This window comes from Temnothorax americanus, unplaced genomic scaffold (assembly GCF_048541705.1).
Source record: "Temnothorax americanus isolate GAGA-0224 unplaced genomic scaffold, ASM4854170v1 Scaffold189, whole genome shotgun sequence".
NCBI classification, from domain to species: domain Eukaryota; kingdom Metazoa; phylum Arthropoda; class Insecta; order Hymenoptera; family Formicidae; genus Temnothorax; species Temnothorax americanus.
In genome coordinates, this window is record NW_027509328.1 from 1 (window position 1) to 127,250 (window position 127,250).

At 42.2% G+C, this 127,250-nt stretch overlaps 6 protein-coding genes, 1 long non-coding RNA gene and 1 pseudogene across 9 annotated transcripts; 4 read left to right on the forward strand and 4 right to left on the reverse strand.

The window, feature by feature from the left end:
- Window positions 1-12,721: 12,721 nt before the first annotated feature.
- LOC143896517 (uncharacterized) lies at window positions 12,722-15,242 on the forward strand. 2 transcript variants are annotated; one of them, XM_077404416.1, is made up of 3 exons: window positions 12,722-13,353; window positions 13,413-13,670; window positions 13,806-15,242. In XM_077404416.1, exons 2-3 carry the CDS (start codon window positions 13,499-13,501, stop codon window positions 14,750-14,752), a joined length of 1,119 nt encoding a protein of 372 aa, XP_077260542.1. In that variant the 5' UTR covers window positions 12,722-13,353; window positions 13,413-13,498; the 3' UTR covers window positions 14,753-15,242. The 2 variants fall into 2 exon arrangements, with proteins under 2 accessions (XP_077260542.1, XP_077260544.1); XM_077404418.1 differs by lacking the exon at window positions 12,722-13,353 and having other exon boundaries at window positions 13,369-13,670.
- Window positions 15,243-15,256: 14 nt separating this feature from the next.
- LOC143896518 (uncharacterized) lies at window positions 15,257-16,487 on the forward strand. The gene is made up of 2 exons (XR_013256682.1): window positions 15,257-15,862; window positions 15,920-16,487. It is a non-coding gene; the product is annotated as an uncharacterized LOC143896518 (long non-coding RNA).
- A 43,368-nt stretch (window positions 16,488-59,855) lies between these two features.
- On the reverse strand, window positions 59,856-61,544 carry LOC143896516 (uncharacterized). The gene is made up of 3 exons (XM_077404415.1): window positions 61,223-61,544; window positions 60,704-61,020; window positions 59,856-60,456 (listed from the first exon to the last, which is right to left on the reverse strand). The coding sequence occupies exons 1-3, from the start codon at window positions 61,389-61,391 to the stop codon at window positions 59,980-59,982; spliced, it is 963 nt and encodes a 320-aa protein (XP_077260541.1). The 5' UTR covers window positions 61,392-61,544; the 3' UTR covers window positions 59,856-59,979.
- Window positions 61,545-62,907: 1,363 nt separating this feature from the next.
- On the forward strand, window positions 62,908-66,108 carry LOC143896520 (uncharacterized). Its single transcript, XM_077404420.1, has 3 exons — window positions 62,908-64,070; window positions 64,138-64,290; window positions 64,389-66,108. Exons 1-3 carry the CDS (start codon window positions 62,908-62,910, stop codon window positions 66,106-66,108), a joined length of 3,036 nt encoding a protein of 1,011 aa, XP_077260546.1.
- Window positions 66,109-85,839: 19,731 nt separating this feature from the next.
- Window positions 85,840-87,970, forward strand: LOC143896521 (uncharacterized). The gene is made up of 2 exons (XM_077404422.1): window positions 85,840-87,876; window positions 87,926-87,970. Exons 1-2 carry the CDS (start codon window positions 85,840-85,842, stop codon window positions 87,968-87,970), a joined length of 2,082 nt encoding a protein of 693 aa, XP_077260548.1.
- A 6,468-nt stretch (window positions 87,971-94,438) lies between these two features.
- LOC143896519 (uncharacterized) lies at window positions 94,439-102,463 on the reverse strand. Its single transcript, XM_077404419.1, has 6 exons — window positions 101,811-102,463; window positions 96,274-96,330; window positions 96,083-96,185; window positions 95,563-95,977; window positions 95,119-95,480; window positions 94,439-95,031 (listed from the first exon to the last, which is right to left on the reverse strand). Exons 3-4 carry the CDS (start codon window positions 96,183-96,185, stop codon window positions 95,739-95,741), a joined length of 342 nt encoding a protein of 113 aa, XP_077260545.1. The 5' UTR covers window positions 96,274-96,330; window positions 101,811-102,463; the 3' UTR covers window positions 94,439-95,031; window positions 95,119-95,480; window positions 95,563-95,738.
- Window positions 102,464-106,218: 3,755 nt separating this feature from the next.
- On the reverse strand, window positions 106,219-109,004 carry LOC143896522 (uncharacterized). Its single transcript, XM_077404423.1, has 6 exons — window positions 108,978-109,004; window positions 108,445-108,524; window positions 108,088-108,284; window positions 107,591-107,771; window positions 107,227-107,498; window positions 106,219-107,059 (listed from the first exon to the last, which is right to left on the reverse strand). The coding sequence occupies exons 1-6, from the start codon at window positions 109,002-109,004 to the stop codon at window positions 106,848-106,850; spliced, it is 969 nt and encodes a 322-aa protein (XP_077260549.1). The 3' UTR covers window positions 106,219-106,847.
- Window positions 109,005-109,419: 415 nt separating this feature from the next.
- On the reverse strand, window positions 109,420-111,016 carry LOC143896523 (ATP-binding cassette sub-family B member 10, mitochondrial pseudogene; annotated as a pseudogene). Its single transcript, XR_013256683.1, has 2 exons — window positions 110,652-111,016; window positions 109,420-110,566 (listed from the first exon to the last, which is right to left on the reverse strand). The product of XR_013256683.1 is annotated as an ATP-binding cassette sub-family B member 10, mitochondrial pseudogene (transcript).
- Between the last annotated feature and the right edge of the window lie 16,234 nt (window positions 111,017-127,250).

Below are 127,250 nucleotides of genomic sequence, written 5' to 3' on the forward strand. Positions count from 1 at the left end.
AGAAAATTATTGGGTTTCTCGATGAAATAGATGGCCCGATAATTGTGGGTAAAACACAACAATACAGATTACTCAAATTTATTTTAAACAATAATAGTAAACATCGTGTTCAAGTAGTAGCATGGAATTCAGAAATAGACAGAATTGAGCTTCATTTAAAGCTTAACAAGGTAATGAAAAGTTTTTATCAGGTTCTTGTAGACCTTTTTATAATAATATTTATAAACAATTATTAAAAACAACAGCAATTAATAACAACAACTAACAACAACAAAACAATGATAACTGTACATTCTTGCACTTGTTATAATTTAGATTATTCATATTGATGGGGCAAAGGTTAAGGAACTAAAATTTTTAGGCTTTAATCAGGGTACCTTACCCTATGAATTAATTATACGACCAAACACTATAATAAACAGTCTTGGGACCTTTAATTTAAAAACAAAAATTAATGCAGTAAAACCAAAATTAATTGATTTTGCTTCCTCATAGAGGAAGCTTTGTTTTCGTGAAATCGTTTACGGATTTTTGTTTGCGTATAAAGTTGGATCTAGTCATCCAAATTTAAATTAATTATATATGAAATAGGGGTAGAAGAAACCAAAGAAGAGATCGGTTTTGGAGTTTTTTATGCCAATATGTTCATATTGTTGTAAAAGGTCAAAATATCGCATTAAAAAAAATGTCCGTATGTATGTATGTGTGTATGTACAGATTTGATGACCGTGGTTGCTCTAACTTTCGCAAATATTGAGATATCGGGCTGTTTTTTTTTTAATCGATAGAGTATCATTCAAGGAAGGTTAGTATTGAATTTAGTGATGATCGGTAAAGGGGTTCTTTTTAAAAAAAATTTTGAATTTTTTTAGAAATGTCCGTGGTTCCTTTAACTTCCGCAAATTTGGAGATATCAATCTATTTCTAATTTTATTATATTTTTCAGTCTTTTTTCTACCCCTATATTTCATATATTTAAAACTTAAATTCGGTTAATTAGTTCCAGAGTTATAGACATTTTGGTAAATTTGGCACATATATACACACATACACACATACAGACATTTTTAAAAAATCCAATTTTTCGACGTTTTAGAACATTCTGAACACGTTCAGAAAAACAAAAAAAATTTGTTATCCCAAGGCCGGCCTGAGAAAGGAGAGGGTTGGAGTGGGCAGTTTTAGTACCCACTCCGTAAAACTAATTATATAATTTTGATATTGTTTGAATAATTTTGATATTATTTGAATATTATTTAAAAACAAAAAAATACAAACATAGCAATATTATTACGAGTTTTCAGAAATATACAGGAAGTCAGAAATAAAAGTATCCAGCCGAATGACTGGATCGCGCTTGCTCCCGTTATGGCTTCTTGTAACGTCGCATATCGCTGCGAACGTACAAGTATTTTTAATTCGTCGCGCAATCCTATTTGAAAATTAATTAAAGCTTGTTTTTGTATCGTTTGCTGGATCGCGCGTTTAAACATACTGGAGTGACCTTCTCCTTCTATCATAGCGTCATATAGCTTCATGGCTAGTAGATCGACTCGTTGCCCAAAAGCATGTGCGCTTTCGTTTGGCTTTTGCTTGAGAGTATTAAACTCAATCTGCAAATGGGTAGTGCTCTGCTTGGCTTGATAGCAATCTTCTAATTGTTGCTTTAATTGAGCGAATGTTTGTATATCTCGCGTTTCAAAATCTTGCATCGCTTTTCCTTTTAATTTTGTATATAAAATCGCCTGTACTAATGATTCTTCGTCTGTAGGCTGTATATTATGTACCGCATATGTGCACGCGTTTATAAATTCTTGTAATTTCTGTCGCGACGTCCCATCGAACTCAGGGATCATGCTTCGTGCTTCTTTTAACGTTATAGCATTCGGTATGGAACTACGCCGATTTCTTATATCGTGTTCCGTCCGTCCGTAATTTTCGCTCGAATATCTTTCGTTTCCGGCTCCTACTTGGTCGCCGTTTCGTGCACTATTTTCTAGTGTTATTAACCGTTCTCGTAATTCGCGCGTTTCGTCACGCATTTCTATACGCGATTCCTCTTGCATTTTCTGCATTTCCCGTAATAAATTGTATATTTCTCTTACGTCGTGCGTTTCCGTAGATAGCGGTGCGTACTGTGCGTCAGATTGTGACTGTGCCATTTCGGTTTCCTTAACTTGCGCTTGTGGCTGGTTTGTGTAAGTGCGTTCTTCTAATAGGGGTTTTTCCGTTCGCGTCTCTTCGCCGTTTTCCCGATAGTATTTGCTAGGGTCGAATATATCGCTCTCGTAAGAGGTCAATGAAAATTCTCGTCGCAAGGATACTCTGCTAGGGGTTCGGCTAACGTATGGTCTGCTTCTACGCGGTTTTTCGTCCGTCCGGTCAATGGGGTCGGTTGAGAATAAACTCTCGTCAATCTCACCAAACGGAAACTCGCGCTCAGTAACAACGTTTTCCGGTAACTCGGTTTCGCTGTCCGAGTGTCGCGTTTCTAATGCTACACGAACGTTATCTAAAGTCGCTTGTGTTGTCGCGCGCGGACTATTTACCCGTGGTGAAAATTCGTTGATTAACCACGACGCATTGGCTATCGGCGTTCGGGGAGGACTATTTTCTCCCGACATTCACGCGTAGTACAATTTTAAATTTTCTCGACTTACATTAGAATTACGGCTCGCATGGTCGCTCGCAGGCTCCGTTGTTTGCGGCTGGCCCTGGCGTGAAGATGCTGGTTGTCGAACGCAGTTGCTGCTTCTCGTTGTTCGCTGCTTCTGCGTTGTCCGCTGCGTTGGCGTTGTCCGCTGCTTGGCGTCGTCCGCTGCTTTGGCGTTGTCCGCTGCTTTGCACTTGGCCTTGGGTGTTGGCCTTTTATTTTCTTTTCGCCCTTTGGTGTCCTTGAGGATGCCTTGATCGATCCCTTTTGGCTCAGTACCGTTGTGGATACCTTGGTCGCTCAGTACCTCGGTTATTTCAGCCGGTCGATCTGATTCTTGGTCAATCCACAGATGTTCCACCGTACTTATTTCCTTCCTGGTTAGTCGTATTCAGCGCTAACTGATAGACTTTATTTGCGTACCTTAGGCAGGCTTGCTGTTGTCTTTCCTAGTTGTCCTGGTGCTTTGGTCAATCCCACCGCTGCCACCAAATTATGTTATGCCGCGTTGCCGATTGGTGACGGCTTACGGCAAAACGTTTATTATTTTTGGGATCTTTTGACCTTACGAGTTGGGACTCGGTAGGCACAGGCGGGCAGATTAGGAAGCGGTCGGGTTCGCAGGTGAAACAAGGTGTAGGCGTCGTTAAATGAACTTCATTTCGTTTTACTTTATATTGGAGCTATATTTCAGCGCTTCTGTTACACTCACTAACTTACACTTGTAGTTGCCTTTCACAATTATTATATCTCGCACGCGCTTTGTTATAATGTAGAACTTCGCGACACGGCTTACGGGAACGGTCACGGGCAGAGTCTCCGGTGTATTACTCTCCGTCGCGGCTTCTTCGACGGTCCCTTATATTGCTTTGAGTTATGCCCTGTCGGCACTTTTCCGCCGGGTTCGACGGTCCCCCGAATGAGGTCGGTCAGTGACCGAGCGCATTCGCAATCTCGCTGTACTTCCGCGGTTCCGCGAATGTCAAAATGCGTTGTCGCACATTCTTATGCATATCGCAATAGTTCGATTGACGCGGAAGCTTGATGAACTTCCGCGTCCGCGTCAGCGTAAATTGAGGAGTCTTTCGAAAGACAATTTCTTCGAAGTCTTTCGAAAGACTATTCTATAATTTTATTATAAATAATTTAATAATTACCCGTTGTAATTTTAGATTACAACAATATGTCTAAGGACTGTAAGTCGCCTAAGAGAGAGAAAGGTACCTGTTTCAAATGCGGAGAAAAAGGGCATGTAATGAGCGAATGTAACGGTAAGAGTGAATCAGAACAAGTTAATTACGTAGATGCCTCGTTGATTAGTAATGAATTTCAAAAAGTAGTTACGATGAAATTGAGTGATTCTATTGCGAAGTATGAAACTAAAGTAGATGCGTTGATCGATACTGGGAGTCCAATAAGTTTTGTGAAAGAAAAGATTATTCCCAATTGTTTTATTAAGCCGACTGATGTTGGAAATAAATTTTGTGGAATTAATGGCAGTCAGCTAAACGTAGTTGGAACTACTACAATTGATATTCATTACGATCAAATTAGTGAAGCTAACGTGTCAATATACGTGGTTGCTGATAATACTACGTCATTCTCTATGATAATCGGTCGGGACATTCTAAAAAGAGCTAAAGTTAATTTAATTGCTATTCCTGTAAACGTTGCGGAAAATTTAGATAACGACGAGATTCTGAATGTAGATAACGAGATTCTTAATATTAATATAAGCGATATGCCAGATAAAGTAAGTGAAACGTTAGTAATTAATCCGGTCCTGCTAAACAGTTAGAGTTTAAAAAATTGTTCGAAAAAAAATATGTATTGCCAAAACGTCCTTTAAAGCCCAAGGTTAATGCGGAACTGATATTAAAGTTTGATAATGTAAAAAGCTTTCATTTCTCACCGAGGAGATTATCGTATAGTGAAAAAGAACAGTTGAGGAAAATTTTGGACGAATTATTAGCGAAAGGAGTCATTAGGCCTAGTAACTCCGAATATGCGTCGCCGGTTGTACTTGTACGTAAAAAAAACGGAGAGTACCGAATGTGTATCGATTATCGAACTTTAAATAAATATATATTACGAGATAGTTCTCCAATTCCAGTGATAGAAGATCAATTAAATGTTCTTAGAGATAAAGAATATTTTAGTGTATTAGACTTAAAAGATGGATTTTTCCACATTCATATGTCTGAAGAGTCCATTAAATATACTGCATTTGTTACACCATTCGGCCAATTTGAGTTCGTTGTAGTGCCGTTTGGATTAAAAACAGCCCCGACTAGATTCCAAAAATTTGTAAACGATATATTGCAGGAGCTGATCCGTGAGGGAGATGTAATAGCGTACTTCGATGATTTCTTGATAGCAATTAAGTCGTTAGAACGTCATCTCTATGTATTAAAACGGGTATTTAGATTATTGATCGAAAATAGATGTAATCTGCGAATTGACAAATGTAAATTCTTATTTACCAAAATAGAGTATTTAGGCTACTCCATCTCTTCACAAGGCATAAGTCCGACTGATAGTGGCATTGAGGCTGTTTTAAAATTTCCCGTTCCTCAAAGTGTGCGCAATGTGCAATGTTTTCTCGGGTTGTGTTCGTACTTTCGCAAATTTGTTGAAGGATTTGCATTGATCGCTAAGCCTTTATATGACATACTGAAAAAAGATGCCACGTTTACTTTTACTGAAAAAGAGTTAAATGCTTTTGAGGCTTTAAAGTCTAAGTTAGTAGCAGCGCCGATATTGGCCATGTATGATCCTCATGATTATACCGAATTACATTGTGATGCTAGTTCACACGGCTTTGGAGCCGTACTGGTACAGCGTAAGTCAGACCGTATTTGCATCCAATTTTCTATTTCTCTAAACGAACAACACCAACGGAGAGCAAATATCACAGTTTTGAGCTAGAGACATTAGCTATAGTATATGCTTTGAAAAGATTTAGAATATATTTAGTCGGTATATCTTTCAAGATCGTTACAGACTGTAATGCTTTTAAATTGACGTTTCAAAAAAAGGATATTAATCCTAGAATTGCCCGCTGGGCCTTAGAGTTGCAAAGTTTTAAATATACAGTAGAACACAGGCCGGGCAATCGAATGAAGCACGTGGATGCACTCAGTAGATCCTTTAATATTTGCGTCATAGAAGATAATCCGTTCGAGTATAACTTATCAGTTTGCCAGTCGCAAGATAAAGATATTATTGAACTAGTAGGAAAACTAGAGAAATCAGAAAGTCCATTCTTCGAGATGCGTAATGGATTGGTTTACCGTAAAAAGAATAATGATCTGCTCTTTTACGTTCCTCAAAATATGGAAAATAATATCTTGTTTAGATATCATGATCAAATGGGGCATCTGGGGGTAGAAAAAACTATGGAGGTAATACTTAAAAGTTATTGGTTTCCTGATTTAAAAGCGAAAGTAAGAGCGCATATCTCTAATTGTTTGAAATGCTTAGCATATTCTCCACATTCGGGAAAAACGGAAGGCATTTTGCATCCGATACCAAAAGGAAACACTCCCCTGGACGTATTGCACATTGACCACTTGGGACCCATCGATAAACGGTGTGCGACAAAAAAGTATATTTTCCTAGTTGTAGATGCGTTCACAAAATACGTCAAGTTGTACGCCACAAAGACCACCGCAAGTAAAGAAGCTATTAAAGCACTATCCGATTATTTTAGCAACTATAGTAAGCCTCGAGTTATTGTCTCCGATAGGGGCTCTTGTTTCACTTCGCAAGAGTTTAAGAGTTTTGTTGATAAGCACGTTATTAAGCATATATTGATAGCCACTGGTTCCCCTCAAAGCAATGGTCAGGTGGAACGAATTAATCGCGTAGTGATTCCTATGTTGGGCAAGCTTGTAAATAAAGAGGAAGATCAACTTTGGTATAACGTGTTACCGCAGATCGAACACGCTTTAAACAACACGATAAGCAAAAGTACAAATAAAACACCCAGCCAATTGCTTTTTGGAATCGACCAACGTGGCACAGTAGATGACCTGATCAAAGAATACTTGAATTCGAGCGTAAAAATTAAAGATAGAGATCTAATAGATATTAGAGCAAAATCTTCCGAAAAGATAGCGTCTTCACAGGAATATAATAAAAAATACTTTGATAAAAAACACAAGAAACCGACTGTATATAAAGAGGGCAAATATGTATTACTGCGTAATTTTGATAGTACTGCCGGTACTTCTAAGAAGCTCGTTCCTCAATACAAAGGACCATATGTTGTTGCGAAAGAATTGCGAAATGACCGATACTTAGTTTCCGATATCTCAGGATTTAAAAACACCCAAAAAAAGTATCAAGGCGTTTGGGAAGCCAAAAACATGCGACCCTATGTTATGTAGACCATTAGGGATAAATAGCTTGTAAGACGTCACACTATGTTTAATAATTATTGTTGTATGCGTTATCCTTTCAATGAATAAATCGAGGACGATTCTGAGTCAGGATTGCCAAAACTGTAGGAACTATAGTATAATGCGGCATAGCAACTCGATCGTCCTTCGGTCGCGTAAATATTTTCGTGCCCGCTTCGCGACAAGAGCGTTAGTTTTATGTTCGACGTTATTTTGTTAAAAAAGCAGCGCGTCCCGGCAACGGGAAAACAGGCTCAGTCCTGCAACGACCGCCGAAAGAGCCAGTCTCTCTCGTTTTCACGATTCTGTATTCAGTAATAAATCCTGACTAATATAATACATTTTAACGAGTGGCTTCCTCCCCTTACAAACATATATTTCATTTATATATGTATTTTCGTTTACATTTCTCAACATTTTATCAACAAAATAATAAACAGAGTTTTTTGTCCTAAATAACATTACCGTTTTTCTTTCTTCAAATATACCCTAGAATTCCAAAAAATCCTGATTTTACCATACTAAGTGTACGCTACCCAGTGTACTAAGAGAGAGAGAGGGACAGCAATGAGAGAGGAAAAGAGAGAGAGGGAGAGAGAGAGAGAAAGAGAGAGAGAGAGAGAGAGAGAGAGAAAGAGAGAGAGAGAGAGAGAAAGAAGAATAAATAGGTGCATGCAAATTACATACATAGAGAAAGGAATAATAATACGAGAGATATCTGTCCTTGTCTAACGAGGCATCTGTACGACATATCTGTCAAAACTCGTTCTTTGAAACGGCTTCATAGATCGCAAAATCCTTTTACACGAGTAAAGTTTAGGTACTAATGAAGGGTGGGATTGTAAAACAATTAGTAATAATTGAAAAAAATGTAAAATTGCCTAACGAGATATCTGTACCACATATGGGCCCGATTCTCTAACGAGGAACATATGCGCAAACACTGCTCTAACAGAAAGGCTGCAAATTGATTTGCTGTCGCACAGTTTTTAGCCAATAAGCTTGCAGCTTTTCTGTTAGAGCAGAGTTTACGCATACGTTTGTAGATAGAAAATCGGGCCCCATATCTGTCAAAGCTCGTTCTTTGAAACGGCTTCATAGATCGCAAAATCTTTTTACAGGAGTAAAGTTTAGGTACTAATGAAGGGTGGAATTGTAAAATAATTAGTAAAAATAGAAAAAATGTAAAAATGTCTAACGCGATATCTGTATCATATATCTGTCGTTCGATTGCTGTGTAGGAACCAGACAATGTAGCCAACCCTGAAACTGCCCACAGCTGCGTGCGCCATCTCGCCATCTTTCGCAAGATCCGTGAACTATTGCTGTGACATAATTGCTGCTCTGCGTGAATATTTTTGTAAAAAATATACACGATCGTTTCAAAGCTCTCATTTTTATTCCAGGCTTTCAATCTCAATTTCAAAGGTACGTTATTGTTTGTGCGTTATTGTCTTCTGAAGGGTGGGAAAGTTTAATTTCGTACATATTACGTATACAACTGTTTATATCAGAATATAAGGTTATGAGGTGACAGCATTTAAAATTTTTTTTTAATTATTACTAATTATTTGACAATCCCACCCTTCATTAGTACCTCTACTTTACTCCTGTAAAAGGATTTTGCGATCTGTAAAGCCGTTTCGAAATGAGAGCTTTGAAATGAATTGTCGGTAATTTGGACGGTTTTAGCATCCCCTTAAGGAGGTTCGATGGCTTCATCGGAGAGAGTAGTGGGACGCGGGGGTTCTGGAAACAGCGCACTAGCGTTTGAAGTAGTGGGAATGAAGGGGATTGCTCTGATTGGTCGCCGCGTGCGTATAATGCGTGCTGCTGTTCACGTCGTTCACGACCGTGGCAGTCTAGCAGATGAAAAATCAAGCAATTTATGCTTTAATAATTAATTTTTCTACGAAATGTGCTGTAACCTTGCCCTTTCTTTCGCTCATTTATTTGTAAATTATTAAGTTATATGTGCATATTTTTCTTTCTTTATTATTTGCATTTTTTCTTGCACTTATTTCATTCTGAAGGTATATGCAATATATCATTTCCCATAAAAACCTATGTTAAAAATCCAGCCAGTTTCATGAAATTTTAATATGTTGTTTTGGAATGCAAAATAGAATTATGTGAATTTTTTGGGAATTTTTTACCGTCCTATTTTGAAAAAAATCTAATCCAAAAATTGTACTTTTCAAGTTTTTGGAGTAGATTTTTTTCAAAACGGGACGGTAAAAAATTTCTAAAAAATTTACATAATTCTATTTTGCATTCCAAAACAACATATTAAAATTTCATAAAACTCTCTGCATTTTGTTGTAGCCATTGAACCTCCTTAAAAAAAATTAAAAAAAAATTTTTTGAAAAAAAAAACGTTCCATTTGGCCCATGTTTCGTAAAGTTATGGGCGTTAAAAGAAAACGTTATTTTTCAAAAATCGATATTTTGAAAACAGTTTGACAAAAAAATTTGAAAAAAATCATGGAGGCCTCTTTCAACCAATACTATAACATAAAAAATTTTCAAAAAAATCGAAGATGCAAAACCCAAATAATGTCCGATTTGGCGTGGAACGCCCCATATAAACACATGGTGTGTGTGAGTTTGTTACTACGTTTACGCGAGCGTTACTTCTACTGTAGTAATTTACGATAATTCCTTTGCGTAAACGGGATTTTGTAGTAACTTACGACAATTTACTCCACGTAAACGAGTGATATATCGTAAGTTACTACAGAAGTAACGCTCGCGGTTAACGTAGTATGTGTGTGTGTGTGTGTGTGTGTGTGTGTGTGTGTGTGCGTGTGTGCGTGTGTGCGTGTGTGCGTGTGTGCGCGTGTGCGCGTGTGCGCGTGTGCGCGTGTGCGCGTGTGCGCGTGTGCGCGTGTGCGCGTGTGCGCGTGTGCGCGTGTGCGCGTGTGCGCGTGTGCGCGTGTGCGCGTGTGCGCGTGTGCGGCGCGTGTGCGCGTGTGCGCGTGTGCGCGTGTGCGCGTGTGCGCGTGTGCGCGTGTGCGCGTGTGCGCGTGTGCGCGTGTGCGCGTGTGCGCGTGTGCGCGTGTGCGCGTGTGCGCGTGTGCGCGTGTGCGCGTGTGCGCGTGTGCGCGTGTGCGCGTGTGCGCGTGTGCGCGTGTGCGCGTGTGCGCGTGTGCGCGTGTGCGCGTGTGCGTGTGTGTGTGTGTGTGTGTGTGTGTGTGTGTGTGTGACGGTGAATGACGGCTTATGATTAAGTATAGGATAAGTTAGGATAAGTTTATATTTTTAAAGCGATTAAAATTAAAAGTATAGAATAAGTATAGAATAAGTATAGAATGAGTAATATTTACATTTGTAAAAGGTCTCTTTCTCTTTCAAATAATGCGGCTTATGATTAAGTATAGGATAAAAGGTCTCTCTCTCTTTCTCTCTCTAGCAGCGCCAAGTTTTTTGACAAGAAAAATTTATGTATTTTAATAAAATATTTTTATTTTTTGTATTGTTACTTCTGTAATTATTTGCGATGCGATTAAATCTTTTAAAATACATATATAAACTTTGTATTTAAATACCTTGTATTTCCTTGTTGGGTTTAAATATTTTAATAAAATATTTGTATTTTGTACTGTTACCTCTGTGTAATTCTTCATGATTCAATCTTTTATTCTAGTCGAAGAAAAGCAGTGGTAATATTGTACCTCAAAAAAACCTAAGTAACAAGTGGTAGAGGTAATCTTTGTATCTCGAAAAATACACTGAGAAAAAAAATTGTTAATTCCAAGAAATATTTAGTTCGATACGTTCAACTAAAAATTTTAGTTAGTTAAGTAAATATTAATTGTTTCAACAATTTATGTCGTTTCTTTAATCAAGAATTAATTAATTCAACTAATGTTTAGTTAACTAACTAAAATGTTTAGCTAAACGTATCGGACTAAATATTTCTTGGGATTGACACATTTCTTTTCTCAGTGTATGTTCTCTGTAATTGGCGCTGTAATTTAAAAAGAGATATCATTTCTTTTTTGTAATTGTAATAAAATAATAGATCACTTGAAACGCGACTCATTTTTGATAAGGTAACGTAATTTTATGATGTGTATCACTTGAGTAATAATTTTTTGGAAATAAAAATACTACTGTTTAGTTTTTTTCGAGATTTTTCGAGATACAAAGATTACGTCTACCACTTGTTACTTCGGATTTTTTGAGGTAAAAGTACTACTGCTTAGGTTTTTTCGAGATTTTTCGAGATACATACAAAGATTACGTCTACCACTTGTTACTTCGGTTTTTTCGAGGTAAAGATACTACTGCTTAGGTTTTTTCAAGATTTTTCGAAATACAAAGATTACGTCCACCACTTGTTACTTAGATTTTTTTGAGGTATAATAGTACCACTGTTTTTTTTTTTCGAGGTAACAACATATGTACTACTATGCGTGTACTTGGCGCATTTTTTTACCTTTTTTTGAAAAAGGTAATTTTGTACGGATATCACGCCTTTTTTAGTATTACGCATTGTATAAACAGTATGTACAGGGTGTTATATCGAGGTATAATACTACCACTTTGTTTTTTTCGAGGTAACAACATAATACATATGTACTACTATGCGTGTACTTGGCGCCTTTTTTTACCTTTTTTTTGAAAAAGGTAATTTTGTACGGATATCACGCCTTTTTGTAGTGTTACGCATCTTAATCTTAACAGAAAAAAATTACACCTTATAAAAAAATGTGTCTGAAGTTGTAAATATATATATATATACACATTGCCGGACATTGCTTTTATGTAAAATATGCATGTATATTACGTTGCTTGTATAAATTATTTCTTACCAACTTTTTCCAAAAATAATATATAAAGACCTTTAGCACCTGTAGGCTATCGTTTATTTTCTATAATTTTTCCATCATTAAATTCAATCCAAAATGTCCTTTTTCTACACATACTTGTCTTGTGTAATGACCATCTTCAATAGATGTACCCTGATGAAATATAGTAATCATTACTTTACTCTGCTGTTTAGCTATCGATATCTTAGTTGTTGATGTGCCAGTTAAATTAAATGTTTGTGCTATTTTCACTAATTTATTATCCTGTGACGAGAACAAAATTAAATGAATGATAACTATTTCTTTCGTCAACGTTAATTCATTTCTAAATACTAGATTTCCTGCACAAAATTGGCATGTTTTTCCATATAACGGACCCCAATTTAAAAATGTATCCTTCAATAAATTATTAAGATTATAACTTTTCTTCTTTAAATTATTAATAGAAATTGGAACAACTATGTTATCAGTAATATTATCTTTGGTCGTATAACCACATGAGTTGCTAATGCACTTAGTAGTACGAGTAACTTGATGCCCGACCAAATTTATTATGTAGTTATATTTTGTGCAAATAGCAATAAGAAATTCAAGAGCGTCTCGTTTTGCTGGTTTTTCATCACCACGACTCGTAAAGCGCTCTCCTAAATCTGTCCGTGTCGCATCAGCATTCAAATTAAGTAATCGTTTGTCATATTTATGCGCTAATATACTTAAATCATCTTTATCAACTTTAAGCAACACTTTCCTAATAATACTTGACTGCAAGAAACATTGTATTACTGAATTTGCGTAGCATGAAACTCCATCTTCATTTTGCAAAACAGGTATCGGCTCAACAGTACTTTTTCCAACTTGTTGATTTGACTCTTGACCGGCATTGATTATTTTCGACAATGTCCACGGAACATCTTTTACTTTTCGAAAACGTTTTTTCGAAATAGGAATCGTTTGTGCTTGCGGTAGAAATGTTCGTATTAGTCGATTATATTCGCTAATAGCTCTTTCACTTACTTTTACAGCTGAAGGATCAAAGTTAATTAAATGCAATCCATCCAAAGACGGTAGTCGGGATAACGCACCATATGACTGAGCACAACTAAATATAGAATTACCTATATCCATAACAGCGTTTTGCAAGGTTAATCCTTGATTTTTATGAATGGTTATGCCATAACTGAGAGTTATGGGAAATTGTTTTCTGATAACATATGCTTTCTCCATTACTTTAAACTTGACACTTAAGCCTGATCTACAATGTGCTCTTTGCTTCCTGTTTTCTGCTTTTTGCTTCTTATTTCTCTGTTTCTCTACGCCCTGTTTTACCGACAATCCTGTTTCTTGTCTCGTGCTTCTTGTCTCTTCTTGAGTTCGTCAACTTCTATCTGGGGCGACAGAAAACTGAGAGAACGAGAAAACGAAAATCATGTGCTACGCTGCAGAAATCGTCAATAGTAGTACGAGGCAGTTTCACTCTATTCACGTAAGTAGCTTATTTTTTAAATGTAACAAAGGTAATAACGGATTATTTATATTGTGTAGTTTAAAGAAGAATACGCGTACGCAAAAAATCGTAGAACGACGACGGTCACGTCGGAGGTGAGCTTACGACATAACCAAAAAGCAGCATGTCAGACAAGGAAAATGAAGATATTCAGGTGGATGAAGCTTTTGGCGAATTGCTTGCTAATTTCGTTCGACAACATCCTTGCCTTTATGATAAAAAATCTAAAAATTATAAAGATAAGAAGTTTGTCGCCGATACATGGATGTCTATCGCACTCGCCTGTAATATGCCGGGTAAGTAAACAAAAAAAGTTTAATTGTAAAATAAAAGTATAGTTCGTACATACATATATGAATACAGGATGGTTGCATGATTCTAGGTTTACATTAGATTACATTGGAGAGATTATAGTGTACTCTATTTTGCAGTGGATGCAATTCAGAAACAGTGGAAAATGCTTTGCAACCAATTCACTCGAGAACACCGTCTTGAGAATATGTATGAGCCATCAGGTACAGGGAATGATACTTGTAAGAGACCACGGAAGACATGGTACTTGTACCAGGCCCTTTCCTTCTTGGCACCACATGTGGCCCACCGCAATACATCAAGCAACTTTGTGCGAAGAAGTATAATTACTCAGTCATTACCATCAATACCACAATCTGCACTACAGCCAGCAGGGCAGTTATCACCGTCAACATCACAATCTGCACCACAGTCAGCAGTGCAGTCATTACCGTCAACACCAGAATCTGTCTACAGTCAACTACAGTCAACAATGCAGCCACCATCTGAATCACCGTCTAGCAATCTGTGGAATATAGATCTTTTAATGAGTGATGACTCAAATGTTTCAATTCTACTGCCAGAAAGAGAATTTTCAGAATCTTCAGCATCTATAGCATCTTCAGTATCTGTAGCATCTTCAGCATCTGTAGCATCTTCAGCATCTTCAGTTGGTCAGTCAAGGTCATTATGTTCAGTTGGTCAGGCAAGGTCATTAAGTTCAGTTGGTCAGCTAAGGCCATTAAGTATTGCAAGGAAGAATTTACTTCATCCACCACCTGACCAATCTGCAATTCAGAAGATGAAGGAGTCTCGTAAAGAGCAGGAACATCTGTCTAAAATGATAACCAATACGACTGATTCTATAAACACGCTCGTGAATAATTTATCAGAAAAGCGTTCACAATCTGTCACTCTTGTCAATAATGACGATAGTGGAGAAGAAGCAGCAATGGCAAAGGCATTACTTTATGCGTTGAAAAGAGTCCAAGAGTCCAAGTACAAGATTCAATGTTATATGCAATGTTTATCTGTTGTGGATAAGTTCCAGAACATGAGAGAAGTGGAAAGTGATGAGAATCTGTAATTTTTTCTTCGCTTGGCCACCAATAATATTGAAGACAGGTTCAAAAACTGTCCGGCACATTGGGAATTTTTGGATTTGCTACAAAATATATTTACACATAATATATATACACATATATCTATATATATAAATATATAACGTATATGCAACATAATTACAAAAAATGTGATTTTTTAGATAGATATAACATATTTGTTTCGCGTTTACATAATGTGTCACTTTTTAAGTTGTTAATAACATTTTAATTTCTTACACATTTATGCATATCTAATATAAAGTATAAGAAGATATTTTTTAAAGTTACTAATAACTAGCGTTTAGTTTTTTCATAGTTTTCGTTTTTGTGGACGAATGTTCCTATTGTATGTATTTATTTAGAAGGGCAATGTTCCTAGCCAAAGTGCAAACTTCAGTACCTGATGTCAGTATTTTTTTTGTTTGTAATGCTAAGGCTACAGTTTCAAGTAAATAAATAAAAGTGATTATTAAATATACAAAGTATTTATTTCCCAATTTTTACAAGCTTCATACGTATACTTACGCATACTAGTGTTCGTTACCTTTAGTTAAGCGGTAAAATATTATAATGCAAAAATCTAAATTATGACAAGACAATAGAACGTAGATAAATTCATGAATATTATGCAAAATTGAATGTTATACGCAAACTTTAAGTAGTACATGTATATATATCACATTAGAGATTAAACGAACGTACAAAAAGCGAGTCCAAAATAAGAGATCGCCGTTCAACGAGAGACGAGAACTCGATAACACTTTTGTTTTTGACGAACACTCGTCGGGCGAGCTATGTAGTATTTGCAGTGATTAATCGCGAGGTCGTCCCAGACGAAGATGAAACCGACAGATAATATCGCACGCGAAATCAAAACTAACGGACGCATGCATAACATTATATCAAATCTTTGTTCGTGTTTTTTTTCTCTCTTTTCCTTTTGTCTTTATATTTATTGTATGTATGTAATAAGATCGTAACGATGATTCGCGCAACGCAAGTGATAGTCGCCGGCCGTTGTCTCCCTTTTTTTCTACCTATTCGAATTTAATCGATCGTTATATTGCTATTGTATCACACAGTATTCACTTATTGTTAATTACACGGCTATATGTAGGCGCGATGTGACTTAGCGGTTTCAAGATGCCGAGAGCTATTCGAAATGCATCTCGCTTGGATCGAACACGGACGTAGACGCAAAGAAACTTCGCCAATGCTCCGGAAAGCCCCTGTTACAACTGCTAGAATTTCCATTCGCGCTCATGACAAAAATTATCAATGAGATATTGTTTTGCGAGATATATTTCAAGTCGAGATGCGATTGAGCGCACGTTAATCGTCGCAACGAGCGGACACAGCGGCAACTGTAAATTATTATCTATTAGCAATTTCGTTAGAATTGCTTAACTCCGCAAGTCATCTGAAATGGAAGAAATATCTTATTAAGCTCGTCAGGATCGCTTATTCGAGAACATATTTCTCGTTGGATATAAAATGTACGATATATTTATGATTCCGATATTGCCCAAGGATCTCGTGGACGAATCATAGGCACCGTAGCCTGAAGACGATTGTGATCGCGCAACCCTCTATATTATCTTTAATCGAATATTAAAAAATAGAAATTATTACAATAGACAACAGAACGTGGATCAAATCATGAATATTATACGCAATTATACGTTGAATATTATACGCAAACTTAGACTAGTACATGTACATATTATATTATCGTGTATTATGTGTGTGCCTACATTCTAAACTCGATGAAGTGCTTGTTCCCACTGCCAATCCACTTGGCCAATGTTTGAGCAAAAATAATCTTTCAGAATGTTTCGTTGAGCGTCAGCTCTCACTGTAGGATTGTTGGACCCAAGTCGTCCAACATCAGTGATCGGTCCTCTGTATATATCTCTCCTCCACTCACCTTCAATAACATCTCCATATACTCCTTCCCTATCTACCATAAATGCAGGACAGTAGGTTCTTTCTGATGGTGCTAAGTCGTCTTCAGATATCATGAGAAAGTTATGAAGGCACACAACTGCTTTTACAATGTTTTCCGTTGTTTCTACTGAGCTGCACAGATCCTTTCTCAGGATACGCCACCTTGAACACATGATCCCAAAGGCATTTTCAATGACGCGTCTAGCACGACTAAGCCTGTAATTGAATATCTTTTCTTCATCGCCGAAAGTTCTGTAAAATCTGGCATATGGGCGCATCATATGGATACCAAGAGGAAATGCTTCATCGGCAACAAAAGTGAAGGGGAGGGTGACATTACTGCCGGGAATCTCTTTTGGAGGAGGAAAGTCAATTTCATCTGCATCGAGTGTTTGACCAAAATCACAATTTGCCCACACACCTCCATCACTTTGAGATCCTGCATGAGAAATAAAAGAAAAGGTTCCCTAAGTTATTATAATGCAATGTAATGCAATGTATAGTATCTCAATCATTGTTGTACAAGGAGTACTCACCGTAATCGCCAATATCCACCCATGTAAAACGGTATTTAGCATCACATGCAGCCATGAGATTTATCGAAAATCTCTTTTTGTAAGAGCTGTAAAACTGAGAGCCGGTTTTTGGAGGGCACTGTATCGATATATGTTTGCCGTCAATCGCTCCGACACAGTTGGGAAACTGCCATCGGTTGAAGAAATCCTCAGATATCTGCATCATAGTCTCTCTTGTTGGTGCCTGCAGATATATCGGTTGAAGAGCTACCCACAAAGCCTTGCAGGTTTCGTTGAACACTTTATGTGCAGTGGAACGCCCAATTCTATAACTCCATGAAGACGTCTTAACTGATGTCCTTCGGGCTAGTATTCTTTAAGAAAATAACGTAAGACTTAGTGACAGATACCTTAACATTAGTAGGTACATAGAAGTAGGAAATGTACTTACTCAAGAGTCATGGCCACGCGTAACTGTATAGGCAATGGAGTTCTGATACTTCGCTTAGTTAAGTATGGTCTCAGCAAATCACAAAGATAATCAAACTGGTGCACATTCATGCGTGTATAATCGAAGAATTCTTCGTGGTCTGTAGTTCTCAATTGTCCAAACAGGTTTCTATAGACTCCTTGATTCTCTCGAGAATAATTAACTGGTCTTACCCACCAACGCCTGATCCTTCTTTTCTTTAATTGCATTTTTGCAAGTGTTGTAATCTAAAATTACAACGGGTAATTATTAAATTATTTATAATAAAATTATAGAATAGTCTTTCGAAAGACTTCGAGGAAATTGTCTTTCGAAAGACTCCTCAATTTACGCTGACGCGGACGCGGAAGTTCATCAAGCTTCCGCGTCAATCGAACTATTGCGATATGCATAAGAATGTGCGACAACGCATTTTGACATTCGCGGAACCGCGGAAGTACAGCGAGATTGCGAATGCGCTCGGTCACTGACCGACCTCATTCGGGGGACCGTCGAACCCGGCGGAAAAGTGCCGACAGGGCATAACTCAAAGCAATATAAGGGACCGTCGAAGAAACCGCGACGGAGAGTAATACACCGGAGACTCTGCCCGTGACCGTTCCCGTAAGCCGTGTCGCGAAGTTCTACATTATAACAAAGCACGTGCAAGATATAATAATTGTGAAAGGCAACTACAAGTGTAAGTTAGTGAGTGTAACAGGAGCGCTGAAATATAGCTCCAATATAAAGTAAAACGAAGTGAAGTTCATTTAACGACGCCTACACCTTGTTTCACCTGCGAACCCGACCGCTTCCTAATCTGCCCGCCTGTGCCTACCGAGTCCCAACTCGTAAGGTCAAGAGATCCCAAAAATAATAAACGTTTTGCCGTAAGCCGTCACCAATCGGCAACGCGGCATAACATAATTTGGTGGCAGCGGTGGGATTGACCAAAGCACCAGGACAACTAGGAAAGACAACAGCAAGCCTGCATAAGGTACGTAAATAAAGTCTATCAGTTAGCGCTGAATACGACTAACCAGGAAGGAAATAAGTACGGTGGAACATCTGTGGATTGACCAAGAATCAGATCGACCGGCTGAAATAACCGAGGTACTGAGCGACCAAGGTATCCACAACGGTACTGAGCCAAAAGGGATCGATCAAGGCATCCTCAAGGACAACAAAGGGCGAAAAGAAAATAAAAGGCCAACACCCAAGGCCAAGTGCAAAGCAGCGGACAACGCCAAAGCAGCGGACAACGCCAACGCAGCGGACAACGCAGAAGCAGCGAACAACGAGAAGCAGCAACTGCGTTCGACAACCAGCATCTTCACACCAGGGCCAGCCGCAAACAACGGAGCCTGCGAGCGACCATGCGAGCCGTAATTCTAATGTAAGTCGAGAAAATTTAAAATTGTACTACGCGTGAATGTCGGGAGAAAATAGTCCTCCCCGAACGCCGATAGCCAATGCGTCGTGGTTAATCAACGAATTTTCACCACGGGTAAATAGTCCGCGCGCGACAACACAAGCGACTTTAGATAACGTTCGTGTAGCATTAGAAACGCGACACTCGGACAGCGAAACCGAGTTACCGGAAAACGTTGTTACTGAGCGCGAGTTTCCGTTTAGTGAGATTGACGAGAGTTTATTCTCAACCGACCCCATTGACCGGACGGACGAAAAACCGCGTAGAAGCAGACCATACGTTAGCCGAACCCCTAGCAGAGTATCCTTGCGACGAGAATTTTCATTGACCTCTTACGAGAGCGATATATTCGACCCTAGCGAATACTATCGGGAAAACGGCGAAGAGACGCGAACGGAAAAACCCCTATTAGAAGAACGCACTCACACAAACCAGCCACAAGCGCAAGTTAAGGAAACCGAAATGGCACAGTCACAATCTGACGCACAGTACGCACCGCTATCTACGGAAACGCACGACGTAAGAGAAATATACAATTTATCACGGGAAATGCAGAAAATGCAAGAGGAATCGCGTATAGAAATGCGTGACGAAACGCGCGAATTACGAGAACGGTTAATAACACTAGAAAATAGTGCACGAAACGGCGACCAAGTAGGAGCCGGAAACGAAAGATATTCGAGCGAAAATTACGGACGGACGGAACACAATATAAGAAATCGGCGTAGTTCCATACCGAATGCTATAACGTTAAAAGAAGCACGAAGCATGATCCCTGAGTTCGATGGGACGTCGGGACAGAAATTACAAGAATTTATAAACGCGTGCACATATGCGGTACATAATATACAGCCTACAGACAAAGAATCATTAGTACAGGCGATTTTATATACAAAATTAAAAGAAAAAGCGATGCAAGATTTTGAAACGCGAGATATACAAACATTCGCTCAATTAAAGCAACAATTAGAAGATTGCTATCAAGCTAAGCAGAGCACTACCCATTTGCAGATTGAGTTTAATACTCTCAAGCAAAAGCCAAACGAAAGCGCACATGCTTTTGGGCAACGAGTCGATCTACTAGCCATGAAGCTATATGACGCTATAATAGAAGGAGAAGATCACTCCAGTATGTTTAAACGCGCGATCCAGCAAACGATACAAAAACAAGCTTTAATTAATTTTCAAATAGGATTGCGCGACGAATTAAAAATACTTGTACGTTCGCAGCGATATGCGACGTTACAAGAAGCCATAACGGGAGCAAGCGCGGAAGAAAAGCTCATAGGGCCGACCGCGACAAAAACGGGCGCCTCGCTATACAAAAATAAGCCAGGATATACGAGACAGCCCCAAAATCAGAGCGTACAATGTTTTAAATGCGGAAAAACTGGTCATTATGGACGGGAATGCCGAAGCCAAGGAAACGCATTACCTAAACCTAGTAAACCTGCACAAGTAAATGCACTGCAGAAATATTGCAATTATTGCAAAAAATCGGGGCACAATCGAGATGAGTGTTGGACATTAAAAGGGCGAAGCTACACCCCCAACACCAACAAATCTAGAGAAAACGAAAAAAGACAACAATTGAAAGTGCCGAACCGAAGGAAGAACGCTGACTCTGCAAGCAGCGAAGACGAACAAGAGGAGGCGAGAGGAAAACAACCACGACCTGCCTCAGAATATCGGGTTACACATATCAAAAGTGTGCCATACGGCCGTACGAAGCCAGAACTGTTATTAACAAGATTACCCATACGAGAGGTAAAACCCGGAGCATCGAATATGCTATATGACTCTGGTTCAACAATTTCATTAATAAAGCTAAACGCGTTAAAGGATGACGCCTCAGTCTATGAAGATCGCATAGCTCTCACCGGAATCACGGGACACAAAATACACACAATCGGAAAAATGTATGCGACCATTGAAACAAATAAATTAAAAATTAAACACGCATTTTATGTGGTAGGAGAAGACATGGCCATAGAATACGATGGAATCCTAGGAATAGATTTCCTACGGACACACGCCGCATCTTGCGATTACGAGCAAATGCAATTAAAAATAAAGGAAGAAACTTTCAAATTGCACCCGTATGGAAAGGTCACACTAAAGCCTCGCAGCGAGACTATAATAGAGGCAATTACGGATAAAAATGAAGAAGGTATCGTACAAGCAAGAGAGATGAAACCAGGAGTTTATATTGGAAACTGCCTAGTGAAACCGGAGAATCATATTTGCATTGTAAGCATAATAAATACTACAGACAAGGAAATTGAAATACCGATTCCACAAGTTACGCTGGAAAAACAGATACTCATACAAAAATACATGCAACAATGACGGGAAAGGTAACTAAACCTGCTGTATCTCGAAACGAACGCATCTGACTAGCATTGCGTACGCAGCACTTAAACGCCGAGGAAAAACGTTCACTCCAACACATATGCGAAGAATACGGCGATTTATTTCATTTAGAAGGAGAGCCATTATCGTGTACTGCAGCAGTAAAACACGAAATAAACACACGCGCTGACGCTGCGCCTGTGAATGTAAGACCATACCGACTTCCAAACAAGCATAAAGCGGAAGTAAATCGGCAAGTACAAGAAATGTTAGAAAACAAAATAATTCAAAGCAGTACTAGCCAATGGAATGCACCGTTGTTAGTGGTACCTACAAAAGCTGACGCAGCCGGAAATCCAAGGCTCCGAGTAGTTGTAGACTTTCGGAAGCTAAACGATCTAACGATAGGCGACTCATTCCCACTGCCAAATATCACTGATATACTTGATCAGTTGGGGAACGCCAAGTATTTTACTACGCTAGTTCTGGCATCTGGGTATCACCAGATACCGATGGCCGAACGAGATAAACACAAGACGGCATTTTCGACACCTTACGGCCACTACGAATTTAATCGCATGCCGTTCGGGCTAAAGAGCGCACCCGCAACGTTTCAACGGTTAATGACTTCTGTACTAACTGGCCTACAGGGAATTAAATGTCTTGTGTATCTAGATGACATAGTAGTGTATGGACCTAGCCTGGAGAACCACAACAAACGATTAAGAGAGGTGCTACAAAGACTCCGAAAAAACTGTTTAAAATTACAACCGGAGAAGTGTGAATTCTTGCGCAAGGAAGTGATCTACCTAAGCCACATTATTTCGGAGAATGGAATTTCTCCAGACCCGTCAAAACTAGTAGCGATAAAAGAATTTCCTACGCCAAAAAGAGTTAAGGACGTGCAATCATTTATCGGCTTAGCCGGTTACTATAGAAAATTCATAAAAGATTTCTCGAAGACAGCCAAACCGTTAACAAAGTTAACAAAGAAAACGGAAAAATTTGAATGGACTTCAGAGCAAGAAAATGCTTTCAATAATTTAAAGGAAAAACTAACAACGGCACCTGTGCTTAAGTATCCGGATTTTACGCAAGAGTTTATTATAACTACTGACGCATCCGACCATGCCATCGGAGCAATACTATCTCAAGAAAAGATAGGTGAAGACCAGCCAATAGCTTATGCTAGTCGAATTCTATCACGAGCAGAACAAAATTATAACACTACAGAGAAAGAGTTGTTAGCCATTGTATGGGCGGTCAAACACTTCCGACCTTACGTGTACGGCACCAAATTTAAAATTGTGACCGACCACAAGCTGTTAACATGGTTATTTAACGTTAACGATCCAGGCTCAAGATTGATTCGATGGAGATTACAGCTGGAAGAACACAATTACGAAATTATACACAAAGCCGGAAAGGCGAATGTAAACGCCGACGCACTGAGCCGCAATGTAAAACGAGACGAAGTTGCCGCAGAAGAAGAACCGAAAATCCACACGATAAACGAGGATAATTCCAACGAAGAGGAAGCAAGAATATATACAGAAGAAGAAAAGAAGCAGATATTACATGAGTACCATGATGCACCTATAGGAGGGCACCAAGGCGTCGAACGAACCGTAAATAGAATCCGGTTAAATCATAACTGGCGCGGATTGACGAAAGACGTCGAAAAATATATAGCTAAATGCGAGCTATGTCAAAGAAATAAATTATCGCGGAAAAATAAAGTACCGTTGGTAATTACGGACACACCTACCAAGCCGTTCGAGAAATGTGCTTTGGATATTGTAGGGCCACTTACAATTACAACGAATGGAAATAAATATTTGTTAACATTTCAAGATAATTTAACGAAATGTAGTAAAGCGATACCAATTCCAAACCAAGAAGCAAGTACAGTAAGTAAGCAATTTGTGACAAAAATTGTCTTAGAGCATGGAATTCCAGAAAAAATTCTGACCGATCAAGGCACGAATTTTTTGAGCGAGGTATTCAAAAACACCTGTAAACTTTTGAAGATAAACAAAATTCAAACTACCGCGTATCATCCCGAAAGCAACGGAGCACTCGAAAGGTCCCACCGAACATTAGCAGAATACCTGCGACACTACATAAACGAGGACCAAACGGATTGGGATGAGTGGATACCGTTTGCGATATTCGCATATAATACAACGCCGCACACAGCGACGGGGTATACACCGTTTGAGCTAGTATACGGTCACCAAGCTGAATTACCAACAGCACTGACAAAACCACCTAAACTCACGTATAACTATGATGATTACGCACAAGAGTTACGGGAAAGATTAAGAGCGACCATCAAAGTTGCCAGGGAACACGTGCAAGAAGAAAAGATTAAAGCGAAAAAACTGTATGACAAAGACTAAAGAAACCAGTTTTCGTGTAGGTGACAGAGTACTCATGCACGATGAAACGTTACTACGAGGACGTTCAAAGAAACTTGAATCCCTATGGACAGGACCGTACACAATTATCGAAAAGAATTCAGATGTTAATTATACTATAAAGAAAGGAAGAAAAATAATGCGCCTACATGTAAACAAATTAAAACTTTTTATAGAAGAATAACATAAAAAAGGGGAAAGAGAGAAAGAAATACACCCTGAAACAGAATGTCTCTGTTACAGAATACTCGCGTGCTGGAGAGGGCAAGCATTAGCCCAAGCAGAAAAAACGGAACCACATTATAAAATCCAACAATTCCAAAATCACCCAGGGATGTATTACGAGAAGCTTGGAAGAATGCACTATTCCCGGAAGACATGGAAGTTAGTCGTTAAATTTGATTTAACAACGCTAAATCGAAGACACGAGCAAATTGAAAAATATCTACAGGAAGCAAGAATTACATGCGATAATAAGATTTTACAATTACTGCATAAGGAAACGTGCCTCACCTTTGAAAATATCGCAAGAAGAGAATTAGACTATTTAACAAAAATCCTCACGCAGATCAACACAATATACAAAACGTCGACAGACTCAAGGAGGGGATTAATGGACGGAATAGGTTCAATAGCAAAATCACTGTTCGGAACGATGGATGCAAACGATGAAAAGCGCATCAACGAGCAATTGCAACTGTTGGGAAACAACCAACAAACGTTACACCACACAATGCAGAATCAGATAAAGGTGATGAATGCCACCATAGGGCATATAGAGAAATTAGAAGGCATAATGGAACGAAATCGTAATCTATTAGAAAAACGATTTACAGATTACCTTAATAAGGACGAAATAAAAGAACATTTTGAAATTGGCATAGCGGTAATCACAGATCTAATCCGCGACGTCGAGAACATACTTGAATATTTGGCATGCATAAGAAAGGGAACAATGCATCCGAAATTAATGCCAGTAGAGGATATCACCTGGCAATTGAAGGAAGCAAGTCAGCAATTGCCACCGGGATCATATTTCCCGTTTAGAGTCCACCTCGAAGACTGGTTTACGATTGAAAAACACACGACAATAAAGGCATTCTACAAGAATAATCAAATATATACCGTCTTACTTTTCCCCCTAATCACACCACCGCTCTACGATATAATGAGCGTTATTGAATTTCCTGTGCTCACGCGCAAGAATATACTTACATCAGTAAGAGTCGACAATAAAATAATAGCAGTAGACAAAGAAAGAGTGAACTACATGCTTTTAGATGAAGATTATCTGGCAAAGTGTACTTCTACCAATCTACAGTACGTATGCACACAAAATACACCGGTATATCGTATAGATGGAAACGCACCGTGCGAGATACAAATGTATGTTCAACAGCAACATTACTACAAAATGTGCAAATTCAGACACACTGTTACAACACAAACAAAGTGGATTTCATTACGACGACCACACGATTGGCTGTATTCAACAGTAACTGAACAGCCAATACTTATACAATGTAATGAACACGAGGAGAAGCAGATAATCAACAACACTGGCAAAATTACGCTGGAAAAGGAGTGTAAGCTAATGACAACCGATATGACAGTACAAGCTGAAGAGACAATATACGAGACAGATATAGAGACATATTTACCCGAAGTAAATATTTCGCTTACATATGACCATGAAACGATCACATTACGGAACGAGACAACGGACGATTTAACTCAGCATCGAGCTGAACTGACAGAATTAAAAACACAAATACAAAAAATGAATACTGACCTAGAGGACGACGACCGAAATTTTTACGTCCGAAAACAATTCATATACCCAATGACAGCGAGCGGTATAATTACATTAGCCATAGTAAGCACTGTAATATACGTATTAATAAAAAAGAAAAAGAACCCACGATCACCACTTACATTATACGACGAAGAAAGATCATTTCGACCATACGGATTTCCGAAACCAATTTTAAAACGTAGTGTAAGTACTAGGTTCTAATAGAATAGTAAACGATTATACCAAAATATTGTACACGGGTATTATAAAATGTAAAATATATATAAGGAAAAAATATAGAAATGGGTATACAACAAAGTATAAATTAAAGAATATAGCGAAAACTCGCGAACCTCGTTTTCTCTTTTTAACGGGGGAGGGATGTTGTAATCTAAAATTACAACGGGTAATTATTAAATTATTTATAATAAAATTATAGAATAGTCTTTCGAAAGACTTCGAGGAAATTGTCTTTCGAAAGACTCCTCAATTTACGCTGACGCGGACGCGGAAGTTCATCAAGCTTCCGCGTCAATCGAACTATTGCGATATGCATAAGAATGTGCGACAACGCATTTTGACATTCGCGGAACCGCGGAAGTACAGCGAGATTGCGAATGCGCTCGGTCACTGACCGACCTCATTCGGGGGACCGTCGAACCCGGCGGAAAAGTGCCGACAGGGCATAACTCAAAGCAATATAAGGGACCGTCGAAGAAGCCGCGACGGAGAGTAATACACCGGAGACTCTGCCCGTGACCGTTCTCGTAAGCCGTGTCGCGAAGTTCTACATTATAACAAAGCGCGTGCGAGATATAATAATTGTGAAAGGCAACTACAAGTGTAAGTTAGTGAGTGTAACAGGAGCGCTGAAATATAGCTCCAATATAAAGTAAAACGAAGTGAAGTTCATTTAACGACGCCTACACCTTGTTTCACCTGCGAACCCGACCGCTTCCTAATCTGCCCGCCTGTGCCTACCGAGTCCCAACTCGTAAGGTCAAGAGATCCCAAAAATAATAAACGTTTTGCCGTAAGCCGTCACCAATCGGCAACGCGGCATAACAGCAAGCAATAACATTACACAAAAATTCCAACATTGAGCAATAAGCAAGAGAGTTAATAATTCTTCGTCCATTTTTAGTTATTATTCAAACATTAGTTTTGTATAGTTGTTCTTGTGACCGGTCAGTTGCACCGCGTCTTGAATGTCTTCGGGCAGTGACGGGCAGTATAAGCACGTGTGGGAGTACTCCTCGCCACGCGTCAGCAAATTATTGCAGACGGAGGACGCCTTAAAGCGTTTGCCACAAATCACAATGCGTAGGGCCGTACACCCGTTCATATATTAACCGTTCATATATTAACCGTTCATATATTAACATCTTAGGTATTGCCTTAAACATCGTTAGCCAATAAGAATACTGTCGTAACATAAGAACGGACTATGAATATCGACCTGTGATTGGTCTGTGTAAAGTAACATGTTTCTCCAGAAATTTTAGAAGAGACAAATTGTACATGGCGATGTTCCTTGACTCCATGTGACAAAAATCATAGAAACAAAAAACAAGAAGCAAAAAACACGAAACAAGAAGCAAAGAGCACATTGTAGATCAGCCTTTACTCTTTCAATACAATACTCCAAACCAGACAGTAAAAGAAGTTTAATCTTTTCTACACAATCGGTAGATATATCCCGCACAACAGAAATAACTGTAGCAATTGTACCATTTATCAGGCCCAAAGTGACATCAATATTGCGTCTTATCATAACTTTCGCTCCAATTTTAATTGTAATTTGTTTCAAAAACCCAGCTGTATTGGTATCATCGTCTTCATTATCCGTCAATTGCTTTTGTACCTTTCGTTTAATATAATTATTACAGTCAAGCGTATCTTGAGCAATTAATAATATTTCTTTCGAAGCAATACGACTTAGCATTGCAGTGTTAAGAACATCGCACAAATAACGAGTAGGCAGTAAACAAACAGTGTTAGGCGGCAAATTATCAAGATAATTACAAAATTCGTATAATCTTTCATCAAAAGACTGACCTTTCAATGATATTCTTCTTTTCTCGAGAATCTCAGAATCAGAAGTTGTCAATAAACCAATACGAACTCTCGAGAGTAATTCACGGTAAGCTGTATCTCCTTGCTGACGCATATTGATCGTCAATTCATCATATTGAATTTTTTGCCACAACCATTCTTCAGGAGTAGTCCCCACACTGCCAATATATTTATTAAATTCTGCTTTTGATATTGGAACAAAGATAAAATTTTCACGTACAGGAGGTAATTGAAGCAGATCTCCAAATAAAAGAACATGCTTTCCACCAAAGAAATCGTCATCCATGGTATCAAATATTTGACATAGTCGTAAATGTATATACATGAAAGTTAAATTAGATATCATTGATATTTCATCAATTATAATAAGACTAACATCTTCAGGATCTGCTCGTAAAACTTCCAAAACGTGATCAGATAATAATGTATACTTAGGAGACTGATCACCATGTTCAACAGGTAACTGCCATTGCCTGTGATTTGTTAAAGCATCGATATTAAACGCCGCTATACCAGTAGGTGCTGTTACAGCAGTATCTTTGTGGAGATTTTGTTTTATCCAGCATTTAATTGTTTTAATTAAGAAACTTTTACCAGTACATCTTTCTCCGCTAACGTATAATAGTAATTGTTTAAATTGTTCGTCATCCGGCGATATCTTTACGGCGTTGATGACTCAGTCAAATATTCTTCTTTGATCTGCGTTCAGATTTGAAATAATTTCAGATACATTGATTTCCTGATTTAATTTGTCACCAAGATCCTTAAAATCTTGCATCGCTTCACCAGCCTCAATATTTTGAACACCTATTGGATTATCGGGATTATCTTGAGACTCATGCTGTTTTTCCAAATTATCTAAATATTGTTCAACTAATTGCTTCGCAGTTTCAAATGTTTTTCGCACTTCCTCTAATTTTTCATGATATTGCAATGCTTCCGTAAGATATAACTTTTCCTTGTGAAATGCTTCTGTATATGTATCACATCCGTCTTTAAGATCTTCTATTTTCCGCCACGGTTTAAACATGAGCAGTAATGAAAAGAAATAATTTTCCGGCTGCGTATTGACATTATATTTATAGTGATTAATAAGACATCCACGCTGTCGCCGTTTTAGATAATAACCATTCTCTATCGTGTATTATTCAATATTTTTACCTCGTGGTTTATTTTTTAAAATATCATACCACTGTACAAACTCATATAAAAACATAGATTCCAATTCTTTCGGTCTCTCTCTCTCTCTCTCTCTCTCTCTCTCTCTATATATATATATATATATATATATATATATATATATCATACAGATAGGGGTAACCTTTAACAACATCCACCAACAGAGAATCATCCTCTCTTGAAGTTCTATTGTAAAGTATATTATTTATTGCAATTTTCATTTTTACCTTCACTTCTTTTCGCATAATAATTATCATGATCTTCCTCCATATTTTTATTTGCTATATGGTCGGTAATAAACAACACAATATTCACACGAACAACACAACATTCGATACACATCAAAATAATAGGTTTGCTATCTTGGGGTATGTTCGAAAAGTGCGATATATATATATATATATATATATATATATATATATATATATATATATATTGTCACGACTTTTTCACTCCCGGACCGCTCCGGGACGTGGGCCGGATCAAAAGGAGTAAGGAGAGCGGGATGACAGGCCTCTCCGACGATTCCCTCGCACTTCCGACACTTCGCGAAACGAACTTACCGTTGGGCGCCAGACGCGTCAACGCGCGTCCGCGAAATCGCGAAAGAAAACCTCAAAACAAGACGCAAAGCGAGACGTGCGGATGTGCAAGGAATCGGCTAGCTCGACCTAAGGGCTGGGTCGGGGGTGATAAAGGGCGGCGCGATATGCGGCGGGGTGACACGCCATAAATAAGGTTCCGAACTCAAGCAATTAACAAATCAAAATAACATGTATTCTTTAGAAATTCGCGCGTGAAACAATAAAGGCCGATTTGGCTTCGGTCAATCCGACAAATCATATAATCGATCACGCGAGCGTCAGAAATGAAACAAATAAAATAATGATAGCGCGGACGCCAGAACGAACGAAGTACTGCGTTATCGTATAGTAAACGCGCAGAAGGCGCTGCGATTAGATCAGAGACATACAGTATAACAAAACTTACAATTAACATGGAACATCAACAGTAAACACAAAATAATCCAGGAAATAGAAAATAAGATCTCGCAGGAAAGATCGCGAGAGGAAGATACCTCACGCTCGGAGCGCGTGAACGCAACGCCGGGAGTCGCACGAGAGTTCTGTCGCCAATTATCTTAAGCCTAACGCAAGTATGAATTGTGGCGTAAGCCACGTCCCAACGTAATGAGGACCGAACGCGACACCATAACGCGAAATCAATTTCGGCGCGATCGCAAGGAGACGCGGAATACTATAACAAACGCGAAAATACGGACTTAATCTAACGCGAGAAATGACCAAGGATAGCGCCAGTTATTCGGGCGAATACAATACACTGTCTTCAGTGATTTCCGAACGCGAAAAATGAGACGCCGAGGTACTTGGCGTAGCGCGAAAGACTGGAAGGGACGCGAGGAAAATGTGCGGGATTACCGCGAGCAATAATAACACGCAATCACCGAACAACGCATCCGAACATAACTATCCTAACACGCACGATTCTCTAAGGCAATTAGCCTCTCACAGACGGCCGATTAACGCGAATGGTGTGCCGACGCGGGCTACATTCCAACCTAAGTAATATTTGGTAATCCGATACGCCGTGAACACGGAAGGCGCGAGACACAATCACGAGCGCGGACATTATACAAAACGGACTCGCAGTAACGGATTTCGCTACGAATCTATCGCGATCTCCAGAGGCTCGCAATCGCGTCTTTATCTCAATTCCGCGGCCACGATACCATCCCGAGGCCCTTTGCTCTCGTTGTCGATCGCCATTCGATACGCGGTCTCAGGGACCGTGCGCGTCGCGATGTTACAACGTTTTCCCGTACGAGAGCGTGCACCGGAAGGCGGCGTTGTGGCGTTACATCTCGAGATTAATTACTGCGGGCAACCTCACCGATGTGATGTCTCCTCGTAGGGCTCCTCGCTGTCACCTCGTACGGAGGATCGTCGCAGCGTAACAGATTTTCCCGACTCGGGGCGGCTATCGCGTATCTTAAGGAGAACGTTCGCACTTGCCGACGGACGACCAGAGAGTGTCTTGCTAGATTCGCTTGATAGCGGAATCGATGCGGCACCCCCTTCCTGAGGGGCGCGCCGACCAATCGGGAGCGAGCTTGCAAGATCGCGCGGTATCGTAACGCAGGATCGTCGCAAGGGGATCTTTTAGGGGCGCGCAACTGTCCCTCGGCGGCATATATACACTAAACATTACATTTAAAATATAAATTTAATAAAAATATTGTAAATAATTAGCTAATCACACATAGTATACTTTATAGACAATAAAAAATATGTCAGAAAATAATTAAAAAAAAATAAAATTATATGAACATGGATTAATATATAAAACTAATATATGCACTTATATATAATATATATATATATAATATAATGTATATAATATATAATATACATTTTTGCGATAAAAAAAAACACAATTGAAATAAAATGTTGAGAGAATCTGAATAATGAAGCAAATAACATGTAGAGTAAATATTTATAATTGTTCGAGATCCGTCGAACTTTCCTACGCGAAACATCGGCTCGAAAACATTATTATATTTAACATCGAGAAATACCGATGTTTATGTGGTTCGAGCTCTGTCGAACTTGTGCGAAACATACGTTCCCCGCGATCCCCGCGCCTTCGAAGCCCATCGATCGCGATCACGCGTTACGAGAGTGCTCCCTTATTTGTCGAAGCACGGATACGGCTGTTGTGACGCGTGATGTGACCATACGGACGAATAGCGATTCAGCTCTCATCGCGCGTTCGTTCCTGAAAAACAACCCTCTTGAGTAAACGGCAAATTCGCTCGCCGGACAGTCAGTCGTTGCTGAGGATTCCTAGCCTCAAGTCGTGGGCCAGAACTCATAGCCGAAAGTCGTCACGTATCAATCCTCGTTTAAAGACAGCACGGCTCTCTCCCTCTTAAATCGCTGCTTGAATCGCTATTTGCTCGTTTCGTCTTAAAGTGCGGATCAAAGTTACTTATATTTTTTCATTAAGAGTACTACTTAGCGAGGGGTCCGAAAACTTGATAGTCATTTGTTTTATCTTTTCTAAACTGTTTCAACCACAGCAGGAAGATGCGCTGTTTCTTAACGGTTTTCACTAACGTTTCACGACGTGCGCAAGTCCTGTGTAAGTTTATAAAGTTCGAAGACATATATTGATAAGAAAGTGAACGTGCTTTTTTGTGCAATAGTGATAGTGTTACATGTGATAGTGCTGTGTGTGATATAATGCTATCTGTGACAGCGATACATGTTAAATATTATGTATTTTAATATTTATTGATATATATTGTACATATTTTATATTTTACAGTGTATCTGTGTATATTATGTCTTTCTTCTTTGACATATTCATATACACTTGAAGAATGGATGGCAAAAAAAAGTATGAGCAACCTTTTGACAAGGTATGGGAAGAAAATTTTTTCGCATCTATTTGTAATAAAACCACTTGTCTTCTGTGTGGTTATCAACCCTCTACTGTTAAAAAGTATGTTGTTGATAGACATTATGAGAATAAACATGTCAGTGAATATTCAAAATATGTGGGCCAGGAAAAATTTAATTTAATTGAGGGATTAAAATTAGTTAATCGGGAAAGTCGTAGTTCGGTCTCTCATTCCAATAATACTATAACTTCAACAAAAGCTCTTGTTGCATTTTATGCTATATCTCATGTTATTGCCAAACATGGTAAATCGTTTACGGAAGGTGAATTTGTGAAAAAATGCCTCATTACAGCAGTACAGTCATTCGGAGAATCATTGACTCTTCAAGAAGCTGCTAGCATTCCATTAAGCCCAAACACTGTAAAATCTCGTGTAAATTGCATTGCTTCTTCTTTACAAGAAAAATTAAAATCTTTGTTAGAGTCTTGTTCTTTTTATTCGTTATGTCTCGATGAAAGCACCGATATTGGACATGTGAGTCAATTGAGCATTTTTGCTCGAATCGTGCAAAACGATTTTTCATATGTCGAGGAGCTTTTAGATTTCGTTCCATTGCATGAAACAACAACAGGTATTGATATCTTCAATGCTGTTAATCAAACTCTTGAAAAATTTGGTACTGATTTTTCAAGATGTTCAGCGATTGTTACTGACGGCGCAAAAGCAATGACAGGATCAAAAAAAGGACTTCTCGGTCAAATAAAGCAGCGAGATTTGAAAATCCCCTTTATACATTGCATTATTCATCAAGAAGCGTTATGTGGGAAAGTTGTTAAACTGTGTAATGCAATGCAAGTCGTCACTAAAATTATTAATGCTGTTAAAGGCGGTCACAAATTTCTTTTGCATAGGAAGTTTCAACTCTTTTTTGAAGAGCATAACGCAGTTTATACAGATGTGCCTCTGTATTGCGAAGTTCGGTGGCTCAGTGCAGGTAAATGCCTAGAAAAGTTCTTTGCTATAAGAAAAGAAATCCTCTTTTTCTTGCAAGATCTATCTGATACAAAATATGACGAATTTATATCTTTTTTGCAAAATGTAGACTTACTTTGCGAACTCGCACTTTTAACAGATATAACGAATCATTTGAATTATTTAAATCTAAAGCTGCAAAAGACCGAGCAAAGTGTTTTATAAAAAGGAATAAGAAATCGTGCGAAGGAAATAAAAACTAATTTACATGAAAATATTTTCTACTTAATTAAAAAATAAATATTTAATTTCTGGGTTGTTTGCACGATTTAACTAATGATGGTATATCTACAGAAATGTTGGAAGAATTAGTTAGCATCAGTGAGGATAATGATGCATCACTCAAAGCAGATCGTTTATTATTTTTTATTAATTTCAATTTTGAAAAAGAACGTTCACACAAATATGTGGAGCCAAACATGGAAAAAATTCGAAGACCAAAATTTCTGAGAGATGAATAATGCGATGCATTTAAAATTTAAAAGAAATCGACTCCTTTTTCTGTTCGCGTTTTTAGAGACACATCACATTGCAAATCACAAAGTTCTGCTTGAAGATTTAGACTTTGTTCCTCGATTTGCACAGTGAGAGGATTTTCGAAAAGGATTAAATCTTTTCTAAGGCTCTCGAAATCTTTGAAACGCGTATCAAATTGTTCTATGAGGGATTCTATTAAAAATATATATTTCTTGAAATTGCAACTTATGCCATGTTCTTTGACGAGAATTTTGCAAGATGGATAAAAATGAAAGGTGTTGTTTTCTATATGGCTCTTAAATAATACTAATTTTCTTCTAAACGAATCAATGTGAGAAACTAATTGCAAAATATAGAGTGATAGAGAATTTTACTTTCTTTCCTGCCGAGCCATATATTTTTATCTTAATTATTATTTTCTTCTTTTTTAGTGGAATAGGCCTACTGGGGAAACCACTTAAAAAAAAAACGCATCAGCAATAGTACCTCATGGGTGATGTGGAAATCTATTGTTAAAATTATTATACGTTATTATAACTATATTATTATAAAATTACGTCAATTCATAATAATATTATTATAAAACATGTATATAACAGTATACTTAATAGAAAACTTTAAGTTAAAATTTAATTAGCGGAAAGTACGATGCTAGTATATTTTTTCCACCGGTACGCTCCTGAGCGGACAGCGTGACAAACGCGAGCGGCGGCTCGGCCGTCGAAGATCGAGCGGTAGTGGGGGAACAGTAGGCGTCGCTTCTGAAATCGGCCCGAAATGTGCAGATCTTTGCGAGCACTGTCCTAGATAGTAGACAAGTTATTGACTTGTGCACTATATATCAACAAGTAACTTTTTGACTAAAAAGTAATTGAATTTTTGGTTTATATTTCTTATTCTTAGAAATTTACTACACTAACTTTAACTTAAATTTTCGTGGATATTTTCTTAGATACATTCTGCATACTATTGAAATATTCAAGGCCGATCCAGATTTAATAACATTAGATTTTATTTCAAGTAAATTTGTCAACAGATCAAGTTTATTACTCTATGTAATAAAATATCTAGAATATTTCGTGAAAGAAAGGTGCAGTAACTATTTGCTTTAAAAAAACAATTTATTATAAAGATTAGTACACTGATGTAGTAGACTATTTTACACATTTTTTTAAATTAGTTATAACTAAAATTATTTTATGTTGGAATATAATTAAACCACCCTTTAAATACTTGAACAAATGTTTTATTTATATGTTGGTCTTTGGATATTTTGTACTAATCCACATTAACCTTATTTTTCTTAAAATTAGTATTAATAATATTAAGAAAAAAATAATATTAAGAAACATAAAAAAGAAGAAACATATAAAATACATGTTGTTTTGTGTTTGCAATATATATTTATAACAGTTTTGAAAGCGATAAAAAAGTTTTTTTGTTTGTTTTAAAATTTTTGTTATCAGTCGTAGCTTATTTTGTAATTGACAAACTAGATCTCAAATTACTACAGTACTTTTTATTTGTAAGAAAAAAGGCATTTTTTGTGATAATAGTCCATAAAGGTCTATTTTTTAAGTAGCACATAAATCTAGTTGTTTAAATTAAAAACTTTAATAAATATTAATAAAAATCATTTTTTAATACATATACCTTTTTTATTATAATTATGCCTACAATCTAAATCACATATTAAGTAGGTCAATAGTGTGAAGTAATGGAAAAAATACAAACATATCTTTATAATTTAAACCTTTTACTTTACATTTAATCTGTTCAATTTCAAAATTACATGCTTCGTGAAAATTGGAAGAAGCCGTATAGATATTAAGATATTTTGATTCAAATGGATAATCAAAAAAGTTTAACAGTTTTTTTAATTTAAAACCATATATATAAATTTTGTTTTTCAACGAATAAACACTTATCATTTTGACAATGTCTCCATTTTTTGTCATAAACCATTGATTTTTTGGATCTGTATTTAAATCTACACCTTGCACTAATTTAATTGTTTTAAAATAGCTAATGTTAGAAACAGGTGGTACAAAATATGGATTAACTATTTCATTTTTAAGTATAGGAACTTTGGGTGCTGATGGAGTTCTACAGTCTAATACAGATGTTTCTATCAATCTTTTTGCCATTTGAGCTAATGGACGATTCCCACTTCTTAGAAATTGTTTTAATGATTTTAATTTGCTCTCAAATGGATAGGAACTTATGTTAGGTAAAGGACCAAATTTTCTAACATCATCTATTACATGAGCCAAGTTGTGCACATTGCTGCTGATAGCATCATCACCATAATTGGTTATAAATAACTCAATATAATCTTTCAAAAGTTGCTCAGCCAGTGATATAAGTTTTTTATTTTTAGTATAATAATTAGTTAAACATATAGTTATAGCACAAAAAAATAAAAGAAAATGTCTGTATAATTCATTAGTTAAGTGATCTTTTAAAATAATAGGTCCCAAATATAATAAAAAGGTTCTATATTCTGTGCCTTTCCAAAATGACAGACACTTTAAACCTCTTGCTGATCGATGAATATCATTTGGTAGTTTGGAATTGCTTTCTTCTAACCATTTTGATATAATTTCAATCTGAGTAGGAAAAAATTTTACACGACAATTACGACTTCCATGAACCCATTCTTTTAAGCATCGTTTCATAATTCCCAAATCAAAGAGATGTAGAGAATCAGCAATTGGAAAGTTCTTTATCATGTCGATAGGTAGGGATTCCAGAGGAGATGGTATCGGTACCTCGGTACCTACTTCTGTTGTATGATGGTCTCCGTCAACTTTTTGCCGAAATGCTTCATTCGTTCTTGGAGGACAATCAATTTGTGGAAAACTCATACGTCTACTTTGTCGACAATACTGACCTCGTACTGTGCATTTATTGCAACTGCTGTATGCATTATGTGAAACGATACCTACAACAACAAAAAATATCTATAACTTGAAGATATTTAAACTAAATTTTTTAAAAAATCTTTATAACTTAATTTGTATTCCTTAACAGATTCCAGTATATATGTATAAACGTAAATTTTATATACTTACATTTTGAAAAAGCACGTGCAGGTGTATCACATATAAAGGCATTTATTTTTATTTTTATTTGAAACTCATTTATCTGCATTCCTTGATCTAATAGGTTGTTAAGTTCAGTGACAAACTCTTGAAAAAATAATTTAACAGGAGGTTTACTTTCACCACAATAAATTGCCACGACTTGTGGAGCAACATTTGAAAATTCAACAATTTTTTTCAGGATTGGCCAAAATTGGGTTTTTGAACTATTATTTATTGGTAGACCATCTATATGGAAATTTATTGCAACATTCACTGGTTTTGTAATACCTTTGTTGCTAAGTAGAATGTTAGTTATACTCTGTTTGATCCCATAATACCAAAAGTGGCCAGTTCCCATTGGCACAATTTCTACTTTTTGTGGAGTTTGTAGTAAGGTTCTACAATCTTTGGGTAAATTGTTAAAACCATCAGCCTGAGATAAAAGGTATAACAATTCATTTAGAGCAACATGCGTAATACGATTCCTCAGGGCCCAGTCTCTTAAATTTTCAATAAACTTTAGCACCTTGTCTTGGTCTTCAAAAAAAATTTCCTCATGGTCATATATCGATTGTATGTCGATATCTTCAGTTTCCACATCAGAAAATTTTGGTAATTCAGGAAAATTTGTTGATGGTCCAGACCTTGAAGCTTGGATGGGAGTCTCAAGATTTACATCTTGTTCTATATCTATATCTTTTGAGGGTTCTGATGTGTTATTTTTTTTCTCTTAAAATCATCTCTATGCTCTAGATCCTTTTTAAATTGTTCACAAAGTTTTAGCCTTTTTCTATAAAAAGTGGACGAATGTTTAAACTTTTTTTTCTGATTTACCATATTTCACAAATATTTAACCTCTGCAAACAAGTCAAACGTCACATCAAACCGAATGTTCTATTTACACTCATATCTCTACACTCTTTTAGGCAGAATTTGTTACCATTTCTCGCGATTTCTTAACGTCAGTCAGAAATGACCACAGGCGACGTTTCACAACGTTAGCGTTTTACAACGTTTGATAACAAAACGTTGGTTTACGTTGGGAATTACGTATTAAAGTCGCTCGAAAAGTGTGGTGCAGAGTATAACGTCAGGCAAACGTTAAATATCTTAACGTCGGATAATAGGACTTAAACTGTTTCAAATTTGACGTTGGGAAAGTGATAAAAAAAGCACGTCGTAATTTTAACGTTAAGACAACGTCCAAAAAACGTTAGTAATTATAAGTTACATTGTATAACTTTCTTGGACTGCTTACAACGTTGTGATTAGTAGAAAAGTAGTCCTTAGTCGGAAAGTTAACCGAAAAATGCTGCTTGGGTACTTGCCTTGCGTTGCGCTTGCAGTCCTCTTTCTCGTATTCTTTCTCGTGCCAAGCATGCACCGCCGCTCTTTCGACTTTCAGTCGTGCCACCCTAACTTGTCTATCTCGATCGGTCCTCTCTCTCACCGCGTTTCCACTGCAGCGACCCGCGTCATTTCGCCTTTTCGCGTGCAAATGTCACTTGCTTTTGTGTCACGCCTCGTCGTCCCGCAGTAGTGCCAACCCGCTCTTTTGGTGGGGCCGGCACTCCGCGCCGCCTCAGCATCCCGCAGTAGTGCCGACCCGCTCTTTTGGAGGGGCCGGCACCCCGCGCCGCCTCAGCACTGATCAACCTCTGTTCCGCGCACGTGTCTCTGCTCTCGCGGCTCGCGCATGCCCGTGCTCCCCTCTTCCTCTTCCCTTTTTTGGTCACCTGCCTCAATTGTGTTCCTCCCTCTTCTCTCTTCTTCTCTCCTCCCCTTGCCTTGCTCCGTCCTAACCTCTTTTTTTCCTCTCCGTTTTTTCTTGGTTTACTTCCGATTTTTCTTGCCCTCCGGTCTTTCTTCAATTGTACACCTTCCTCTTTCCTTCCTTCGGGGTTCTCTTCATTTTGTCTTCATCCCTTGACTCCTACTCCGCCTGCACTTTCCCTTATTCCTTCTTTCCTTTGCGGAGCACCCGTCCTCCTTTCTTACCCAACCAAAAGTCCTCCATATTACTTGTAAGTTTTGTCATACTGTATCTCTCTGATCTAATCGCAGCGTCTTCTGCGCGTTACTATCCGATAACCCCGTACTTTATTCATTCTGGTGTCCGCGCTATCATTATTTCTTTTGTTTCATTTCTGACGCTCGCGCAATTGATTATATGATTTATCTGATTGACCGAAGCCGAATCGGCCTTTATTGTTTCACGCGCAAATTTCTAAAGAATAAATGTTATTTTGATTTGTTAATTGCTTGAGTTCGTGGCCTTATTTATGGCGTGTCACCTCGCCGAATATCGCGCCGCCCTTCATCACCCCGCCCCAGCCCTTAGGTCGAGCTAGCCGATTCTTCGCACATCCGCACGTCTCGCTTTGCGTCTCGTTTTGGGGTTCTCTTTCGCGATTTCGCGGACGCGCGTTGACGCGTCTGGCGCCCAACGGTAAATTCGTTTCGCGAAGTGTCGGAGGTGCGAGGAAATTGTCGGAGAGGCCCGTCATCCCGCTCTCCTTACTCCTTTTGATCCGGCACACGTCCCGGAGCGGTCCGGGAGTGAAAAAGTCGTTACAATATACATGTGTATATATATGTATATAGAATGTATATATATATATATATATATATATATATATATATATATACAATCAAGAGATTTTAAAGATATAAAGAAAAAAATAATTCATGGGAAGAAATAGGAGAAATTTTAAACGCGACGGGTATAGGATACATTTTTCTTTTATACTAATATTACATTTATATATGTGACTGTTTTAATATATTTTAATAATTATAATGTATTTTTTATGTATAAATATAGTTGTAATGTGTGTGCATGTGCGAGTAAAATAGATTTTTATTTTATTTATATATATTTTAGCTGCGGATTTTCAGACAAGATGGGCTATAGACTACTCGAACAATATTCTCGTTAAAAAAAATTACAAGAAATGGAAACTAAAAGTAGTAGTGGACATGTAACAAAAAAAACAGACCTTTAAGGCCATTGCACATGACAATGTTTTAGTCATAATTGTAAGACCCTAAAAATAATAGACCAATCACACTCGATTATTTTTTGAGCTCAAGGAGAATAATCGACTGTGATTGGTCTATTTTTTTTAGGGTCTTACAATTATGACTAAAACATTGTCATGTGCAATGGCCTTAAAGGTCTGTTTTTTTATAGCTACACTGCTGAAATAGTGCAATAAGTTAGAGTAGGACAAGTATATTTCGTTTTACTCGAATTTACTGCACTAGTGTGCACTAATTCGGCAGTGCAGCAATAAGATGTGACGACGACGACGATGTACTTACGGTCTCGCCGGCCGTGGAGAAGCGCGCCGTCGCTTTCTTCACTAGAGATCTCCTTATAGTTCGCGATATTCTTCTCCGAAACCCTGGTGGTAGCTCGACTGAGTATTTTTAGGATGTAATGTTGGGCGCCAGGTGCGATTCCTCGCACCACGATACACGAGATCGCAGTATTCTCAGGCGTGAGCTTCTTTTATTAACCGCGGTTGGAATAGGGGAGGGAGCGTAGCGCAATCAATACACTCGAATAACCAAGAGCATAAAATTATATTTCAGTTTAAGGCAGATACCAAGTGGAGGATAGCGTGTTCCACGGCGAACAAGCAGAATTCGAGTACGCGTCACGTGTCACCCCACAAACGCGATACTCATTTCGTCGTTAAACTGCACGGCAATCCCGATCAAATTCCTACAAGACTATTCCCCGGCATAAATTGCATCAAATTCTACCCGGACGGTCAAACGCAAAATACTCGAAACGTCTACTTCTCACAATTAGCGCAATTTCCCTACGATTCACCGCGACGACGCTGGGGATCTTTACTCTCCCTGAGACGCACGAATGGCCTCACCCGTAAACGCGACACAGCCGTGGGCCATTAATCCCGATGAAACGCACGGATCTCTAATTACAAATGGCACAAACTTAACCGGCGACGATAACTACGAGACTTTCATACGCGCGAGAGCCACCTCCCAAAACTACGGCACGATTAAGCCAACGACGTTTACGAAATTACACGCGACAAAATTGCCCGCAACAAAATTACACGCAACGAAATTACCCACAACGAAATTACACGCAACGAAAGTACCCGAAACAAAATCACAAGCAACGAAATTACAATCACGCTGACTGTCGGCGGCCGGACGTTCGCATCCCCGAGAAGGGCACTCGCGATCACTTTGTCGCGCGGGCCCTCCCGCGGTATGGCACTCGGTATTCTTGGCACGCTACCGATCCTCCTAGGCGACCGTCGCGCCTTACTAGGGCGCTCCTTGTCACTACTCCCATTCGCCGGCGGCAGGTTTAAAGCCCGCCTACGTGAGACCGGCTGTCCAGGCCGCGATTCATCGTCCGGTTTATCGACGGCCGGGCTGACCGGGTCATGGCTTGTCGACCGGGGCGGTACACCGGTGGTGGCCCCGTTCCTTGACGGGAACCTTTGTCGGGGCGTCCCCCTCTTCGGGTCCTCCGTATTCGGGCTGCAGTGCTTTCGTTCCGCTGGTGACGCCTTGACAGGCCAGCTGATTTTCCGGCTGTGGGCTCCAGCGTGACCCGCCCGTCGACCGTCCGCCCTTGGAAGCTTCCTGCTGTCCAGCCGTAAGTCCCTCGATGCGGTATAGGCCGTTACAACGTTGTGACTCTGGCCATCTGCTCCGCACTCCCTCGACCTGTAACGCTCGCAAGAGATCTTAATCTTAACCTAAATGTTCGCTCTCCGCCCGCCTCGGGCGGAGGCACCATCCCTGACGCTTCCCTCGGCCGAGCTCCCATCTGGAGTGAGGGACGTGACATTTGTCACGTCACAAAGAAACAGACCTTTGTCGATCGTCTTACTGTGTTTATTTCGGTTATTTTGCTAGTGTTGTTTTAAAAACATACGGATTAACAGTATCACATATTGGTGTCGATTGGATAATCAAAATGTATAAACTAATATATGCAAGTGGACACTATAGTGTCTATAATAAAAAGCAGATGAAGAAAAGATGTATTTCGAAATCATGCATTATCGCAACTAACAGTAAGTAAAAAAGAATGATAAAAATTAAATCCATAATTTTTAAATTAAAGAAACACATTTGAATTCTCGTAATATATCTATGGTAAATATGCATATTAAGTCAAACCTCACCGATGACCTTGACCTTGACATATGTTGTCAAGGTCACCCTTCTGAGTGACCTTCAGAAGGTTTTAGCCGGCGGTCATTGTTTATTAAAAAGTTATAAACAAAGAAAGTTTGAAAAATATAACAGATATTTTGAGTATTGGAAGGCATAAATGACTAATATTACGTTTTTTTTTTAAAACAAAGAATACTTTATTTTGCGAGAAAGTCGCTGCTTTACCAAAACACAACATTTAAAGTAGTAAATTGTTGATAAATTGAAGTCTTTTTGTTAAAGCAGAGAATACTTACATGGGTTAGATGACGCGCTTTAAACAGTTGAATACTTTTAAAGCGCGTCATCTAACCCATGTGGCATCTCGCATATTAACTTTCCACGCATGAAAAGTTCACGCATACACTTTCCACGCGAACCGAGGTTCACGCACACCACCCCGTGCTTTCGGGGGAGGTGCGGTAGCCCCGAAACAGTTCACGCATACGCTTTCCACGCGAACCGAGGTTCACGCACACCCCCCCGTGCTTTCGGGGGAGGTGCGGTAGCCTCGAAATAGTTCACGCATACACTTTTCACGCGAACCGAGATTCACGCACACCCCCCCCGTGCTTTCGGGGAAGGTGCGGTAGTCCCGTGTATTTAATTTGCATACTTAAAATTTTGCGTTTTTTGTCCAAGTGTATGCGTGAACTATTTCGGGACTACCGCACCTCCCCCGAAAGCACGGGGGGTGTGCGTGAACCTCGGTTCGCGTGGAAAGTGTATGCGTGAACTATTTCGGGGCTACCGCACCTCCCCCGAAAGCACGGGGGTGTGCGTGTGCGACCGCGCGCTTCGGAGGCGAGTTCGGAAACGATCCGACGAGCATCCTCAATGGAGAAGATACCGACTGAGGGGACGAAGGCGAAGATCGATAACGTGAGACGCCCAAACCGTAGTGACCGGCAGAGGCAATGGACCAGAGGACCATCCCGCATACCTGGCGCACGAATGTGCGACGCCAGATTTACCGACGAAGCAAGGTTCCCGAAAAGGATACCGGCTTCGGGTACAAAGATGCCCGACGGTCTTACCAAGACCTGGGACACCTCCCCAGGAGGTCGGCGCCATTGTCCGACAAAGTCCGGGCGAAACGCATCTTCGCCAGGAACTTATCGATCCGACGATCGTACCAGGACCTGGGACACCCTCCCAGGGGGTCGGCGCCATTGTCCAGCCAAATCCGGGCGAAACGCACTTTCGCCAGGAACTTATCTACCCGACGGCCTCACCAGGACCTGGGACACCCTCCCAGGGGGTCGGCGCCATTGTCCAGCCAAATCCGGGCGAAACGCACTTTCGCCAGGAACTTATATATCCGACGGCCGTACCAGGACCTGGGACACCCTCCCAGGGGGTCCGCGCCATTGTCCAACCAAATCCGGGCGAAACGCATTTTCGCCAGGAACTTATATATCCGACGGTCTTACCAGGACCTGGGACACCCTCCCAGGGGGTCGGCGCCATGATCCGGCAAAAACCGGGCGAAACGCATCTTCGCCAGGAACTTATCCATCCGGTGGTCGTACCAAGTCCTGGGACACCCGCCTAGGGGGTCGACGTCGAGCTCCGACAAAGATCCCCAGGATACGCATCATCTCCGGGAACAGTGGCCCGGAACAGCGATACCAGCACCTGGGAGACACAGCCAGAGGGTCGGCGTCAACGGCCGACGACATCGACGTCACCCGGACGTCGTCTACAGGGAGAACACCCAAATTCACCTTCAGGGGCATCTCCGAGGAGGTGCGCATAGGTCGACGTCGTCCGCGTCGAACATTTTCCGGGAGTGAAAACCTGGTGCAGCGGTACCAGGGAAGGAAGGTTCTCGCACTGCGTTGCGCGTGGAAATTTCCACGGGAACCTTCTAGAACGGGCGATGCGCAAAAGGACACGCGAGAGGGTAGTGAAATTCATCGTGTTTTCGCATGATCGCGCCAGATGTGCCGGCCGCGAACAATAGACGATCGAGAAAGTTCCGGGGAGTGGGAACGATCCGGCATAAGTGGGGAGCCCAAGCGAGAGCGACCGCTCGAGGCAGTCTCTCGGGTATAGCCGTGGCGAACACACGTATCACACTCTGTACGATCGGCATACGCGTTATACTTTACAACCGAGAACTCCCGCGTACTATCGCGTAAAATTACTCGTCTTAACCAACAGCGAGGGGCAATTAATTGCCAAATACAATCGAGTGTTAGCAACAATACGCGAGTTGAAATTCGGATACATTGTTAATTAGTGGAAGTGTAATTATCGAGTATATAACAACCACGGGCATTGGGTCACGCGGATACGGAATATTGTGCGGACATTATTAATCATTGTATTTAACCACCGAATACTCGTTCGTTAATTCAGCGCACGAACATTGTATGATAGAGTGATGGTCACGGCCGAGTGCGTGATCATAGTTTAACAATCACGAGGTTCAAAGTCCTCCGATCGGAATAATTATCTGGAATAAAAGCATCGTATCGACTAAACGAATAAGCCGAGATACGCAATTTGAATAATTGTGCAACTTTATTAAAATAAAGCGACGTTCACACCGAGGCGAGAAACTCGCGTTGTGAGACACCTTTATGATATTGTGAAACGGCCTGTAATGTTGAAATGATGATCTGGAATTAAAGATTAATTAATTCTGAAACAAATTCTTCTGATTAATTATAAAAAAATTATCGATACTTACCTTCTACTTACCTTGTCCTTCGGCGATGATCCAACGTTGGCCAGCGGCAATCCGGTATGCAATGTAAAGCGAGGATCCGGGGAAACAGAGCAGCAACAAAGCAGCGATCCATCTGAGGCGGGAACCTGAAAAAAGAGAAGCGAATTAGTGCGTAATTAAAACATAATTATCGGGAATTATCCTTATCTGGTATGCGAGGTAAAGCGAGGATCCAGAGACGGATAACGGCAACGGCGATCCATTCCGGGCGTCGATCTGCAACAAAACATAAAATAATTGTCACATAATTATTTTATAATTACTTACCTCTATCTGGTATGCGATGTAAAGCGAGGATCCAGGGATGAGAAGCAGCAACGATGATCCAACAGGGACATCAGTCTGAAATAAAATTCAAATAATTAGGATATAATTGAATTATCCTTACTTACCTCTATCTGGTATGCGATGTAAAGCGAGGATCCAGGGATGAGAAGCAGCAACGGTGATCCATCAGGGACATCCTTCTGAAACAAATAATTCCTATTAGCGTCTTGCGAATAATCGGGGCGTTGATGCGAACTTACCTTCTCGGTAGTCTAAGGTAAAACCGAGTGGCGACCGTTTGATGGGAATATTATCCGCCGGAATCGGGCTCAACACGTACCGTCCGGTCACACGTAAACCTCGGTTCGCGTGGAAAGTGTATGCGTGAACTATTTCGGGGCTACCGCACTTCCCCCGAAAGCACGGGGGGGTGTGCGTGAACCTCGGTTCGCGTGAAAAGTGTATGCGTGAACTATTTCGGTACTACCGCACCTCCCCCGAAAGCAGAGGGAGGTGTGCGTAAATCTCGGTTTGCGTGAAAAGTGTATGCGTGAACTATTTCGACATATATATTAGTCATTTATGCCTTCCAATACTCAAAATAACTGCTATATTTTCGAAACATTTTTTGTTTATAACTTTTTAATAAACAATGACCGCCGACTAAAACCTTCTGAAGGTCACTCAGGAGGGTGACCTTGACAACATATGTCAAGGTCAAAGTCATCGGTGAGGTTTGACCTAAATGCATATTTACCACAATTTTTTTTATGTCATTTAGAAAACAAACCTAGCTTGCAATAGATTGCAGACAAATTAAACAAGAAAATGCCTAAAGAAAGATTAACAACTTCATCAACATCAGGTATTATAATATACATTAAATTAATATATAAAAGTGTTATGTTAAAACCCCTATTTACTTAAAATTATATTTATGTTTATATATAAAGCTATTTTTACTTTATCATACATCTTGTTTTACAGATTCATTACTAGCTGTTGATTCCAATGCAATGTTGAATATTGGAACACTAAATACGACATCTGAAATCAAAGAAGGCACTTGGGTTTTGTCAAGCAATAACTGTGAACAATGGAATACAAACCAAAAGTCTGATTTTACTTGACTATTTGTGATAATATAAATGATAGAGATAATATTAAAGGTTCTACGTGTGACTAAAGATGCTCTTTCTATCGATGAGAATTATAATACATTAGGTGATAGTAGCAACAACACGTGATGAGTGGTAAGTTTATGATATAATACATATAGGTATATATATATTTAATTATAACACATTATGCAACAAACATTCGGTATGCAATCTTTTTACATACCTTACATAACAATAACATTTATAGCTTTTGCGACATAAGTTCCATTCCAAATCCTATTACTCGTGTCCGAGCGTGGTGACTTCTCTTCATATACATGTGTTGCGCACGTGGATTATACACATTGTATATGGAACCTACAGTTTAACGCCGATTTCGAACGGCAATTTTTTTAGAGAAGTTTTTGTGGCAAGACATACTCTCGGTGGTTTGCCATTGCCTTCCAAGAGGAGAACGAGCGAATAAAATTTTTTAGCTTTACCGGGAATTGAACCCGGGACCTTTGGCTCAATAGACTAGTGCGCTGTCTACTAGGCCACGCTCGTCCTCGCGACATAAGTTACTTGTAATAAAAATTGCTTTACTTTATTTTTATAATTTTTGTTTTACAGATTCATCGTTAGCTGCCAATTCCAATGCTACGTCAAATGTAAATGTCAAAAATATTTTGATATCGATATTAGGTTGTGACCGGAACAATGAATGAAGTTGTTGAAAATTAAATTATAGCCACTTACTACTTGGGCTGAATTATACGGTCGCCACTGTATTTTAAGGCTCAAATACAGAAACCTTTCGCTGTTGCTATGTCCCTTCCTTCTTTCCAGCTTAATGGCTGCCGCGTGCTGCGTCGTGAACGTGTCCAAGGTCGTCTACCATGTGCCTTATGCAACGACGCGTGATCTCACAATGCATGGATAGGAAATTCACTGGGATCGCGATTAAAATCACTTATTTTTTTGTAATAAAAATAATTAACAATTTATTATTCTCCTCTCTACAGCAATCTCCGTGTAGGAACGGACGCGTTCGCTCGATCGCGTGTATTCGGACGTCGAGTGTTCTCGAACCGCCGTCTCGATCTGAACTTGCACAATCGTGTTTGAGGATTCGTTATCCCGGATCGCGCAATCGCTTCTTACAATATCTTTCGATAATTATTCACGCTAACAGCGTAAGCAATCAACGGGATTAGCCGGTTGGCTACGTGTTTTATCACGCAAATTATACGCCACGTAATCACGCAACGGACTATCCGCAATGAAATATCACACGCGCTTATCGTAGGCGGTAAACGGGATAAGCTGGCCGGATTCGAATTTATTACGCGCGACGCTGATACGTGTCGACGCTTCGATATCTCACGGCGAACTGTCCTCGAGGGACGGGTGTGGTTCTCCCACCTTAGCGCGACGCATGCGCCATGATGCGCAAACGGGCGCCAATCTCTGTTACTGGCTAGTCGTGCCATTGGTGTAGATGGTACGACTCCTCAAACACTAATAGTGTATTTCGCACAATGCCGAGTCGTTCGCATTGACTCGGCATCTACACCTTTAGTGAGATGCTGCTCCTTTAGGTGCAAAGACGCGAATTGGCTATCGTGAACCAATCGCGCCGCTGCACCGCAAATCCTCGCGTAAGCGGACTTAGAGTCACTAGGCTTGCACCGAGTGACTCTCCACGTATGAAGGTCATTTCAACGAATCCCTACAAAACCAGGTAAGTATGCGTTAAACGCAATTATTATTAATCTCTTTCTTTTTCTTTTAGGTAACCCGGATCGTTTGAGGAATTGTCTCATTTAATGTCACCGGCGGTGATCAACGGTAAGTATAAAATAAGGTAAGTATAATAATAGCGACTTAATATATCGCATGCAAATGAATAATACATAAGTTGTCTTAATGTTGACAGGGAAAGTTATCAAACTAAAGAATATAATGTTAAAATGGCTTAATTCTATGCCAAAATGTAGAAATTACATAAAAGTGTAGTAAAGTGTAAATCAATATAAGCATAATAGCAATAAAGTGTAATAAAGTGTAAATGTATGCTTGGACCGAATCCATATGGCTGTGAATAAAGTTAAAAAAGTGTATTAGAGTGTATTTGGGTGTAGAACCTTCGTTGGTTCGGTTCGCACGCTCGCTGGTAACGCGCTTGTGTACAAAGTGTAAGAAAGTGTATCATAATGTAATAAAAAGTGTAACGCCTGTGTTGGCTCGTATCGCACGCTCTATGTTAACGCGCTTGTGTACAAAATGTTATAAAGTGTAGGAATGTTTAATAAAAAGTGTAACGCCTGTGTTAGCTCGTATCGCACGCTCTATGTTAACGCGCTCGTGTTTAAAGTGTAGGAAGGTGTAGGAAAGTGTAGCGAAATGTACCACTTCTATCGGTGTCGTTTTCATGCTATTTTCTCAACGCTACAAGTATAAAAGTGTAAAGGTGTGTCATAAAGGTGTATGTACGTCATTCCTCTGCGGGATCGTGCAAAATCATAATGTATGTTGTGAAAAGTGTTAATAAAACAAAAACTAAGTATGGATCTGGAAAATTAATAATTAGCGGTACGAATATAATCGTAACGACTACTAGGGATTCCGAAAACTTCATGCTTGATTGTTTCTACGGTAAGTAATATGGTTGTAAACTGGCTTTATGCGAATACATTAGCAGTAAGATAGAAACTATCGCAATCGCGAATGAAATAAATGTGAAAACTAATACAACTATTCGGAACTTGTCCGAGTCCATCTTCTAATCTGAATCTATGCCGTCTGGCTTAACATCGTGTGTAACGACAGGTGAATGACTGGGTTAAAGTGTAAGGATGTACAAAGGTTTTATTCTATGTGTAATCACAAATGTAGTGTAAAAAGTGTAGTGTATCGTAGCCGTGCTACTTTATGTAATAATAAAATATCTCAAAGTAAATAATTAATATTTAATGGGAATGTGAACCCTGCTTAACTCTAGGAATGTGTTCTTGTATAGAAATAAAATCAAAATATACGTATGAAAACTAAAAAAAGAAACAAGAACCACTTGTTTACAGCTGCTCGAACTGTGTTGCCTGCGATTCGCTCATGACAGGCTGCTGCTGCCCCTTCTGCACTTCCGCACGTCCGGGTGGTCCAGCGGGCTGTGAGCCCACCTCCAACAGTCTGCTGACCTCCTCGTCGGCTCGCTGGGTCAGGATCTCCGCGATCATCTGGCTGTCGGCCTCACAAAGACCGCTGTCGACCTCCCTGGTTGTCTGGCTGCACTGCTCAGGTCCAGGTGTATCCGCTCTCTGCTCCTTTTGCTCGCTTGCGGTGTCGTTCCTCGCCTGCGACATGTTCGAGGTGTCCAGGCTCGGTTCGCGACTTATCTGGGAAATGGACGTCTTAACGTACGGTTCCAAGGTGAGCCATCTGATGCAATACCAAATGCATACTCAATGTTGTGATGAATTAAACTCTAGTTCTACACGTAGAAATGCAAATGTTATGGAGACATTTAGAAATCCTAAAAAATCTTCCAAGATCTTATCAATACAAAATGTTACTAATAAAGTTAAATTAAATTCACCGCTTCCGATGCGTACAGAGAAGACTGATAAGATTATTAACAACAATATACAACTAAATAATGCGTTTAATATCACTAATAACAATAATGTTTCTTCAAATGCAAACAAGATTTACGTCAGTGATAATATTTCAAATGGTATGAAAGACCGGGGCTAACTCGACATCAGGGTAAACTTGACACTAGACTTTTTGCTAATTTGAATTTATTGCAGAAACTTGCTTTTTCTACTGTAAATGCGTCTCTAAATGTGCTAGTATTATCAACGGGATTTGATGACATTCTGAGTTATGGTGTAATTTTTAGCGCGGCATAAGCGTTTTTGATCGTAAAAAATAATTTTTCTGATCTCTCGAAAATTTTTACTCTTTCGAGTTTTACTCTTGCAAACCTATATGTAAGTAAGTTTCATGAAAAATTTGATGCTCTATATGAATCCGATAATCGTTTTTAAATATTTTTAAAATTTTTGTATTTTTGAAATGACAAATATGAAAAACGTTCGGGGCAAAGTCAACACCACACCGTTTCGTCGGCTCCCAGTAACAAACGATGCTTGTCATGCAGCCGTATGGCTCATGACAAATATATGCGCACGTCCGATCGCGAGTTTACCTGCATTAATTGTTTTTCAGACATGAGTTTAAATGAAGATAATTGAAAGTTTAATAATTTTTGTTCTCATTATTTCAATTAATTTTTCCAGCTACTTTATTTCGAATTTTTGTACTTTTTAAATACACAATAATCAGTGTGCGTGCGTGCGTGCGTGCGTGCGGGCGGGCGTGCGCGCGCGCGTGTGTGTGTGTGTGTGTGTGTGTATTTTTATTTTCAGACAGTAAAAAATAAGTTTCAGATCAAATTGTGTCGATCAGACAATGTGTTGAGTTTGCCACGATATTTTTTAATTTAAAAATTTGTCTTTGCGTCATTTTTCCTTTTCTAATGGCAAAACAAAGCGACGTACAGCAAAACTTTTTGAATTAATTTTGTATCTGAAAAAACATTCTTTAAATATATACCATTAAAAATTTACATAAAAATTTTAATTAAATATTAAAAATTGCCTTTGAAGAAATAGTGTCGAGTTAACCCCGGTCTCCCCTATATATTTATACTAGATTTATACTCCCCTAGTATATTTATACTAGATTAACGAAATTTTATTATTATTTTAGCATCTCCTTTTGATCCTTTAAGAAAAAGTGCTCACAAGATCAGATGGACGGATGATGAAGTCTCAATAATTTTATCTTCATTCTCAACTTATCTTCATTCCACAGATAATAAAACAAAATTGCCATCTTTCCGTGAAATTAACGAAATAAAAGTTAAACATCCTGTGCTCGGGGGGGGGGGTGTCAATCGCCCCGGATTTGTGATCGGTCAATGAGATTTTGTGGTTCGAAGGACCAGAGGGGCAATCCCCTCACAATTTTAATTAGGCGAAAAAACGAAAAGGCAAGAGAAAAAGCGACTCACTGTATTGTTGCCCGATGTTCTCGTGGTGGCCTCGTGGCGTCCGGTCCTCCCTGTGGTGATGGAGAGTGGAAAGTGTGCAGCAGCTTAGGATGCGCAGGCACTCACGTGCCGCAGCAGGCAGGCAGGCAAAACGTGCAATACGGGCAAGCAGGCGATATAGCAGGCACATGTGCAAGAGGCAAGCACGCAAGGTTCGAGCTTAACGTGCCGACTTGTCGAACTCCGAAAGTGCGAGTCCACTCGATCAACTCCGAACCGTGCGAGAGCAAAACGGGTGTGTTCTCGAGTCCACGTTTGAACAGCGAATTCTCCCACGGTACTCCTCGGCTCGCACACCTGCGAATTGCGGCCGGCGCGAGTACTCATGGTTCCAAATAATTGCGGGCCACCCGTGGGCGGGCAGCACGAGTCGGTTGAGTCGCGCGAGTGTTGCTATCTGTCGCGATCCGCCAACGTCTCGCGCGAGTCACAAAATACGATTTTGTACGTTGATTGTACGCGCAACTTATCAACTAATAGGTACGACAATTACGAATGACACGGACATCTAATATATACAGGCAAGCGCCGAACATCCTGTATTGATGGCCTATTCAAATGCTTAGATAAAATCTTGGTTTTATCAAGAAAAAAAAATACATAAGTTCTTGAAATTATACTATAAGTGTTCGAGATCCGTCGAACTTTCCTACGCGAAACATCGGCTCAAAAACATTATTATATTTAACATTGAGAAATACCGATGTTTATGTGGTACGAGCTCTGTCGAACTTGTTCGAAACATACGTTCCCCGCAATCCCCGCGCCCTCGAAGCCCATCGATCGCGATCACGCGTTACGAGAGTGCTCCCTTATTTGTCGAAGCCCGGAAATGGCTGTTGTGATGCGTGATGTGACCATACGGACGAATAGCGATTCAGCTCTCATCGCGCGTTCGTTCCTGAAAAACAACCCTTTTGAGTAAACGGCGAACTCGCTCGCCGGACAGTCAGTCGTTGCTGAGGATTCCTAGCCTCAAGTCGTGGGCCAGAACTCATAGCCGAAAGTCGTCGCGTATCAATCCTCGTCTAAAACAGCACGGCTCTCTCCCTCTTAAATCGCTGCCTGAATCGCTACTCGCTCGTTTCGTCTTAAAGTGCGGATCAAAGTTACTTATATTTTTTCATTAAGTGTGCTACTTAGCGAGGGGTCCGAAAACTTCCGGTCGTGCTCCGTTCGCGATCGTTCTTCTGCCGCGCGCTCAAGATTTCCGTTCGACGTGTACAAGATCTCCGCTCCGCGAGAGGCTTCGATGCGAGAAGCTGAGACAAGATTTCCGTTCGCGATACCTGGCAGAAAAGTACGAACGACTCAGAAGATTTCCAAATCCGCGACGCACGATCCGTCGTTCTCCCTCGCGTCTTTTCCGTTCTTGAAATAAAGACAGTTGCTAAAGAATATATAGTTCTACCCTCAGGTACAATCGCGGGGGTCGGGGGGGGAAGCGTCCCCGCGGAGGGAACGCCATAAGAGATGGGCGAGGGGGGTCCGGGAGGAGCAGCTGTTGGGGGGAGACAAGCAGTGGGGGAAATTCACTTCTGTACTAGGGTACTCTGGAGAGGGTCGGGGGAAGGGGAGTACCGCGTTACCGACGGTGCGCGAGGAGGAGCGTCGTCGATCGCGGCGAGGCGCGTACTGTCGCGTCGCCCGTTTTTCTCTGTCCTAACGGGCCGGACGCGGTTTTCCGGCCCCCCCGTTTCCCAAACGGCGAAAATCGCGATTCCTCCTCCCGAAAGGGGGAGCGTCGATCGCGGCGTCGCGCGCTTTTTTGTCCCAACGGGCCGGATGCGGTTTTCCGGTGTATCGAGAGAGATAGAGAGAGACGAGACTACTCTCTTCGTTTACTCGATTTGTACTGTCGCTTTTCTCTGTCCTAAAGCCCGTGTCACACTACGCATTGCGGACGCGGATTGGATTCGGATTGCGAATCATTGAATCTGAACTCTCCGTTCACACCACGAATTCAGTATTCAGTCTGCATTGGTCTGCATTGTTTGCTATGTGCTGCGTGTAACAATATGGCTTGTCAAAATTATTATTATAAGCGATATATATATATGAAAAGAAAAAAGTTGCAAGCATGTCTTTTGCTTCTAATGATCGCTGAATATGAATCGCGTAGATGTAATGAGCGAAGACTATGGGTTCACAAATGGGTAATAAGAAGGAAAGAAAAAGGGTTGCATCATAACCTCTTTTTGGAACTTTCATTAGAAGACCCTGATCGGTTTAGAAGGTTTGTTGCAGTTTGTAGAATATAATTTGAAAAACTAAAGGAAATGTTTTACTTTTAAGGAAATTTGTTATTTTAGATGCCTCAGAATGGACACAGATACTTTCGAACATCTTCTGATTAAAGTCGATTCTATAATAAGAAAGCAAGATACTCATTTACGAGAAAGCATTTCACCTAGTGAGAGGCTATCAGTTACTTTACGACATTTAGCAACAGGTGAAGGACAGCAGAATTTCGATTGATTATAGTTGTATGCTTTTTGTTATGTAACTAAATTTTTTGTATTCTAAAGGAGAAAGTCAAGAATCGTTATCTCTTACATTCAGGCTGGGTAGAAGTACTATATCAAACATTATAAAAGAGGTAACAGCAGCAATATTTTTAGTTTTGAAAGAAGAGTTTCTTTGTTTTCCTCAAACTGAGGATGAATGGCGTGGGATTGCCAATAATTTCGGAGAGCGATGGAATTTTCATCATTGCGTAGGGGCAATGGATGGAAAACACTGCGTTATTGATCCCCCACTGCAGTCAGGATCCATGTTCTATAATTATAAAGGAGATTACAGTGTTGTACTATTGGCTCTAGTAGATGCTGATTTACGTTTCATTTATGTTGATGTGGGAGCTAATGGCAGAGTCAGTGACTCTGGTGTTTGGAATAACTGCTCCCTCAAAAATTATCTAGATAGGAATGCTCTACATATCCCTCCTCCTGCCCCATTGCCAGGTATAGAAGAAAATTTTCCTTTTGTGATTATTGGGGATGAAGGTTTCCCATTATCAGAGAAACTCCTAATCCCTTATCCAAAACCTCAATGTAGTGGGAGAATACATAGAAGGATATTTAATTATAGGTACCTATGTAAAATGTTTCTAATTTTTTAAATTTATAATATGTTAAAAGTTACAGCAATATCAAAATATTTGTTTACTCATATGTTATAGATTATCTAGAGCTCGTCGTTGCTCGGAAAATGCATTTGGTGTAATGACTGCACGTTTTCAAATTTTTCGTTCTCCAATGCGATATGATCCTGACGATGTTCGCAACATTATCTTAGCTATATGTTGTTTGCACAATATGCTGCGAAGTCAGTCTGTTGGGCGAAATATGTATACACCACCATCATTTCTAGACGAAGAAAATTAAATGTTAGGTGAATTGCATCGTGGAGATTGGAGAGCTGAAAACGCAAGAGGCATGGTAAATTTTGCTCATCAAGGTGGCAACCGTCACGCAAATCAAGCCATTTTACTCAGAGACAGGTGGTGTTATTACTTTAATACTGTTGGTGCAATTCCCTGGCAAGAACGTATGATACAGTGAATTATTAATAATATTGGAAGTAATAAATGTAACTGTCTTCAAATGCGTGTATGTTAGTATTTAATATCTCTATCCTGTACTTTAGAAAAATAAGTTTATTTTTTATTTGTTTTTTATTGCTAGTACAGTCTTTTACATTAATTAGTACAATGTTACATTTAAATAAAAGAAATACGGAGCTTCAGTCTTTACCAACATAAAATAAATTTCTCCTGCGGTAATAACAATTACGGAGCTTCAATCTTAACAACATAAAATAAATTTCTCCAGTGGTAATAAGATTTACGGAGCTTCGGTCTTAACATAAAATAAATGTTTCCTGTGGTAATAACAATTAAATCAAACATTACTTTAAATATATATTAATATACTTTTTTCTGTGTATAAAAATGACAGTACGCCTATCAGTGTAATATATTATTGCAGATAATGTCGATATATTCAAAAACTTATTGCAACCTTGGCTGAATCAATACTCTTAAAATTTCCTTTTCATAATATTCTTGATCCTCAGGAATCATTGACCGAAGCTTTGATGCAATATATGCACTAAACATATCAAATTTATCCATGTTTGGAGGAGGTAATTCTTGTTTAGCCAAATTTCGTATAGCATCTACAGCATGTTCCATTGCGTTAGATTTTCTTCCTCGTTTTGTATACATCGGGGCCTCAATAGAACGCTTATTAGTATTTAATGGAGCAGATGCAGCACTAGATGAAGATGTAACTATTCCAGATGATGTATTACTTGATATATTACTTATTATCGATAGAGGTTGCCTGGCGTTGAGAGGTGCAAATGACCTATCTGAACTAGATTTTGATGAGACATGTAAATCAGAATGTTCAGAATGTGATGTTTCATCGCTTGCATCTGCTGCATTGTTAGGTCCAGCCTCACAATTTTAATTAGGCGAAAAAACGAAAAGGCAAGCAAAAAAGCGACTCACCGTATTGTTGCCCGATGTTCTCGTGGTGGCCTCGTGGCGTCCGGTCCTCCCTGTGGTGATGGAGAGTGGAAAGTGTGCAGCAGCTTAGGATGCACAGGCACTCACGTGCCGCAGCAGGCAGGCAGGCAAAACGTGCAATACGGGCAAGCAGGCGATATAGCAGGCACATGAGCAAGAGGCAAGCACGCAAGGCTCGAGCTTAACGTGCCGACTTGTCGAACTCCGAAAGTGCGAGTCCACTCGATCAACTCCGAACCGTGCGAGAGCAAAACGGGTGTGTTCTCGAGTCCACGTTTGAACAGCGAATTCTCCCACGGTACTCCTCGGCTCGCACACCTGCGAATTGCGGCCGGCGCGAGTACTCATGGTTCCAAATAATTGCGGGCCACCCGTGGGCGGGCAGCACGAGTCGGGTGAGTCGCGCGAGTGTTGCTATCTGTCGCGATCCGCCAACGTCTCGCGCGAGTCACAAAATACGATTTTGTACGTTGATTGTACGCGCAACTTATCAACTAATAGGTACGACAATTACGAATGACACGGACATCTAATATATACAGGCAAGCGCCGAACATCCTGTATTGATGGCCTATTCAAATGCTTAGATAAAATCTTGGTTTTATCAAGAAAAAAAAATACATAAGTTCTTGAAATTATACTATAAGTGTTCGAGATCCGTCGAACTTTCCTACGCGAAACATCGGTTCAAAAACATTATTATATTTAACATCGAGAAATACCGATGTTTATGTGGTACGAGCTCTGTCAAACTTGTTCGAAACATACGTTCCCCGCAATCCCCGCGCCCTCGAAGCCCATCGATCGCGATCACGCGTTACGAGAGTGCTCCCTTATTTGTCGAAGCCCGGAAATGGCTGTTGTGATGCGTGATGTGACCATACGGACGAATAGCGATTCAGCTCTCATCGTGCGTTCGTTCCTGAAAAACAACCCTTTTGAGTAAACGGCGAACTCGCTCGCCGGACAGTCAGTCGTTGCTGAGGATTCCTAGCCTCAAGTCGTGGGCCAGAACTCATAGCCGAAAGTCGTCGCGTATCAATCCTCGTCTAAAAACAGCACGGCTCTCTCCCTCTTAAATCGCTGCCTGAATCGCTACTCGCTCGTTTCGTCTTAAAGTGCAGATCAAAGTTACTTATATTTTTTCATTAAGTGTGCTACTTAGCGAGGGGTCCGAAAACTTCCGGTCGTGCTCCGCTCGCGATCGTTCTTCTGCCGCGCGCTCAAGATTTCCGTTCGACGTGTACAAGATCTCCGCTCCGCGAGAGGCTTCGATGCGAGAAGCTGAGACAAGATTTCCGTTCGCGATACCTGGCAGAAAAGTACGAACGACTCAGAAGATTTCCAAATCCGCGACGCACGATCCGTAGTTCCCCCTCGCGTCTTTTCCGTTCTTGAAATAAAGACAGTTGCTAAAGAATATATAGTTCTACCCTCAGGTACAATCGCGGGTGTCGGGGGGGGGGGAAGCGTCCCCGCGGAGGGAACGCCATAAGAGATGGGCGAGGGGGGTCCGGGAGGAGCAGCTGTTGGGGGGAGACAAGCAGTGGGGGAAATTCACTTCTGTACTAGGGTACTCTGGAGGGGGTCGGGGGAAGGGGGGTACCGCGTTACCGACGGTGCGCGAGGAGGAGCGTCGTCGATCGCGGCGAGGCGCGTACTGTCGCGTCGCCCGCTTTTCTCTGTCCTAACGGGCCGGACGCGGTTTTCCGGCCCCCCCGTTTTCCAAACGGCGAAAATCGCGATTCCTCCTCCCGAAAGGGGGAGCGTCGATCGCGGCGTCGCGCGCTTTTTTGTCCCAACGGGCCGGATGCGGTTTTCCGGTGTATCGAGAGAGATAGAGAGAGACGAGACTACTCATTTCGTTTACTCGATTTGTACTGTCGCTTTTCTCTGTCCTAAAGCCCGTGTCACACTACGCATTGCGGACGCGGATTGGATTCGGATTGCGAATCATTGAATCTGAACTCTCCGTTCACACCACGAATTCAGTATTCAGTCTGCATTGGTCTGCATTGTTTGCTATGTGCTGCGTGTAACAATATGGCTTGTCAAAATTATTATTATAAGCGATATATATATATGAAAAGAAAAAAGTTGCAAGCATGTCTTTTGCTTCTAATGATCGCTGAATATGAATCGCGTAGATGTAATGAGCGAAGACTATGGGTTCACAAATGGGTAATAAGAAGGAAAGAAAAAGGGTTGCATCATAACCTCTTTTTGGAACTTTCATTAGAAGACCCTGATCGGTTTAGAAGGTTTGTTGCAGTTTGTAGAATATAATTTGAAAAACTAAAGGAAATGTTTTACTTTTAAGGAAATTTGTTATTTTAGATGCCTCAGAATGGACACAGATACTTTCGAACATCTTCTGATTAAAGTCGATCCTATAATAAGAAAGCAAGATACTCATTTACGAGAAAGCATTTCACCTAGTGAGAGGCTATCAGTTACTTTACGACATTTAGCAACAGGTGAAGGACAGCAGAATTTCGATTGATTATAGTTGTATGCTTTTTGTTATGTAACTAAATTTTTTTGTATTCTAAAGGAGAAAGTCAAGAATCGTTATCTCTTACATTCAGGCTGGGTAGAAGTACTATATCAAACATTATAAAAGAGGTAACAGCAGCAATATTTTTAGTTTTGAAAGAAGAGTTTCTTTGTTTTCCTCAAACTGAGGATGAATGGCGTGGGATTGCCAATAATTTCGGAGAGCGATGGAATTTTCATCATTGCGTAGGGGCAATGGATGGAAAACACTGCGTTATTGATCCCCCACTGCAGTCAGGATCCATGTTCTATAATTATAAAGGAGATTACAGTGTTGTACTATTGGCTCTAGTAGATGCTGATTTACGTTTCATTTATGTTGATGTGGGAGCTAATGGCAGAGTCAGTGACTCTGGTGTTTGGAATAACTGCTCCCTCAAAAATTATCTAGATAGGAATGCTCTACATATCCCTCCTCCTGCCCCATTGCCAGGTATAGAAGAAAATTTTCCTTTTGTGATTATTGGGGATGAAGGTTTCCCATTATCAGAGAAACTCCTAATCCCTTATCCAAAACCTCAATGTAGTGGGAGAATACATAGAAGGATATTTAATTATAGGTACCTATGTAAAATGTTTCTAATTTTTTTAAATTTATAATATGTTAAAAGTTACAGCAATATCAAAATATTTGTTTACTCATATGTTATAGATTATCTAGAGCTCGTCGTTGCTCGGAAAATGCATTTGGTGTAATGACTGCACGTTTTCAAATTTTTCGTTCTCCAATGCGATATGATCCTGACGATGTTCGCAACATTATCTTAGCTATATGTTGTTTGCACAATATGCTGCGAAGTCAGTCTGTTGGGCGAAATATGTATACACCACCATCATTTCTAGACGAAGAAAATTAAATGTTAGGTGAATTGCATCGTGGAGATTGGAGAGCTGAAAACGCAAGAGGCATGGTAAATTTTGCTCATCAAGGTGGCAACCGTCACGCAAATCAAGCCATTTTACTCAGAGACAGGTGGTGTTATTACTTTAATACTGTTGGTGCAATTCCCTGGCAAGAACGTATGATACAGTGAATTATTAATAATATTGGAAGTAATAAATGTAACTGTCTTCAAATGCGTGTATGTTAGTATTTAATATCTCTATCCTGTACTTTAGAAAAATAAGTTTATTTTTTATTTGTTTTTTATTGCTAGTACAGTCTTTTACATTAATTAGTACAATGTTACATTTAAATAAAAGAAATACGGAGCTTCAGTCTTTACCAACATAAAATAAATTTCTCCTGCGGTAATAACAATTACGGAGCTTCAATCTTAACAACATAAAATAAATTTCTCCAGTGGTAATAAGATTTACGGAGCTTCGGTCTTAACATAAAATAAATGTTTCCTGTGGTAATAACAATTAAATCAAACATTACTTTAAATATATATTAATATACTTTTTTCTGTGTATAAAAATGACAGTACGCCTATCAGTGTAATATATTATTGCAGATAATGTCGATATATTCAAAAACTTATTGCAACCTTGGCTGAATCAATACTCTTAAAATTTCCTTTTCATAATATTCTTGATCCTCAGGAATCATTGACCGAAGCTTTGATGCAATATATGCACTAAACATATCAAATTTATCCATGTTTGGAGGAGGTAATTCTTGTTTAGCCAAATTTCGTATAGCATCTACAGCATGTTCCATTGCGTTAGATTTTCTTCCTCGTTTTGTATACATCGGGGCCTCAATAGAACGCTTATTAGTATTTAATGGAGCAGATGCAGCACTAGATGAAGATGTAACTATTCCAGATGATGTATTACTTGATATATTACTTATTATCGATAGAGGTTGCCTGGCGTTGAGAGGTGCAAATGACCTATCTGAACTAGATTTTGATGAGACATGTAAATCAGAATGTTCAGAATGTGATGTTTCATCGCTTGCATCTGCTGCATTGTTAGGTCCAGATGAATCAGATGGAATTAACATATATTGCTAAACATAAAAATCAAGATATATTAAACAATACCTATAAAAAACAATACTTTTTTACATTGTTTGTGTTGAATACAGGAATTAATAGATAAGTAAATAACATTGAAATAATGAAAAACAAACAAAATGATATAAAGAGAAAAATTTTACACTTAAAAATAAGAGAAGACAGGGCTATCAGGGTCGAACGCAGATAATGCAAGTCTTCTGGAGAGATATCTTTCATTGTCTAAAATTTTACACTTACTTGTGCATTTTCATCATAATAAATGTCTGTAACCTGTGATAAATTTTGCACATCACTATAAGGTTTAGAAGTAGATAAACAATTCATTGTCTCTTCGCTGGCTGTAGAAATTTGACTTTGTGAGGAGAGGTTGTCAATAGTTTCGGACTGTGCACAAGTTTTCTTTAAAAACAGGAGCATTTCATAATAATCCCACTTTGGTTTGTAAATTTCATCAGTCCCTTTCCCACTACAACGAGCTTTTGAGGCTTTTATCTTCCGCTCGTTCGCACGGAAAGTGCTTTCCATACTTTGAAACCGCTTATAAACTGATTCTCCTGCAACGAGAAAGTAAAAGGGAATATTAACATTAATAATTTTTCTATAACCTCAACACATAATCCATATTCAGTAACTAGCTATTTGTGACATATGTTCATGCTAATAACTTTTCTAAAGGTTAAATAACCTAATTACATCTTCATTTCAGAAGCAACATGGTTAAATAGAAAAAATAAGATAAAATATGTCTAAATATACCTGTGAATTTGGGACCTAGGGCTTCCGCTATTTGGTCCCAATGCATTCGTTTCAAATCAGTTCGGCGATATTCTTCCGTGCTTGTATCCCATAATAAAGGACGCTGTCTCACCATTTGGATCAATATACATTTTATTTCTTTTGTAAATAAATCACTTTTGGGACCCATTGCCACAGAGAAAACGATATGTGCCCAGATAGCCACGACCAAACCTCTACATTTATTGCCAGTTGCCACGCGATTTGCGTATCACAGATCGCAAAATAGAAGCTCACCTATTTTGCGATTCGCCATCTGGATCTTTGGCTCCTTCCACCTGATTGGCTAATCAACAATTCGCAGTTTGCAATCCGAATCCGATCCGCGTCCGCAAAGGATCATCTATTCTGCGATTCGCAATCTGAATATTTAGCTACTTCCATCTGATTGGCTAATCAACAATTCGCAGTTCGCAATCCGAATCCAATCCGCGTCCGCAATGCGTAGTGTGACACGGGCTTAACGGGCCGGACGCGGTTTTCCGGCCCCCCCGTTTCCCAAACGGCGAAAATCGCGATTCCTCCTCCCGAAAGGGGGAGCGTCGATCGCGGCGTCGCGCGCTTCTTTGTCCCAACGGGCCGGATGCGGTTTTCCGGTGTATCGAGAGAGATATAGAAAGACGAGACTACTCTCTTCGTTCACTCGATTTTTACTTTTCACGAATATTTTTCAGCGCGCGTCCGAACTCGTTCAAGGTCGCTCTCGTCATTTCCTCCTTTTGTTTTTCTTCGAACGACGCGGCGAACAGTTGTAGTTTTTCCGGGGAAAGAGTTTATCTGGTATGGAAAACCAACGTTGAGATAATGAACGCGTATAAAATGAGTTTTGCTCGCGACGGCGCGGCATACAGTGACGCGGATTGACAAATGTATCGTGAGAGAGTGGTGCAAATCGATCGGAACGGGAATAAGTTGTTTTTTAATGCGGTATGAGCGACGAGTACGTAGAACTTTGCAAACCGGTGTTTAATTCTAAAATTAGAAAACCGATTGTAAAAATAAGCGAACCGCTCATGAGGAATTGTTGCAGATCGGATTTGTGGAGAGTCGACGTAACGAGATATCTGATCCGTCGCGAAATCGGAATCGCCGATCGCCAATCGAACTGGAAGTTTTTCTATTGCCAAATATATTTGAAAATAATAGAGAACGGTATTTATACGTCTAATTGATTTAGACCCGACAGCGGTGGTAATGTAGCAATAGCAATGTGTGTACTCGCAAATGAACGATCACCGTTATTACTCGTCCGAGGAATCAGACGGCGAACTGCGCTGTTACGAGCCCATGCCCGCGTTTTCGTCGGATTCGGACAACGAATCGGCGAGACTCGAAACGTCGTTATCGTCAAACGCATGTGCGTTGGTGGTGGTGAAGGAAGACGCGCGATGGAATCTGGCGACTCATCATTTGCGGAGAGAGATCGGAGCGCGAACTGCGCGCGAGCGCGCGTGGATAGAGATGACGATGGTAAATTCTGCTAGGGAGCACGAATATACGCGTAAATTGCCGCTCAAGTATCATCATTATTATCAGACGGTGTTCGGAGGAGAGAAGCTACGTAGGATTTACACCTACGGGTCTCGTCGTCTTTTCGATCGAGTGAAATTCAGTGTTCCCGAGGGTGAAAGGCCCTTCTGGATGACATGCAAAAAGAGTGCGAAGAATTGCTCGCCGCGGACGTCCGCGACGCGGACGGGTATCGCGCGTGGAGACGACGATGCAACGAGTGTCTCCAGCTCCTGCGGGAGAGCTATCGGGTCGGACGCTTCAGAGGGCGAGGCAACACCGGAGCCGTGACCGCTCTGGTGGTTCGAATAGCGCGACTGGAAGGTTCGAGGAAGGATCTGCGTCGGCGATTCGAACGCGCCGTGGGTGCCGGTTTGGACTGTGAGGGTGCTGGTAGCAGCAGCAGCGTCAGCGGAGGATTCTTGTGGGTCGAGATCGATACGGCGTTCCAAAGTCGCGTGCTCACCGGCGTTGCGACGAACTCGACGTACATCGAACTCGCGCGGTTTCTCGAGAATGCGAAAGGCACCGTGCTCGAAAAAGTGCAGGACAATTTGAACAGACACACGTGCCTGAAGGTCAATGTCATGTTCAATGGAGAATTCGTAGCGAACGATAAGATCGAAGTGAAGAGTATCGTTACGCGGAACGAACAGCTCCTCCAAGCGTCCGATCTGAGCGAGTGGTACGATAGGCGCGTGCGCGACGCGATTCTAGCAGAGTTGGACGAATTTCAGGAACGCGACAGCGGATGGGCGTTTTCTAGAATATTGAACCTAACGGTAAACGTGAACAAGTGTAATCCCATGAGCGTGGGATGTTGGATAAAAATACCGCGAGGTATAAGACTTAAAAAGGCGGTGGTGAACGTGCGATCGGAGAAGGACACGTGTTTCGCACGCGCGGTGGTCGCGGCTCTGTATCCCGCCCAGGAGAACCCGGAACGATGCGGCTCGTATCCCGATTACGCGACGGTGCTGAATCTCGACGGGATAAAGTTCCCCATAGATCTGAAACACATCGGAAAGTTCGAACGTCAGAATGACGTATCGATCAATGTGTTCACCACTCGGGAAGAGATTGGAAAGGAAGATAAGTACGGACGGGGCGCTGACGACAACGCGATCGTGCCTCTGCGGTTAACCGACGATAAGAGGGATAGACACGTAAATCTCCTGTATCTGCGCGATACGTTGCGTGGCGTCGTCAACAAGGGTCATTTCGCCTGGATAAAGAATCTATCGCGATTGGTGAATTCGCAATTGACCGTGAGCCGCTGCGCAAAGCACGTTTGCGATCAGTAAGTAAAAAAACTGAGAAACAAGGGAAGGGAGAGATGTTATTTAATATATGACTTTACTTCGCAGATGCCTACACTATTTCTATACGCGCGAAAAGTTGGCCGCTCACAGCGTCGACTGCGGCCGAATGAACGACTGCGCCATCGCTCTTCCAAACGAGGACGATAAGTGGCAGTCTTTCGACAATCACGACAGGAAGGAGCGACTCCCCTTCGTGGTGTACGCGGATGTCTTCTTGAACCATGGGAGAGGGAGAATGCCCAAGGGGGGGGGGCGAGAACGGAAAGATACGCTTATCAGCGTCACGTACCGTTCAGCCTGGGCTACTATCTGTGCTGCACCTACGACGATACCGTATCCACGTACAGATATCGTCGCGGCGAGGATTGCGTTTCGTGGTTCGTTAACGAGCTTCGCGTTCTCGCGCGTCGCGCTAAGATTAAATTCTCCACTAATATATTTATGGTAGAACTTACGAAGGACGAAAAACGCGAATTTCAGTGCGCGACGCATTGTCACGTGAGTCGAAAAGTGTTCCAACCGGAGGACAAACGCATGCGAGATCACTGTCATCTAACCGGACGTTACAGAGGTCCGGCGCATGTTCGTTGCAATCTGAATTACAGAAACGTGTACGTGATTCCCGTGTTCTTCCACAATCTGTCGGGTTACGACGCGCACTTCATCATCGAGAAAATCGCGAACGATTTCGAGGGCGGGGTCGAGCTCCTGCCGCTTACGAAGGAAACCTACATATCGTTCTCGAAGACTGTTAAGGAGACGCAGACGGATGGAACATGGAATCGGTACGTTAAGCTACGATTCGTGGACTCGTACAAATTTTTAGCCGCGAGTATCGAAACCCTGGCGTCCTATCTGAGCAAGGACAAGCTGAGAATAACGCCCTCGGAGTACGCGGATTTGAGCACGGAGAATCTCGATCTGTTCACTCGCAAGGGAGTATTTCCGTACGAGTACGTCGACAGCCTGGACAAGTTGCGGGAGACCGAGCTTCCACCGCGCAAGGTCTTTTACAGCTCCCTGACCGACGAGACCGCGAGCGAGAGCGACTACGAGCACGCGACGAGGGTCTGGCGACGTTTTCGCGTGCGAGATCTCGGGGAGTACAACGATCTCTATCTCAAGACCGACGTGCTTCTTCTGGCGGATATCTTTGAAAATTTTCGGGACACGTGTATGGCGAGTTACGGGCTCGATCCCGCGTATTATTATACGTTGCCGGGGTACACGTGGAACGCCATGCTGAGATACACCGGCGTGCGTTTCGAGCTGCTCACCGACATCGACATGGTGCTGTTCGTGGAACGTGGAATACGCGGCGGCCTCAGTCAATGTTCGCTCAGGTACGCGCGAGCTAACAACAGGCACGTACCGACATACGATTCGTCCCAGCCCGATACGTATCTCGTATATTACAACGTGAACAATCTGTACGGCTGGGCTATGTACGAATCGCTGCCGTACGCGAATTTTCAGTGGCTCGACGACCCTGAGAATTTTGACGTGACGACCGTGCCACCAAACGGCGATGTCGGTTACATTCTGGAGGTGGATCTCGAGTATCCTGGTGACCTGCACGACGCCCACGCGGACCTGCCGTTGTGCCCAACGCGCGATAAACTGCCCGGTAAGTGGCGGGAGAAACTGCTCGCCACGCTCCACGACAAATCGCGCTACGTGACGCACTATCGAAATCTGCAGCAATGTCTGCGACTGGGTTTGCGACTGACGCGAGTTCGTCGCGTTCTGCGATTCACCCAGTCACCTCGGCTTCGCGGCTACATCGAGCTGAACACGACGTTTAGGACTCGCGCGAGCAACGAGTTCGAACGAAATATGTACAAACTGATGTACAATGCCGTCTTCGGCAAGACGATGGAGAACGTGCGCGATCACGTGGACGTGCGTCTCGTGACACGATGGGACGGCAGGTACGGCGCGGAGGCGATGATCGCCAGACCGAACTTTCACAGCAGGAGCGTCTTCTTGGAGAATCTCGTCGCGATCGAGCTGTGAAGGCTCGAGGTAAAATTCAACAAGCCGGTTTACGTAAGAATGTGCATTCTCGAGATATCCAAGACGCGCCTCTACGATTTTCACTACGACTACATGGCGCCGCTTTATCGCGACCGGAGTCAAATTTTTTACACCGATACCGACAGTTTGATCTATTCGCTGGAGTGCGAAGACGCGTACGAGCTTATAAGACGCGACTGAAGACAGATTCGACACGAGCGATTACGCGGAGAATAACGCGCACGGTATGCCGCGCGTCAACAAGAAGGTGCCCGGTTTGATGAAGGACGAGAACAACGGCGCGATCATGATGGAGTTCGTGGGCCTCAGAGCGAAAATGTACGCTTACAAGGTACTCGGACGCGACGACACCAAGAGAATAAAGGGCGTCAAGAGAAACGTAGTCGCAAAGAGGATCACGTTCGAGGATTACTTGGCGTGCCTGCGAAACGCGCGCGAGCTGAAAACGCGCCAGTCGTGCATACGCTTGTGCCTGCACGACGTTTACACCGTGTCGGAGCAAAATCTTGCTCTCAGTCCGCACGACGACAAGCGATGCGTGAGGTTGGACAGCGTGGAAACGCTTCCCTGGGGACATTACGGAATACCGTTGTAAAAAAATAAAACAATATTGTGGTGTATGCGCGTAGAGAGAGAGGGCACCACGTACTGGCGAACGAGAGTGTGTAAGAAAAGCGAGGCGCTCGCGGAGATATGTAAGCCGGAAGTCGAGTGAGTGTAAGCCACGCGGCGAGGCTGAAAGAGAATATATATATCAGAGTGCATTTCATAACGAGTTGTGTATCAGTCACCCCCTTGCATCCTAAGGCATCCTCGCACCCACGGCAAGACGGAGACATTGCAAATATCATACGTTTTCTAAAATTGTATTATCGTAAGATCAATACGTAGAAAAAAATACCGATGAATGTGTATACTTTTTTTTATTAATAATAAAGTACATGTTGTGTGTCTAATTTTTTTTTTTTGTTACAATACAGATGCCTTATCTATCTACGAATTGTGCAAACTGTCCATTCCCAGCCATTTCACGTACACTTGATTGCCGCGCTTACGCAGGACCTTTTCCACGAGATAGACGTCGGGATCGGAGCCGCGCAGCAACTCGTGTTCGTAGAACCCTCCGGCTATCGCTTCCCCGCAAATGTCCTTTAGCAGATACGTAACGGGATTGGTCCTTTGCACTCTGCCTATGCGAAAGATCTCGGTGGTCCAATTGGGTGTGTAGCCCTTCTCGAAGATCGTTTTGAATTTGCTCACGCGCACCGGGTCGTCGACTCGAAACCTCGCCGGCGCGGCGATCTTCGCGCGACTGTACACCGTGCGCAGCAGCCTTTCGGCGACGGTGGGCGTCACGTCCGCCGGACGCATTCCGATCGTTCTGTGTCTGCGACGATTGTAATTTGACAGGGGGCTCGGCAGTGAGTCGATCCATTTGTACGATCCCTGAAGCGTGAAGAGCTTCCACATGTCGTTCTTCAACGTGCGATTGAATCTCTCCAGCACCGACGCTTTCATCACCGAATACGTGGAGTAGTGATTCACCTTGAGCGCGTCGAGGATCTCGCGCACGTCGGCGTTGTAGAATTCCTTTCCCTTGTCCGTCTGCAGATTCTCAGGGCATCGCGCGTCCTCGCGAAAGATCTTTCGGAGTGCCGTTGCGACCTCCTTTTCGCTCTTGGTCTTGAGCGGGATCGCCCAGGCGTACTTGCTCAGCACGTCGATGACCGTCAGAATGTAATTGTTACCCGCGTTTTGTTGCGAATAGGGACGTATCTTGACCACGTCGGCTTGCCACAGATCGTCGTAACCGCGCACTACGACGCGGCGACGGGGAAAGTTCTTCCTTGCCGGCGCGTGCAGTTCCTTCACAAGTCTTCGTTTCTCCGCGCTCATTGTTTGAGAAGGTTCAAAATACCCTGAATTTTGGCGATCTTTTCGTCGTGCTTTTCCACGGTCTTTTTTACATCGAGGAACTGGTTTTTAAATTCTCTTATCAGGTATCTCGAATTCTTTTTGGCCTCAGCGATCGCTCCCTCGACGAAGCTCCTGTTCGTCGCGTCGCCGTCGTCCTCCGGCGCGGCCACTCGCCGTATCTTGCGCTCCCTCGCGTCGTAGGAATCCTCGTTGTTCAAACCGAGCGCGTAGTTCTGCAGCCGATAAATCCTGAAATCGACGTATTTCTTGCTCGTCGCGTCGGTCTCGTACTGCGGCTCGGCTACCCGCCGTATCCTGCGCTCCTTCGCGTCGTAGGAATCCTCGTTCAAACTGAGCGCGTCGTTTCTCACCGTCGCTATCCCACCTCTCAATTTCGCGGTAGCATCGTTCTTCTTGATCTCTCCGGTCACCACGCTTCTCAGTTGTTCGATTGCGCCATCTACGTAGCTCCTGTTCGCCGCGTCGGAACCGACGTCCGGCGCGGCTACGCGTCGTATCATGCGCCCCATTGCCTCGTAATGCCCCTGATTCGAGAAGAGCGTGTCGTTCCTCAGCGTCGCTATTTCACGTTTGACATCTTTCATCACATCGAACTTGGCATATGCAAACCAGATATCGACGTAGGTCTTGTTCGCTGCGTCGTCGCTGTCCTCCGGCGCGGCTACCCACCGTATCTTGCGCTCCCTCGCATCTTAGGAATTTTCGCTCACGAAGAGCGCGTTGTTGCGCGTGTAATTGCGCAGGGATTCGATCGAGGAGCGCAATCTCACCGTGGACGCACCGTCACCGTTGCTCCGATTTGTCAGAGACATGCCGAATTTGTTCACGGACATCGCGCGCAAGGAGGCGCTAAAGAGCGCACCGCGATTCGTACTATATAAGTAGCGCGAGCGTGTCGTCGCATCCGTACAAAAAAAATTAATCTGAAAGCAACGAATCGTTCGCGCGCGTGCATCGGTAATCGAGATGTTTCTGATACTGACGGACAGACACGATATTCTTAATCTAACGGCCGAGGAGTTGGAATTCGTTCCGAAGATCGTTCTGTTGCGTAATTTTGAGAAATTCGTGCATCTGTTGTGGGACCGTTTACCGGAACACATAAAAGCGGATCCCGAGGTGCAGAGATATTGCCCGTGTAGGGAACATTACAATCGTCCGTGGCAGCGATCGCACATAGACGGTCCTCCGCCACTCATTAAAGACTGCTACGAGTGCAACCGCGCGCTCACCCCGAACGGTGAGTCGTCGACTCACCTGAATAAGCAAAGGAAAAACAGTTTTTTTTTAGTAAAAAAAAAAGAAAGCCCTCCCAGCAACCGCGATCGAATGCGACGCGCGTGCGGCGCCGGTCTGCTTGATCGCGCGATAAACGCTCTTCCCTTCGAGCTGCACGTACCCGGCTATCAGTTCTGCGGACCCGGTACGCGTCTAGCGAAGAGACTAGCGCGCGGTAAAAAAGGTATAAATCCGTTGGACGCGACGTGTCGAGAGCACGACGTCGCGTACCCCCGAAGCGGCGAGCTCGCCGAACGACACGTCGCCGATCGATCGCTCGCCGAGAGGGCGCGCGAGCGCGTCACCGCGAAGGACTCCACGGTCGGTGAGAGACTCGCCGCGGCGGCCGTATGGGCGGCTATGAAGGCGAAGATGAAAATGGGCATGGGTATGGAAAAACGACGTTAGCGCGCCTGCCGCCGTACGGCGTCACGACGAACGAGCAGCTTGATCGAGCGGCGCGTCGCCTGCGCATACCGTTCTTCCGTGGAGTGTTTATGCGCGACGTTTTGCCGACGAGGGTGCGACACTCGGAGTGCGGCATCGTGAATCTCGACGACGCGGCGGGTCCTGGCACGCATTGGGTTGCTTACGCGAAAAGAGGGTACGCGGCCATCTATTTAGACGCGTTCGGAGATTTTCGTCCGCCGAGGGATCTCGCGCGATATCTCGGTGGCGGCGATAGCGCAATCGTGACCTACAATCATCGAGCGTTTCAGACGTTCGATCAGAGAATCTGCGGACAGCTGTGCCTGCAATTTCTCCGCGAGATCGATTGGGGGAGTGGCGAACGATCGACGTTCTCCCGCGATGTCGCTGACGCTCATGTTATCTGGAACCAACAGCGTTCTCACGGCGAGTCACTTTCCCGCTTTGGACCTGAGCGACGGCGAATATACGCTGGGTTTAACAACTTTCGAGACGTACAATTCGATACCGAACGTTACGTCCGCGAATAATCGATTCTACTTCGGCGAGGACGACCGGAAGATCGTCGTTCCGGAAGGGTCGTACGAGCTGCGAGCCGTGAGCAGATATCTGCGCGCCGCTCTTCTTCATCGCGAACGTGAAAGAGAAAAAATGAAGGATAAAGGAGGAAAAGAAACGCAGACCGTTGGCGCCGAACGGGTAGGAGAAAAAACCGAACAGAGAAAGACGACGACGACGATGACGACAGTGATGGTAGTTACGGCATATACGAGGACGACGGCAAGTGCGTGCGTGTGTGTGCGCGCAACCTGAAGAGAGAGGGATGCTCGTTTTGAACGGATCGAGCACGAACGAGCGAGCTAGCCCGCTCTACGACGAGATCGGTGGTGAAGGAAGAGAAAAGCTGGAGGAGAAGGAGAAAGGAGAGCCGTTCTCAGCAGAGCCAACGTCAAGTTCCTACGATCGTTGGGTCTCGCCGTGAGAAACTTCTCGCCGTCGCGTCGTTTCTATATCAAGGGAAAAAATAATGGTCGACATATACTGAGTATCGGCGGTGAGCCGATCTTCGACGAGCGCATCGTCGGAATCGAGATTCACACGTATAACCCGTACGTCAGCACAACGTTCGGGTACAACGACGAGATACGAATACCCATACAGCAGCAGGATCTGTTTACGCTGCCGTGCAACAGTTTCCTGTACGTCGAGGGACGCCTTATTCACGACGACGACGGCGCGACGACGTCGGCGGGGAAGGATGATCAAAGGCAATACACGAAATTGGTTAACAACTGCGTCGCGTTTATGTTCGACGAAATTCGCTACAAACTCGACGGCGTAAAGATCAATCGGTGTAGAAACGTCGGAGTAACCAGCACCATAAAGAACTACGTGTCGCTGACCCCCGAACAAGCTAGAAGACTGCAGAACGCCGGATGGAGTTATCCGACAAACGAATCGAATCTGAACAGCGCATCCGGTGATTTCACTTTTTGCGTATATTGAAAGATCTGTTGGGTTTCTGCGAGCACTACAGACGCGTGGTGATAAACGCGAAACACGAGATTATCCTGATACGCGCTCGTCACGACGTCAATTGCGTTGTAGATCCGAGGAAATACGTGCCGAGAAATCCGGCCAAGGATCCTAAAATTACGCTAATGAAGGTGCAATGGCGTATGCCGCACGTATCGTTGAACGACGTGACTAAGTTATCGCTACTGCGAACATTGGAGAGCGGACGATTTCTGAGCGTGGGCTTTCGCTCAGAAATTGGGATCTGTACGAATTTCCCCTGCTGCAGAGCACGACCAAGCATTCGTGGGCCGTGAAAGCCGCGCCACAATTGGAGAAGCCGCGATACGTCATATTCGCGCTGCAGACCGGACGGCAAAACGAATTCACGGAGGACGCCTCGAGATTCGATTATTGCACGCTCACCAACGTGAAATTGTATCTCAACTCGGAATTCTATCCCTACGACAACGTGAACGCGAATTTCAAAAGCGACAAGTTCGCCGTGCTGTACAGGGTGTATCATGACGATACAGAGCGGTACGGCGGGTTGCCCATTCGAGCAGGCGCGCATGGTCGTTCACAATTGCGTTGACTTCGGTGCATCACCTATAATCACTCGCATATCTTTTTTACAATAAAATGGACTTTGTAGCGCCCGAAGTTGCAATACAATTGTGACGGATTTGCGTAGCAGTAACGTTAACACAGAAGTCGAGATGACAATACAGGTTATGAAATAAATTTTATTAAGAAAACGAAAGACATTTTCTCTCTTACGAAAAAAGCTCGTACCATAGTCCATCATAATCATTATATATTATAATTTTATTACTTAAATTATTTTTTGCACACAATGTTTATGCACAGGACAAAAGTCAGCAATTAGTATATGTGTGCAAATTTAAATTATAAGTCGGCGAATAAATTTTATTCAATGTAAGTTTAAATAATGGCAGAAATCACCATTAACAAATCTTACAATATTTATTTTGTTAAATTAATATATAATTTATCATTAAATTGATAATCAATTTAATATATCAATACAAATGAGCATTATATAATTTTTTATATAAATGATGCTGCTGCATCTTAAAAATCTTAATCTTAAACTCATAAACAAGAGGTTTATTAGTATAAAATATGATACATTTTAAATATGATGCTAATAAATAGTTTATATAAGCAAATTATTATAATACTTAATGAATACTTTTTAGTAATAAATTCCTTGTAGATTTAAATGAGATTCAGTAGCATTATTTACATAAAGATGCTTATTAGCATCAGTATATTGAATTAATTATTAATGTTAACGATGAAATATTAATAATCTGAAATAAATGTTGTTAGACATAAGATCCGCTGATAATCGTTTTTATCGTTATAAATAACGATGGAAACTGTTATCAACGGATCTCGTACCTAACAACACTTATTTCGGATTATTAATATATAGATATATTAGGGAGAAGGAGAGAAGGATGATAGGCCTCTCCGGCAGTTCTCTCGCACCCCTGACACTCCATTAACCGAATTTTATTGTTGGGCGCCAGACGCGTGAATTTGCGTCCGCGAAATCGCGAGAAACTAAAGAGAGAGACTCAAGGCAAAATAAGTCGGTGTGCGAGAAATCGGCTAGCTCGACCTATAAATAACAAAACGCGCCCTCAGAAAAAATTTCTAATAACGAGACAAAAAAATATTCTTGCCATGTTTAATCTTATCACAACCTGAAGTAGTATAAAAATAAAACAATATTGAGATTAAAAATCAATAATTCTTATTCTCTTCTATTATAAAAAAGAGATTGTTTTTTGAGTTTTTTTTTCAATTTTTTCTACCCCCCCCCCTATGCCATATATAATTCTTTAAGATTTGGTTGATTAGTTTTTTTGTTATATAAAAAACACAGTGTAGTGTTAAATGTTAATCCCCTTTTAAGAAGATATGAAATCGATGTTTGAACTTTGCGAAGCTGACCGAGTGTCGAGCGTTTATTTTATAAATGACTGTATAAGTTACTGATTTTATTTAACAGTAGTACTTCATGGATGACGAAGAAATCTATTATGATTTTACAAACGTCGGTTAACTTTAAAAAAAAAACCTTAGTTTACTCACTATTCATCTCTTTCTAAGGGGGACAGTTAGAACATCTCAAGTCTCAATAATTGAGACTTCAAAAAATGATGTTTTAAAATAATAAAAAAATGTGCAAGTAGAAACTTGCACATTACTTTCTCATAGTTTTTATTTTATATTATTTGTTAGTTTAATACTCTACTATTATTATCTGCATGACTGCTATGATTTCGAAGTATTTGTGCGTTTAGTTTTCTACCAGTATTATCTTGCTCATCAACGACGCTTTCCGCGCGTTTACTAAATTAACGTAATTCTCCGCTTATTTCTGGCGTCCGCGTTACTGCCATTCTTATTGTTCAAAACTTGACGCCCGTGTTATCAGCTATCTATTTGCTTTTCCTGATTAATGAAAGTCGAAATGGCCGCATTGTTTTCCGAAAGTTATTCTACAATAAATGTTCCTTTTCATTTGTTAGCTGACTGAGTTAATGATTTGCGTGTCACTCCGCCAAACATCGCGTTGCCCTTAATCAACCCCGCCACCCTCAGAAAAGATTTCTAGATACAACGCTAATACTCTTAAATCTATCATAAAATAGGATCAAAATAGGGCTAATTATATTTAGTATTGAAACAACAATATTTTAATCTTAAATAGAAAATTTCTTAAGGTTAGAATAAAATATTCTTGATACTATCCCTCTAACTTTCTCAGAAAGAAAACTTTGTGACAATTCTATAATATTTTTGATTCAATAATAGACAAATATGAAAAAAAATCTTACTCCATTCTTGCAAAAAAAAAATTTGTAGATTGTTAGGAATCTATTATATTATTTTTTTTAAGATGTTTTTTGTGATATAGAATAAAATAAAAGTATTTATAAACAAAAACAGCTATTATTTTGTAACGTTTTATTATTTTGTTTTTATACAAAACGTATGATTTTCAACTATTTTTATGATTTATGATGTGTCGGGGGTGCGAGAGAACTGCCGGAGAGGCCTATCATCCTTCTCTCCTTCTCCCTAATATATCTATATATTAATAATCCGAAATAAGTGTTGTTAGGTACGAGATCCGTTATAACAGTTTCCATCGTTATTTATAACGATAAAAACGATTATTAGCGGATCTTATGTCTAACAACATTTATTTCAGATTATTAATATTTCATCGTTAACATTAATAATTAATTCAATATACTGATGCTAATAAGCATCTTTATGTAAATAATGCTACTGAATCTCATTTAAATCTACAAGAAATTTATTACTAAAAAATATTCATTAAATATTATAATAATTTGCTTATATAAACTATTTATTAGCATCATATTTAAAATGTATCATATTTTATACTAATAAACCTCTTGTTTATGAGTTTAAGATTAAGATTTTTAATTTGCAGCAGTATCATTTATATAAAAAATTATATAATGCTCATTATTATTGATATATTAAATTGATTATCAATTTAATGATAAATTATTTATTAATTTAACAAAATGAATATTGTAAGATTTGTTAATGGTGTTTTCTGTTATTATTTAAACTTACATTGAATAAAATTTATTCGCCGACTTATAATTTAAATTTGCACACATATACTAATTGCTGACTTTTGTCTTGTGCATAAACATTGTGTGCAAAAAATAATTTAAGTAATAAAATTATAATATATAATGATTATGATGGACTATGGTACGAGTTTTTTTCGTAAGAGAGAAAATGTCTTTCGTTTTCTTAATAAAATTTATTTTATAACCTGTATTGTCATCTCGACTTCTGTGTTAACGTTACTGCTACGCAAATCCGTCACAATTGTATTGCAACTTCGGGCGCTACAAAGTCCATTTTATTGTAAAAAAGATATGCGAGTGATTATAGGTGATGCACCAAAGTCAACGCAATTGTGAACGACCATGCGCGCCTGCTCGAATGGGCAACCCGCCGTACCGCTCTGTATCGTCATGATACACCATGTACGAGATGTACGCGAAATTTCGAGGAGCGTACTACGGGGACGGTCGCTAGCCTAGCAATCGTGAGCAGTTGCTCGTTTTTGCTCGTTTCCTCTATTTTGACCTACTGGATTAAAAAGAGAAAAAACGAACATAAACGGGCGACTGCTCACGATTGCTAAGCTAGCGAAGTATCAACTGAACGCACCCATTCAAATTTAAAGTTATTAATACACCTAGACACCAAAAACTATGAAGCGCACTATCTGGATCCTGTCATCGGCAACCTGGGATACGTGGACATCGAATTCAAAATATTAATACATGTAGACACCGAAAATTACGGAGCGCACTATGTGGACCTCGTCATCAGCAACCTGGGACACTTAAACATCGAATTCAACGTATTATTACACCTGGACACCGAAAACTACGAAGCGCACTATGTGGATTTCGTCATCGGCAACCTGGGACACCTAGACATCAAATTCAACGTACGATTACACCTGGACACCGGAAACTACAGAGCGCGATATCTGGACCTCGTCATCGGCAATCTGAGACACGTGGACATCAAATTCAAGGCATTAATACACGTGGACATCGAAAACTATGAAGCGTACTATCTGGACCTCGTCATCGGCAACTGGACTAGACACGAATAGCTGATCATAGATGCTTAAATTCCAGCGCATTTCTCCAGCTAAGAACTTCTTTCGGCAGCGGTAGATAATAGGATACGATGCCCGATAACATAAGCTGACATCATACAGTATTAACAATATACACCTTTAATAATAGAATCTAGAATTCTCTACCGATAAATCATACCTAATTTGAATACGCCGCGATACGAACTGCGATACTGCGCCGCCACGTCGAAAGTGAAAGTGACGTTCTGATTTGACGTCACATATAGACTCGCGTAGAGTAACACCAAAAACTACAAAGCGCGCCATGTGGACCTCGTCATCGGCAACCTGGGACACGTAGACATCGAATTCGAGGTATTATTACACCTAGACACCGAAAACTACGGAGCGCGCTATCTGGATCTTGTCATCAGCAACCTGGGACACCTAGATATCAATTTCAAGGTATTAATACACGTAGACACCGAAAACTACGGAGCGCACTATGTGGACCTTGTCATCGGCAACCTGGGACACCTAGACATCGCATTCAACGTACGATTACACCGGGACACCGAAAACTACGAAGCGCACTATGTGGACCTCGTCATCGGCAACCTGGGACACGTGGACATCGAATTCAAGATATTGATACACGTAGACACCGAAAACTACGGAGCGCACTATGTGGACCTCGTCATCGGCAACCTGGGAGACGTAGACATCGAATTCAACGTATTATTGCACCTGGACACCGAAAACAATAAAGCGCACTATCTGGACCTCGTCATCGGCAACCTGGGATACATAGACATCAAATTCAAGCTTGATTCATAAGAATCGACTTAAAAATTCCCTAGCGGCACTTTCTGCCAAGCGTAGAGAACCTTCTTTTCCGTTGACTCGATATTTATTATAATACCTAATTTACCTAATTGTAAATAGAAATCTTCCTTCTAACCGATAAGTCTATCGACCTAATTTCGAAATACGCGCGCGATATCGAAACTGGCGATACCTGCGCCGCCAGCGTCGAAAAAGTGAAAGGGACGTTTCTCTGATAATCATAATAATATTGAGACGTCGGCGTTAGGAGGAGGAGGAGTATCTTAAAAATAAATTTTCGCATTTGGACTTTGCGTCGCAATATCTCCGCTCGTAGGGCACGTAGCGGAATATTATGAGAGAAACCCCCCCCCCTAATTGGACCCCAAGCTATCGTTCAAGCCTACTTAGAACTTGATTCGTTTACTCGTTATCGAGATCTCAACATCTCGGGTACTCGCAACCCGTCGCGTCGCGTAAAAGAGTCACGGTCGGTCTCGCTCCACGTGTACTCGGCACGAGATACTACCGTGTCTCTTGATACAGGCTCGGCAAGACGGCAAAGACCGCGCGTAATTTTAGGTTAAAAGTCATATCCAGCCGATAAGGTTAAATCCAAGTTTAGTTGAAACTTTGATCCACCGCCGATCAAAAAGGTCTGATATTATTTAGCGGTTGTCGGTATAGGTTAAGCGATAATGATCGTAGACGATAAGCGCGTTTAAGCGAAACGCCGACATAAAGTGACGGCGGTAACCCGTATTGGGGGCACGGAAGAATATCTCCCGGACCCGGTACGCGCGTCCATGAAGTGGGCGCCGGGAAAAGACCAAATTCTTGGAAAAACCATCTTCTCCAGGGACAACCAGGCCGAAATATCTTCCAAGGACCTGGGACATAACTCCAGGGGGTGCGCGCCATGACCCGGTAAAAATTTCCGGGAAACGCAACTTCTCCAGGAAAAGAGAGGTCCAACGGACTCGCCAGGACCGGAGGAGCCTCTCCAGGGGGTCGGCGCCATCGTCCGGCGAACTCCCGGCGAAACACATTTTCGCCAGGGAATCAGCCATCTAACGGTCTTACCAGGACCTGGGATACTCTCCCAGAGGGTCGGCGCCATCGTCCGGCGAACTCCCGGCAAAACACATTTTCGCCAGGAACTCAGCCATCCAATGGTCTTACTAGGACCTGGGACACCCTCCCAGGGGGTCGGCGTCAAGGTCAGACGAGTTCCCCGGGAAACGCATCTTCCACGGGAACAAACGACGTAATCCGTCGCGAGAGGTCCTGGGACACCCGCCAAGGGGGTCGACGTCGAGCTCCGGCGAAGATCCCTAGGAAACGCACCATCTACGGGAACAGTAGCCCGGAACGACGATACCAGGTCCCGAGAAACCTCGCCAAAGTGTCGGCGTCAACGGCCGACGAGATCGACGTCACCCGGACATCTTCTACAGGGAGAACACCCATGTTCGTCATCGGGAGCATCTCCAGGGAGGTGCGCAAGGGTCGGCGCCGTCCGGGTCGAAAATTAATCGCGAGTGAAAACCTGGTGCAGCGGTGCCAAGGAGGGAAGGTTCTCGCACTGCGTTACGCGTGGAAATTTCCACGGGAACCTTCTAGAACGAGCGTAAACGGGAGATGCGCAAAAGGGCACGCGAGAGGGTAGTGAAAATCATCGTGTTTTCGCGGTATCGCGCCAGATGTGCCGGCCGCGAACAATAGACGATCAAGAAAATTCCGAGAAGTGGGAGCGCGCCGGCATAAGTGGGGAGCCCAAGCGAGAGCGACCGCTCGACGCAGTCTCTCGGGTATAGCCGTGGCGAACACACGTATCACACTCTGTACGATCGGCATACGCGTTATACTTTACAACCGAGAACTCAACGCGTGCTAGCGCGTTAAATTACTCGTCTTAACTAACAGCGAGGGGCAATTAATTGCCAAATACAATCGAGTGTGAGCAACAATACGCGAGTTGAAATTCGGATACATTGTTAATTAACGGAAGTGCAATTATCGAGTATATAACAACCACGGGCATTGGGTCACGCGGATACGGAATATTGTGCGGACATTATTAATCAGTGTATTTAACCACCGAATACTCGTTCGTTAATACTGCGCACGGACATTGTATAATAGAGTGATGGTCATAGCCGAGTGCGTGATCATAGTTAATAATCGTGGGACATAGAGTCCTCCAAACTTACCTTCTCGGTAGACTAAGGTAAAACCGAGTGGCGACCGTTTGATAGGAATATTATCCGCCGGAATCGGGCTCAATTCGTGCCGTCCGGTCACAACCTATCCGCATGTACTACCTTCTTTTTGTGCTTAGGCGTTCTTTGGATACAAAAGACCACATCACTTAATCTTTTCACAACTAAGAAAGGACCTTCCCAACTACTCTGCAATTTCGGGGCTTTCCTCTTCTTCTTTCGAGGATTATAAAACCATACTCTCTGTCCTTCGCAAGGAAGATTCTTCCTAGTACTTCGGTCGTACCAGGCTTTCATTCTAGAAGATTTAATTTTCATCCTTTTTTTAACCTCAGAATGTATTCCCTCTAATTTTTCTCTCAATCTCTTGACGAACCCGCCTTCCGATCCAGGCTCTTCTTCCTGAAGAACCGGAGGGCTTCCTTGTAACAGGTCCAAGGGTAGCCTAAGATCTCGAGCACAACACATCTCTGCAGGAGTCACTCCGGTGACCTCATGCTTCGAAGACCTATAAGCCAAAAGAAATATGGAAATCCACTGATCCCAATCCTTCTGATTTTCAGAGATATACTTAGCTAAGTAGTTTATAATTGTCTGATGCTGTCTTTCGACTTGACCATCTGACTGAGGATGCAAGGCGGTAGTCTTGGTTTTTCTAATTCCGAGAAGTTCCACTAACTCCGGGAAAAGCCTTGACTCAAAAATCCTCCCCTGATCTGTATGGACTTCAGAGGGAACTCCATGTCGAGAAACAAACTGACCAATAAAAGTTTCGGCTACTATTCTCGCCCTGATATTTTAAAGGAAATGCTTCCACCCACTTGGTGAAGCAATCTAATATACAATTACTAACAAATACTTGTTTCCAGATTTAGTCAAAGGAAGAGGACCAAGTATGTCCATCTGGACCCTTTCGAAAAGAACTCCTACATTGAAGATCTGCAACGGAGACTTTCCCTTCCCCGAGAGGCCCTTCTTTGCAACACAGACCTCGCAAGACCTACACCAGTCCTCCACGTCTCGTTTACAGGTTGCCCAGTAACATCGTTTCCGGATTTTCTCAAGAGTCTTGTTTACTCCAAAATGCCCCCCTGACGAAGAATCGTGTGCCTCCTCCAGAATTTGTTTAATTCGACTTCGTGGCACCACGAGTTGATAAATCCTAGATCTCAAATTACGGGCTTCCCACCTCTTATAGAGAACGCCGTTTTTCAAAACAAGAGCATCTCAATAAGACAGATAAATCTGCGCCGAGACGTCTCTCTCGTAGATCTCAGAACGAGTCGGACGTTCCCCCAGAGCTCTTTACCTCGATAAATTATTGCGATACTCTGATCCTCCTGCTGCTGCTTTCTCCAATCTTCCAAAGTTTTTCCCTCTAAAACTATCTGTGCGACTGTCTTTTTCAACGCCTCAACATTTCTCTAATCTATTCTTTTGCAAAATATACAGCCGTTTTCTTTACACTGACGCCTGGATAGACCGTCGGCGTTTCTGTGCAAAAGTCCCTTTCGGTAGACAATTTCGAAGTCAAACTGCTGGAGCTTTTCCAGCCAGCGAGCTAATTGTCCTTCTAAATCTTTAAAGGACATGAGCCATCTAAGGGAAGCATAATCTGTACGGATAATAAACTTTTGACCCAAAAGATAATGTCGGAAAGATTTGACCGAATTCACTATTGCAAGTAATTCTCGTCGAGTAACACAATAATTTTTTTCCGTCTTATTTAATACACGGCTGAAATACGCAATAACCTTTTCCTGCCCGTCCTGAATCTGCGATAACACCGCACCGATACCGATGTTAGAGGCGTCCGTGTCTAGCACGAACTCACCCTCCCCTTTCGGGAAAGAAAGTAATGGGGGAGACGTCAACGCCTGTTTCAAATTATCAAAAGAATTTTGACATTCGTTTCCCCAAATGAATTTAACTTGATTTCCAGTCAATGTAAAAAGGGGTTTGGCAATGGAAGAGAAATATTTCACGAATTTTTGGTAATAAGAACAAAAACCGAGAAAACTGCGCAACAGCTTCTTAGAATGAGGAATCTTCCAATCTTTCACGGCAGCAATCTTTTCGGGATCCGTAGCAACGCCTTCTGCCGAAACTACATGTCCCAAATATCTAACCCTTTTTTGAAAAAGCACACATTTTTTCGGATTAATTTTCAAATTGGCTAAACGTAACTGAGAAAATACTTTCTCTAAATTCTTAATCATCTCTTCGAAACTTTTACCAAAAACGATTACGTCGTCCAAGTATAATAAACAAATCTTTGATAGTAATTTTTGTAGGACCTTTTCCATTAATCGCTGAAATGTGGCAGGGGCGTTGCACAATCCAAATGGCATTACTATAAATTGCCAAAGTCCCTTTCCAATAGAAAAAGCTGTTTTTTCACGATCCTCCGGACGGATCTTAATTTGCCAGTAACCGCTCTTAAGATCAAGAGTAGAAAACCAACTGTAACCTGATAACTGATCTAAGATATCATCTAACCTGAACAAAGAATAAGAATCCTTTTTAGTAACTTTGTTTACCTCCCGAAAATCAACGCAAAAACGAATCGAACCATCTTTCTTCCTTACAAGGACAGCCGGTGAAATCTAAGGGCTATAAGACTCCTCCGATCACACCCTGTTTTCTCATCTCCTCAATAATTTAATTTCATGATTAACAATTTCACAATTGCCCGCAATTATGTTTTCGGAAAAGACATCCTAGAATTTATTAAAAAATTCAGCGAAAACTTTCTTCTGTTCTTTTTCTAGATCCTCAGAATTTTTTTTATATAGTTTCCTTAAAAAGAGGGCGACATTTTCGGAAAAATTTTCTACCCGAGAGCAATTCAAAATTTTTCCATCACTCAGCTTTATTTTTCTAAAAATTGAATAAAAAATTCTCCTTAAATTTACGATTTTCAAGAAGTCTCCTCCTAACAAACATTCGTCACTTATTTCAGCCACGAACATCGAAACCTTTTCTGAAACGTCCCCGATTTGAACTACAACCTCAACTTTGAACTCCACAGGCACCTTTTCCCCGGTAGGATATCGTAGTAAACAATTTTCAACCCTGTTCGGGCGTCGCTTTCCGACGGTCGCCCTGAATCTGGATTCCGCTCAAAGTTGAGCAAGAAGCGTGTGTAACGCGAGTCGTAAATTCGCGGGAGGAATGAGGATTAAAGCACTCGAAACACAGATTGCACAAAGAAATATATAGTCTTTATTTCAAGAACGGAAAAGACGCGAGGGGGAACAACGGATCGTGCGCCGCGGATTCGGAAATCTTCTGAGTCGTTCGTACTTTTCTGCCAGGTATCGCGAACGGAAATCTTGTCTCGGCTTCTCGTGTCGAAGCCTCTCGCGGAGCGGAGATCTTGTACGCGTCGAACGGAAATCTTGAGCGCGCGGCAGACGAACTATCGCGAGCGGAGCACGACCGGAAGTTTTCGGACCCCTCGCGAAGTAGTACACTTAATGAAGAAATATAAGTAACTTAGATCCGCACTTTGAGACGAAACGAGCGAGTAGCGATTCAAGCAGCAATTTAAGAGGGAGAGAGCCGTACTGTCTTTGGACGAGGATTGATACGCGACGACTTTCGGCTATAAGTTCTGGCCCACGACTTGAGGCTAGGAATTCTCAGCAACGACTGAATGTCCGGCGAGCGAATTCGCCGTTTACTCAAGAGGGTTGTTTTTCAGGAACGAACGCGCGATGAGAGCTGAATCGCTATTCGTCCGCATGGTCATATCACGCGTCACAACAGCCGTTTCCGTGCTTCGACAAATAAGGAAGCACTCTCGTAACGCGTGATCGCGATCGATGGGCTTCGAGGGCGCGGGGATCGCGGGGAACGTATGTTTCGCACAAGTTCGACAGAGCTCGAACCACATAAACATCGGTATTTCTCGATGTTAAATATAATAATGTTTTCGAGCCGATGTTTCGCGTAGGAAAGTTCGACGGATCTCGAACAAACTCGAATTTTTCTTTTAGTCTTCTCAAGGAACTTTCTACTTAAAATGGAGACATCGGAACCCGTGTCAATTTTAAAATTACAATCCTTTCTATCTAACTTCCCCTTGTAACAAAAATTTAAAGAATTACACTTATTATCGCTAACGGAACGTATTTCTACATCCGAGGTTTTGTTCGCACAGGTCACTCTCCCCCCGCCGAGAGTAACTAATCCGCGTTTCCCTTTTTTTAACGATCTACAAACCTACAAATATAACCATTTAGGCGATATTAAGATTTAAAGTTCAAAGTATAAACCTTAATATCGTCTAAATGGTTATATTTATGAAAAAAATATGAGATTTTTTTTGTAGATCGTTAAACTTTCTACAAAAATATGTATTGATTATTTCATAATTTTTGATACTCGATATGATACAAACTTCATAAGAAGCAAAAATAAGTTTTATAAAATTTATCAAACTTTAACTTTGAATATCTTTTGAACGTTAAATTTATGAAAAAATGATAAGAGATCTTTTTTGTAGAGCAATAAATTTACTACAAAAAATATATGTAACGCAATGCTGTATTACTGTTTGTTAGATAGTGTTCGAGATTCCGTTAACGTTGCGCCGTCCGGTCAGATGGCAGCATTGATCGGGTAACGACGCTCGATCACCGCGGCAGCTCGCACCCGCACGGGCGCGCTCATCGCCAACGTCTTCCACGCTTTTGTGAAAATAACCGCGCGGTGACTAGACGCATAACGTGTGCTTTGTAAGGTTTGATCATTGACTTCGGTTAATCCTGCACATCGCAGTGCTCACGCTGTTTTAGATCGTATCATAAACTGTGAAATAGACCGCTCATCAACTCTGGTGCCTCAACACGACGACTCAAGCTCACACGAGCGCGAGTGCCGACCGCAACGTGTCTCACCGGCTCACGGGCGACCACCACACGAGGAGGGCAATTGATATAATTGTCGCTCGCCTGCAACGATCATACAAAGACTTCTCTTTTATACACCGCTCATCGATTCTCAGGTAATACTGTAACAATTTCGATACATTAAAGACGGCTCAGACTGTGGTCTGAGTTACACAAAAAATAAAGTGAATAATTAGTGAACACCTTCCACGCGCGTTCTTCTCATCCCGTTCCCATCGTCGGGATTAATCAGTGAATTCGCAAACATTTGGTTCTTCGAGCCGTATGCGTGGAACTTAAAGTGTAGCTCGGACACATACCATGTGAACAGGGCATGCCTTCCACGACATGCCACGTGGACATTATCGCGCGCTTCCGCAAGTAAAGTACAGACATTCTCACGCGCGCTTGCGAGTGTTACGAAAACATGCTCACGCGCTCCCACGAGTGAAAGCAGACTTTTTCACGTGTTCAATACATGACATTGTAGACTCTCGATTCGCGTAGTGTTGCTCTACCGTGTTTCTCGAACGTTCTCGCCTTGTGTAGTAATTCTCATACGTGTCTCGACTCTCAGGTCTTTCGTCGGGCGCAGCTCATTGACGTCTCATCATGCCGGATCCCGCCAAAACCGGGATGGTCGGCAAGACCTCGCCATTGCTCGAGCTGCCGGACGACAAGCGCACTTCAGATCGCCAGGCCTCACCGGTGCGTTTGTCTGCGGAACTCACGTTAAAAGTGCAGACACAAATGAACCGCATCGCGACAGTGCGGAAAATCGGCGAGACGTTACCATCGACTCCAGATGACACGTCAGTGGATGAGGTTCTGCAGATCTCGATCCAGCTCGAGGAAGAGCACAAGGCATTCCTCAAGGAACACGCCTATTTCGAGGTCTCATGGCCGGCGGCGCTCATCTCTCACGAGTATTTTTCAAAAAACGCCTTCGCCGTGGAGGCGGAAGAGTGTATGACGGCTCGTCGCGCTCTGGCAAAGCTCAAGGGCGCATTGGCGGAAAAGATCGCTGCAACGACAGCTCCTGTAGCGGCGCAGCCCTCACAATCACAGCAGAGATTGCCGGACATCAGCATCCCGTCCTTCAAGGGCGTGTACAAGGCATGGCCTACGTATCGTAATCTCTTCAAGGCGGTTGACAAAGACAGCCAACGGCTCACAGACGTGGAGAAACTTCACTATCTGCGGCTCTCACTGAAAGGCCCACCTGCTCAGCTCATTTCCGGTTTGCCTCTCACCGGCGACTCGCTCAAACCATCCTGGGAAATTCTCGTTGATCGCTACGAGAACAAGCGGCTGCTCATTCAGTTTTATCTGGACCTGCTCTTTGCCAGCTCAACACCGGTGCAGAAGAACGCCAAGGCACTGGACAAGCTGCTCAACACGTTCAAGGAGGGCATCAAGGGCCTACAATCCTTGGGCGTCTCGCAGGATCTGGGCGACTGCGTCCTGGTGTACCAGTTGTCTAGGCAGCTGGATCGCCAAACCAAGGAGCAGTGGGAGACATCGTTGGGCGCCGCGCGCGAATATCTGCGATTCGAGAAACTCGAGCAATTTCTCACCTCGCGAGCACGAGCACTCGAGATGATCGAGTCAACGGCCAGCTCAAGGAGCTCGACAGGGGCTGCGTCAACAACACGACGCTCCTCGACGGCTCATTATGTGGCAGCTCAACCGGCACGCACCAATACATTAGACGGCTCAACGGAGTACCCGTGCGACTGCTGTAACGGCACGCACTTCGTGGTGATGTGCCCAAAGTTCAGGGAACTCTCACCGGGCGATCGACAGAAGCTAGTCATCTCACGGAGGCTGTGCTTCAACTGCCTCGGCCGTCACAACGTTCGCTCATGCAAGAGCTCACGTGGGTGCAAGAAGTGCACTCACTGACATCATACGATGCTGCATGAGGCACATCAGAGCGACTCATCTTCGAAGCCAACCACCAGCTCAGCCTCAGCATCCAAATAGGACAACGGTGCAATCGTCACTCACTCATTTTTGGCTCGCTCATCACACTCAACATTACTCGCTACGGCCCTGGCTCAGATCAGCTCATCGGTTTAATACTCAGCACGTACGGCTTCTCATCGATACAGGTTCCGAACTTACCTTTGTCTCGGAATCGCTCATACGTCAGCTCAACATACCTCGTCATCATTCTGTCATTCTCATCACCGGAATTGGTGGCGGAAAGTCCACGCAAACTCGAGGAGTTGCATTACTCAAGCTCCGCTCACTTCGCTCAAGATCAGACGTCATTATTCAAGCTCACATTCTGCAGACGTTAACAAACATTCTGCCATCATTCAACGCTGCACCACAGGAATGGCCGCATCTCACCAAGTTAACCTTGGCTGATCCAGATTTTCTGACACCACGGCCAGTGGATATTATCATTGGAGCTGACTCATATGGGCAGATCATCAAGTCCAACATCATCAAACAAGATACATTGATGCCAATTGCCCAGCTCTCAATTTTCGGATGGCTCGTTCTCGGACCTGTCGACACATCATCATCGGCATCCGCTACAGTGCATCGTGCATCGATTCAGGAGAGGGAAGATGCTCTCGACAAGTTACTGTCGAGATTTTGGACACAGGAAGAAGTGCCTGCGAGCAACAATCCTGAGCTTACTCTTGACGAGCAAAGATGTGAAGAACATTTCAAGAGTACTGTCTCACGGGATTCAACAGATCGATACACAATTCGACTACCCCTCAAATCATCACCTGATACTCTCGGCGACTCGTATCTCACCGCGCATCGATGTTTGAAAAGCTTACAAAGAAGATTCTCCCGAGATGACAACTATCGACGTCTGTATCACCAATTCATGACAGAATATCGAGATCTCAATCACATGAAGAAGGCTTCACCCGTTTCCAGTCAGCACACGCAATATTATTTGCTACATCACGGAGTGCTCAAACCAGACAGCGCAACCACGAAATTACGTGTGGTATTCAATGGCTCGAGCGCATCTACATCTGGCCGCTCCCTTAATGATATCATGCACACGGGAGCCAAGTTGCATTTAGACGTCACCGATGTCTTGCTCTGGATTCGACAATTTCGACATCTAGTTGCCACGGACATCACCAAGATGTATAGACAGATCAACGTGCATGAAGATGACTGGAACTTACAACGAATTCTATTGAGCGATGAACGGCTCAATGAAATGGCATATTATCTAACCACGGTCACGTATGGTACCAAGGCTGCCCCGTTCTTGGCAGTACGAACGCTGCTACAACTGGTGGAGAACGAAGGCCATAATTTTCCCCTTGCAGTGCCGTCCATCTTTCAAGGTCGATACGTCGACGACAGTTTTGGAGGCGCTGACACGGTCCAACAGCTAATTCAAATTGCATTGCAACTGAAGAACTTGTGCATGGCGGGCGGCTTTCCATTGGCCAAGTGGCACGCGACTCATCCAGACGTGCTCACTGCGGTTCAAGCAGAGAAAGACCAGGGCTCACAAATTACATTTGACGATTGCGTAACCAAAATACTCGAATTACGATGGCTTCCTCAAGAAGATTCATTCGCATTCTCAACAAGGATCTCGTCGCATACCGATCATCTCACCAAACGCCTCGTTTTATCTGAAGTGGCTCAGATATTCGATTCACTAGGCTTTGCATCACCAGTCGTGATCAAGGCGAAGATGCTCTTGCAGGAGCTTTGGCTTCATAAGCTCCAATGGGATGAACCACTGCCATCCCAGCTCTCATCACGGTGGCTCATCATCAGAAAGGAACTCACCAACTTGCGCAAGATCTTAATACCTCGGTGGTATAACACATGGAGTACTTCGTCAGTGGAATTTCACGGCTTTTCTGATGCTTCTCAACTAGCAATGGCAGCAGTCGTATTTATCACCGTCCACGCCTCAAATGGCGCCACGATCTCATTGGTGTGCTCTAAAACCAAGGTAGCACCGCTCAAACGGCTCACCATCCCGAGACTTGAACTCACCGCAGCACTGCTGCTCTCAAGGCTCATGCAATACGTTCAAGCCGCCTTGAAGTTGAACGTCACAGCAACTCACCTGTGGACGGACTCTGTTGTGACACTCACGCAGATCAAATCTCATGCATCGCGCTGGAAGGATTTCGTGAGAAACCAAGTTTCTCAAATTCAAGAGCTCACTGCGAACGCACATTGGAAATACGTACCAGGTACGTCCAACCCAGCCGACTGCGCATCACGAAGATTAAGTACTGCTCAACTCCAAAGCCACTCATTATGGTGGACGGGACCACCGTGGATACTCACCCCTGAAGCTTGGCCATCTCAACCCGCGCTTTCGGACGAGTTGAGCGCGCATGAGGCTCGTCCTGGCATTGCGTTACATGCGGCCGCATCTCAACCGGACTATCACTGGGACTTGATATATCGGTACTCAACTCTCAACGAGTTATTGAAAATAACAGCTCTTTGTTTCAGATTCATATCGCTTCTGGGAAGGCGCCGACGCACGCCACTGGACTTACACTCAGCCTTTGAGGAGGCCAGATTGTTCTGGATTAAGGCTACTCAAGCGGCATACTTTACGCACGAGATCAAGATGCTCACGGCCAACTCGAGACTACCAACTGCTCACGCATTCAATCGATTGACTGCGTATATAGACGCTCAAGGGATCATCCGAGTTGGCGGCCGCCTCAACCAATCAGCACTAGCTCAAGACAACAAGCATCAGGCGATTTTGCCTCGCCAATCACGGCTCTCGACCCTGATCATTGCACACGCCCATCTGCGTACCTTGCATGGAGGAACACAGCTGACATTGGCTCATGTCAGGCAAAATTACTGGATCATCGGCGGACGGGCTCCGGTGAAGTCTCATATTTTACGGTGTGTCATGTGTGCTCGGCAGAGGGGAATCCGTGTTCATCAACTGATGGGCCAACTACCTCTCTCTCGGGTTACGCCGTCACGTCCGTTTACTCATACAGGAGTTGACTATGCCGGACCGCTCACCATCAAAACATGGAAAGGACGAGGTGCGAAAACATACAAGGAATGGATCTGTGTGTTCGTCTGCTTTTCCACCTCCGCAATTCACTTCGAAGTAGTCAGTGACTACTCATCAGAAGGATTCATAGCAGCCTTTCGAAGATTCTCCGCCAGAAGGGGAATTGCTCGGACCATGTATTCGGACTGCGGAACAACATTCATTGGAGCAGACGCCGCGCTCAAGAAAATGTTTATCCAGAGTTCCCAAGAACATCAACGAATCGCTCAAATTCTACAACGTGATTGCACCAGATGGGAGTTCAACCCACCAGACGCTCCACACATGGGGGGCAAGTGGGAGGCGGTGGTGAAATCGGTGAAGTTTCATCTGAGACAGACTATCGGGGAGACTCTACTCACGACGGAAGAACTCACAACGTTGCTTACGCAAATCGAGGCCATTCTCAACTCACGGCCCTTAGAACCGCTGAGTGACGACCCGGAAGACGTCTCAGCGCTCACACCAAGTCATTTCCTCATTGGAAGTCCACTCACTACCATACCCGAGCCATCTCTGATTGACCTAGCAACTTCACGACTATCTAGATGGCAGCTCATCCAGCAGCGTGCTCAACATTTTTGGGCACAATGGTCGGCTCATTATCTGCAACGCCAGCAGGCGATATCCAAGTGGCATCATCCTAACAACAACATTAAGGTGGGGTCCATCGTGCTGCTTACCGACGAACGCTCTCCACCGTGCAAATGGCCACTCGCCAGAGTAACAGCTTTGCACCCCGGCAAGGATGGACTCACTAGGGTGGTTACCCTTAAGACGGCCACCACGACACTCACTCGGCCAAATGCCAAACTTGCGATTCTGCCCATCGCAACCGAATGAAGGATCAAGAGTAAGGAATCATCAACAAGGTTGCTGATGGCGGGCGGAATGTTCGAGATTCCATTAACGTTGCGCCGTCCGATCAGATGGCAGCATCGATCGGGTAACGACGCTCGATCACCGCGGCAGCTCGCGCCCGCACGGGCGCGCTCATCGCCAACGTCTTCCTCGCTTTTGTGAAAATGGCCGCGCGTTGACTAGACGCATAACGTGTGCTTTGTACGGTTTGATCATTGACTTCGGTTAATCGTGCACATCGCAGTGCTCACGCTGTTTTAGATCGTATCATAAACTGTGAAATAGACCGCTCATCAACTCTGGTGCCTCAACTCGACGACTCAAGTTCACACGAGCGCGAGTGCAGACCGCCACATGTCTCACCGGCTCACGGGCGACTCACCACACGAGGAGGGCAATTGATATAATTGTCGCTCGCCTGCAACGATCATACAAAGACTTTTCTTTTATACACCGCTCATCGATTCTCAGGTAATACTGTAACAATTTCGATACATTAAAGACGGCTCAGACTGTGGTCTGAGTTACACAAAAAATAAAGTGAATAATTAGTGAACACCTTCCACGCGCGTCCTTCTCATCCCGCTCCCATCGTCGGGATTAATCTGCGAATTCGCGAACAGATAGTTATAAAATTTTTTCTATCTTACTCAATGAAAAATACAAAATCGCGATGAGCGACCTGTCAATATTAATATTAAAGGCTTAAATTTTAACAGGTATTTTATTTTACCTTTCTGCGAGTATGTATGCTATTCGTGAAATAAAATAATAAAGTTGCTTCAAAATGACACCCTAATATATATATATATATATATATATATATATATATATATATCAAATTATATATATGTGTATATATATAACGATACAAATTACAATTAAATCTATATATACATATATATATATAAATTTTATTAATAAAATTTTCTCATAAAATTATTTGTATATGTATACATATCTATTTAATTGTAATTTTTATCGTTATACATATTTATACTTTTTAGCAATTTTCACCCTTTTTTAACACTATATTTCTTAATTAATAAATAAAAGAAATCGTTGTGCACGTTCAACTGTGCAAAGTTGAATAAATATAAGTATATATTTGTACGTGACCAGTAACTCGTGCTACGTGGATTCGAAATATCGGAATTAATTGTAATTTGCACCTTTTGTGGCTCGCATACGTTGTTTTACAATTATATTGAACGAAAGAAAACGTTTTGGGTTTTAACTGCAAGAAACAAAACAGATTGACGTATGAAGCAAAAGCACTCGTATGTTTATGTCATTCTGTTCCTTCATTAGTTGATTTTTAATAAGCATTTCAAGTATCGATAACACAAATTATTAAGTAAAGGATTGACTTGTACAAATACTTGAAATTAATTGCAAGTCGTTCTCCGGGTAGCTCAGACTATTGAAGAATTATAAAAAAAAAAACGTTTGAAATTGAACCGCGGTAGAAAAGAAGACCGTGATACGAAGCAAGCACTCTGTGTGTTCACGTCAATTTATTCCTTCGCTACGTTCTTTTTAAAAAGCATTCCAAGTATTATTTAAAAAAAAAAACATCTCAAGTATCGTTACAAGGATTCAATCAGAATTTTTTATTACTATTTTAACCCGTTTTAAACTTTTTGTACGTATTCTATATTTACTTCAACAATGTCTATCGTTGTTAAACATTTGTATAAATGATTCCAAGTGTTAATACGTTCGACTGTCGTTAAATATTTGAAAAATTATTCTCTTTGCAATTTCTGCCGTTGTTAAACATTTGTATAAACATAATTTCAAGTTTTTTTTTTACAATTTTTTACATTATATTACATTTTCAATCAAGTTTCTTCGCTCCCTCGCTCTTCGAAGCTTGTTCGAAAAACATTTAAAAGATATCACACACACGTTTATTGCATTTACGTTTTCTAACTTTAGGAAAAAGTATGCTGCTGCTGCTGCTGCTGCTGCTGCTGCTGCTGCTGCTGCTGCTGCTGCTGCTGCTGCTGCTGCTGCTGCTGCTGCTGCTGCTGCTGCTGCTGCTGCTGCTGCTGCTGCTGCTGCTGCTGCTGCTGCTGCTGCTGCTGCTGCTGCTGCTGCTGCTGCTGCTGCTGCTGCTGCTGCTGCTGCTGCTGCTGCTGCTGCTGCTGCTGCTGCTGCTGCTGCTGCTGCTGCTGCTGCTGCTGCTGCTGCTGCTGCTGCTGCTGCTGCTGCTGCTGCTGCTGCTGCTGCTGCTGCTGCTGCTGCTGCTGCTGCTGCTGCTGCTGCTGCTGCTGCTGCTGCTGCTGCTGCTGCTGCTGCTGCTGCTGCTGCTGCTGCTGCTGCTGCTGCTGCTGCTGCTGCTGCTGCTGCTGCTGCTGCTGCTGCTGCTGCTGCTGCTGCTGCTGCTGCTGCTGCTGCTGCTGCTGCTGCTGCTGCTGCTGCTGCTGCTGCTGCTGCTGCTGCTGCTGCTGCTGCTGCTGCTGCTGCTGCTGCTGCTGCTGCTGCTGCTGCTGCTGCTGCTGCTGCTGCTGCTGCTGCTGCTGCTGCTGCTGCTGCTGCTGCTGCTGCTGCTGCTGCTGCTGCTGCTGCTGCTGCTGCTGCTGCTGCTGCTGCTGCTGCTGCTGCTGCTGCTGCTGCTGCTGCTGCTGCTGCTGCTGCTGCTGCTGCTGCTGCTGCTGCTGCTGCTGCTGCTGCTGCTGCTGCTGCTGCTGCTGCTGCTGCTGCTGCTGCTGCTGCTGCTGCTGCTGCTGCTGCTGCTGCTGCTGCTGCTGCTGCTGCTGCTGCTGCTGCTGCTGCTGCTGCTGCTGCTGCTGCTGCTGCTGCTGCTGCTGCTGCTGCTGCTGCTGCTGCTGCTGCTGCTGCTGCTGCTGCTGCTGCTGCTGCTGCTGCTGCTGCTGCTGCTGCTGCTGCTGCTGCTGCTGCTGCTGCTGCTGCTGCTGCTGCTGCTGCTGCTGCTGCTGCTGCTGCTGCTGCTGCTGCTGCTGCTGCTGCTGCTGCTGCTGCTGCTGCTGCTGCTGCTGCTGCTGCTGCTGCTGCTGCTGCTGCTGCTGCTGCTGCTGCTGCTGCTGCTGCTGCTGCTGCTGCTGCTGCTGCTGCTGCTGCTGCTGCTGCTGCTGCTGCTGCTGCTGCTGCTGCTGCTGCTGCTGCTGCTGCTGCTGCTGCTGCTGCTGCTGCTGCTGCTGCTGCTGCTGCTGCTGCTGCTGCTGCTGCTGCTGCTGCTGCTGCTGCTGCTGCTGCTGCTGCTGCTGCTGCTGCTGCTGCTGCTGCTGCTGCTGCTGCTGCTGCTGCTGCTGCTGCTGCTGCTGCTGCTGCTGCTGCTGCTGCTGCTGCTGCTGCTGCTGCTGCTGCTGCTGCTGCTGCTGCTGCTGCTGCTGCTGCTGCTGCTGCTGCTGCTGCTGCTGCTGCTGCTGCTGCTGCTGCTGCTGCTGCTGCTGCTGCTGCTGCTGCTGCTGCTGCTGCTGCTGCTGCTGCTGCTGCTGCTGCTGCTGCTGCTGCTGCTGCTGCTGCTGCTGCTGCTGCTGCTGCTGCTGCTGCTGCTGCTGCTGCTGCTGCTGCTGCTGCTGCTGCTGCTGCTGCTGCTGCTGCTGCTGCTGCTGCTGCTGCTGCTGCTGCTGCTGCTGCTGCTGCTGCTGCTGCTGCTGCTGCTGCTGCTGCTGCTGCTGCTGCTGCTGCTGCTGCTGCTGCTGCTGCTGCTGCTGCTGCTGCTGCTGCTGCTGCTGCTGCTGCTGCTGCTGCTGCTGCTGCTGCTGCTGCTGCTGCTGCTGCTGCTGCTGCTGCTGCTGCTGCTGCTGCTGCTGCTGCTGCTGCTGCTGCTGCTGCTGCTGCTGCTGCTGCTGCTGCTGCTGCTGCTGCTGCTGCTGCTGCTGCTGCTGCTGCTGCTGCTGCTGCTGCTGCTGCTGCTGCTGCTGCTGCTGCTGCTGCTGGCTGCTGCTGCTGCTGCTGCTGCTGCTGCTGCTGCTGCTGCTGCTGCTGCCACTGCTGCTGCTGCTGCTGCTGCTGCTGCTGCTGCTGCTGCTGCTGCTGCTGCTGCTGCTGCTGCTGCTGCTGCTGCTGCTGCTGCTGCTGCTGCTGCTGCTGCTGCTGCTGCTGCTGCTGCTGCTGCTGCTGCTGCTGCTGCTGCTGCTGCTGCTGCTGCTGCTGCTGCTGCTGCTGCTGCTGCTGCTGCTGCTGCTGCTGCTGCTGCTGCTGCTGCTGCTGCTGCTGCTGCTGCTGCTGCTGCTGCTGCTGCTGCTGCTGCTGCTGCTGCTGCTGCTGCTGCTGCTGCTGCTGCTGCTGCTGCTGCTGCTGCTGCTGCTGCTGCTGCTGCTGCTGCTGCTGCTGCTGCTGCTGCTGCTGCTGCTGCTGCTGCTGCTGCTGCTGCTGCTGCTGCTGCTGCTGCTGCTGCTGCTGCTGCTGCTGCTGCTGCTGCTGCTGCTGCTGCTGCTGCTGCTGCTGCTGCTGCTGCTGCTGCTGCTGCTGCTGCTGCTGCTGCTGCTGCTGCTGCTGCTGCTGCTGCTGCTGCTGCTGCTGCTGCTGCTGCTGCTGCTGCTGCTGCTGCTGCTGCTGCTGCTGCTGCTGCTGCTGCCTTTCCGTATCCTCGCGCATCGTCGCATACTGAAAAACAACGATGGACAACGATTATTGATCTTGACATTTTGTTTCACACGTAACTATTCATTTATTTAAGATCGTTCATTGTCGTTTTTAATCGTGGCCGCTGTTGGTCGGTGCGTCTTCTCCAAGGAAGAGCAGGGAACGCGCACGTTCAAGCCCCGTCACCGCGACAAGGTGGCGACCATATCGACGGGGGGAGGAGATGGGAAAAGGTGAATGGGAAGGAAAGGGCACATAGAAATTTAATACTATAAGTGTTTATTTCGCTAATAATTAATCACTTGAAAGCACAATTAAAAGCACCGTTAAAATCGGTGCTTTTATTAGTGCTTTTAAATAATTAATTACTAGCCAAAAAATCACTTACAGTATTAAATTTCTATAAGGGAGAATATGGGGTTGAAGTTGAAGGAAATAAGGGAGGAAGAAGGAGTCAATGACAGCAGGTGGTGTGTGTGTGTGTGCAGCTGGTTTCTCTCATTGTGCGGTAAAGGCGCGAGCTAGTCTTCAGAGCGGTAACTATTTAAGAGAGATGAGGCATGTCCGCCGAGCCCCATCCTGGGAACAAATCATTGTCGACAGGTAGATTAGCCCGATGGTGTGGGTGGGGGTGGTTTACTCTACCGCGGTCTGAAATAAAATACAAGACAATTAAATACAAGACGATTTGAAAACAAAATAGAGAAAGTAAATCTTATAGGTTTTTTATTTTATTACCGACGACGCTTCCGTCCACTGCTCGGCCCCGGCCGTGGATTCTCGGGGTCTTCTTCGGCGTCCTCGTCATCGGTCGACGAGGTCGACGACGACGCCGGTGGATCGCGCGTGGTGCTGAAAAGAAATAAAATTATTAACACGCACGCGCACGTACTCGCGCAAGCACGCGCTCACACAGACACACGTACACGCACACCTTGAACAAAATAAAATTCGAAACAAACTAGAGAAGCTAAGCGTTAGAGGTTTTATTTTATCGACGACGCTTCCGTCCAGTGCTCGGCCCCGGCTGTGGATTCTCGGGGTCTTGTTCGGAATCCTCGTCGGACAAGGTCGACGACGCCGGTGGTTCGCGCGTGGTGCTGAAAAGAAAAATATAATTATTAACACGCACGCACGCATTCGCGCACGCACGCACTCACGCAGACACACGCACACGCACACCTCAATTTTTTCTTTGCCGCCAGTATTATTTGGCGTTCAATTTCCTTTTCGTAGGCCAGCCACATTTCTTTCTCTCTGGCCTTCTTTCTGGCCTCCTGTTTGGGCGTTAATTTTATGTAAAACTCGGGCGTATAACGCCACTTATTTGGATTTGCCTTGTCGTACGGCTCTGGTTCTCAGCGATCCAGATTCAAATGGGTGTTGAAATCTCCAGGCCGGTACAAGTCAATAATATGGCGCCAATTCCAAGGCAGCTCGTTCCCCTTCTCCCAATAATACAAGAATCTCTTGGCGGCTACCGACGCCGCCGCTCCGCCACCCACTCGGACTATGACATTTTGTAAGTTGGCGTCTCGCTTCATCTGCCAATATTTCTCTGTTTTAAATTGAACGGTTCGCACGATCTCTTCTATGTCTGTAACAATTATGTAAAAAAAATTAGTTATTTGTTACCGTTAAATAAATGTAGTAAATATAAATGTATAAATAAGTAAATATGAAAAATTAAGTGTACACATACCCAATGACTCATGAATCGGGCTGCCGTCGCTGCTGCTCCCGCTCCCGCACTTTATCTCATTCTTGTTGTCCTTCGGACTGCTGCCGCTGTCGCTGTCCGTCATCTGTACAAAAAACGTAAATGATACAATTTGTTCGGTAAAATTTACCGAAGTAATATAACAAAATATAACGACGATCGAATAGGTCTACCTTTTGCCCCGATGCTGTTCTCAACGACAGGCTTTTCTTCTTTGTGGTGGATTCACACTGTAACGTAAAAAATACATTATTAGAAAAAACAAATCGAAACGCGACGAACGACCGTTGATTTGCTCGTAAGGGCTCGTCAAGAAGAGTAAAACGATATGCGACACGATGGGGTTTAAATGGACAAACCGTTGGAAAATTACCTGTATATTTCGCGAGTTTCACTTTTTTCGCCGAGATCGTCACACAGCAAGCAAGCAAGCAAGCAAGCAAGCAAGCAAGCAAGCAAACAAGCACGCGCGGGTAAACGCCGCCGTGCGGTAGAGTGCGTTGACCAATCACTCAAAACGTATTAATGGAAAGTCGTAGGCCGCGCGTAGCGGTAGTCGTAGAAAATAGTTCCATTTCGTACCGCCTACCGCTACCTATGGCGTTCACAGCGCGAGTATTGCCGAGCCAATCGGTGATTGAACCAGAGTGAATCGATAAATCTTGAAACGCAACCCGAGCGTAGGCTTGCAAACTCCATAAGAAATAAAAGATATGAAACGATAACTCGCATGTTTACTTTTGCATGCTTGTTTGCTGCAAACAGACTTGTCTTTACTTGCCTGTCTTGGATCCGTAATCCGCGGTGATGAAAAAGATTGCACGATTGCTATAGAGGGTCGATTGTATTAGAAAACAGTAAAAATTACAAAAATGAGCGAATTTACCAGGTATCAACCAATAAAATTATAAATATTTTACTAAATTCGCTAACTTTTGTAATTTTCTCTAAGTTTTGAAGTATACACGACCCTCTGCACACAGGACGCTTTTAAATTTACCGCGCGAGAAACGGCACGTTGATTGGCTACCGCACGGTATACGATAATACAGATTGCTTGGTAAGAAGGTACGTGGTAGTAGCCAATCAACGTGCCATTTCTTACGCGCGGTAAATGTTTTCTCACGTCCTAGGCAGAAGTCACGAGAAGTCATAAAATCACACGCAATTTTTTTTATCACCGCGGACTGTGACTCGAAGACAATAAGGCTCTGTGGAATTCGTAAGTCTGCCTATAGTATAATATTAAATATCGGAATCACTGCTTTTATTTTATAAACAATGGTTCAGCATTTATTACACGTGGTGTGCCTGATATAACGAAAACAGGATCTAGGATGCCCAGCATCGACATCAGTCATCGATCCATTTTCCTATCGCATTCTCAATCACACCACACACATGCATGCACACTCGCACATACGCATAAACATATACGCGCAACATGCATACGTAGTACATATTCACATACACGCACGCATATATATTTATACACACATATATATTGTGACGTTGCGCCGCCGTCACAAGGCGCGGAAATTTGCGCCCAAGGACGAGCCAGAAAGGCGACGACGAGATCTCCAGAGGCCAAAAAGTCGATATCGTTTCCGCGTTTTGACTATTTTTTTATTTTCATGTATAAATTGTAATGCGCACGGCGCCTCACCCACACTCCGGCGAATCTTCGAGGGAGTACCGATAACGAGAGGAGTCCGGGAAGACCAAGGACCGAGGAGGGGTGTCGAGAGCGGAAGCTACATGGATCACGGGCGGCGAGAGCAACGCGGCAGGCGTGCGGCGAATGAGGCAGCGATGGACAAGGCCGCCGATAGCGGGGCCCCAGGCGCCTGGGGAAAACCCGGCCTCAGCAATCTGCCTTCACAAAGTACCGGCCCGCGGGGTGACTGATCACCGCCCCGAGGTCAAACCGGAGGCACACCGGCTAGAACAGAGTCCAGTCCGCTGTCCAGGGACAAATTGAAGGAGTTGCTACGCCGCCGAGGGACCGTTGCGCGCTCCCGAAAGATCCACCTTACGACGATCCAGCGTTAGAATATTGCGCGAGCATGCAAGCTCGCTCTCGATTGGTTGACACGCCCTTACGGAAGGGGGTGCCGCATCGATTCCGCTATCGAGCGAATCTAGCGAGACACTCTCTGGTCGTCCGTCGGCGAGTGCGAACGTTCTCTTTAAGATACGCGATATAGCCACCCCGAGTCGGGAAAATCGGTTACGCTGCGACGGTCCTCCGTACAAGGTGACGGTGAGGAGCCCTACGAGGAGACATCACATCGGTGAGGTTGCCCGCAGTAATTAATATCGGGATGTAAAGCCACGACGCCGCCCTCCGGTGCACGCTCTTGTCCGGGATAACGTTGTAACATCGCGACGCACACGGTCCCTTGAGATCGCGTAACGAATGGCGATCGACAGCGAAAGCGAAGGGCCTCGGGATGGTATCGTGGCCGCGGAATTGAGATAAAGACGCGATTGCGAGCCTCTGGAGATCGCGATAGATTCATGGCAAAATCCGTTACTGTAAGTCCGTTTATACGTAATGTCCGCGCTTGTGATTGTGTCTCGCGCCTTCCGTGTTCACGGCGTATCGGATTACCCAATATTACTTAGGTTGCATTGTAACCCGCGTCAGCACATCATTCGCGTTAATTGGCCGTCTGTGAGTGGCTAATTGCTTCAGAGAATCGTGCGTGTTAGGATAGTTATGTTCGGATGCGTTGTTCGGTGATTGCGTGTTATTATTGCTCGCGGTAATCCCGCACATTTTCCTCGCGTTCTGCCCAGTATTTCGCGCTACGCCGATTGCCTCGGCGTCTCGTTTTCGCGTTTGGAAATCACTGAGGATAGTGTATTGTATTCGCCCGAATGACTGGCGCTACCTTTGGTCATTTCTCGCGTTAGATTAAGTCCGTATTTTCGCGTTTGTTATAGTATTCCGCGTCTCCTCGCGATTGCGCCGAAATTAATCTCGCGTTATTGTGTTGCGTTCGGTCCTCATTACGTGGGGACGTGGCTTACGCCACGATCCATACTTGCGTTAGGCTTAAGATAATTGGCGACAGAATTCTCGCGCGACTCCCGGCGTTGCGTTCACGCACTCCGAGCGTGAGGTATCGTCTTGTCGCGATCTTTCCTGCGAAATCTTATTTTCTATTTCCGTGATTATTTCGTGTTTACCGTCAATGTTCTATATTACTTGTAAGTTTCGTCATACTGTATCTCTCGGAGATAATCGCAGCGCCTTCTGCGCGTTACTATACGATAACGCAATACTTCGTTTATTCTGGTGTCCGCGCTATCATTATTTCTTTTTGTTTCATTTCTGACGCTCGCGCTACTAATTATATGATTTGCCTGACTGACCGAAGCCGAATCGGCCTTGATTGTTTTAAATGAATTTCTAATGAATAAATGTTATTTTGATTTATTATTTGCTTGAGTTCGGAACTTTAATTATGGCGTGTCACCCCGCCGAATATCGCGCCGCCCTCCATCACCCCCGCCCCAGCCATTAGGTCGAACTAGTCGATTCCTCGCACACCCGCACGTCTCGCTTTGCGTCTCGTGTTGGTTTTTTTTCGCGATTTCGCGGACGCGCGTTGACGCGTCTGGCGCCCAACGGTAAATTCGTTTCGCGAAGTGTCGGAGGTGCGAGGGAGTCGTCGGAGAGGCCCGTCATCCCGCTCTCCTTACTCCTTTTGATTCGGCACACGTCCCGGAGCGGTCCGGGAGTGAAAAAGTCGTGACAATACTTAAAACAATGATATACCGTTTATGCAAATAAATAATTTCTATCGCATTAGATCAATGTTACAATAGAGAGAACAATAATCCAATCAATCAATGATACGTGAGCAAAGCAAAGTATAATAACTGATTATTCGTGGTAATTTATTTTGGAATTTTACATTTATACTTGAATTACGAATAACGACCGCGTTTAAAACTACTATATATTACGAGACAAGGTTAACGACCAACGACGAGCAACAATAAGGATGACATAAATTCAAATATATCATTGACAATATTAAATTGGGACGTTTCGGTAACACTGTGCCTTCATCAGCCTAACAAATTAAAATAAATTAATCATAAATAATCACGAATTATCACGAGTCATACATTTCTCCATCCAAATAAGTACGGTAATAACGTTACGAAGTCTAAAAGGATGAAAAAGTGAAAAAATTAGTTTTTTGCAAATATGTTGGAAAATATCAACTTTACGGAAATTTATGTAGATATCAAAATTGTAGCTTGCAAAATTCCGTACATTTTCGTTTTTTATTCAAGTTTGTACAACCAAATGGAGCAGAGATGGAATATTTTTTTAACACCGGTAAATTCGCAACGCAAGATAAACGCGTATACGCGTCGCACATTTTTTGCCAATATATCTAAAATGGACTCTCAAATCGAGGCTAACGCGTATGCGCGTCGCGCGTCATTCGCCGATATCTCAAAAATGGACTCTGGAATCGAGACAAAACTAATCCCCGGTGTTAAAAAATATTCTATCTCTGCTCCATTTGGTCATACAAACTTGAATAAAAAACGAAAATGTGTGGAATTTTGTAAACTACAATTTTGATATCTACATAAATTTCCGTAAAGTCGATATTTTCCGAAATATTTGCGAAAATCTGGTTTTTCGTACTCTAAAACAAGCCCGTTTACCAAATTTCAGTCCAGTCACCATTATTTCCTCAACATTTCGTCATTTTACCGGGCTAGTACTTTCCTTGAAATTATATATTCCACCGTTTTTCAATTTTTACCATTTTAGTTTACTATTCTTAAAAATTATTTCGTTTTTTTTTTTTACAATTTTTACTATAATATTTTACTATTATTCCCGGGAAAAAATATTCATGTCCGACCGGTATACAAACGGTATATAAATGAGATCTGAGAAGATATATATATATATATATATATATATATATATATATATATAAGTTTTACACTCCCATGTATAAAAAGCATATATAATCACATATATGGTTAATCATCGCCATTGAAGATTCTCTACGCTTGGCAGATTAATATTTACTGTAGAAAGAAGTACTGTAGAAAAAACTTTAAAACATCAGCTTGTAAAAGGTTAATTACATTCTTCTGTTGGATACCAATGCTTAAATTTTTTATTTTATTCTCTAATAAAATATCCGTCTTATTCAACGAGAATCTATATAAATGTATACTAATTCGATCACTACTATCTGAAAATAGTGTGCCAAGTTGTCTATGCCTACGTTAACTCTGGCTCGGTACATACGCCCTCGCATTTGAGTAACGTATCCGGGCCCTCGAGGACGGCGAATATTGTGCTTGGCGGGACGGAAGGATCGACGGGATCGGCGCGGGGCCGCGGAATCTCCGTGCTTGCGAAAGAATTCGGGATTTGCGTGGCAAGTCGCGGGATTGTCCGCGATCCAAGTCCTTATTTCGTGTTCGGGGGCAATCGCCGGCCAGCGTGGTCGACACGGCGAGATCGCCCGTAATTTTTGCGTCGTGCGGAATCGAGGTGGCCCGGGTGCACGTTGAAGGCACAGCCAAAGGCGCGGCGAGTCGGTTCGTCGGCCTCGTGGCGTAAGTTTGGTGTGAGTTCGAAGTCGTGCGAGTTCAAAGTAAGGTTGTGACCGGAACAATGATTGAAGATGTTAAAAATCAAATTATAGCCACTTACTACTTGGGCTGAGTTATACGGTCGCCCCTGTATTTTAAGGCTCAAATACAGAAACCTCTCACTGTTGCTGCGTCTTTTCCTTCCTTCCAGCTTAATGGCTGCCGTGTACTGCGTCGCAAACGTGTTCAAGGTCGTCTACCACGTCTTTGTACAACGACGCGTAATCTCGCAATGCATGGATAGGAATTTCACTGGGATCGCGATTAAAATCACTTATTTTGTAATAAAATAATTAACAATTTATTATTTTTCTCACTACAGCAATCTCCGTGTAGGAACGGATGCGTTCGCTCGATCGCGTGTATTCATACGTCGAGTGTTCTCGAACCGCCGTCTCAATTTTAATTAGCACAATCGTGTTTGAGGATTTATTATCCCGGATCGCGCAATCGCTTCTAACAATCTCTCTCGGTAATGACTCACGCTAACAGCGCAAGCAATCAACGGGATTAGCCGGCCGGATACGTGTTTTATCACGCAAGTTTTACGCCACGTAATCGCGCAACGGACTATCCGCGATGAAATATCACACGCGCTTATCGTAGGCGGTAAACGGGATAAGCAAGTCGAAGTCGAATTTGTTACGCGCGACGCTGGTACGTGTCGACGCTTCGATATCTCACGGCGAACTGTCCACGAGGGACGGGTGTGGTTTTCCCACCTAAGCGCGACGCATGCGCCATGGTGCGCAAACGGGCGCCAACCTCTGTCATTGGCTAGTCGTGCCGTCGGTGTAGCTGGTACGACTCCTCAAACACTAAGGGTGCCGTCCCATGGCGCGTATTGCGATACGCGCGTATCGGGCGTATCGAAGTCTGCGGCCAATCACAAACGATCCGCCGATTTTGGTACGCCGAAATTTGCTCCTAAATGTCCCATGGAGCGAATTTCAGCAGATTAAGCGTAAGCGGACCAGCGGATCGCCAATCACAGAATCTTTCCGATAGAGCCCTTTCAAAGATTTCGTTGAAACGGATCCGTGATTGACGATCCGCTAGTTACGCTTCCGCTTTATCCGCTCCATGGGACAGTAGGACCGTTTGGCGACGCGTACTGAACACACGCACACAAACACGCTTGTGACGCATGCACCTAAAAGGGCAAACGTCATAACCTCCAAAGTGAAGCCAGTTGTACGGCAAAAAATCTATGTTGAGATCGAGATCGCCAAGGTATTCGCCACCGCTTAATCTAGATCCAAATCACCTAGATTACCCCGAGAACAGTGTCACCACGTCGATTTACATTTCAGATCCAGATCGCCCTCGTTTTCTCCTCGAAGAGAATCATTTCGCTTGCGTTCGCCGAAGAATTTTTGTGACTTTTGCGTGACATCGGTGTACGGCAGTGTCGAGATCAAGATCGCCAAGGTTATCGCCAAGGTATTCGCCGCCGCTTAATCTAGATCCAAATCACCTACGTTACTCCGAGAACAGTGTCACCATGTCGATTTACGTTTCAGATCCAGATCGCCCTCGTTTTCTCCTCGAAGAGGATCACCTCGCTTGCGTTGGCCGAAGAATTTTTGTGACTTTTGCGTGACATCGGTGTACGGCAGTGTCGAGATCAAGATCGCCAAGGTTATCGCCAAGGTATTCGCCGCCGCTTAATCTAGATCCAAATCACCTACGTTACTCCGAGAACAGTGTCACCATGTCGATTTACGTTTCAGATCCAGATCGCCCTTCTTGTCTCCTCGAAGAGGATCACCTCGCTTGCGTTCGCCGAAGAATTGTTGTGACTTTTGCGTGACATCGGTGTACGGCAGTGTCGAGATCAAGATCGCCAAGGTTATCGCCAAGGTATTCGCCGCCGCTTAATCTAGATCCAAATCACCTACGTTACTCCGAGAACAGTGTCATCATGTCGATTTACGTTTCAGATCCAGATCGCCCTCGTTTTCTCCTCGAAGAGGATCACCTCGCTTGCGTTGGCCGAAAAATTTTTGTGACTTTTGCGTAACATTGGTGTACGGCAATGTCGAGATCAAGATCGCCAAGGTTATCGCCAAGGTATTCGCCGCCGCTTAATCTAGATCCAAATCACCTACGTTACTCCGAGAACAGTGTCACCATGTCGATTTACGTTTCAGATCCAGATCGCCCTCGTTTTCTCCTCGAAGAGGATCACCTCGCTTGCGTTGGCCGAAGAATTTTTGTGACTTTTGCGTAACATTGGTGTACGGCAGTGTCGAGATCAAGATCGCCAAGGTTATCGCCAAGGTATTCGCCGCCGCTTAATCTAGATCTAAATCATCTACGTTACTCCGAGAACAGTGTGTCACCATGTCGATTTACGTTTCAGATCCAGATCGCCCTTCTTGTCTCCTCGAAGAGGATCACCTCGCTTGCGTTCGCCGAAGAATTGTTGTGACTTTTGCGTGACATCGGTGTACGGCAGAAAATGGATTCCGAAACAATACTACTAGCCATTTTCTGTTTTGTAAATAAATTTAAACGAAGTTACAGTAGTTTTCGTCGACAAGAATTGCGACGTAAAATATTGTTATTGTATGCATTGTACGTAATTGCGATAGACGAAGAATCTAAAAAAGAACGACAATATTGGGTGCGTCCTATATTTACCGTACAACGGCGATTATTACAAGGAGCGAGTGATAATCTCGTAATTGAAATGGAGACTGCAGACAAACAAAAATTTGTCAATTATTTTCGAATGGATCCCATCTTATTTCAAGAACTACTCAAATTAGTCGGCCCATCGATTGTGAAACAATATGTTGTTCGAGAGCCAATTCCTCCTGAAACACGTCTGCAAATTACACTTCGATATTTAGCATCAGGAGACAGCATGACATCGATCTCATATGCCTATCGAATTGGCCATAATACTGCATCAAAGATAATATCAGAGACCTGCGAGGCAATATGGAATGCTTTGAAGGAGACATATTTTACTGATGACAGTCCAGAGAATTGGCAGGAAATTGCCAACGAATTTCAGCGACTTTGGAACTATCCAAACTGTATAGGATGTATTGATGAAAAGCACGTTACATTGCAGGTACATAAAAAGATGTTTTTTTTATTATAAATTATGATACAAAAGCTGCAATATATGTAATTTGTCTTACAGGCTCCGGCAAATAGTGGCTCGACGCATTTCAATTACAAAGGACACCACAGCATCAATCTGTTAGCGATCAGCGATGCAAAATATCGATTTACTATGGTCGATATCGGTGCGGAAGGTAGACATAGTGATGGAGGAGTTTTTAAAAATAGTGAAATGGGAAAACGTTTCGAAGAAGGTATATTCAAGCTGCCAAATACGAAGCCTATCGAAATTGATGGACCACCACTGCCTTATGTGTTGCTAGCGGATGAGGCTTTTCCACTGATAACGTACATGATGAGACCGTATCCGCGAAGTGGCAAGCTAGATCTCAGGAAGAAAGTTTTTAATTACAGGCTCAGTCGAGCAAGACGTGTTGTAGAGAGCGCTTTCGGGATTCTAGCAGCAAGATGGAGAATTTATAGAAAACCCATAATTGCAAGTGTTGCAAATGCGAGAAAAATTGTGCAAGCAACAGTAGCACTTCATAACTTTATTATCAGTAATGAGGAAACATTACTTTCCAAGAGTACATATGTGTGTTTAACACCTGAAGAGCGCAATTTAATTTCTCAAGGATTTAGCTCGTTGCCAGTTACTAGAGGCAGACAATTGAACAATGGTATCGAAATTCGAAATGCTTATTCAAATTTTTTTATTGGTACTGGTGCATTATCATTTCAGTGGGAGAGGGCAATGAATAATGATTTTTAATAAAGTCAGGGATTATGCGGTGATAAATAAATATGTACGTTTATGCAACAACCGCCGTGACGGAGTTGCGGGGATGCAAATATATACGTCGTTGTGCGTTGTAGCGACCGAAGTCAAATCGTGTTCCGAGGGGATCGCGGGTCGAATCATTATCCCTACTCCGAGTCAAATACGCCGGTGATCTTTGAGCTTTGCCTTCTTCTCCCCATTCGAAGAGTATAATCATTTATACTCTCGTGTCTAAAACTTGTTTTCGCAATTAATTATTAATTAAATTTATAATAATATATTATCTTAGTATTATGTTAGCCTTTTTTTCAACAACGTTATTTCAAAATATATTTTTATCTTCTACTGTAATTCATTTTCTACTTTGTTCTAGATTTTTATATTAGCATCACATTACTTTTAATGTCATTATTTTCTCTTGTTTTCTATGCCTGCGCACAAATTGAGTTGTATTAAATATATTTATTCAAAATTATGTTATAATTAATGCTTACCTGATATGGCGTTTAATTAACAAAGAAGCCAGTATAATCTAGAATAACAAATATGTAGATAGTAACAAATAAGATAGCAGTAATAAATTTGCGAAGAGTGAATCAGTGACAATAACTCAGTTAATCAGATTTATTTTTATTACAAGTAATCATTACAATATATATCACTGATTGAGAATACGTTGTACAGCGAATAGTATCACAACACGAAATATACAGAGAAAGTGCGGACGAGCGTTCATTTACAGCGCCGAGAAAGAAATCAATCTCACTCACACCTTTATGAACCAAATTACTTTCATTAATCGATATTATGCAACATTAAATTTTATGAATTGTATTGCCACCTCGGTTATTTCCAAATGCAATTTAATTTTGATTTCGCAACGTGTATCGTCACGGTTTATTAATCGTATCGTACCTCTGACGCATATATTTGTCTGTGGGATAAAAAAAAGTATTTTAATTGCGTTAATTTTTTAAGTAATTCCAACGCGTATTTGCGAATATGTAAAATAATTTATTTCCGTATTGCGTTCACAAAGCTGCAGAGTGTTCATTGTCCACTTTCTCTTTAATTCGGTAACTTTATAACGATTTTAAATTAAAAAAAAAGAAGGAAGAAAAGAAAAAAACTAAATATTTTTTCGGATTAATTCATTGACTTTCTACGAAAAACGGAAAATGTGCTATCAACGTGCCGAGCTTAACGCCCGATAAATATGTTTCTTGACAAAAAATAAGACTAAAAAAGAGAAAATTTTTGTTCAAACTCAAATAGTAGCGCTAGGACTTGCATCTCAAACTGAGCCCTCTCACGTGCTGGAAGGGCTCGTACTCTATCTCCTATTTGAAGAAAAAATCCATCGACGGCGTCTGGATTTCTCTTAGAGTCGCTTTCCAGGGCTGATAAAATTACCTCTTTTACATCGGAGATATTATTACAGTTTTTTGATTCTAAAAAACAGTAAATAAAACATTAACGTCAGTATGTAGATAGTAGTTTAATAAAAGTTTTTTTATATCCCAAAAATCATTTAATTACAATCATGTTTTTATTTATTACTGAACTATACTATCTGACAATTTTAGCAGGAATTATTACATAAATAAGTAAAACTAACTTTTTGCTTTTGGTTGCTGCTGACTTGGCGATAGGGAAACATTTGGTTGCTGCTGACTCGGCGATAGTGAAACATTTGGTTGCTGCTGACTCGGCGATAGTGAAACATTTGGTTGCTGCTGACTCGGCGATAGGAAAACATCGCTCGCTGACTGTTCAATTACAGTAGAAGTGTTCAATGTTTGAGGTTGCGTGACCAGTAGAGGTTCGTCAATTGCTGAATCTATATCATCAATATTTTTATCCCGTTTATCCGGCAAGCTGGAGATAGTCCTGTACAACAAAAAGTCCATTACGTTATATCATTTGCCACATATTACAAAACAATAAATATAACAGGTAAACAAAGATAATACAATACGTACGATGATTTCCCTACAACGTCATCAAGAAACTTCATCTGGTCATAGAAACCGAAACCTTTTTTCGAGATATTTGAACTTGCAGCTGATCCGCTTGGAATGTACTGTCTACGTTTTGCTTTAGTATAGCAATCGCGCAATTGCTTCCACCTTTTTTGCACCCGTTCCAAATTGTTTTCTTGTTCTGTATTTAAAGAAAATTACAAAACTTTACTTCTTTAGATAATAACTACACACGATATTTTATTAATTTATTTCACTTCTTAATAAAAAACAAGAAATAAATTTGTATCCGAGTTTATTCGATCATTACATTTAATGTTAATTATTATGTACGAATAATAAAAAATAAAAATGTAAAGAAAAGAGCAAATTGTAACCCGAAAAGAAAAAAGTGTCTATTTCGTCAATTCAATTAAATTTATTTTTGTTTGTTGTGGGTATACAGAACATTTAAATTAGAAGTTTTAATTGGATGACATTATAAGTAATAAACTTACCTCCCAACACATTAAGGACTTCTTTCCATAAAGCTTTCTTTTTTAAACTTGTTCTTTCTTTCACCGGAATTCGATGATCGTATAATCCTGGTCTTGCTTGGACTGCAGCAATGAGGCATTCATTATAATCCTCTGAATCAGTCACAGACTGACTGATGACTGACTGATGACTGACTGATGACTGACTGATGACTGAACTTTTTCAACTGTTAAAAAATGTATATATATAATAAAACTCTAGTATCGATAACAGAACTGTTACACATTGTAATTAATGCACTTGTTATTAGGCTATACTTACCAATCGTAACTTTGTTATCGTCGTCTATATGTATCAATTGTGTCTCATCGTTATACAATTCGAAACATTTATGTCTCGATAAACTTGTGTTCAGTAAGGCCCCAATGAACCAACCACAATATCCACACTGTATAGGCTGTAAGCAAAAAAAATTTAATATTTAATCCGATAGCTACTCATTTTCATAGCCGTCAGGTTTCAAGTAAAACCCATGATATATTTGACATTATAATTAGCGTAATATTTTATATTAAACACATGGAACTTGATCCTTCAATTCATTTGCACAAATGTTGCTCTTACAGAAAAGTTGCAAAGATAATTTATCACAAAGCTTTTAATTAACCAATCAACTTGCAACGTTTCTGTAAGAGCAAAACTGTCACATATGTTTCTCTTGCAAATGAATTCAAGAATCGAGCCCCTGAATTAGTACACGAAATTATATATATATATATATGAAAATAAAAAAAATGTTTATATTGATTTGTGAACAATACTAATAACCTCAAAATTATATGTTTTGTGATTCTCCCGATTTACTAGATTATATAAAAAGCGTAAATAGTATTATTAGAAATATACTCACAGGTCCTGTATTCTCCTTGTCGTCCATCATAATATATTAACAGGGCTCGGACGCACAGGCTGAGAACCGTTGCGTTCGGCGATGGCACTCAATGGTAGAGGGGGTGGGACGAGACTGGGAGCTTTGCGCGACGCTCGGCGATCGGACCTGATGTCCGACGAGCGCAGTGGTTCTCGGTTCTCTTATTAAAGATTTGCTTTTGAGATTATTAAAATTAACTTTTAGTATCAATTTATTAATATTTTTATATATAAATAACATATAAATAAATAAAATTTAATATCTATAATAAGATATAAAGATCACATGCACTTCAATTTGTTAGAAATTTAACATTAGTCGTTTAACATTGATCGTTAAAAACAATGTAAAATATTTAATAATTGAACTAGATCATCATTTTAACACAATTTAACACATTTTAATGAGAAGAGTTGTAACTTTAATAACCACGATTTAAGCAACGATTTACCTTTATTAGTGCCCTGGCAATGGCGACTCTTTGACGTTGTCCGCCAGACGTTGTCTAAGGGCAAAGCCCCTTTCTCCGACCATTGTATCCAATCCGTCAGTCATTTTTTCAGCAAACTGCAACACATGCGCTTGTCTCGCGACCTCTTCCACATCGGCGTCCGTCGCGGATTCCATTCCGTATAATATGTTGTCCCTTATCGAGCCGCTAAAGAGAATTGGCTCTTGGGATACAATACTAATTTGGGACTTTACCCACATGGGATCGAGTAGACGGAGATCGTGGTTGTCCAAGAGTATTGACCCTTCGGTAGGATCGTACAATCTCAATAAAACTGACGCCACGGCATATTTACCCGAACCTGAGGAACCAACGATTGCCGTTACAGAACATTTCTCTACGTTTAAATTAAAACTTTTCAACACAAGCATCTTCTCTCGCGTTGGATACGCGAAGGAAACATCTCGGAACGTCACGTTGCCCGATAATTCTTTCTCTAAAATTTGCCCGCCCTTAATGGGAATAAGCGGCTGTCGATCGATTAACTCGAACAGACGAACATTTGCGCTTAAAGCCTTATTTAACTCACTATACGTCCTGGACAATCCGTTCAGAGATATGCCCACGTAACCGGCGTACAACACAGAAAGGCGCTTAAGCTTCCAATTGTTATGTCGGAGTTCGATACCATGAACTCTCCATTATAAAGGACCGAAAGAGCAATAGCGTTCCCGGAAAGACCGGTCATACCGAAGAACATTCCTCTATACAGACTCTCTTTGTAACACAGTTTGAGAACGTCTTGTAGTTTAGCGCTGTATCTGTCGATTTCGCGTTTTTCTTGCGCGAACGATTTAACAGTTCTTATATTGCTAATTCTTTCCTCCGCCATCGTATTGACCACTGCAAAACTACTTTGCAGATCCTTGGAGATTCTTTTCAAGATACGTCCCCAAAAGACAGCAACGACCGCGACAGGCGGTACTATAGCTAAGCCGAGTAGAGCTAGCGACGGCTACATAAAACATAATTGACATTCCTGTAATGGCCATAATAGCAGAGCGCAAATTATCTGATACATTGGACGTGACAGCGGAGCTAATAAGTTGTGTATCTTCTGGAAAAAAAGGATAATGAAATCAAAATGATAGATTTCGATGCCTTAATGATGCGTTATATCTGATTAAAAGCGTGAAACGTACCGCTCAATCTCCCGACTAGTTCTCCCGTACTTTCTCTGTCAAACATTGCCGTTTCCTGTTAAAGGATAGCGGCGTACGCCTGTTTCCTAAGGGACTGCGTGATTCTGTGCCCCGCCGTCGACATTAGACAAACTCTGCCAAAGTTGCTCACACCGCCTATGAGAAATATCACAAAGAGAGCAAGCGGGGGCAGCCAGCAAAAGTAAAGTCTTCAATTCCGAGCGTCTCTTCGCCTTAACCGCATGTACTACGGGCATAGATGCGTCGGACCGGATAGCGTTGGTCGTATAGTGTCTCAGTCCGATGAACACGCGGCCCTTCCTCGAGAATCTGACAATCCTGCGTGTGTCGGCCTTCGATTCGGGTTAACCTAAACACAAAACAGTGTCACTCAGGATTTCATTGGAACATCGTGACTACGCATATGTACGATCAAATACGTACGATCAGCTTTGCGGAAAACTGTCCAAATTCTCCTGAGTATTCTGTTGTGTATTAGATCGCAATAATTCCTAATTGCACGCACCTCGTATGTAAATACTCCGTTTCTTCTCTTTTCTCTACTGCTCTAGTGCCACTAGTGCACTTTCTACACTCAATATGGCACCTGAACCCAAGAAGGAGGGCTCGACCCACACGTACGTTACGATGGAACTGTGTGAGTGTGCGATCCGCTCAAACAATGTTCAAAAGATTGTTAAGCGTATCAAAAACGGCGGATCGTCTGTGATTGGTCGCAGAGTCGATACGCCCGATACGCGCGTATCTCGATACGCGCCATGGGACGGCACCCTAAAAGTGCAGTTCACACTGAGCCGAGTTGTTCGCGTTGACTCGGCATCTACACTTTTAGTGAGATGCCGCTCCTTTAGGTGCAAAGACGCGAATTGGCTATCGCCCGCGCGTGAACCAATCGCGCCGCTGCACCGCGAATCTTCGCGTAAGCGGACTTAGAGTCACTAGGCTCGCACCGAGTGACTCTCCACGTATGAAAGTCATTTCAACGAATCTCTACGAAACCAGGTAAGTGTGCGTTAAATGCAATTATAATTAATCTATTTTTTCTTCTTTCAGGTAACCCGGATCGTTTGAAGAATCGTCTTATTTAATGTCACCGGCGGTGATCAACGGTAAGTATGAAATTAAAGTAATTATAATAATAGCGATTTAATATATCGCATGCATGATGAGTAATACATAAGTTGTCTTAATATCGACAGGAAAAGTTATCAAATTAAAGAATACAATGTCAAAATGGCTCAATTCCGTGCCAAAGTGTAAAGGTTACGTAAAAGTGTAGCAAAGTGTAAATTAAAATTAGCGTAATAGCAATAAGGTGTAACAAAATGTAAACGTACGCCTGGAACAAATCCATATGACTCTTAATAAAATAATGAAATTAAAAAATGTATTAAAGTGTAGTTTAGTGTAGAACCTTCGTTGGTTCGGTTCGCACGCTCGTTGGTAACGCGCTTGTGTACAAAGTGTAATAAAAGTGTATCATAGTGTAATAAAAGTGTAACGCCTGTGTCGGCTCGTATCGCACGCTCGCTGGTAACGCGCTCAAATGTAAAGTGTAAAAAAGTGTAGGAAAGTGTAGCGAAGTGTATCACCTCTATCGGTGTCGTTTTCATGTTATGTTCTCAACGCTACGAGTGTAAAAGGTGTAAAGGTGTATCACAAAGGTGTATGTTCGTCATTCCCCTGCGGGATCGGTTAAAATCAAAATGTATGTCGTGAAAAGTGTAAATAAAACAAAAACTAAGAACGGATCTGGGAAATTAATAATTAACGGTACGAATATAATCGTGACGACCACTAGGTATTCCGAAAACTTCATGCTTGATTGTTTCTACGGTAAGTAATATGATTGTGAACCGGCTTTATGCGAATACACTAGCAGTAAGATAGAAACTATCGCAATCGCGAACAAAATAAATATGAAAGCTAATACAACTATTCGGAACTTGTCCGAGTCCATTTTCTACTCTGAATCAATGCCCTCTGGCTTAACATCGCATGTAACGACAGGTGAATGACTGGGTTAAAGTGTAAGGATGTACAAAGGGTTTATTCCTATGTGTAGTCACAAATGTAATGTAATAGTGTAGAGAGTGTAATGTGTTGTAGCCGTGCTACTTCATGCAATAATAAAAGGTATATCAATGAAAATGAATAGTATCGAATATATAATAATCTAATGGTAATATGAACCCTGCTTAATTCTAAAAGTGTGTTCTTGGAAAAATTAGTATAAAATTAAAATTAAAAGTGTTTGTACAAAGTCAGTAAAAAATAAAATGAAATATACAGTTTCCGATAAATAACAAGAACCACTTGTTTACAACTGTTCGTACTGCGTGGCCTGCGATTCGTCCAAGACAGGCTGCTGCCCCTTCTGTACTTCCGCACGTCCGGATAGTCCAGCGGGCTGTGAGCCCACCTCCAACAGTCTGCTGACCTCCTCGTCGGCTCGCTAAGTCAGGATCTCCTCGATCATCTGGCTGTCGGCCTCGCAAAGACCGCTGTCGAGCTCCCTAGTTACCTGGCTGCACTGCTCAGGCACAAGTGTAGCCGCTCTCGGCTCTTTCTGCTCCCTTGCAATGTTGTTCCTCGCCTGCGACATGTTCGAGGTGTCCAGGCTCGGTTCGCGACTGATCTGGGGAACGGACGTCTTAACGTACGATTCCAAGGTATCGCGTTACCCGGACTTAACTAATTATTCAGGTTAAGCTTTTGTGTGTTCGTCGGCGTTTATCGGTTGCGTTGACCTGATCTCGCGTGCGTTAACCTACAGTGTTTAAAGTTTGACATTCTCGCGTGCCCTGATCGGGTCGTTTATGCGGCATTCGTGCGTCAGCCTCTCCGACTTTTGTGCGGTAATTTATACAACATCTTTGCGTTAATTTGTTGCCGCGGCGTCGATCCGCCGCCGACAAGGTCTCGTTACCGCGTGGTCTGATTCCGAGTGCGAGATGCTCAGACCAATTATACCAACACCTACTTTGATTGATATTCTGTCGCAAGTGCCTTATATCTGACGAAATATATCATATGTTATTTTATTATTATTATTTGGTGTGTGATTGATTGCGTGACGCCTCTCTCCGAATTCCCTGAACGAGCCCTACGCCCTGAGGTATTGTCGGGAATATCGCGTTAGATATAATAAAGTACGGTGGTGCGATCCGTCGCACTTAGCGCCCAATTTTTGGTGTCGGAATTAGTTGCGCGTGCTGCCAATCCACGATAACCCTCCACCGGATTACGAGACCGAAGGAAAAAGCGTCGCAATATATATATATATATGTATATGTATATGTTTTACACTCCCATGTATAAAAAGCATATATAATCACATATATGGTTAATCATCGCCATATATGACGAGACTGTACACATTATATACACAAGAGGTGTTTCTGCCGCGCGTACATATGTTGCACAGCTGATATATTATATATTGACGGCAGGGAGCTGATGCCGAGGATATCAATCCCGTTTACGTGAAGGACGTATCGTAAGTTATTTGCGGTTCAACTTATTTTTTATTCTTTTCCAGTTTTAAGAGTTGGAGAAAGATAAAAATGCTCTCTTTTCATTTTATATATACATACATTTTACATGTCCTTCTTCTCTCTTTTATTCACTTGTACTATCTGTTGTATTTCAAAATCACTTATCTTCCTTCTTTTTACGTCTCCCTTTCTTTTGATGTTACTTAAAATTTGTAACTTTTCCATTTTTATTGTTAGTAGAATATGCTTCTCAAATTTGACAATTTATTTCTAAAACATTCCGTATTATATTACGCACTATATAAATTAAACTATGTATAATATATATAAACTACGTATATGTATGTTTGTGAATTATAGCAATTAGATAAGGAACTAAAGTTTCGTCATATCTGAAAAATGGCACCACCAAAGGTATTACTGGGACAAAATCGACAAAACAGCACTGCAACTTCGAGGAAAAGAATAACGACAAGAAGTCAAAATTCTTTACAGAGCAATGTATTACGACAACCCAATGTTGGTAGAGAAACTCGCGCCAAGCGAAAAAGCGGGTTTTGCCATTTAAAAAAAAACACATAAAAGATGCGCTTTTGCAAACATATATATCAAGAGACACGGTAGCCAAGTACACGCGGAGCGAGACCGACCGTGACTCTTTTACGCGACGCGACGGGTTGCGAGTACCCGAGATGTTGAGATCTCGATAACGAGTGAACGGATCAAGTTCTAAGTAGGCTTGATCGATAGCTTGGAGTCCAATTAGGGGGGGGGGGTTCTTTTATAATATTCCGCTACGTGCCCTACGAGCGGAGATATTGCGACGCAAAGTCCAAATGTGAAAATTTTTTATTAAGATACTCTTCCTCCTCTTACTTTCACTTTTTCGACGCTGGCGGCGCAGGTATCGCCAGTTTCGATATCGCGCGCGTATTTCGAAATTAGGTCGATAGACTTATCGGTCAGGAGGAAGATTTATATTTAGGTAAATTAGGTATATATATAAATAATATATATTGAGTCAACGGAAAAGAAGATTCTCTACGTTTGGCAGATTAATATTTACTGTAGAAAAAACTTTAAAACATCAGCTTGTAAAAGATTAATGACATTCTTTTGTTGGATACTAATGCTAAAATTTTTTATTTTATTTTTTAATAAAATATCCGTTTTATATTCAACGAGAATCTATATAAATGTATACCAATTTGATCACTACTATCTGAAAATAGTGTGCCAAGTTGTCTATGTCTACGTTAACTCTGGCTCAATACATACTGGAACATTATCTGATGGATTATACAACGATCAGGTTTAGCGAAGGTAAAATGGCAGTGGCGGCTTGTTACTCGCGTTGCTAATGAAGGACTTGGGAGGACGGAATCCAACATTAGAATACTATAGCGGTTATAAACTTGATGACGTAAGAGATATTTGCAATCTTTTAAACCAGAGCTTGCATAGGAAACACAAAGAAGCATTAAAGTCCACAGCAAGTACAGCCATAAGTAAGTATTTACTTTTTGCTATGTATTTCCTTTATATATTGTATATATATATACCTGATCGTTGTATAATCCATCAGATAATGTTCTAGTATGTATCGAGCCAGAGTTAACGTAGGCATAGACAACTTGGCACACTATTTTCAGATAGTAGTGATCAAATTAGTATACATTTATATAGATTCTCGTTGAATAAGACGGATATTTTATTAAAAAATAAAATAAAAAATTTAAACATTAGTATCCAACAGAAGAATGTAATTAATCTTTTACAAGCTGATGTTTTAAAGTTCTTTCTACAGTACTTCTTTCTACAGTAAATATTAATCTGCCAAGCGTAGAGAATATATATATATATCTATATATATATATATATATATATATATACATATATATATATATATATATATATATATATAAGTCACGTCGTCTGTCTGTCTGTATGTACGCGAACTACTTCCACATTTATGGACCGATTCTCACGAAATTGGTCTCAAAATCTCGCAAATTTTTCGGGGATGAAAGTGTCGTGGTTTTTTTTTCGCTACCAATTTTCTGGCAACCGATTTTTTTAAATTTTCTAATTTTCGGGAAATAATCGACCGAATCTCATTCGTTGGTGGGCCGAATCTTTATCGAAGCCACGTGAAATAGGGGTAGAATTTCCCGGGGAGTACTGCCATTTATATATATAAGTCACGTCTGTCTGTTTGTCTGTCTGTCTGTCTGTCTGTCTGTACGCGAACTACTCATTCGTTAGTGGACCAAATTTTTACCAAAAGTATATGAAACAGGGGTAGAATTTCCCGGGGATGAAAATGTCGCGGCCAATTTTTTGCTACCAATTTTCTGGAAACCGATTTTTTTAATTTTTCTAATTTTTCGGGAAATAATTGCCCGAATTTAAAAAAATTGTATATGAAACAAGGATAGGAGTTCTCGATGATCTCCCGAGGCAGTAGAATCGTATTTCTAGAATTAAGAACTTCTTGTGACAAGATACATCGCGGGATACATCAAAATCAATAGCTACGAAGAATTGGATCTAATTCTAGCATAATTTCAATAAATAGGATGGTTGCTGGGAATGAATGAAGCTCGAGAAATATTTCCATGTTGGGACGAACCAGTTTTCGAGTCGATCTTTGAAATTTCTATAATTTATCTTACAAAACACACAGTTTTGTCAAACATGCCTGTACGGGAGACTTATAGGCACGATGAACGTCTAACGTGGACGCACTTTCATGAAACTCCTGTAATTCCTCCTTATCTTCTGGCGATTGTAGTATCCGATTTTGTTTATATTACTAACAGAATCAATGAGAGAATTAGTCTTCGATGCAGACAACAAGCAGCATTGCATTTAGGACACGCAAAAATGGTTATCGAAAATGTCACGCTATATTTCGAATCTCAATGGAAACATTACAAGGAGCTTGCAAAAGTGGACCATGGCGTAATACCGGCTTTTCCTCATAAGACAATGTTTGGGTTGGGTCTTATTTTTTATAAATAATATATATAATTAGAAAGACAAATATTTTTCGTGAAATAAAAAACTTTATCTAAAAAGGAAGATACTATTTTCTAACATAACAAATTATAAGATATTTGATTTCTCACGTCGGAGTTACATCTTAGAAAATTAAAGTTACATCTTAGAAATATCTTGCTATTCGCTATGCAATCTTCTCTTCTGGAAGCGGGTAACGGACTTGAACGTGATGGACGGCCCAAGGAGAGAGGAGTGGAGAACGTGGTGCGAGAGGAGAGAGAAAGGAGAGAGAGAGGACGGAGGAGGTGGATTGGATGGAGAGGGCAGAGAGGAAGATGAGGAAGTGAAGGAGACGAGAAAATCGAAGCAGAAGGAGAGAAACGGAGGATGAAAAAGGCGGAGTAATATGGAGGTTAGGAAAGAGACTGATAGAGCGAGAGGGGGGAGACGAGCGGGGGCAGCAGAACTGATGCGAGAATGCGAGAGCAGCGCGGCGCTCGCGCAGGCGCGCCGAGGGTGATGAGCGCGGAGGAGGAGGATAGTAGATACGGCAGCGCGGGACAGCAATGGGAGAGAGGTTGTGTGGAGAAAGCGGAGAGGATAGAGGGCGCAGCAAAAGGAAGAAAGTGAGACGGCGGCGCTGGATAGCAGCTGAAAAGGGATGGCACGACTGAGAGGAGAGGTAGGGAACCGAGAAAAGTTGGACGCACTGGCAGAGGTGAAGTGTAAAGGAGGAAAGTATACAGAAGGTGAAAAGAAAAGGTGTAAGGGAGATGCGAAGGAGAAAAACCGAGGAGCGGACGGAGGACTGTAAGTAGAGGAGAAACAAGAGAGACAAGGAGGAGGCGGAGACGGACGGAGATAGAGGGAGAAGAGAGGTGCAATAAATAACATACATACGGCTTGTTTATACAGGGATAGGAAAAGAGACGATGGCAGGGATGGGGCAAAGGTCGGAGGAGACAGAGTGGGTGGAGGAGAGCAGGAAAGAAGTTGGGAAGATAGGCCAGGAAATCAGGGAAGAAATAAGACGGGAAGGAAAAGGCATTAGGAAGAAATTAAAGGAGATTAGAGTGAGGTTGGAGAGGCTGGAGGAGGGGCGCTGGCGGTTCGAGGAAAGCGAGGAGCAGGATGAGGAGGAGGAAAGAGAGACAGATGAGAGCAACGGGTGGAGAGGGAAGAAAAAGGAACCAGCAAGGATGAAGAGGAGTAACAGGGGAGTGGCAAGAAAGAAGATGACGGAGGAGGATGGAACGGAAGGCAGCGAGGGAGGTTGGAGTGAGAAGGGGTGGGGAAGAGACTGGTGGGAGGAGGTGGCCAGCGAGGAAGATAGGAGAAAGGAGGAGGAGAACAGGTACGCGGCAAGAGGACATACACAGGGGGAGGAAAAGGGGGGGAGAAGGAAGGATGAGAATAAAAAGGAAACAGAAGGGAGAGCGAGCAGGGAGAAAGAAGACAGAGGCTACAGAGAAGAAAGGGCGGCCAAGGAGGGCAAGGGAGGACCGGAGGAGAAGAGTAGGGAGGAGGAGGGAACAGAAGAGAGGAATAGAGCTCGGAGGGCGGCAAAAGACAGGGAGGAGGAAGTGAGGAGAAAAAGGGAAAGAAAAGAAAGAGAGGAAAAAGAGGAAAGGAAGGAGAGGGAGAGGATGCTTGGTCAGGGGGAAGGCTGGAGATTGGAGAAGCGGAGAAGCGAGGATCTGGAGAAGAGGAAAGGTAGGGAGAAAGGAGAAGGGCCGAGGGAGGAGATGGAGAGAAGGAGGAAGGAAGAGGAAGAGAAGGCGAGGAGACTAAAGGAGAGAGTAAAGAGGCTGGAGGAAGAGAGAGAGAGCAAAAGGAGAGAAGAAAGAAGAATGTAGTATGGAGAGGGTTGGATGGAAGGGACGCGGAAGAAAGGAGGGGCATGATGGTACGGATAGCAGAGAAGGTACTGGGGAAAGAGCCAAAGATTAGAAGGGTCTGGGAAAGGAAAAAGGAAGGAGGGAGAGAGGTTTTGATAGTGGAGATGGAGAATGAGAGGGAGAGGGCAGAGTTGCTGGGAAGATTTGGAGAGGTTAGGCAGAGGTGGGGGATTGGTGTAGACGAGGACCTGTCGATGGAAGAGAGGAGGACAAGGTGGAGGATGTTGGAGAAGGCGAAGGAAGAGAGGGACAAGGGAAGAAGAGCGAGGGTGGAAAACAGGAGACGGTGGGTGGATTTAAGGGAGATAGAATGGAAGGAGGAGGAGGGAAAATGAGAGGAGGTATAAAGGGGAGGGGTAACGTTGAGGGCTAGGAACGGGAGGAGGAGGAGAAGAGGAGGGTGTTAGAGGATAGAAGGAAAGCAAGAAAGAGGCGAAGGGTAAAGATAGCGGAGGACAGATAGGTGGAGGCGAGGATAAGAGAGAGAGAGAGGGAGGGAAAATTAGAATAGAAGAGAGAGTGGAGGAGAGGAGGAGAGCAGGAGTGAGAGGAGGTAGGAGGTGGAGGAGAGCACGAGAGAGACGGAGGAGAAACTCCACAGGAGCGGGGAAGAGGACCAACAGACCACAGGGCAGGAGACAGACAGGAAGGAAGAGATGAGACAGGAAGAGGTGGAGGGAGACGAACGAAGTCGGGAAGGAAGAGGAGAGGGATAAGGGAAGGGAAAAAGAGTTATTGTGAGGTCGCAAAAGGCCAGGAAATGAATAAAGGGGAACGTTTGTAAGAGGTTTGGGTACGTTCCTCGTTTAAAAACGCTTTGTAAACCCTGAGGGGAAATACAATAAACACATACATGAAACAAGGATAGAATTTTCCGGGAGTGCTATAAGGTGTATAATTTTTCGTTACCGATCTTTTTGGAAGCCGGTTACAAAATTTTTTCAATTTTTCGGAAATTGATTGACCGAATCGCAAAGAATTGTATATGAAGTAGGGGTAGAATTTCCCGGAAATTGCATTAAGTGTATAATTTTTCAAATACAATTAAGCATTGTTATTGACTGTAACTGGCAATGATTATAATCGTAGCAGCGATTATACTCGTCGTGACGAATCGTCACCCCATTTTTCGACCAACAATTCTTGGTCATTTTTAAATTGGTGTAATTTTAGATGCTTATAATATAAGCGTCTTGATTAAATAATAAAATTTTTTGCGAAAAATATTACCTCAGCCAAGGTTCGAACCTGGAACCTCCTTCATTCCGTGCGGGCGTCGTACCAATTCGAATATTGCCACATGCCTCGGTGGTCGAATTGGTACGACGCCCGCACGGAATGAGGGAGGTTCCAGGTTCAAACCCTGGCTAAGGTAATATTTTTCGCAAAAAAAATTTTATTATTTAATCAAGACGCTTATATTATAAGCATCTAAAATTACATTAATTTAAAAATGACCAAGAATTGTTGGTCGAAAAATGGGGTGACGATTCGTCACGACGAGTATAATCGCTGCTACGATTATAATCATTGCCAGTTACAGTCAATAACAATGCTTAATTGTATTTATTATTCTCACTGGCGAAGCAAATGTTACTTATTCGGTATAATTTTTTGTTACCAATTTTTTTGGAAACCGGTTCCAAAAATTTTCCAATTTTTTTGGAAATAATTGACCGAATCTCAAGGAATTGTATATGCTGATATTTTTGAAACCGCGAGTTCAATTTTTTATTAATGTACTGATTTTTTTATAACGTACGTTTCCAATTTTTGTTTAAAAAAATATACGTGATTTTTTTTAAAATGTATATTAGAAGACGGTCAGGATGATCTATTGCTAAGAGCAACACTAAATTATAAAATAAAGAAAGCTGCAAAGGCAAAAAAAAATAAATCTTTTTTTTATAATTTTCGGGAATTAAATTGTTCATAGGGCGATTCGTTTTAAATGAAATATGTTGTATGTAGGATTTGTTACCGATTTTCTGGAAACCGGTTTTTCTAATTTTTCGGGAAATAATTGACCGAATTTCAAAGAGTTTATGAAACAGGGGTAGAATTTTCCGGGGAGTGCTATAAAGTTTATAATTTTTTGTAGCCGATCTTTTTGGAAGCCGGTATCAGAAATTTTTCAAATTTTTCGGGAATTAATCAGTCACTTTAATTCGTGATTGTCGCGAGCAATTAAGACCGGTTTTTGAAAACCGGTTACAAAATTTTTTCAATTTCTCGGAAAATAACAAGTAGTTCGCGGTCAGACAGACAGACATACAGATGTCAGGTACTTATATACAGGGTGTCAAAAATAAAAGTAACCACCCGAATAGGGGGGGTAGATTGGGTCAAACTGAAAAGAAAAGTCTCGTACCATTTTGCAAAATTCGCAATAGTTAACGAGTTATTAAATAAAACGTCTGAGCGAATGCGCGCACACGGAGCGATAGAGGCGGGCCTCGGCGGCTGGCTGGGCTGGCACGGTGCCCGGCGCGCGGCGAGCGGTGGGGGTCGAGAGACGAGCGGCGAGCGGGGCGCGGCGCGGCGCGGCGAACGTCGAGCGACAGATGTTATACACTGCGACGAAAAAGTATTAGAGCCAGCCCATACTAAACTTACGATAATTCCTTCGCGTAAACGGGATTTTGTAGTAACTTACAATAATTTACTCCGCGTAAACGAGTGAATTATCGTAAGTTACTACAGAAGTAACGCGCTCGCGTAAACGTAGTAACAGTAGGTAGCACACGTATTGGCTATTGCATAGGCATTGCCGTAACGTCTTACGCCTTAGATAATATTAATTAGTTTAGCTTGAATTATGTGTAATAAAAACATTTAATTTTAGTAAATTTAATTATTTTGCATGTCAAAGTTTACGAGGTTTACCACAAGCCTTACTTTAACTTTTGTTTATGTTATAATAACTTTAATGGTGCGTGTCCACCTGCGAGTAAAACTCTCGAGAGTAGCTCTCGAGATTGATTCTCGCAAATGGACATATTCCTAAAGAGTACCTATAACGGAGAATGAATCGCAGCTCTCGGCGAGCGAACTTTTTAAGACCTATTCGCAAATCGACACGACGTTATTTTACTCTCGGAGATCAGCTCGCCAAGCTCGAACGCTGTTCGTATTTTGAGAGCTACATGATGACACAAAGGAACTTATTGAATAATGCGGAAATCATGAACCATTGTAGAATACTACTGTGACAGAAATAAAAGTTTTTTTAATTTTTATGTTTTGCGAATAAAGTGCGAAAAATTCATAATTTAAAGAATTAGATAAGAATATTTTTAATACATTCTTTGCTTATTACATGGTCAATAATTAGTAACACTTTAGTTTTACATACTTTGCACGTTTTAGTTACAGCGTTGAAATTAAATACATTTTTACATCGCAAATTAAGTACATTAAAAAAAATTATTTAATATTTACATGTAAAAATCTAACATCAAGATATTTCGCAAACAGAAAACTAAATAATAATATCGCACTACGTATTCCACTTCACAATTTGTAAGTCTGTAGAAATTTTTAATTGTTGGGAATCTTCAATCTTAAGCTCTCTAATTTAGAGCAGATCCGACACCTGCGATCAATCCATTGCTTGACCCAGAAGGTCTTTTTGTTGTTATTTAACAACCTTTTTCTTTTTAAAATAATGCTAGCCACTATAGTAGCCGCAAGTCTCTTCATTTACGAGACATTATAATGTCACCACTCTCAGAGATCGACTAAAAAAGTACGTAAGTGGACACAGTTTTGAGAGAACTGCCCAAAAGAATACTCTCTGGATTCTCACGAGATGCTCGCAAGAGTACAATGTTAGAAAAATTACTCTCAAATGGACAGTGTCAGAATAACTCGAGAGCTACTTTGGAGAGTTTTACTCGCAGATGGACACGCGCCTTAAAACTCTCGAGAATATCTCTCGAGAGTTATTCTGACACTGTCCATTTGAAAGTAATTTTTCTGACATTGTATTCTCGCGAGCATCTCGCGAGAATCCGAAGAGTATTTTTTCGGAGAGTTCTCTCAAAACCGTATCCACTTACGTATTTTTTTAGTTGATGTCTGAGAGTGGTGACATCATAATGTCGCGTAAACGAATAAACTTGCAGCTGCTATAGTGACTAGCATTATTTTAAAAAGGAAAAGGGCGATCATGGCGCAGAAAAATATGCGCTGCTCTAACGAGCTGAAGATCCGAGTTCAAATCCGACCGAAAATTGTCCGCGGTTTTTATTTGATCGCCACTTCTCGGAAGGGTTAATGGCAACCCGCCAAGAGTGTATCTCTAAGAAAGCAGAAGGGAGGCCTCGGATTTTATACCGGTCGAACTTCAGGAGGCTATGGCTTGAACTTGAGCTATAGTGCCGTTGAAACAAAAAGACCTTCTGGGTCAAGCAATGGATTGATCGCAGGTGTACATTTGGTGCTGGATCAGCTTTAATTAGAGAGCTTGAGATTGAAGACTCCTAACAATAAAAAGTTTCTGCAGACTTACAAGTTGTGAAATGTAATACATAGTGCAATATTATTATTTAGTTTTCAGTTTGCGAAATACCTTGATGTTAGATTTTTACATGTAAATATTTAATAATTTTTTTTTTAATGTACTTAATTTGCGATGTAAAAATGTATTTAATTTCAACGCTGTAACTAAAACGTGCAAAGTATGTAAAACTAAAGTGTTATTAATTATTGACCATGTAATAAGCAGAGAATGTATTATAAATATTCTTATCTAATTCTTTAAATTATGAATTTTTCGCACTTTATTCGCAAAACATAAAAATTAAAAAAACTTTTATTTCTGTCACAGTAGTATTCTACAATGGTTCATGATTTCTGCATTATTCAATAAGTTCCTTTGTGTCATCATGTAGCTCTCAAAATACGAACAGCGTTCGAGCTTGGCGAGCTGATCTCCGAGAGTAAAATAACGTCGTGTCGATTTGCGAGTAGGTCTTGAAAAGTTCGCTCGCCGAGAACTGCGATTCATTCTCCGTTATAGGTACTCTTTAGGAATATGTCCATTTGCGAGAATCAATCTCGAGAGCTACTCTCGAGAGTTTTACTCGCAGGTGGACACGCACCATTAAAGTTATTATAACATAAACAAAAGTTAAAGTAAGGCTTGTGGTAAACCTCGTAAACTTTGACATGCAAAATAATTAAATTTACTAAAATTAAATGTTTTTATTACACATAATTCAAACTAAACTAATTAATATTATCTAAGGCGTAAGACGTTACGGCAATGCCTATGCAATAGCCAATACGTGTGCTACCTACTGTTACTACGTTTACGCGAGCGCGTTACTTCTGTAGTAACTTACGATAATTCGCTCGTTTACGCGGAGTAAATTATTGTAAGTTACTACAAAATCCCGTTTACGCGAAGGATTTATTGTAAGTTTAGTATGGGCTGGCTCTAATACTTTTTCGTCGCAGTGTATAACATCTGTCGCTCGACGTTCGCCGCGCCGCGCCGCGCCCCGCTCGCCGCTCGTCTCTCGACCCCCACCGCTCGCCGCGCGCCGGGCACCGTGCCAGCCCAGCCAGCCGCCGAGGCCCGCCTCTATCTCTCCTTGTGCGCGCATTTGCTCAGACGTTTTATTTAATAACTCGTTAACTATTGCGAATTTTGCAAAATGGTACGAGACTTTTCTTTTCAATTTGACCCAATCTACCCCCTCTATTCGGGTGGTTACTTTTATTTTTGACACCCTGTATATAGATAGGGGTAGAAAGAACTAAAGAATGTAATGGAATTAGAAAAATTGCTAATAGTAAAATGGTTTACGATTTCTGTTAAAAAAAAATATACGTGATTGCTCCAATTTCTGCATACTTTGAGATATCAAATTGAATTTTTTTTATGGATAATTTTTTTAATGGATAATTTTTATGGATAATTTTTTGTTACCGATTTTTAGAAACCGGTTTGAAAATTCTTAAAATTTTGAAAAATAATAATTATTAATTGACCGATTTTTTTTAAACCAGTGCCAAAATTTTTAAAATTTTTGGAAGATAAGTTTAATTTTTTATTAATAGATAATTTTTTATTAATGGATCGATTTTCTTGAAACCGGTGCCAAACTTTTTCTAATTTTTTGTTGATGATTTTGATGAAATTGGTACCAAAAAATTTCTAAATTTATGGAGATGGCTACTATAGGATTGAAAATTGGGTTTTATGGGGTTCTATTGGTGCTTTTAATTAATGAGTGAGTTTGGGGAGAGGGGAACAGATTTTGAGCCCGCGCTTCGCCCGGGCTCAAGATCTAGTATCAAGAGACACGGTAGTGTCTCGCGCCAAGTACACGCGGAGCGAGACCGACCGTGACTCTTTTACGCGACGCGACGGGTTGCGAGTACCCGAGATGTTGAGATCTCGATAACGAGTGAACGGATCAAGTTCTAAGTAGGCTTGATCGATAGCTTGGGGTCCAATTAGGGGGGGGTTTCTCTCATAATATTCCGCTACGTGCCCTACGAGCGGAGATATTGCGACGCAAAGTCCAAATGTGAAAATTTATTTTTAAGATACTTCTTCTTCTACTAACGCCGACGTCTGATATGATGACGTCATAATCAGAAACGTTACTTTCACTTTTTCGACGCTGGCGGCGCAGGTATCGCTAGTTTCGATATCGCGCGCGTATTTCGAAATTAGGTCGATAGACTTATCGGTCAGAAGGAAGATTTCTATTTAGGTAAATTAGGTATATATATAAATAATATATATTGAGTTAACGGAAAAGAAGATTCTCTACGCTTGGCAGAAAATGCCGCTAGGGAATTTTTAAGTCGATTCTTATGAATTAAGCTTGAATGCGATGTCTAGGTATCCCAGGTTGCCGATGACGAGGTCCAGATAGTGCGCTTCATAGTTTTTGGTGTCCAGGTGTAATAATACGTTGAATTCGATGTCTACGTGTCCCAGGTTGCCGATGACGAGGTCCACATAGTGCGCTCCGTAGTTTTTGGTGTCTACGTGTATTAATATCTTGAATTCGATGTCCACGTGTCCCAGGTTGCCGATGACGGGATCCAGATAATGCGCTTCATAGATTTCGGTGTCCAGGTGTAATAATACGTTGAATTCGATGTCCACGTGTCCCAGGTTGCCGATGACGAGGTCCACACAGTGCGCTTCGTAGTTTTCAGTGTCCAGGTGTAATAATACGTTGAATGCGATGTCTACGTGTCCCAGGTTGCCGATGACGAGGTCCACACAGTGCGCTCCGTAGTTTTTGGTGTCTACGTGTATTAATATCTTGAATTCGATGTCCACGTGTCTCAGGTTGCCGATGACGAGGTCCACACAGTGCGCTTCGTAGTTTTCGGTGTCCAGGTGTAATCGTACGTTGAATTCGATGTCTAGGTGTCCCAGGTTGCCGATGACGAGGTCCACATAGTGCGCTCCGTAGTTTTCGGTGTCTACGTGTATTAATACCTTGAATTCGATGTCCACGTGTCCCAGGTTGCCGATGACGAGGTCCACACAGTGCGCTTCATAGTTTTCGGTGTCCAGGTGTAATAATACGTTGAATTCGATGTCCACGTGTCCCAGGTTGCCGATGACGAGGTCCACACAGTGCGCTTCGTAGTTTTCGGTGTCCAGGTGTAATAATATGTTGAATGCGATGTCTACGTGTCCCAGGTTGCCGATGACGAGGTCCACATAGTGCGCTCCATAGTTTTCGGTGTCTACGTGTATTAATACCTTGAATTCGATGTCCACGTGTCCCAGGTTGCCGATGACGAGGTCCACACAGTGCGCTTCGTAGTTTTCGGTGTCCAGGTGTAATAATACGTTGAATGCGATGTCTACGTGTCCCAGGTTGCCGATGACGAGGTCCACACAGTGCGCTCCGTAGTTTTTGGTGTCTACGTGTATTAATATCTTGAATTCGATGTCCACGTGTCTCAGGTTGCCGATGACGAGGTCCACACAGTGCGCTTCGTAGTTTTCGGTGTCCAGGTGTAATCGTACGTTGAATTCGATGTCTAGGTGTCCCAGGTTGCCGATGACGAGGTCCACATAGTGCGCTCCGTAGTTTTCGGTGTCTACGTGTATTAATACCTTGAATTCGATGTCCACGTGTCCCAGGTTGCCGATGACGAGGTCCACACAGTGCGCTTCATAGTTTTCGGTGTCC

Bases quoted from the DNA above. Each gene is read 5' to 3' on its own strand.
- LOC143896517 (XM_077404416.1), top strand. From the start codon at position 13,499: ATGTCAGACAAGGAAAATGAAGATATTCAGGTGGATGAAGCTTTTGGC. The intron at 13,671-13,805 runs GTAAGTAAACAA...TCTATTTTGCAG, and splicing joins ACTCGCCTGTAATATGCCGG to TGGATGCAATTCAGAAACAG.
- LOC143896516 (XM_077404415.1), bottom strand. From the start codon at position 61,391: ATGGGTCCCAAAAGTGATTTATTTACAAAAGAAATAAAATGTATATTG. The intron at 61,021-61,222 runs GTATATTTAGAC...TTCTCGTTGCAG, and splicing joins CCTAGGTCCCAAATTCACAG to GAGAATCAGTTTATAAGCGG. The intron at 60,457-60,703 runs GTAAGTGTAAAA...TTTTATGTTTAG, and splicing joins ATTATGATGAAAATGCACAA to CAATATATGTTAATTCCATC.
- LOC143896520 (XM_077404420.1), top strand. From the start codon at position 62,908: ATGCAAAAAGAGTGCGAAGAATTGCTCGCCGCGGACGTCCGCGACGCG. The intron at 64,071-64,137 runs GTAAGTAAAAAA...TTTACTTCGCAG, and splicing joins GCAAAGCACGTTTGCGATCA to ATGCCTACACTATTTCTATA. The intron at 64,291-64,388 runs GTACGCGGATGT...CGTACCGTTCAG, and splicing joins GAGCGACTCCCCTTCGTGGT to CCTGGGCTACTATCTGTGCT.
- LOC143896521 (XM_077404422.1), top strand. From the start codon at position 85,840: ATGAGGCACATCAGAGCGACTCATCTTCGAAGCCAACCACCAGCTCAG. The intron at 87,877-87,925 runs GTAGCACCGCTC...AACTCACCGCAG, and splicing joins TGGTGTGCTCTAAAACCAAG to CACTGCTGCTCTCAAGGCTC.
- LOC143896519 (XM_077404419.1), bottom strand. From the start codon at position 96,185: ATGACGGACAGCGACAGCGGCAGCAGTCCGAAGGACAACAAGAATGAG. The intron at 95,978-96,082 runs GTATGTGTACAC...TAATTGTTACAG, and splicing joins CCCGATTCATGAGTCATTGG to ACATAGAAGAGATCGTGCGA.
- LOC143896522 (XM_077404423.1), bottom strand. From the start codon at position 109,004: ATGGACGACAAGGAGAATACAGGACCT. The intron at 108,525-108,977 runs GTGAGTATATTT...TTTTGCTTACAG, and splicing joins ACAAGGAGAATACAGGACCT to CCTATACAGTGTGGATATTG. The intron at 108,285-108,444 runs GTATAACGATGA...CAGTTGAAAAAG, and splicing joins AGACATAAATGTTTCGAATT to TTCAGTCATCAGTCAGTCAT.